Source organism: Vulpes vulpes, chromosome 14, assembly GCF_048418805.1.
Source record: "Vulpes vulpes isolate BD-2025 chromosome 14, VulVul3, whole genome shotgun sequence".
NCBI classification, from domain to species: Eukaryota; Metazoa; Chordata; class Mammalia; order Carnivora; family Canidae; genus Vulpes; species Vulpes vulpes.
In genome coordinates, this window is record NC_132793.1 from 47,051,730 (window position 1) to 47,195,908 (window position 144,179).

General features: G+C 47.3%; 1 protein-coding gene and 2 long non-coding RNA genes across 3 annotated transcripts; 1 reads left to right on the plus strand and 2 right to left on the minus strand.

Moving 5' to 3' along the window:
- The first annotated feature begins 5,688 nt into the window (after positions 1-5,688).
- Positions 5,689-20,506, plus strand: LOC140595413 (uncharacterized). The gene is made up of 2 exons (XR_011996998.1): positions 5,689-5,773; positions 16,811-20,506. It is a non-coding gene; the product is annotated as an uncharacterized lncRNA (long non-coding RNA).
- On the minus strand, positions 9,961-16,777 carry CD93 (CD93 molecule). The gene is made up of 2 exons (XM_025989412.2): positions 14,503-16,777; positions 9,961-14,304 (listed from the first exon to the last, which is right to left on the minus strand). The coding sequence occupies exons 1-2, from the start codon at positions 16,425-16,427 to the stop codon at positions 14,280-14,282; spliced, it is 1,950 nt and encodes a 649-aa protein (XP_025845197.2). The 5' UTR covers positions 16,428-16,777; the 3' UTR covers positions 9,961-14,279.
- A 2,025-nt stretch (positions 20,507-22,531) lies between the features above and the next one.
- LOC140595412 (uncharacterized) lies at positions 22,532-103,493 on the minus strand. The gene is made up of 3 exons (XR_011996997.1): positions 103,369-103,493; positions 35,396-35,583; positions 22,532-27,841 (listed from the first exon to the last, which is right to left on the minus strand). It is a non-coding gene; the product is annotated as an uncharacterized lncRNA (long non-coding RNA).
- Between the last annotated feature and the right edge of the window lie 40,686 nt (positions 103,494-144,179).

Below are 144,179 nucleotides of genomic sequence, written 5' to 3' on the forward strand. Positions count from 1 at the left end.
AAACAAAGCTTTAGTGGTATACAACTGGAGTCTTAGATGCAGACAAGAAAGAGAATGTAACAAAGTATTTGATGAAATATTTCTCAAATTCTCCAAATTTTGTTAAAATTTTACGGGTCCAAAAATTGTAGTGAGCCCCCAGCACAGAAGTACAGAGAGACCCATAATTATGTTTCTCATAGTTTAAATCAATGAAAAGCAATGATAAGGAGAGTATCTTGAAAGTAGCTAGAGAAAAACAAACAGATGTCTTATCAGAAACAATGCAAACCAGAAGACAATGGGATGATATCTTTAAAGTACTAAAACAAACAAACAAAAAAGCCATTGTCAACAGAAAATATTATGTCTGGATAAAACATTCTTCAAGGATGAAGGAGAAATAAACACATTTTTAGATAAAAGAAAACTAGGATAATTCAGTGCCAGCAGACGTGCTCAATACTGGTGCTAAAGGAAGCTCTCAGGTGACAGGAAATGACACCCGATAGAAATCTGGGCTTCCAAAAAAGAAACAGAAACACCTAAAATGGTAAATATGTGAATAGGTATAAAAGATGACATTTACTCAATTCCCTCAAAAATAACTGGCTTTTTAAAGCAAAGACTGTGGGGTGCCTGGGTGACTCAGCGGTTGAGCATCTGCCTTTGGCTTGGGTCATGATCCTGGGGTCCTGGGATCGAGTTCTGCATCAGGCTCCCTACGGGGGGGTGGGAGAGGGAGGGTGCTAATATTGCAAGTTCACCCAACATACAAGTAGAACCAGAATAAAATACACAGAACAGGTATCGATTCATTTGCATTCATGTAAGAATTATTTATAATTCATATCTATTTTAGACAAACACATATAAGCATTGAGATAAGGTCCCCAAGGAGGTGAATTATTAGCAAGCTACAGGGCTCAGCTGAAAATCTCTCATGAACCGCATTTCCCCAGTCAACCTTTATTTATTTATTTACTTTTGGTTTGTTTTCTTGTTTGTTCAGCTAATGCATGTGTTGATTCCAGACCTTGTGACTCTGAATTTTGAAATAACAAGGCCCAAATGAATCATCTTTTCCTATGCTCAGAAAAGATAAATGTCTCGTGTTGAAGACCTTCAATATGCAGCTGAAGTTAAATGACATTTAATTTCAACCACAAACCATGAAATATCAAATCCAGTCTCTCTGAAAATTAAAGAAGTGATTCTGGGCATCTGGTCTCTGTGCAATGGGAAAAAACCTCCTAATGGAAACCTCCACAACTTTACTACTGACACTGGTTTCACATCCAACTGGGATCTGTAGTAACCAAGAGCTTTTCTAAGGTTGTTTTTATTTATGAATTGTAATAATGTGATAGGTTGTTTCCATAGTAAAAAGCTGCTTCCCTAAAAATGCATGGCCAAAAGCCCAAGGGTAGGGTTTGACTATGACCATCTCGAAGAAGGAAATGTAGTTAGATGATTTGCAGAAGGGTAGTGGGGGAGGAGGTAGTGGTAAAAGAAATAACCTAAAAATGTGAATCTTTAAGTCCAGACTCTGTGTGAGGGAGAGGTGAGTGGGCGTGGAACAGAAAGGGAGCCCTTTTCTTCATGATGTTAGTGAATGTTTTGATGGAGGTCAGCAAAATGAAGGGGATTAGTGATTCCTGTGCTGCCTGGGAGGGAGGTCGAGAGAGGATTTATCACCCAAGGGGTACCTTCTCAAGCTGAGCAGAAGATACAGGCAATGGAGAAAATTCATACACTACAAGGCTAACTTCAGAGTCATTCACTTTTTATTACCTCTGAATTAATGAAGTTCAATTCAATCATGGTTCCCTGTTCCATAAAAAATACAGATCACAACTTGTAAACCTTTATTTTATCTATAACATCACTAAGCAGGACTTTAAAATTAACTTAATGATGGTTTCCAGAGGGAAGGGGTGTGAATGGATGAAAGAAGTGAAGGGGATTAAAAGCACACTTACCATGATAAGCACTGAGTAATGTCTAGAATTGGTGAATCACTATATTGTACACCTGAAATGAATATAACACTGTATGTTAACTATACTAGAATTAAAGATTTTTTTAATTTAGTTATTCATAAGAGACACAGAAAGAGAGACAGAGACACAGGCAGAGGCAGAAGTAGACTCCCTGCAGGGAGCCCATTTATTACGTTTTTTATTTTAATTCCCAGTATTCCCAGGGGCACCCAGGTGGCTCAGTGGTTGAGCGTCTGCCTTCTGCTTGGGTTGTGATCCCGGGGCCCTGGGATCGAGTCCCACATCAGGCTCCCTGTGGGGAGCCTGCTTCTCCCTCTACCTGTATCTCTGCCTCTCTCTGAGTCTCTCATGAAGAACTAAATAAAATCTTAATAAAAATCTTAAATATAAAATCAATTTGATGAGGTATCATTTACATACAGTAAAATGTACCCATTTTACATGTATGGTTTGATGAGTTTTGACAAATATAAACACTCATGTGACCACCATCCAATCAAGAGAGAATATTTTTCTCTGTGAAAGTCCCTCAAGAACCTCTGCAGTCACTCCTTACCCTCACTCTCATATAATTGTTGATCTACTTTCTCGCACAATAGAATAGTGTTACCCAGTCTAGAATTTCATAGAAATAGAATCATGCGGGGATCCCTGGGTGGCTCAGCGGTTTAGCGCCTGCCTTTGGCCCAGGGCGTGATCCTGGAGTCCCAGGATCGAGTCCCACGTTGGGCTCCCGGCATGGAGCCTGCTTCTCTCTCTGCCTCTCTCTCTCTCTCATAAATAAATAAATAAAGGAATAAATCTTAAAAAAAAAAAAAAAAAAGAAATGGAATCATGCAAAGTGGACTCGTGTGTCTGTTTACTTTGCAAAACATACTTTTGAAATTCACCGTGTTATTGTGTATATCAAAAGATTTCTTCTTCCTTCTTTGATGAGGAATAATACTGTACCATATGGGTAAACTCAATCTTTATCCATTCACCTGCTGATGAATATCTGGGTATTTTCCACACATAAACAGATCATCTTGATCAAGACATTATAGGGATGACCACCATGGGGACCAATGAAGGTGTGAGTGTGAGATCTTCAGGTGGGATGCAGGTTGTACAATCTCTCTGGAGATGGCAGGCAGCTTTTGAGCAACTCCAACCCTAGTACCTCTGTGTGTGTGTGTATGTGTGCATGAGTTGAGGGCAAACATAAATTTAAGTATGTCCATTTGGACATAAGATATTATTAAAGCTACACACCATTGCTTAATGCTCCACCTTGCCTATCTTAAACAGGTTGAGAGGACAACCAGTCTAACTTGTTGCTGGTTGGCACTGTTTGAATTGTAGCTCTCATTTAATTTAATGGGAAGCAGGGTAACCCTGCTTGGTTAAGACCAACACCACAAGATTCACGCCTATTCCGTCAGCTGACAACTGTGTGACCATGGGCAAATTTGTCAGCTTCTTTATCTGTAAGGTAAGAATAATAATAAAGCCTGTTTCTCAGCCAATAAATACTACTTCCATATCCAGTAAGTAGTAAAAGTTAAATGAATGGCTTCCCCTCCATGGATTTCATGACGTGTTACATGAGATAACATATCCGTCTGGTTTTTGATTTTAAAAATATTTGCGACTTGGGGCACCTGGGTGGCTCAGTCGGTTAAGCATTTAACTCTTGATTTCGGCTCAGGTCATGATTTCAGGGTCGTGGGATCAAACCCTGTGTTGGGCTCCCTGCTCAGCGAGAAGTCTGCTCAAGATTCTTCCTCTCTCTCTGCTATTTGCACTCTCTCTCTCTCTAAAAATAAATGAATAAAAACTTAAAAAAAAATATTTGCTACTCAACTATGTGTAAAGCACTGTGTAAGGCACGATAAAGATATAGTCCCTTCCCTCTAGCTTATTATAATCCCTTGGGAATACAGAGACATATAGTCACTGAGCCAGCACTCGAGAAACTATGTGATAAAGACCGTTAGAGCAATCCAAAAGAGAATCCTTTCCTCAGGGCCCAGCTTCCTCCTGAGGAAATCAGGCCATGATTTAAGGCGAAAGGAAGGAGTATCTCAGCTGGGTTTAAGGACAGGTGAGGATGCTGTCAGTACCCATAGTCCTTAGGCTTGTTATCATACGTGGAGTCAAATCCCATTGCCTGTGTCCCTGTACCTGATGGCTTCCCCAGCCCCGCTGCCCCATGTTTGTTTCTCTAGGAGTGCCAGCAATGACTCATCACCATCCCTGGGAACAGTCCCTTACCCATTATGGTTGGGAGTTGAGGATAAATACCCTGGTTCCATTGTCCTACAGGTGGAATGACTCTGCTAGGTTTGGCAACATTTCCTGAAGTTTCCATAGTGACTCTATCACCATTCCTTTACTTCACAGTAATGTACTTGTTTTTGCAATCCTTGTCTCCAGCTGTGCTTCTGGGAGCTGGAGGGGAAGGAGCTTGGTGTTCAGGCAGACATGATGGTAACAGTCCAGGAGACCTGCAGTGAAGGTCTGGGTATGGGCCAAACAGGGTTGGGATGAGTAGATTGTGGGGGGAGCAGCTGATGGTCTCTGGCTGCTGGTAGGGGAGAGAGAGGTTACAGATATCAAAGGTACAAACAGGACCACCCTGGGTGGCATAGCCTCACCCTGCCTGCCTGTTATATTGCCTATTACATTGCTCCAATCCCCCTAGCTGGCTATGTATTCAACATTTATTGAGCACCACTGTATGCCAGACCCTGGTCTAGATGCCTGGGGGCATATCCAGACCACTGTCCTTGTGGACCCTGCATATATATATAAATATAGACAATAAATAATACATCATAACTGTGAAAGGAAAGTGTACACTATGTTAGAAGTCATCCAGTGCTTTGGAAAAAAGCAAGGCAGAGCAAGCATCCCTGGGAGGCTGGAGAGAACAGTTCCATGACCCACTGCGAGTGGACAGAGAGGCGGAAACGTGGAGGGAGAGTCAGGAGACACAGAAGAGTATCATCTCAAAATTGTTTCCAGAATAAGAGAGTTTGGTATTACTATTATTATTGTGGGTATCCACAATAGTAAGAAAAGAAAATTACCCCAAACTTAATAAAGTGGAGGCTCTCTAGGTGGGGTCCCCAGGCCAGTGGCAGCAGCAACTTCACCTGGAAAGCTAGCGGAAATGTAAATTCGTGGACTTCATCGCAAATGCAAACCAGCAAACCCGCTGACTCAGAAACTCTGGGCTGAGGCCCAGCTCTCTGGATTTCAGCATGCCCTGAGGGGGCGCCAGGGGATCCCAACACAAGCACACACACACACACACACACACACACACACACACACACATACTCAAGTTCATGCTGTGCCAAAACAAAGCACCCTCCTGAGATGGGATGTGCTCCCCCAGGGCAGGCAGGGTGAGAAGGACCACATCTCCACCCCGAAGTGAAACCTCAGAATGTAAAAGGAAATGAGGAAATGGTAAAAAGTATTCGAGGGGAAGAGCAGAAAAGAAAATAAATTGCCTATGAAGGAAAATGATCATTGGACATCAATCTTCACATCAAGAACAGCCTGCAAGAAAGCCAGGGCTTAAGCGTCTAAAGGGCAATGATCTGCAGGCAGTCCCCAACTTACAATCATTCGATTTAGGTTTGGGACTTTCTGACAGTGTGAAAGTAATACACATTCAGTAGAAACCACACTCTGATTTTTTATCTTTTCCCAGGCTGGTGATATGCAGTACGATTCTCTCATGGTGCCTGGTGGGGGCAGCCCCCAGTCAGCCACGTGATCAACAGAGACAACAAATGGTATGCTGACAACAGTTCTGTTTTTCACTTTTAGTACAGTATTCGATAAGTCACATGAGGTAGTTAACACTACGTTATAAAGTAAACTTTGAGTTAGATGATTTGGCCCAACCGTAAGCTAATGTAAATGTTCCAAGTATGTTTACGGGAGGTTAGGCCTTAGCCTAAGCTATGATGTTGGGGGGAAGGGGTAGGTGTATTAAATGCATTTTAACTTACACATTTTCAATTTATGATGGCCTTTGTGAGATGCAAGCCCACTGTAAGTCAAGGAAGATTTGTGTAATACAGAAATCATTAGCCAGGTAAGCCATCATTCAGCAGGGAAAGAAGTATTATTTCCAGTCATGCAAGGATGCAGCAAGTCCTCTACGATGACCTCCTTGGAAAAAGACAAAAACCAAACAACCAAAACACTTGTATTTTGGTATTTAGCTCCACTCCTGTGTAATCCAAGAGCACTGAGAATTAGGGGTAGGGGAAAGGAGACCATGTAAAATTCATAGTATCTAAATAGGCATTGATCATAAAAATGTATAGAAGTCAAACAGTAAAATCCAGATGCAATCAAGATGAGTGTTAGTGTAGTTTGAGAAGAAGAGAGAAGAAGTCATAGATTGCTGCAGTTCTTACTTTTTTTCAGGGAGAGGGATATAGTTATGCATTAACATTAGATATTCATGGAGAAGTACAGATGTAAGTATGCGAGGCAAAAAATTAAGATGACGCATTTGAAGAATACAAGCAGACCTTACAAAGTTCCATACTATTTTTTTTAATTTTTATTTATTTATGATAGTCACACACAGAGAGAGAGAGAGAGAGAGAGAGAGAGAGAGAGGCAGAGACACAGGCAGAGGGAGAAGCAGGCTCCATGCACCAGGAGCCCGACGTAGGACTCGATCCCGGGTCTCCAGGATCGCGCCCTGGGCCAAAGGCAGGCGCTAAACCGCTGCGCCACCCAGGGATCCCACAAAGTTCCATACTATTAAGGGAGAAAAGTAGACAAAGAAATATCAATCAAGTCAATAATTGATAAAATAAGAGAGAGACAGTGACAGAGACAGCAAGAATAGAAGCACAAGAAAATGTAAGTAGAATATACAAAATAAACCACTGCAAATTTACTAGTAATCTCAGTAACTGTGAATAGGGTAAATCTCCCATTAAAAGACAGACTTTCATTGGTTAAAAGGTGGGGGGGGGGGAGATAGATTTCACTATTCGCTTTTTAAATTTAAATTCAATTTGCCAACATACAGTATAACACCCAGTGCTCATCCCATCAAGTGCCCCCCTCAGTGCCTGTCAGTCTCCCCTTCTCCCCGCCCACCTCCCCTTCCACTACCCTTTGTTTCCTACAGTCTGGAGTCTCTCGTGGTGTTTCTCCCTCTGATGACTTCCCCTTCAGTTTTCCCTCCCTTCCCCTATATGGCTCTGAGCTGTTTCTTATATTCCACCTATGAGTGAAAACATATGATAACTGTCTTTCTCCAATTGACTTGCTTCACTCAGCATAATACCCTCCAGGTCCATCCACGTGGATGTAAATGGTAGGTATTCATCCTTTCTGATGGCTGAGTAATATTCTTTTGTATATATAGACCACATCTTCTTTATCCAGTCATCTGTCGATGGACACAGAGGCTCCTTCCACAGTTTGGCTATTGTGGACGTTCCAGCTTTGTTTTTTCGCAAGAGAAAAACAGACACAAAGGAAGCTGAAAATTTTTAATTTTTTTTAATTTTTAAAAATGAAAAAGTATTCATCAAATGCAACTGATTAATCAGGCATAAGAGTTGTATTATTTAGACAAAATATAATTGATATGAGCATGTTCAGAAAGTTCTATTTCATGTTGATAAAGGATCTGCCAAGTTCACATCAAACCCTTAACCATACAGTTTTATGTAGGAAGCAAATGGATAGAAATATGAGGAGATCTGCAAAGCCACATCACCATGAGCGACAATGACATGGACAAAGTCCATGGATGAGCCTGGTGTGGTCGACGTGCAGAACCTGCATGCAAGACACACAGAGAAGGTGGGCTAGGACACCTAGGAGTCATCTATTTGGGGTGCAGATGCTGTTTTGACAAGGAAGTGAAACACTTAATTTGTGGCATAGCCTTTTGGGGAAAGGAAGACCCTCGGGAAAGAAGGTAAAAGGCACAATTATTCACTTCTACTTCACAAATTTCATTGTTTTCATATTATATTTGGATGTAGAAGGATCTCTACAGCAGAGAAGGCATCCACCCAGTTAAAACATGGTGCTATAAATTGTGTGGATGGGCATAAAACATGAAGTGGAAGAGATAAGCAGTACTTTGCAGGAAGAGGTGAGAAGAGCATGACACAAGGGACATTGGTCCCCAGCCAAGCTCTACAGGAATAGAGCTCTGCCTTCTGCAAATGTGGTCCAGGAAGTTATAGACAGCAGTGAGGACAAATGGCCCCTGAGCATCTCAAACTGAGACAGAGATGTATGAGTGGTGACCCGGTGACCTTGACCACATCTGAGTCATCCTCCACCCTGCAGTTCTCTCTCTCCCCTCTCCATCTCTCCCTCCCTTCTCTCTTTTCCTTCCTTTCTTCTCTGTGTTTCTTCCATTCTCTCTCTCTCTCTCTCTCTCTCTCTCTCTCCTTCTTTCCCTCCTTCCTTCTTCCTTCCTATGGTACAGTTGGAGTCTCTGGACCAGTTTCAACCACAAGAGAAGATCAACATCCAGGTCAACAGTGACAGACTCACATAAAAACCCAACAAACAGATTTCACAGTGGGGTGGAGCCTCAGGGGGCCGTGGTTTGGATGCCAGGAGGCTCAGGTGAGGACATGCACGTGCAGTGAAGACCATTGTATCAAGTCAGGCTCCCTGGAAGTGATGGCCAGTGGGTTATCTTGGCTATTCCATTCCTTCTTGGTCCTTTCCTCACTTTTTCACACATACCTGTCCATCATTTCCTCCTCAGAGGCTCTAGGGAAGCTGCGAAGGGCTCGTTGAGATTTCGAGTTTGTGAGTTTATTTTCTGTGCCCAGTCTCCTCTTGATGAATATATTTAGGAGTTGGCTGAGAAGTTGATATGTTCATTTGATTCATGTTAAACTCCATGGCCTGTGAGTCTTGTGTTTTAATATACGTGTCATCTGTTACAAGTGGACTTTGTATTGTGCAATAATATAACTCTGTATGAATTGAATTTCTTTCTAAAGATTCATATTTGAAAGATTTATCTAATATTTGTTATTTTAGTTAGCAGATAACAAAAGTCACCAAGAGGAGTTTATGTTTGGCATTTTTATTCATGGGCTTTTCCTAAATAGGAAACACTGGCCTCCAGTTTTTCAGTATGAAAGAGAAGGGCGTTAGAATTGTTTGTGGCGTGCGCATGCGAGCGTATGTTTGTGTGTATTGGGGGGTAGCCATGGCTGTTCATATTAAGATAAAATTTCCAAATGTATTTCGTTAGTGATTGGATGGCTAAAAAGATCAGCTTTATTTATCCCTAAGAAAAAAAATGGTTATCACAAGTATCTTGTCCGACAGCCTGACAGCAGAGCACTTCACCCTACTCAGGCCCCGCTTTCCCCACACACACGCAGTCTGAGAGGCAGGCAACTCGGATCCGACCACCTGCTGCCCCAGCTTCCTGCCAGAGTGAGATTCCTGTAGCCAAGTAGTGAGGGATCTGGTCTGCCCGTCCAATTAGTTAAACAAACGGAAGAGGCTTTGCTGACAAAGTGGTGACAAATGCTCCTATGATAATCATGGAACAGTGTTTTCACATCACACCAACTGGACCTATTTAATCCTGTACCAGGTGTCCCGTGTGCCATTAAAACAATGCAGGGAGTCAAACGGGCACAGAGGCATGGTGGAGTAGACCTGGATCAGAAGACAAAGTCTGGAAGCATGGAGTCTGCCCTGGCTGGATCCAGCAGCCAGGACAGAGGGCGCACTGTAGCCCAGTCCCGCTGAATGTCCCTGTCCCCTTGGACAAAGCCCAGTCCCAGTTGAGGTACCCTGGAGTCAGTGTCACTCCAGGTAGGTAAAGATGCAGAACTGGGGCAGGCAGGGTACTTTGGTCAAGTGACTCTTTGAGAAGGGAAATGGCTCTGTTTAATGACCATGGATTCAGGTTCTGCCATGTATTTTGAGTTGTTACAAAATGTATTAAAACAAGTTGGCAACAAAAGCATTTCAGAGTTTATTAGGTTAGGCATGTGACATAAAACACAAAGGACAACAAGTAGGCTACTTGTTGAGGCAGACCTGAGATGCCCCTCAGTTTCTCAGAGTTCTGAGGCCGACGCAGCGGCCAAGCCTGTCCTCCCAGCCCTGGGAAAGAGTCGAACCTGCGACAGAAAGAAGCCCTGGAGAGAAATCCCACAATGGCCGAATTAGTGGAACGCATTCCAAATGCACAGATTTGAAGAGACTTACATTCTCATCTAGCAATTGTGCAGTGATGACTGACATTTACAATTGCATCAAGTATCACAGAATCAGGCCTGGTGAATGACCTAATGCAGGCTTCAGCCAAATATGCAAAAAGAACCCAGCCCAGAATAGCAGGCAAAATCTGCAGAAAGGAAACACTTGCCCCCTTGCAGATGAGAGGAACAATGTGAGAAAGAAATTCCACAGTTTCTTCCTAAAATAGACAGGCATGATCGCCAAGAACAAGTCAAAACATGATTCTTTTTTTTTTTTTTTTTTAAAGCACTTCAGCAAGTATTAGTTTCAGGAATCTGAAGCAGAATATGGTATTTGAATACAGAATACGTGGAGAGTTTTGATCATCTTCCTCTTCTTCTTCTTCTTCTTCTTCTTTTTTTTTTTTTTTTTGGTTGACAAATGCCACAAAGTACAGAGACATAAGCAGTAGGTTTTACAGCCAGACAGGGACAGATGTTTTCAGGGATCATATCTCAGATTCCTTTGTTAAATCTATTGTTTAAGGTGATGGAAATATGGAGGGGACATTACACCATTTTGTAGCTGCTAGAAAGCCATGCTTTCCTGTTTTCCTGATTCAGACAATGGAGAAACTAAGGAGAAAAATAATAGGAAAAGGCTGTCCTATATTTGCTTTAAAAAACTGCACTATTTTGAATGTAGTACTCTTTTGGGGTCAAATCTCATCTCTGTTCTCTTAATTTTCACAAAAATATTTGTGGTAAGGAGAGTTGAAATAAAATTAGCTAATGATCACAACCATATTCTCGGAGGTCGTTCAGTGACAAAACTCCAGGTCCCATCAGGATGTGCTCAAACAGGGGCTCCTGATTGGGATGTAAAAATTGCACCACACATGTGTGTGTTTCAGGGAGAAAGATGCACTTCCAACTTAGTTCCTCCTGTACTGTGTACACAAACACCCACATACACACTTAACTTTTTATTCTACCTTTTTGCCTAATCACGGGGAGGATGTTAGCCTGAATCTCTCCTGTCCTTAAGACAAAACCCATTTGAGTCACCCACTTTATGCTGCTGGTAAAACACCATGCGGCTATGTGGCACCAGATGTCACGACTGTGATAATCAGGCAGGTAGGTGAACCAAAGGGACATGGGCGAGGCCGCTTTTGCCTCAAGCCCACAGTGCTGAGCAGTGGTGGGTGCACCCTACAAAAGACCCCACCAGGTCCACCACTTCCAAGGCATTTTCAAATAAGTGCTTCACCTTTGCACTTTTACACTCCTCAGATTCCAGGGTGGGGCCTGTCCTGCATCATGTATGCAAATGAACAAGAAAAAAGATCAGTGATCATCCCTGAAATTCAGAAAGGAGCATAGTGGGCTGTGTATTATAGGAGGCATCCTCCCCTTAAATTATCTGTGTTGGGAGATGGAGAGAGAGGAGAGGATGGGTTTGTTCTGAATATAGTTTTTCCAAGAGCATTATTGAACTATGGGAAATTCTATTTGGACAAAAATCTCTGTTGACTTTGCACTTGTTGCCAAGTCGGAGATGCCTCCCTTTGTCCATTGTCTCTGCTGTTCTGCTGCCTGGAAGCCAGGGGATAGAACAGCACCTGGTCTGCCCCTGCCCAGACCAGGGACGCAGGGAGGAGTCTGTGCGTGCCAGAGCCTACCTCTACCATATTCCATCCCCTCCACTTCTTACTGTGTAACGGCAGAGCCGCCTGGGGAACATCTGGATAAAAGGACAGCTTGCCCATGGCCAGTGGGTGCCTATCTCCCCAGACAAGGATTCACATCCTCAGAGAATGACAGAGATATCAAGACAGTGGTATCAAATGGGACAAGAGTATTTGTTTGAGGCCAGTGGTTTTCATCAGGTTCACTGCCTGGGGTCATCCAATTCTAGGATCTTGGTCACTGGTCAGAGCGACTGGGAGAAAAAGTAGGGCTCATTAGTTCAGGAAGGGGCAGCTTCTAGGCAAAGCCTAGAATAGGAATGTCTCCTTCCTCTAATGATAAGATAGAATGGTAAAAGCCTGGAGGTAAAGCTTTTGGATTTGCATTTATTTCGTGTAAGTACAGCTACTACCAGCAACGTATCTAGCCAACTCTTTAAGATCATCTGAACCGTGGCCGGGTTCGTTTCCACACAATTGATGGCCACTGGTCCTGTGGCCAGTGGACACAGCCTTTGTCTCCCTGGGTGTTAAACTTCAATATATTAACGGAAATCTAAATAATACTGGATGTCCTTAAAAAGCAAAAGTTCCAGATACTTTGCTAAGTCCTCCACAACCTTCATCTTTCCCTATGCCCACTCCTTCAGTTACCAATTTTCTTGGGAAAACAAAACAAAACAAAACAAACAGAAGCAAATCCTGAAATATAGCATCTGCATTTCAAAATTAGCTGAAGGGTATTTACCGAGGGCTGGGCACCTGGCCACTCTTCCTGCCCCAGGTGCCCGCCTCTAGGACGGATGTGTTTCTAAGGCAAAACCAGAAACAATAGGGCACCTTGGTTCTGAGAGGCAGACTCTGGAATCCCTAGAAGGAAATACATTCCTGTTCTGTTCTGCACGATGACAGCAACAAGCCTGCAGATGACCGGAGACCGGAGTGCCAGTCAGGCAGTTTGTAACAGCTCCGACCATTGGTGAATCCCTGCACTGTTTTCCAGTGACCCAGGCAAAGCTATGTGGGGAGAAAGTACTCTCCACCACTACATAGGGAGGGGAAACTTTCACAAGTGAGCTTTTAAAAATAAATTAAAATTGCTTTGAATGGTTTTTGCGGTTGCAAAAGATTTGAGGTATTCTCTTACCCCCTCCCATCTCCCCTGCCTTTTTAAGAATTAGAGAAAAATGTGACATTTTTCAAGCCAAACGGGGACAAAGTCCAGCCTTCTCATTCCCTGACTTGAAAGCTACAGCCACGAGTCAGGATCATGTTCTCAGGAAGCAACAGCAGCTGCAAGCTATGTTAAAATACCTTATGATGCCAGCTTTCAAAACTCAGCATCTCGTCCCCCTCACACAGCCTTAAAAATCAGAATGAGAGATTTCTCAGGGCTTCGTCCACCTATGATCAGAGAATTTAAATGGTGGCACGCAGGGAAGGCAGGTGGCATAGGAGGTGTCTCAGGGCTGCACTGGCTCAGAGATAAGGTGTCTCCAGCTTTTTTTTTCTTTGTGTGCATTCATCTCATCAATAGTAAGTATGTGTTAATAATGCAAGTGCATTTAGGTGGATTGATTCAAATATTTGTGAAACAAACCCAAGGCTTCTCTCTCAAGCTCTTTGGAGTACTTACTTTCAAAATCACTCTCAACTCACTTCATACTTCTCCCACACTTTCCAGATTTCACTTGCAAATAAACCCAAGACAATTAGAGACATTAAGAACTAGGAAATGCTATTTCTAAACTTTCAGCATTCTTACTACCTAAGCAGTTCAGTATACTCTGGTCATTCTGCAGGATTCCAACTATATCAAGTTCAGCAGGGCTTATGATGGGAAAATGCATGAATGCAAACATAAAGAAATGTTTCCAGTCCTCAACAACAACAAAAAGCTTCTTATATAATTAAACAATTGATTTAGTCTCTGTTCTGCTAAGAGGAACAAATAATTTCAATCCTAATTAGCATTAGCAGACCACCTTTTCTTCTTAGATGATTCCAGTGAGCAGAGAAGCCGTTCAAAAGGAGCCCGCTTAGCACCTGACATGTAAGCCCCTGATCCACAATCAGTGGGAAAAATGAAAACAGTCACGTTGGAATTTGAAAAGGGAAAGTGAGTGAGAAATGTTAATATTCACAAAATTCCTGAAATGACATGCCATCCCATCCCATTGCTTCCACTTCAGGAATACCACACACACGTAGAAAATACCTGTATATTCCAGGTGGTCAGGCTTTTAAGAATGTTTACAACTGTTTGCTAAGATTCCGGTCCAGTCTTTTGGAAGGATGTGGATCCCACCCCCCTTCCGATGCAATGCGGCGTAAAGATTGGTGATGGATGGCCAACAGTCTGTGTCTCTGGGGACCTCTCCCCTCCAGCCTCCGAGTCAGCAGTCTGTTCCTGGCGTTGGACTATGGAAAACAACCAGGACAGCATTGGAAGCTTCTGGACCCGCCATGCACATCTTTGCCCTGGGAGAGACCCAGGTGCTCCATGCCCCAGGCAGGCCCAGCGCCCTTAGTGGGCGCGTCTGCTCGTGGGGTGCTCTTTGCCCTCCTGCGCTGCCCCCCCCCGCCCGCCCCCTCTGGGGGACCTGGGGCCTCCTTTACCTGTACTGATTCTCCAAGGCCCGGCCCTCAGCTCGCTCGGGAGCCCAGGAGTAGCTGTCAGCCGTGTTCTGGGGCTTTTTCTCCTTGTCCTCGTGCTTCTTTGCTCTCCGCTTTCGGTAGACCAGCAGCCCTAGCGCCAGGGCCAGGAGGAGCAGGATGGCCACCACAGTGCCCAGGATGTAGAACAACAGCAGCTTCTGTCCATCCGTGCCCTCATCGCTGTGTCTGGCCGTGAAGTCCTCGCCAGGGTTCTCCCCGCGGCCGGTGGCGGCCCTGGGGTGAGGCGTGCTTGGCTCCATCCGGACGCCAGGGGGCCCGCTGGGAGCCTGCTCGTCCAGCGCGGCCGGGGTGACGGGGTAGTGGGGTGCGAGGGAGGGTCCTTTGGTGGCCGTTGCCTCCGCGGAGGCGCCCGCGGGGGCCCCGGTGGGGCTGCCTATGGGGGCAGAAACCACGACGTCCCCTGCCCTGTCTCCCGCACCCCGGCCCTGGGGAGGCCCAGAGCTAGCCCCCGGGGCCGGGGCCGTGGGGCCCGGGGCGCACGAGGCCCCGTCGGGGCCCAGCTCCCAGCCCGGCAGGCAGCCGCAGCGGAAGGAGCCCTCCGTGTTGAGGCACAAGCTGTCGCAAAGGCGGCGCCCGGGGTCCGCACACTCGTCCACGTCGCGGCACTGGGCGCCGTCCTCCCCGGCCGGGACGTAGCCCTCCGCGCAGGAGCAGTGGAAGGAGCCGGCCGTGTTGGTGCACTCCTGGGCGCACGGCGAGCGGCCCGGCGCGCACTCGTCCACGTCCCGGCAGGCCCCCCCTCCGGGGCCCGCCGGCTCGTAGCCCACCCAGCACTCACAGCGGAAGCCCCCGGGGACGTTGACACACTCCTGGGGGCAGGGGGAGGCCTGGCACTCGTCCACGTCCACGCAGTCCCGCCGGCTCGCGTCCAGCTGGTAGCCCTGGGGGCAGTGACACGCGAAGCCCTCCCAGTGGGGTCCCGGCACGCAGGTGGCCATCCCCGTGCACGGGCCGGAGCTGCAGGGGTTCCGGGACTCGCAGGTCACCAAGTCGTCCAGCAGCCTGAAGCCCGGCCCGCAGCCGCAGCGGAAGGAGCCGTCGCCTCCCTCGAGGCACTCCTGCTGGCAGCCCCCTTGATTGAAGCTGCAGCCCGACCCAGGGCTGACGCACAGCGGCCCGGAGTTGCCCCAGCCGAACACACCCGGGGCCTTCTCCCTGCACAGGAAGTGCTGCTCCTCACCCTGGACGCCGTCCCCGCAAGCCACGGTAGCCACGGAGGCGAAGGGCACGACCTCCAGGGAGGAGCTGGTGGCCTGGAACGGGGTAGTGTAGTTGATCCGGCCCGGGCCCCCCAGAGCCAGAGGCTGGCACATGCCCTTGAAACTGAACTTGCACACGAAGCCCTCGATGTTGCTTACGGGGACGCTGAGGCTCCCGCAAGGGCCCTCGGACCACTTGGCGAGGCTGCCGGCTGGGGGCTGCGGAGACAGGGGCAGCTGCAGGGACACACAGCGCCGGGAGGTGCACGAGCTCCTGACCTCCTTGTGCCAGTTGGTGAAGAGCGTGTCCTCTCCGCCGCCCACCCAGCTGAAGCCCTTCAGCGGCAGTCTGGGGTCCAGGCACTTGCCCTTCTCGCGCTGGAGCCCGATCCAGAACTTGCGGTTCCTTGCTTCCAGGCCGGCCTCTGACTGCAGGAGTTGGGCCAGGGCCCGCTGGACGTGCCAGGCCTCCGCCTCAGTCCTCACCGTGGCCAGGTTGCCCCCGTTCCTGCTGCAGTGAAGCTGGGCCTCGGCTGCGCTCAGCTTGCCCCCGTGGGCCGTGTAGCAGGCACTCCCCGCGCACACCACGGCCGCCCTGTGAGCACCCGCCGGCCCCAGCTGGCCCAGGAGCAGCAGCACCAGCAGTAGCGCAGCAGAGGTGGCCATCACCTCCCGTGTTCCCCTGGGCAGGAGGCCAGTGGCCCTGCCCCGACAGCCGCAGGCGCAGCTGAGCTCCGAGGAGCACTGAGGTCTCAGCCCCCGCAGCTCTGCTATGGGCCACGAAGACTGAGGGCTTTTCACATCCCCCTGATCCAAGGCGCATCCTGTACTGCTGTACTTCTTATTTCTTACCGGATACCGGGGCTTCCTGCGCTGACTCCTGTTGCCTTCATCACGCTTTTGTTGTTCATAGGGGAGGTCAGGCGGCTGCGCAGGGTCCCTGGCTAATGGCTGGGGAAATAACAGCAGCTTGGGGGGGCGGAGGCAGGGGGCTCCAGCCCAGAGACACCCGCTGCTTTATCTGGCTCCCTTGTCTTTCCCCTCTGCAGGAGCAACTGAAATGGCATGCTACCGAGTGACCGGAGGCTCTCGGAACTTGACTAGGAACTTGAAAAAGCTCACTTGGTAACCCACAGTAAAATTCCACTTTGGTTTGCAAACAACCAGAAGATGGAAAAAAAAAAAAAATCTCAGACTTGAGGCCACGGATGGTTATAATTTTCAGCCTTTTTTAGAAGCAAACTGGATTTTCCTTCTGCCTATCTCATGTTCCCTTTGGTTTTGGAAGTCTTTTTTCTTTTATCCCCCCATCGTGAACTTTAAATAGATGGGCAGTTTTTAAATAGGGACTGCCCGTGGGAATGACTGAACATCTAACACAATGCCAAGCTCCTAAAGAATGTTAAACCAAAAGGGATGAAATTTGGTAGATTTCAGGGTTTCACAGTGCAAACATTGTATTGTGAGGTGGCAAGGTCACAAAAAGCATCAGAAAGAAAAGAGGAAAATGTTTCTGGCCTCATGGCCCTGGACTTGCATTCCTGCCTCCCTGGCTCAGGGTTTCCAGGAAGGACCAGAGTTCTGAGAATCTCCGCTGCAACCAGGAGGCCCCTTCCGCTCAGCAGCTCATCAAAAGCACTTGAAGCAGACGGCGCTTTTCCTGCATTTGCAGATGTGTTACTCACCCGGGCTGGCTTTGGTTGGGGTGCTTCCCCCAGAAGTAGACCCTAGGACAAAGATTTGGGACAAGTCATTTATTTGAGAGGGGGAGACAGACAGGGAATGGGGGGAAGGGACCAGCAGAGAGTGCCTGAGCACACTGGTGACACTGGGTCTCCATGGTCACTCCATGAACCCCTGTCACTCTGGGTGACATCATCAGTTTTCCAAGCCATGGAGACAGGGCTATGGCAGCTCTCTTTCAGCTACCCTCTTCCCTGGAGATGACAAATTCTTGGCACTCTGGGCTGACAGTGAGAACCTAGTTGAACAGAGGGAACACTCAGGTGGAGAATGGCAGCGGGCTGCCAAGGGGCTATGAGCATGGCATCAGTGTCTGCTACTGATGGCATCCAAAGAGATTTGAGTTAGAGTGTCATGGGGGTTACAAACTCACTGGCTTTGAGCCTCTCCAAGGCATGAGGTATCTCGGACTCTAGTTGGAGACCCTTCAGAGGTATCCCTTTTGTTCTTCTTATTTTAATAAGATATTTGAGACACCCCAGGAATCATCTCTCAGAACCCATAGGATCCTCCTGTGCTCTTTAGTGCCGTCTATCCACCCACTCATATTTCCAGCCAGCTAGCCAGCCAGCCAGCCATCCACTCATCTATCCATTTACCCACCCATCTATCCACCTGCTCACCTATCTATCCATCCATCCATCAAGCTAGTCAGCCAGCCAGTCAACCAACCAGCCAGGCAATGTTATTTAAGTCCCTACCATGCACTGGGTTAGGCACTGGAATTAAAGGCAGGAACTCCTGCCTTCATGACCCTTGAAGTCTGAGTGGTTGAATTTGAACATGTTGGACAGTTGTAGCTATGATGGCTACCACAGGGAGAAGTTGAGAGCATCAGCAGAGGTACTGCCCTAGTTGGGATGTGGGCTTTAGGATTGGCTTCTTGGATGGATAATGGCAATGAAGCTAGAATCTAAAGGAGGAATAGTCAAGAGGGAGAATGATTTCTATGAGGGAACAGCATGGACAAAGGCCCTATGGTATGAGGATTGTGATATTTACAAGGGTGTGAAGGGTGGGCTGTGAGACTGGAGCCTGAAAAATGGGAGGGAGGACCCACCAGAAGGAGGAGCTCAGTGAGCCCAAACAGTGAAGATTTGGGGTTTTGTTCTGAAATCCATGGGAAATCCCTAGGGGCCCACATGTTAAGACCTGCATTTGGAAGACTAGAGAGTAGGCTGATGGCCCCAGTGGTACAGGGCAACCACTCAGCAGGCAACTGCAGGTTTACAGGCACAGACGACAGTGACTTGGCTGGCCTGGTTCCCCTGGACTAGGGACAGCAGATTTAGGAAATGATAATGGTCCAGAACAGGCTGTTCTTGATATTGGATGGAGTAGGAGCTGGAGGACATGAGAGGAATCCAGAAGGACTTCATGGCTGTCTGCTTATACTACCAGGGTTTAGGGATCCCGGAAGACAGTGTCCACTGAAGGTGGAGAAATGGGGCCCAGGCCAGAGAACAATTGGAGGGAGGTTTCCTCTTGGGGCTGAGGATCTTTCTGCCTCCTTAGGACTCTGAATTCACCCCCTTGGGAAGCTGAGGCAGTAGCCAGGTACAAGGGGACCTGGCAAGGCTGGAGCCCCTGACTGCAGGCCAGCTAGCTAGGTGTATACTTAGCCTTGGTAGGAGAGTCAGTGTTGACCTCTGCCTGGAGGAAGCTGCGTTTCTAAAGTTTTATTTACTTTAGAAGAAGGCAGGCAGCTTCTTGACATTTTATAAAATCAATCTGATGAAGCTGTCTTGGTCTGCAAGGCAGCCTGGCATATACTCATAGCAGAAGATCTTCCTCCTGATGTAGACTCCTGGCTGTGTAGCTCAGTTAACTGCTGTGATCTCGCAGGATCCACTCAGCGCACTGCTTGGTTGGTGCTTAAGGACTCGGGTGGAATGAGTGACTTAAGCTTATTAACCAGTCTGACCCTGTCAGGGGATTCTTTTGCTGGCAGTTCTTCATCTTTCACATGGGAACTTCCAAATCAACTTCTCTTCACTTAGCCAAGTGTTGACATCATAAAGAAGAAAATGAAGGAAGGACATGTGCTGTTTATTCATTCATTAACCCAGGAGTATTGTAAAGTTCTGACTGTGAGAAAGACCATGTACAGTGTAAGAAGCTCCCTGCTCTTAAATTTGTGAATTCCACTTCATTATCTCCAGTAACTTGGCCATCTAAGCCTTGCTCTTGCTCCCCCTCATCTGTAAATAAGGACATGGGAACAGGGCCTCTGGATGCCTCTCTTAATCTAGTGTCAACAACAGTGAACCCATGTAATTGCGTATCCTTCTCTCTTCTGAAACTGCAGAGAAAGCAGACCATTGAGAGAGCGGGGACAAGGTCCACTGCTGCCCTCACTGTGTGGCACCCAAGGAACCGAACCATCTGTCTAAACCACACTTGTGCAGGTGGCCTCATACTGACCCAATGACTGTTAAATACAGAGCAGTTTTCTCTGCTGATTATCTCCCCTGCCCTTGTGCCTCACAACTTCTGACTTGCATTTTGATCCTTGATCATTCAGTCACCTCCTGCTGAGCTTGGCTGAGTTAACTCTCCTGGCACCTGATGGCCTGAGGTCTCTAGTTCCAGGTGTCCTGCTGTCCCTTCCGGCCCATAAAGAGGTGGCAGGAGCATTTGGGGGCTGGGGGGCGGGGGGGAAACAATGCCTGTGAGCTCAGTGGAAGGAGAGCTTGCTTTTACCAGGTGGGATTTAGCTAAGCTCACAAAGTATTGGGGATTGTTTGAATGCTGACTTGGGAGAAAATTCTGAACTTCACATACTGAATTCCTCCACGGAATCAGTCTATGTTTCACTTAAAACTTGGGTGGCTCAGTGGTTGATCATCTGCCTTTGGCTCAGGGTGTGATCCCGGGGTCCTGGGATCGAATCCCACATCGGGCTCCCTTCAGGGAGCCTGCTTCTCCCTCTACCTGTGTCTCTGCCTCTCTGTGTGTCTCTCATGAATAAATAAATAAATAAAATCTTTAAAAAAAAAAAAGAGTCTCTTACGGTTTGCTTCCTGTTTTTATCTTGTTTTATTTTTCCTTTCCTTCCCCTATGTTCATCTGTTTTGTTTCTTAAATTCCACATATGAGTGAAATAATATGGTATTTGTCTTTCTCTGACTGACTTATTCACTTAGCATAATACACTCTAGCTCTATCCATGTCATTGCAAATGGCAAGATTTCATTCTTTTTGATGGCTGAGTAGTATTCCATTACACACACACACACACACACACACACACACACACACCACATCTTTATCCATTCATCAGTTAATGGACATTTGGGCTCTTTCCATAATCTGGCTATTGTTGATAGTGCCAGTATAAACATTGGACTGCATGTGCCCCCCGGAATCAGCATTTTTTTATACTCTGGATAAATCCCCAGTAGTGCAATTGCTGGGTCGTAGGGCAGGTCTATTTTTAACTCTTTGAGGATCCTCCACACTGTTTTCCAGAGTGGCTGCACTAGCTTGCATTCCCACCAACAGTGCAGGAGGGTTTTCCTTTCTCTGCATCCTCACTAACATTTGTTGTTTCCTGACTTGTTCATTTAAGCCATTCTGACCAGTGTAAGGTAAGGTGGTATCTCACTGTGGTTTCGATTTGTATTTCCCTGATGATGAGGGACACAGAGCATCTTTTTCATGTGTCTGTTGGCCATTTGTATGTCTTCTTTGGAAAAGTGTCTATTCATATCTTCTGCCCATTTCTTGACTGGATTTTTGGTTTTTGGGTGTTGAGTTTGTTAAATTCTTTAGAGATTTTGGATGTTCACCCTTTATATGATGTGTCATTTACAAATATCTTCTTCTACTCTATACAGCCTTTTAGTTTTGTCAACGGTTTCCTTTGCTGTGTAGAAGCTTCTTATCTTGATGAAGTCCCAATAGTCCATTTTTGCTTTTGTTTCCCTTGCCTCTGGTGATGCATCTACTAAGAAGTTGCTGTTTCCGAGGTCAGTGAGGTTGCTGCCTGTGTTCTCCTCTAGGATTTTGATAGATTCTTGTCTCTCATTTAGATCTTCTGTCCATTTTGAATTTGTTTTTGTGTATGGTGTAAGAAAGTAGTCCGGTTTCTTTCTTCTGCACTTGGCTGTTCAATTTTCCCAACATCATTTATTGAATAGGCTGTCTTTTTTCTAGAGGATAGTCTTCCCTACTTTGTCAAGGATTAGTTGACCATAGTGTTGAGGGTACATTTCTGTGTTCTCTATTCTGTTCTATTGATCTGTATGTCTGTTGTCGTGCCAGGACCACACTGTCTTGATGATCACAGCTCTGTAGTATAGCTTGAAGTCAAGCATTGTGATGCTTCCTTCTTTGCTTTTCTTTTTCAACATTACTTTGGTTATTCAGAGTCTTTTCTGATTCTGTTTGAATTTTAGAATTGTTTGTTCTAGCTCTGTGAAAAATGCTGGTATTGTTTTGATAAGGATTGCATTGAATGAGTAGTATGGACGTTTTAACAATATTCGCTCTTTTGTATGAAGTAAATTTTTAGACAATTTAAAAATAAAGCCCAGAACTCATTGAAACTCCAGAATAAAAGTAGACAGTTTGGGGGTCTTGGCTCAGGGCTTATACCATGCTATTAGGTTTATGATTGTTCTAGAACATCTAAAGCAGCTTATACTCAAAGATCTGCCAAAGAAATCTCTCTCCTCTCCTCTCAGCTGATTCCTGTTTTTTAACTATCAATATTCACAGAGGTTTGATAAAATCTACATTTTTTTTAAAAAATGGGGACTTGGGTTTCGGAACTTCCTGATTTTGCACCAGAGAGAAGAGGATGAGAAGACAGTCCCCAGAAGAGAGGGACAGGCACCAGGGGAAGCTGGCTGGCCACTCACTTTCAGCTGCAGTTCTCTTGGAAGGGGATGGACACTTCCCAAAGGTGGCCCAGGTAAGCGGGGGCCTGAGGTGGTGGTCCCAGTGTCCCAGGGAGGGGGAGCCATGGATTCTGAAGGATCTTCAGAAAAAGTCAAACAGGAATAAAACTGAGTAAATGACGGTTTCGTTTTTTATTGTCTTTTTATTTTTGCCAAGTCCTACCAATTCTAAACAAGGTCAATGGTAAAAGCCTCCTCCTCAAAAACACACACACATACATACACATGAACACAAAACTTCCATTGTTCTATGTTCTAAACAATCGTGGTGGTCACTGTCATTTTAATAATATACATGCCAGCTTCAAGTCAGCACCTATAGTCACATATCCTTTTAAACACTGTATTTTCTCTGGAGGTCTATTTGGGAAATTCCCAGTTGCAAAGTGAGACCCCAGCCCAAGAGGACCACACTGTCCACAGACCTGTGGAGCAAGGTCTCGGTCAAGGGGCACTGTGGGCTGGCTCAGTGTCCAGCTCCTGCAGCAGATTCTCAGCAAACAGTGACAGCATAGGGTCTGTAGAAGGACCACCTAGAACTTAAGGCACTTGTCTTCTGTCATTCTCTGTGGCCACTTGGAGTATCTGTGGTTGGAAGTTTAAGCCAGGAGAACAGAGATATTTCACTGAATCTGAATATTTTTTTCTTTTTAACTGAAGCTTCAACTTTTAAAATACATTGTTTTAAGACAGAAGAACAGATAAAGGAAATCCGCTGATACTGATTTTGACATGATGATTTCTGAAAGTAGTTGCACGGTACAGAGGAGTGAGCGTGCCATCGCACTGACCCAGCCTGGGGTGGGGAGGCCTAGACGCGCAGAACCTCACAAGAACACCTTTCTTTCTCCCGGGGGGACGGGGGTTATAGATCATCCAGCTTTTTTGCGTCCACCCTCAGTTCAAATCCCACTCTGTCAGTGTGACCTTAGGCAAGCAGCTGAACTGCTCTGTTCGCCATTGTGTAGCACGACACTCTGTGACTGTTTCCTCAGCTGCAGTGGGAGACAATGCAAGCTCACATCTCCAGGGGCTCTGTGGGGACTGAATGAGTTCATACCTCCAACAGTCTGAACAGGAAGAGGTGAGCTGCCCCACACCGGGATGCTGAGCAGCTGAGACCATCCAGACTCTCCCTCTGTCACTAGAGTTAGAGCCTTGGGTTGGGCATTCTCTGGCTTTGGCATTGGATCCAACCTCTTCACCTGCAGAGATGTTGGTTCCCTCCTCCATGAAATGGGGACAATAAGAGTCACGATGACATCATGCTGTTGAGCACTAAATTTTTTTTTTTAAAGATTTATTTATTGATTGATGATAGAGAGACAGGAGGGGGGAGAAGCAGGCTCCATGCCAGGAGCCCGACGTGGGACTCGATCCCAGGACTCCAGGATCCTGCCCTGGGCCAAAGGCAGGCGCTAAACTGCCGAGCCACCCAGGGATCCCTGTGAGCACTAAATTTAAGGAGACAATAGCTGTACACTCTTCCTGCATGGGCTGGGGCAGACCCTCAGGAGAGGAGAGTCCCTGTCACTGGAATTGCAAGGAGACAGAGAAAAGTCAGGCACCATACCTCCAGGCCTGGCCCCATTGAAGAAAGAATGAAAAGGACAGAAACACCCAGTTACATTTGGCAGAGACTCGGAGCTTTTCTTTTTTCAAAGACTCTCCTGCTTTCAAGTCTTGTTTGGCTACTTGGCTGATTAAACATTCTTCTTTAGAGAATTATTGATTTTTCCACATTTAGTAAATAGCCTTCTAATATGATGCACAATATTTATAGAAAAATTGACTGGACTGCATGTTGTTTTAAAAGTTAACTGGTGTTTACCTCCTGGCAACTGGCTTTGAGGAGCAAAAGCTGCTCCCCAGCTTTTGGAAAGAGATAAATCACAAAGAGGAATGGTGCTTTTCGGCAGGATCTTTTTACACTTTTCATCTCCAGCAGCAGCTCTGCTCATGAAATAGAAGGTTGTAAATCATGCTTCCCTGGCTGAGCTGGGCGATTTGCAGGGTCCATTTGGCATTTACAGCATTCTCGGTGGTTCCAATATGCTGTTGTAACAATTTGGCCCTATTTAGACAATATAATTTTAGAGAACTACAAATGATCTATTTGATCTTACTTTCCAAGTGTTGATTCTCCACAAAATGAGTACAGGAACACAATGATTGTTTGAAAGGAGGTCCCATAGATTGAACAGATAGAATTTTATTATCTTCAGGAAGCTGAGTAAGAAAACTTGGGGGTTTCCGAGAAGCATATAGGCGATCTAGAGAGGCAGACATCTCAAGCATCCATAGAGGACTTGCCAGGCACCAGGTAGGTCCAGGCCTGTGCCCAGGACCCGGTAGGCAGGTGCTAGACCCTCCTCTGCAGCTGGGAGCCTGGACTGGAAAGGAGCCGTGTGCCTTCCTCCACAAGCACACAGAAAAGCCGGGCCCCATCTTCCCAGGTCAGGACTGCTGCCTGGCCACAGTTGGCATCCCCAAACTCAAGCGATTTAGTACAAACAGGAATAATAATAATCCCCACCTTCTGTAGCTATGATTGCTAGCAAATGTGACGCTTGCAGCCATGTGACTCTGCAAATATCTGTCCTCCCGGGGCCTCAGTTCCCTCATGTGTGAATAATGTCGCACAGCCCAGAAGCATGTGGAGGAAAGGAGATGACTTCGTAAAGCTTTTGGCAATCAGTGCTTCACCCACAGTTGCCATCATCAGCCACGTGAACAGTCTCACATCCACTGTGTGACAGTTTTAGGATTATGGTTATCATTCCTGCTCTAGTTGGTTCTGGAAGCAGCCACCACAAGCAACTCCTGGGTAGCACAAGGCTCCATGGCACTGCCCCCGGACCCAGGGATGCCAGAAGGTATGCTGCAAGGGCCTGGGGGACGTTCCAGAGAGGAGCCACTCAGAGCAGAGACGATGGAGGGCATGCCAGAGGGTCTGTAACCTGGGAACCCGAGTGGACATACGTAGGGTGCTGGGATGGCGTGCATTTTCGAAGGTGGCCCTGTGACCCAAGAGCTCAACATGTGCCTGGTGAGCTTTCTCTGACTGCTGTGGGATGGCAGCGGCCACAGTTTCCCACCCCTGGTGCCCTTCAGTGGCACGCCTTGTGCCAATCTGTCATCATGCTGGTCACTGGGGTCCCCAGCTGCCACGGGCATTTCAGCCCCACTGCCCCTGTTGTGCAAGCTGGGGACTGCTTCTCTGCAAGGGCACTTTCTCTTCAGAGGCCCTAGCCCTGCTGGCTGGGGTGAAGGAGAAGACAGCTAGGTGCCCTGGCGTAACTGCCGCTCAGACAGTGGCATGGGAGCAGAGCCAGGCCTACCTCTCATGGAGGTGAGCTGGGGGCCAGACTGCCACTTGAGCGGCATTCACATTGGCCCTTCAAGCGCTGGGCTTCCTACTTTGCAGCCAGGGCTTACGGAGCTCCCTGAGTGTCCTGGGGCGTCCCCAGAATCTGGTCTTCCTGACTGATCCAGACTATTCCATGGAAGTGTGGAACCCTCCCAGTCCTCATGAGGTATGAGGTGAGAGGTCAGAGCCCCGGCTCTAGATAAAGGCACCCTGTGAATTCTCTTCTGTGACTTCAGGGGACTGACTCAACTCTCCTGTGTCCTTAATTCTCCATCTATAAAAGGCCGTGGTGACACCCTGACCCTCTGCCACACAGTGGGAGGGGCATAGACCATGAAGGAGCCAAGCAAGACATGCCGGGCCACCAGCCCACCTTTGTCACCTCTGTCGTGGTGTTTACGGGGCAAACAGATAAAGATGACTCCAGCTTATACACTTCATAAAAAAGCAGCTGACTGAATTTTGTGCTATTAAGTCATTTTGAAAATAAACCAAGTGACTTTTTTATATCCCTTTTTAAATAAATAGCAAATAACTGAACTTTTTACAAGCTGCTTTGTTTCCCTCGGCGTCTGCTTGGCAAGGGGCAGGGGAGAAGGAGAAGAAAGCAGGGCAACCAGGACGGAGTAGGGAACACAGCTGTCCTGCTGCACCGGTACCTGGGGAGTGCCTCCAGGTAACACAAGCAGGTACTGGCTGCTGAGGTCGGTGACATGGTAAGGCTGTGGGTGTGCAGAGGAACCCAGGGCCCGATGACAGAGAAAAGTCCTTCCGAATCAGACATTCCACCCATGACTGCATTGTCCTGGACAAGAAGGCCTGATTGACACCCCAATACCAGCACCAAATCCTGTTAAAACTGACAAGAGTCAAAGTAGAGATGGCCCGCGGTGTACCGAGGCCCCACGTCTCAGGTTCCGGAGGATTCCGTGAAGGTGGAGTCCCATCACGTAGTTAGCTGCCCATGCTTACACCCGTTTGTCTAATTTTATTTCACCGGTGGCTAAGTTTCATCACCCTGCTGCTTTTCCCATAAACATTCTGGATTGTGTCTAGTTTCCATCTGAAACTATGAATTACATGACCCATGTCCTACCTCTCTCCAGCATGGCAAGGGAAACATTCCTGCTGACAGGACCCATCCCAGCCTATTTCTTATGAGCGTTTTGGTTTGTCTCATCTCCTTTCCCCAGTTCTTTCTAGAAGATAAAAGCTGGGAAGTGGCCTGATCCCCAGTCCTGGGAGAATGTAATAGTGCTGTAATATTTGGTGTCTCTCAAGCCACAGGTGTCAGTCCCGGTTGGTGACAATCAGTAATGGCAAAGCCTTGTAACAACTTCTAGCCATGAGCCTCTTTACCAGAATGGGAACTGTTGGTCCCAGGCTCGGTCCAGCTCTTGGACATTTTTTTTTTTATCATAGTCACAGTGTTTTTAAATTTTGAATTACTTATCAATATTTAGAAGTGTAAGATTTTGCATAAACATTTTGATTTCTGGCTGCTCCTGACAAATCAGAGTGACAAATCAGCAATGCTGGCCTCATGGCAACCATGCTCAGAGGTGCTGCTGTGCTGGCTTCGGTAGCCCTGGGGCCTTACCTCCACTAAACAGCATCCTGGTAGCCCACCTGTCTTCTACCTAAAGCTGTGATCATTCTTCAGCTGAAAGTCACCTGGGGTCTATCCAAAATTTTGTCCTTCTCTCTATATGAAGTGAGGTGTGGGCTGTCCTAATCACATCTTAGGACTCCTTGATGCCTCTCCAACAGATGTTCTTTCTTACTCTTCTGGAGAGGAACTCTGTTGTGTATCTGTTGGCAATAAGCTCCAGAAGATCCTCAGAGATTCCTTTATCCCGGCCTGAGCTGACAACATGCCCATCCCCCTGACCAACATCTGAATCAAGGGAGACCTGTGACACAGGCTGCCCACGTGGTATGAAGGAGGAGAGCGATAGCCGCTTGCCCTCAAACAGAGATGTGAAAAAGGTCCTCCTGTCCTCTTGAATGATGGTGTGAACACTGGTTTACAAAGTTGCTGGGGTCAGGACAAGTTGGCATGCCTGGGAAAGTGGAAAATAAGAGATGACAAGGAACCTGGGACCTCAAAGGCATCACTGAATTGCTGCGTTAGCCGACCCTGAAATCACCCCACCTGAGACTCATTACATGGAATGATTAGCATTTTTGATTGTTTGAACTACCTATACTTTGGCTATTACTTGCAGTCAAAAGCATTCATTCCAGATTTTTGAGTCCTAAAGATTTTACCTGTGGGACAAGAGCTGACCTGGAAACCTTTCAAGTGCTTCCCGGGTGTGCAGAGCTTTGATCTGCTTGCCAAAGCAAATCCCCACACATCAGTTCTCAGGGTCAAACTACTTCCACCACCCATACTGAAAGAGAGGAAAGAGAGAAAAGTCTCCCAGTGGGGCTATTGCTCATGGAAATGTAGGTCTTCCCTTGCCAGGGGCTGACAGTGAGGGAGATGGCTCTTTATATGGGCAGATATTCCAGATGGTGGCATGGAACTGCCAGCATAGACATGTTTGGAAAGACCAGCTCTTGTCTGCTTGTCTATGTTCCAACAGCCTGCCTGCCCCTTGGGGCCCAGTGACAGCAGGGAGCAGTAGACAGCACAGAGGGGGCCATGGCACACATGCCTGAGCTGGCTAGAGACCTGGTGCCTGCACCTGCCACCACCTTCCTGTTTTGCATGGGGATGAAGTGGGTGGCAGAGAGGAAGGTGAGACACCAGGCTTATGCAGGTTCCAACATCCAGAAGCCACTTCAGAACCACCCTGGAAGCAGGATGGGAACCTGTTTGGGATGAAACACAATGTTGCCACATCACACAGATGGACAGTTCCCCATGATTTCCTAAAAAAGTTAAATCTGGAACACCCAGAGGCTCCTGGCACTTCACCTGAGGGATCCAGCAAGCACACACTTGGAAAAGGCAGAAGTGACTTTGATGTGTTAGCAATTCATCTCTGAGCCCCTCCAGACAATTATAATTTTAAATGGTGACCAGTTTGCAGGAATTGGGTTGTCACATTGCAAAACCAGCTGGTTCCATAGAATTCTCGGAAACAAATGTATTTCCATTCAACTCTACGTTTCAAGATAGAGGCAGTAGGGGTGCAAAAGGATAGTCATTTGCTTTACCAGGAAACTGTGTCATTCAGTGGATCAATTTAGGGTCATATAGGATGTGGGTGACCTGCTCTGGTAGAGGTTTTCTGTGGATTTCTTCTCCACAGAAGTAGAAACTGGAGCAGCAAAATGACTCGTGAAGGCACAGAGCAGTAGTGGACATTTCAGCTCCACGGAACAGCCTGAAAGGGTGAGTCAGCAGTAGGCAAGGCTGGCTTCCCCAGGTCCTTGCACCCACCTGAAATATGCTGCGAAAATGTGCCTACAGGACAGCGTGTCCCCACCCCGGCCGATGTCACCTTGCCTCCTGCCCCCACTGTGGTCCTCACAGTGATGCATGTCACCTCTGCTTTCCTGCCATTCTCACTTCTCTCTTTTCTGCCTCTGTGATGACCTGAAGCTGCTCCCACTAAGGTCTGACCTCCATGGGTGACCCAAGCCCATGGGGTCCTCAATTACTCAACCTTCTGACTTTCTTCTGAAATCCTCTGTTCAAGGACACCAGGTAGTCTGCATCCCCGTAGATTATTCTCCTGGTGGCTGTCTTCCTGGTCCCTGTGTCTCCCTGCATGACCTCACTCCCACAAATACCCCCATTCCTGACCCGGCTACCTGCTTCTCACCTGGACTACTGCAAGTCAGCAAGACCAAAGTTGCGATCACTTTCTGCCCGGCCCCCTGAAGCACACAGTTACACAGGATGCACAGGGACCCTGCCTACCTTCCACCTCGCCCGACATCTCATAGATGCCATCGAGCCCAAACTGGCCTTCTTCTCCCTGCACAGTCACTCCCCGTGCTGCACTCCCACCACTGCTCAGGGGGACCTCTGCCTTGGGCTCCTGATAGGAGGCCTCTTCGGCTCCTGCCTCTCACACTCCTGCTGGAAGGGAAAATCACTTTAAAGTATGACCCTGGCCCTTTCTTCTTCTGCCTCCACACACATATGCCACGACAAAATGCTGCAGCTCCCCACTGCTCTTGGGAGGAAAACCAAAACCTTAACATGGCCTGGTTAGTCCTGGTACTTTCCTCCTTTCTATTCTTATCTCTGCATCCTCCAACCATAGCTCTGGGGGCTGCTGGGTCCTCCTCCCACAGGGCATTTGCAAGCTACGCACACGGCCTGCTTACACACACACACCTACACACTCGTACATGCATGCATGCCTACACCCGCCTACACACATGCCCATCTACTCTCCTATACACATGCCTATACACATATATGTATGTATATCTGCACACTCATACACACCCTTACATAGTCCTATACACACCCACACACATGCATGCACACCTACACACCCATATGCCTACACACACAGTCTTTTACACATACCTACACACACATCTACACACATCCATGCATGCACACCTACATACATACCTATACACACATCTACACATACATATACCATGCAAACCTATGCATACACTCCTATGCATGCACAAATGCATGCTCCCCCATATACACACATATCCACACTCCTATACATGCTTACACATATTCACATGCATACACTTCTATACACATGCTTATAAATACACTGACACACATTCCTATACACATACCTACACACATATCTACAATACCTACGCATTCCTATATACACAGACACACATACATATGCCCTTGTATGCACACATATACACACATGCCTATTCACAGTACACACATGCCTAGACACACATACACACACTCTTATACACACACATAGACATACTCTGATGCACACACATAGACAAGCCTACATACACATAAACTAGTTAACCTGTTAACCTGTTTAACTTCTTTAAGTGTTGGTGAAGCTGTGCCCATCTTCTCAGAGTAGATCCAAATTCCCTGTTATTTGCTGTCAGAGCAAGCCTCCCCACATTGTACCTCTTCTTCTTAAAACTTCGTATATTTGTAACTTCACATAGGCATGTGATCCACAGTGTCTCCCTCTCATAACTGTAAACCCAACAGAGCTGGAAACTTGTCTTTCTTGTCATCACTGGTCCCTGGTGCCTGTTACAAGGAGTAGTAACTATTTGGTGAATTAACTGATGAATCTCTAGGGTGAGCATGGAGAGAAGTGGGATCAAGCAGGGGAAGGCCTGTTCAGCTGGGAAATCCAATGGACATTTAGGAAGCACATTGCCAACTTGTCTCAGGTATTTACTTTTCAGAAAGAGATATATATGTTCAAATTTAAAAACAATGGGGGAGAGTTTGCTGGGCTGGTTCCTGGCCCCTTCTGCTCGCAGTTCCTCCATTTGTAAACGGGAATGAAAGAGAATTCATGACTTCCTTATGCTGGCCTTCACCATGGCCCAGCAGACCCCTACTCACAAGTTGTGTAAAGGCTGCTTTCTCTATCTCCACCATCCTGTGGTCATGGGCATAAGTGCATCCTGGAAGACACACCAAGGATCCCATTGTGCTTGCCTTCTTTTGCTAGCATCAGGGTTCTTAGATTTCTGAAGTAGGGTTGACATTGAGATATTATTTTCAAGGTCTACCACTCAAGTGGTGACTTTCTTATTGTGTGACTTTTTATAAAACATTAAAGCCCACTGTTTGAAATACACTGTAAAATGCTTTTAAAGGAATAACATCAACACAAAGGTGATGATTAGAACAAGTACAGAAGAGGAAACAGCAAGAAGAAAGCCATCTGGTCACACTCAGTTTTCATCATCCTTTAAGGCATCCCCATTTGGAGCAAAGTATCTCTGATGTGAAGTGTTCAGCTTGAATATTACCACCTTCAAAAGCAGGAGGGTCAAGGCAGAGACAAAATACATCCCTAAGGCTGCCAGGAGGCAGACCAGGGACTGAAAACCTCCAAGCACCACTTCCCCTGGCTCCTGTGGTGATGCTGGGCATAATGTTCATTTTCAGTCACACATGACAATCACCATGGGAGTGTGACAAACCTCAGTGCCAAGCCCCAGCCTGGGCCAAGTAAATCAGATTCATTGTCGGTGAGGCCTGAGCAGGGTGGCAGGGTTCTCTCTCTCTCTCTCTCTCTCTCTCTCTCTCTCACACACACACACACACACACACCCCTATACCACATTGAGAACTATAAGTCCTGGAAGAGCCTAAGTACTCAACATACACTCACTGAACAGAGCTGTGGTTTCCCCTCCAGAGAAGAACATAACTGTAGCTCCAGTGGAAACTTCTTTCCTAGCAGCTAGCATTTACCTGTATAATTTTGTACACTGCCATGCACAAAGCCCTTAGGCTGAGCAGGACATCTGAGCAGAACACACACCTATGATAACTGGGAGTTCAAAGTGCTTTTTCACACTTTGTCTCATTAATCCTCTTACTCACCTGCAAGGGAGGTCCTCCCAAGATCACATGGTGGGATGAGTAATGGCAATCCTCTTTGAGCCGGAATGCTGCACCCAAGACCAACTTGGAAGAGTGATGGAGGAGTGAGGAATAATAATCAATGGAGGATCTAAGGCTGATGAAAAAGGAGCAAAAAGGGATGATACAGCCAGGTATGATGGATGCACTCAAGAGTGACCAAGGAGTCAGGAGTGATAATGGGACCAAGAGTGATGATGGGACCAGGTGTGATGATGTACCCAAGAATGATGATGCACTCAGGGGTGATAATGGGATCAGAAGTGATGGTAGAACCAAGAGTTATAGAGGAACTAAGAATGGCAGAGGACCCAGGAGTGATGATGGGAGCAGGAGCAATGGTGGGACCAGGAGTGATGATGCACCCAGAAATGAAGGAAGAATTGGAAGTGATGGTGAGGTCAGGAGTGATGGTGGAGCCAGAGGTGATGATGTACCCAGGAATGACAGAGGAGCCAGGAGTGATGGCAGGACTAGGGTTGATGGTGAAACTAGTGGATGGTGTACCCAGGAATGATGGACAACCAGGAGTGATGGTGGGACCAAGGCTGATGATGGGACCAGGAGTGATGATGCACCCAAGAATGACAGAGTCAGGAATGATGACAGGACCAGGATTGATGGTGGAACCAGGGGGGATGATGGGACCAGAAATGAGGATAGGACCAGAAGGGATGAGGGTACCAGGAGGGAGAGTGATGGTGAAACCAGGAGATGAGATCCGAGGTCATGACAAGACCAGGGCTGATGATGAGACCAAGGGTGGCAGAGGAACCAGGAGTGATGATGGGAGTAGGAATAATGGTAGGATCAGGAGGGACAATGGAACCGGGAGTAAGGATATGACCTGGTTCCAGTGTTCAGAGGACTGGAGTGCTGGTGGGGTCAGGAACAGTGTTGGGACCAGGAGCAATGGTGGGACCAAGCCTGATGATGGCATCAGGAGTGTTGATGGGCCAGGAGTTATGGAGAAGGCAGAATTCTAACACAGACCTGAGGCTGACAGAAGGGTGGCACCCAGGTAAACATCCATCAGGGATGGGTGATTATTCATTTCGACCTAACAAGCCACATGTGTTTGGAGACTATCAGGAAAGGGCATCCACCTGAGTCCTACCTGTCTGAGCCCAGCCCCTCTGAGACTGCTGTATGAATTCCATGTTCACACAATAACCTGTACATAGATGTCGATAGCAGATTTATTCATAATAGTCCAAAACAAGTAGGAACCCAAATGTTCTTCGACTGGTGCATGGTTAGGTAAACTGCTGTCCATCAATACATGAATACAACTCAGTAATAACAAGGTAAGAACTATTGGCACACTTGTCAATTCCAGAGAATAATGCCGAAGGACAAAAGCCAGTCTCCAGGGTCACATGCTGTATAGTTCCGTGTATATACTGACTTTGAAATGATTAAATTTTAGCAAGGAAAGACAAAATTTTTGGTTGCCATGGTGGCAGTGGGGGTGGGAGGCAAGTGGATATGGTTCTAAAAGGACAGGAGGTGTCCTTGGATCAAGGATGATGGAAATGCTCTATCTCGACTGCATCACTGTCAGTATCCCAGTTGTGATATTGTGTTATGGTTCTACGAGATGTTACCAGTGGGAAGACTTAGTAAAGGGAACATGGGATCCCTCTGTGCTATTTCTTACAAGCTGTATGTCAATGCACAAGGATCTCCAAATTAAAAGTTTTTTTTAAAAAAGGAGAGGGTCTTGGGCACAAGTTTATTCACACACACATAAAATCTAGGTGGAATTTGCTCCATCACCCGTTAGCTCCAGAGAAGCCAAACCCATTCACCAAGTCCTGCCAGCAGCCACTACTGTCTCAGAACTGAGGCCAGAGTTGGTCCCCTGGTGCCCCACAGCTTCATGGTAGGACCCGAGCTACAGGCCCTAGAAAGGAAGGGGGCAAGCTCAATGTATGGGAAGTACAGGAAGCCATCAAACATGTCTGTGAGGGCCACCAAAAGACCAGTAAGCAACGTGACCTCCATTAACCCATGAGGATGCCTCCAACTGTCAGCACAGCAGCCACACCTCTGCAGCCATTATCTCCACAAGGTTCTGTTAAAGTGTTAGCACAACACCGAGACAAATAACTTAGCTATCTCTATACTGGCCAAGGCCATCAATGTTTCTTATAAAGAATCAGGTAATGAATATGTTTAGCTTTGCAGGCCACATGGACTCTGTCACAACTGCTTAGTTCTGTCTTTGTAGCTCAAAAGCACTTTACAATATGTAAGCGGATGGGCATGGCTGTGTTCCAATAAAGCTTTATTTATAAAAACAGGCAGCAGGCAGGATTTGCTCCATAGGCCATAGTTTGCTGACCCCCACCATGCCCACTTCTTACACCTATATGACATTTTTGCAATTCCCATGGCATATCCACCACCAGTGGGGTGTGGGTAACTCCACAAGCTCAGGAGTGGACTTCTCTTACAGGGGGGGATGTCTGGGGTACTGAGGGCCAGATAAGGGTCAGGGGGGAAAGCAGGGGAAATTGAAGGCCAGCTTGGACATCCCATGCTGTCAGGAATCCTTATAATAGGGTGGGGGTAAAGCCAGGAATGGGGTGTGTAGTTTTATCCATCAGCAGACAATGGCAAAGAGGTAACTGTCTCATTTTCCCATCATGCCAGCTCATGAGATTTTTCTCTTCGTGCCAGAGAGGATGTTCACTTATGCTGATTCTGATCCGGGCTGATACTAGGATTGTGGATCAGAAAAGGAAGACACTGTGGAGGCAAGAAACCCAGGGCTTTAACCAGGTCCTGCCCTCACCAGCTGCGGGACCTCAGAGCACTCGTGCTTCCCTTGGGATTGCTGGAAAATGAGGGGCAGTTGAAAGTAACTTCTTCTCTGATATTTCAGAGAGGGGGACAGAACATGAGAGACTCCTAACTCTGGGAAACGAACTAGGGGTCCATGGAAGGGGAGGAGGGCGGGGGGTTGGGGTGACTGGGTGACGGGCACTGAGGCGGGCACTTGACAGGATGAGCACTGGGTGTTATATGTTGGCAAATCGAACTCCAATAAAAAAAAAAATACAAAAAAGAAAAAAAAAGAAAGTACCTTCCTCAAATCACAGGATCCTTCATGTCATGAAAAGTAAGCTTTCATCTCTACACAGCACGATTCTTTGTATCAGGAGATTCGGTGAAGTTGATCATACTTAGAGTCCTGCCCTGCTGCAAACTCAGCTTGTTGACTTCATACCTGATTTTCTCCCAAATTCATGTCTATATCTGGGTAGAAAGCCCCTGGAGAAACAAAATGTAGAAGTTACAGTCCATCTTGGGTATTAAGTTCCTTATCTAAAGCAGACAAAAACCTTGGGAAATGACTCAAATGCCAGGAAGGAAGTTTAAAAAAAAAGAGCTCATTTAAAGCAAGAACAAAAAATAATGAAAGGCGAGTTAAAATAACAAGGAAAGCCTATGACATCAGCACCATTTTTCCTCTCCACGGTGCCAAGCCCACTCAGAGGAGTGCTGGGTGAATTTTGCAGTGGTGGGTGGGGGATGGAAGGGTGAGATGATTCCTGAGAAGGTAGAACAGGTAACTTCCTTGGTGCACTATCATCCCTCTCTGCAGTGTAACTCACCTCTGGGAAAGGGCACACGCCGTAACGCAGCAGCTTGCTGGGTTCTCAGCAGCTGGACTCACTCCACAAACCCACTCCCAAGGTAAGAAAAAGAAGGCCCCCATGCCAGGGACCACTGGCCCCCCTTCAAACATTGTCACCTCAAGATAGTGTCTCTGGGCCCCGACAGTGGGGTCCAGAGATGGGCAGTTTGGGTGGTCCCACCTACAGAGCCGTGAGGGGTGCACTCTTGCCTCAGCTTCCTTGGCCCAGCGGTTTTTGTGGGACGGCGCCACACTGCATGTGGTGGTCGACGGCTCGTCTTCATGTCCTTGTTAAGTGTCCCCCTGGGTGAACGTGCCAAGGTTTTTAAATCTACTCTGCTATTGAGAAGATTTGGGGGGTTTCCAGATTCTGTTGCACACAACAGAGGGGAACGCCCTGGCACTCTGAGTCCTCCGTCTGAATCTGAAATGCATCACCGCAGAGGCGTGCCGCTCGGTGCTCCTCTTTCTCTCTCACTGCTCCCTCCTCAGTGAGTTACCGACTCCTTGATGCTCTGAGCTCTAGGGGCCTTTCCTTCCAGCAGAGACAGGGGACAGGTAAGTGGCACACCTTTGGACTCCTTCCTCATGTTGCGCTGGACCAGCCCCGCATCCACCTGTCTGAGCCAGGATGTCTTTAAAACTCCCCAGAGGTCCTGCTCCTACCCTCACTTCAGTCCCACTCACTGGCAGCCTGAAGGCCTTGCTAAGCCATGGGGCTTTGAGATTTAAAAAGCAGTGGTGCTCTCATGACTAGGTTAAGAAAATCAAGACAGAGCTTGATCAGTTGAAGAGAAAATGTGACTAGAGTCTGGGAGAAGATGGGAAGGAGGTGTGTCAGGAGAAGTCTTGGGGTCCGGAGATCTGAGCTAGGTTTTAAAGGATACTGTGCTTTTGACTGGGGAAAGGGTTGGGCCTTGACACCCATCCTCTTCAGGATGAGAAACAGTATCTACAGGTTTGGAAACAAGGCCCCACGTTTGGAGGAAAAATGGGGGTGGAACCAGATTGCTAAATTACGTTCTTTTCACCCAAGTGCCTTAGCCAGGCACTGTGTAATCTGCGTGGTGGGAGAAAAGGAGCAAGGTCCCAGGCACACAGGGGCCCTCAGTCCTGAGAGCGGGGCTGCCACTGTGATGTGTGGCCTTTGCCTCCCGCCAGGGCGTGGCTAACCATGAACCCTGCGCCTGCCAGGGGGCTCATGCCCCCATGTCCTCTCCTTCCTGGAAGCTGCTCACCTGCCCTTGGACCCAAGAAGTCTGTCTTCTCACTAGCAGGAAAGCTAATGCACAGGGCAGGATTTCTAGGAGCCTTCCCCAAGGCCAGGTCTGCAGAGAGCAACCAGTGACTTGGTTTCCTGTGAGCTCACCTTGACGTGGCTCAGAGGACAGATACGTGGCGGGGCCTCCCAGGGGTGCCTGCCAGCTCAACCCCCATTCCCTGGGAGGACCTCGGTGGCTCGCACTGGGCTCCCTTGGCGGCCACCCTCCTCCGACGGTGCGAGGCCTATTGGCACCTGTGGCAAGTGCGGGGGGCCATGTATTTCCCAGAGACTTCCTGCAGAACTAGCAAGCTTTAAAAAGTGGATGTGCACATATGTATGTGACTTGAAGTTCCAGCCTTATTTACAGGAATACAATGAAATTAGTTCCCTTCCTCTTCCAGAGCTCCAGGCTTCCTCCTTCCCACAGGGTCCCAGTCGGAAGGACTCCCAGTACATCCTTCCACGGTTTTCTCTTCAAATATAAACATGTCCATATATGTGCAGTCCTGTCATGCGCACACTTTGTCACTTAGAAATACGTCTTGGAGATTGTTCCTTATCAGCTCCAACAGCTCTGGCACTTGATTCTCAAGTCTGTGTTGGATAATTTAGTCATAGCACATGCCATTAGTCAGACCCTGCAAACTCCTTTTTTTTTTTTTTTTTTTTTTTTTGGTAGGGAACATAGATGGATGGAGTTTATTTAAGATTCTAGTGTGTTGTTTTTTTTAACTAAAATGTAATAGATAGCTCTAAAGTTAACCCTTTATGAACTGTGTGTGTGCATCCTTTTCCCTCGGTTTGTCATTTGCCTTTTGACTTCATTTATGATATTTTTTTTTTAGTTTCCAGACAATTCTAATGTTTATCTACTTAAATTTTTTACCTACGTCTTTTATGGCTTCCGAATTTGTATTTTATGTGAGCAGAGTTTTTCTTATCACACACCTATAAGAGAACGCTTGCATGTTCCCATCATTTCACAGTTTTACATTATATTTATTTTTTGTTACATCTGGAGTCTATTTTGATCGATGGGGAAAGTTATAGATTTCATTCAGTGTTTTTCCAGATGGTTATCTACTTCTCTAATTTCATTTACTGACAAAATCTTCCTGCTTTATGTATTTGAAATGCCATTTCATTACAAAAGAAGCTCTGATATTATTCAGGAATATTCTGCTCTCAGTTCTCTTCATTGGCCCGTGTATCTGTCCATACACCAAACCACCACATCGCTTACACCTCCAACGTCTATGACACTGACATCTGAATTTTCTGTGCCTGAATCTCCTCTTGATCCTTTTATTTCCCTTGCCTTTCCTTTTCTGTAGGAACTCCCTGTAGATAAAACCCAGCTTATCTAGTTGAAACTAAACTATCTTTCTATTTTTATTTAGACAATCATAAACATATAGATCAACTGGAGAACAGTTTCAAGTTGATAATATGAAGGATTTTCAACCCCAGAAGAGAGAATATCTTTCCATGTAGTCATACTGTTAATTTTTCTTTTCTCTTTGGTGTTTTAAGTTTTCATCACAAGGATCATTTTTTCTTCTTTGGTGTTTTTAAATTTTTTTTATTTGCTATATAAATGGGATATATTTTTTCCATTTTATCCAACTGCTTTTGGTTTTTATAAAGTTATTGATTTTTGCAAATTAAATTTGTAGCCAAGCACTTGACTGAACTACTCATTATCTAAAATAATTTTTCAGTTCTATTTATTATTTCATACATAATACATTTTACCTGCAAACATAATAACTCACCTCCTCACTTATATTTTTTACCTCAATATTTCTCCTATGGTTAATTTCACTAAAGAGCACTTCAAGAATATGTTCTATCGTGTGACATTAGTTGACATTTTTGTTTGAGGCTTTTATGGGAATGTTGTCATCATGAAGCATGCATTTTTTTTTTAATTTTTTTTTAATTTATTTATGATAGTCACAGAGAGAGAGAGAGAGGCAGAGACACAGGCAGAGGGAGAAGCAGGCTCCATGCACCGGGAGCCTGATGTGGGATTCGATCCCGGGTCTCCAGGATCGTGCCCTGGGCCAAAGGCAGGCGCCAAACCGCTGCGCCACCCAGGGATCCCGAAGCATGCATTTTTATCAAAACATTTTTATCATGTTGTGGAAACAAATATCTACTCCTGTTGATTTTTAAAATCAGAAATATGCTGAATTTCATCAAATGCCTGCTGATCCTGAAAATGATCATGAAAATGATTGCATGTCTTTTCTCTTTTGACTTAGTAGGAGTTGCAGGTGGAGTCCCCACTTCCGAGTCCCACACTTGAGATCTTCGTTCAAGCTGGGTGTGCTCATCCGCCGGCTGCTGGAAGTGGCAGTCCCTAAGGGCTCACTGTTGTCACCTCTCAGACCCCAAGAGCCTTTTCCCTTGGAGGCGGGGACAGCCCACACCGTGGCGGGGCTGGGACAGTTACAGAGCACCAGGAGTACCCAGGCCTCCAGCTGGAGCAGGCAAGGGGTGCAAATCACCCTCAGGGCCCCTTCGGATCAGATCCAAGCTGATCTCCAGAGGAAACTCCTATTCACTCTGTGTCTCCCACCTGCTCCTGCCCCTTAGAGCTCTCCTGAGAAAGCATCTGTGTAAGAATGCCTGCCTCAGGCTCTGCTAAGTCAGACATAAAGTTATATGAATGGTAACTGACTCCCTAACTTGGCCCATGCTTGCATTTCGAGGAGGAACCCTACATGGTGGGGTTTCCTGTCTTCTTTAATGTATTCCCAGATGGTATGTGCTAGTATTTCACTTATGATGTTTTCATTAATGGTCATAAAAAGATTGTTTATTGTTTGATTTTTGTGTTTTCTCAGGACTTGGCATCATATTTGCTGAATAAAAGTAATTACATAGCTTTCTCTTTTTATCTACCTAGAACATGTACAATGCATTGGAATTATCTGTTACTTAAATTTGAGGGTTTCGTGACATTTCATAAAAATTATCTGGACCTCGGTGGAGGTGAACAGACCTTCAGTAACATTCTCAGTTGTTTCATGGCAACTTGTCTGTTTAGATATTCTTTTTCTTTTGAAGTCACAAGTATTTTTTCCTAGATAAGGAAAAATACAGATACTATGTTTCCAGAGTAACAGCCAGTCTATTTTGTTTACACAGTTTTAAACAAAATATACTCCCAAATTACTTAAATTCATCTGCTTTTCGTGTTAGTTCTTCATCTTATTTCTACCTTTGTGCTTTGAGCTTCCTTTTTTTGTTTCCTTATTATAATAATAGTTTGGGGGGTTTTTTGTATGTAAAAACTATAGTTAATGCTTTAAAATGAAGAATAAAATAAAAGTTAAAAACATTTCAAGTAGAAATTATGCCAAGTTCCATTACTCTGAGATGACACTATTAATAATTTCTCCTTAATAATGTGCTTACATATCTATGCATCCAAACATGTGCAGTCAGCATAAGTTGGATAATGTCCATGTGATTTCAACTATAGCCATCGTTTTTTATTTAAAAAAAAAAAGTGTTTTTATTTTGCTTACCTCTTTTCTTTGGCATGCACACACAGACACACGCACACACACATACGGTTTTTCATTGAATTTGATAGCTGGTGATTTTCTCCAGCCTTGTACTTTGAAGTTCTTTGTGCCTTAGTTTCTTAGATGGAGTTTTCTGATACTCATTTTTCTTATTGTGTTTGGTTGGCTTTAAAGAGGGGAGCTGGACACAGTTGCTCTTATTCTGGTATCTTTAAAGGAAAGACACTTATATTAGCTCTCAGTGGCTACTGTAACAAATTAGCATGAGTTAGTTGCTCAAAATAACACAGATATGTTATCCTAAGGTGTTGGAGGTCAGAGTCTGAAATGGGACTCATGAGGCTAAAATCCAGATGTAAGCAGGGCTATGTCTCCTATAGACTCCTGACAACCAACTCCTTGCCTCCCCCAGCTTCTAAATGCTGCCTGTATCCATTAGCCCATGGCCCCTTCTGTCTTCCTAGCCAACACTGGAGGTTTGAGTGTTTCTCCTGCTGCATCATCCTGACCCTCCTACTTTCTTCCCTCACTTACAAGGACCTTTTTTGATCACATTGCGGCTTTGAGATAATCCAAAATATCTCCCCATCTCGAGTTCAGCTGACCAACAATCTTATTTTCATCTGTGATCTTAGTCTTCCCTCACCATGTACCATAAGATACACACTGGTTGTGGGGGTTAAAATACAGATACCTTTGACTTTGTCTATCACAACTTCCAAACTACTCCCATAGCCCTGGGACTCGATCCCATGACATTTGCTGAGGTTCATGTGGCAGGGCCTTTGGAGAAGCAGGCTGGGACGAGAGACATAGTCAAGAGGAAGTGAATTTCCTGGGCCTGAGCTTTGTACACATGCAGGCAAACTTCCCCCCTACAGAAGGCTCTTCTGGGCTCACACTTTCTTAAGCAACAACAAACATATTAAGTCATCACAGTTGACCTTTGAACAGCACAGGGGTTAGGAGCACTGACACCCCGCATAGTTGAAAAACCACATGTAACTTATTACTCCCCCCAAATTAACTACTAATAGCCTATTGTTGACTGGAAACCTCACTAACAACATAAAAGTCAATTGACCCATATTTTGTGTGTTATATGTATCATATACTATATTCTTACAGTAGAGTAAACTAGAGGAAAGAAAATGTTAAGAAAATCATGAGGACAAGAAAATGCACTTTCGGTACTGCACTGCTTTTATAGGAGGGAAACTGAGTGAGGAAACATTAGAGAGGGAAACAAACCGCGAGAGACTCCTAACCCTGGGAAACAAACAAAGGGTTGCAGGAGGGGAGGGGGCGGGGCGTTGGGGTGACTGCTGATGGGCACTGAGGAGGGCACTTTAAGAGAGGAGCACTGGGTATTATACTGTATGTTGGCAAATTGAATTTAAATTAAAAATTTTTTTTAATTGCTTGGCTTGCAAAGGATAAAAATTTTTTAAATTAAAATCAATCCTTTTATAAATGTGCCCATGCAGTTCAAATCCATGTTGTTCAAAGGTCAACTGCATTTTCCTCAAACTTGTAATTAAGGAGCTAACAATCAGAGTGGTTCAGGGCCAGCTAGTGGTAGAGTCTGGGACTGTAGCCCACGTGCCCTACACTCCCTCAGCACGCAGGAATCATGCCAGGGACTTAACTCAGGAGGACTTTGTAGGAAAGTACTCTTCTGCTCCCTCATCGAGCCTCTCAGCTGGCCTTTACACATCAGAAAAGGGCAAGGAGTTGTTCCCCTTATAGACTAATAGGCTATCTGAGAGTTAAGGGTGTTTTCTGTCACCAGAGGGAAGCTTCTTCTCAAATGGCTGGATCTGCTACAACACAATGGAGTAACAGAGGCGGCCAGTGCCCGTCGTACCCCTGGCCTTCCCTCACCACACACCATCCTGACATCCAACTGTGTGCGTCGACACCTCTGGGTTCAGGGCAGGGCCAGGCACCAGCCAGTCATGAACCTCAGCCCACCTGGCCCTCCAACAGGACAACTGTGCAGTGTGTGCAACAGCCCACTCTCAGGCTCCACAGCAGGATGAGGCTCCAGTTCCCATGGGGTCACCTGCTGGTAGCCCTTTCTGCTGTTCCGTTTCCCCGACAAATGAAGAGCTGCAGGAGCTTTCAGGCACCTGTGCCCATGTTCCCATGCTTATCGAAAGAGAAGCCTAAGAGACGTGTCTGACCCTATAGCCCTCTATTCCTGGCAGGTGATGGTTCACCAGGCACCGTCTCTTTCCAGAGCATTCCTTCTCTGCACTGATGGACACTCCACCTCCTATTTTTTAAAAAAGCTACCTATGTTTGTAGCTTAAATGCCTGACACTGGGGACACCTGGGTGGCTCAGTGGTTGAGCATCTGCCTTCAGCCCAGGGCATGATCCCAGAGTCCCAGGATTGAGTCCCACATTAGGCTCCTTGCATGGAGCCTGCTTCTCCCTCTGCCTATGTCTCTGCCTCTCTCTCTCTGTCTCTCTCTCTGTCTCTCTCATAAATAAATAAAATCTTTTAAAAATAAAAAAATAAATGCCAGACATTGTGCTAACAATGTCACAAACCCCATTATATCCTTAAACCTGAGGGATGAAAGTGGGGCTTATTCCCACCGTTTCCAGATGTAAGAAAGAAACTCAAAGAACCCAAGCACCAGAAATTGCAGAAAAGCCCAGATCATGCAGGAATGATGGCCCTAACATGTCAGAGGCACACTGCCTCAATGAAAGGGTCTGTTCTCATTCACAAGGTTGATCTCCTCAGCCAAGGTTAGTGATGACCAGTCTGGTAGGAGCCTGTCCCTTGACTCATTTCTGAGAAGTAAAGCTCCTAAGGAAAGGTACCACCACCCTTATACTTTTATGTCCCAGGCCCCACAAATCAGGAGGCTGTGCTTTGGCTGGCTCTCTCCCCAAAGAGCAAGGAGTCTACAGTTAAGGGCTGCATCCACCCAGAACCTGTGACCCCTGCCTCTGGACCACACTCTCAATAGCTGACATGTGCAGTGCTGGGTGGGCTCTTTCCTGAATAGCCTGTCCTCCTATGGAAGGAATAGCCCTTGGTGCCCCTGACCCCAAAGTGTGGCCTTGGCTGTTTGATGGGTGTTTGTGGGGTGGGTCTGCACAGTTAGGCAGCCTGGATATCATGCACGAGCACACGAGACCCCTTGAGGTGCAGGACAGATAGGCAGGAGGAGCAGGGAGTCTACCATGGGCCGAGGGCCAAGAGGAGCTTTGCCACAGATGCTGTGTTCCACCAGGAACATGGAAGAGTCTGAGGACCCTAACTTTGGACTTCCAGGAATTCTGGGTCATGAGGAAGGTATATTTATCAAGATAGCAAGATAAATTTGCTTCATTTAACAGTTTGTTGGCCTGACTTCAGAATTTTAAATACTGAAATCTGCAGTAGACAGGCCTCTCGTTGTGCTCTGGCTTAGGCTCCAATATCTTAGAGGCAGCCTGTGGGGGTGTGAACAGTGGGTACAGGGAGTGCAGAGGAGATTCCAGGGCTTTCGGAAGCCCCAGTGCCCAACCTGCCAACCTTGGCCCAAGCGGGCTGACCCTGTCCATGTTGGCAAGGCCTACCCACAGGTCTCTGTGCCCAGCTCTGGAAGTCACTTTCGTTTGTGAACTCCCCAGTGACTTCAAGGCTTTGTGAGACATCACTGCTTTGTGAACAAGGATACTTATAGTCTGCGGGGCGAGGAGAAATCTGCCTTGTGCAGGTCAGCTGAAGCTGCTTTTTGGCTTCTGGAAATCACAGCACACACGATCGTGACACCAAATGAAATGATGAAGCTTTACAGACTGCTTTCAGAGAAATGGCCAAACTGAGTCTGGCAAATCTCTCTGCCCTGACAGAGGTGCTCGGAATGAATCCATCTTTCATTAGGACTATCTGTAGTGTGGCACAGGTTCCTCTCCATTGGATGGCTCATTCTGGCCTTGTTCCTTTCTTTCTTTCTTTCTTTCTTTCTTTCTTTCTTTCTTTCTTTCTTCTTTCTTTCTTTTTTTTTTTTTTTTTAAAGATTTTACCCATTCATTCATGAGAGACAGAGACACAGGCAGAGGGAGAAGCAGGCTCCCTGTGGGGAGCCCAATGTGGGACTCCATCCCAGGATCCCAGGATCATACCCTTAGTCAAAGGCAGACACTCAACCGCTGAGCCACCCATGCGTCCCTGGCCTTGTTCTTCTTTTTAAGATGACTTACCAGAGACATGCTCTGATGGTGGAAGTCAGCCCCTAGTCTTAGCAGAAAGTATGCATTTTTCTTCTGCTTGCAGCAGGTCTTGACCTATGTGCACTAGAAGTCTAGCAGGTGACAATTGACACATTTCTCCCCAAGATGTTTCATAGTAAAGTACTTTTACTTCCCATGAGTTCACTTCCTAAAGGAAAGATTGATCAGTAAGTATTCTACTAGATCTAGCTAAAGTCACTCCTTTTGGTTGAACGGAAGTTACAAATATCAACAAAACAGTCACATGTTTTTCACAGCCTCCTGTCTAACATTTTAGGAATGTTCACACTGGGGATTATGATGTCAGAGCTTCTCAAAATATTAGCATGCATTGGAATGACTGGGTGGCTCCTACAAGAAGCAGAAGCCTGGCCTCCACCCCAGATTTATAAGAGCTGATCTTGGGGGCCAGAGTGGGGACACCCACCCTTCTAATTAGCACCTTAGGTGATTCTGATGGAAGCAGATCACAAACCATGCCAGGGAAACACACAGAGACAGCACTGTCCACAATGCTTATGTGACATCCAGAGCTTGTGGGGCCAAGTTTTTGGGACAAAAATCTGTCTTTGAAATAAGATGGAAGGAAGAAGTTTGCCCCAGATTACAAAGAATTCTCTAGTCAAAAAATAAGCATGGAACAAAATATCAAAAATGTTTAGGTATCTAAGTTCATAATGATACTAAACACACATGGAAAACCAAAATTATTAGACACTGGTGGACAAATCATACCCGCCCCCTAAAGCCAGGCCCTCAGTCTCCTAACCCCTGGAAATGGGTCCTGCCAACGCTGAGTGAGCTTGGAGGCAGGTCCTTCCCAAGCTGAGTCTTTGAGGAAACCACAGCTCCAGCTACTTCTTGGCTGCAGCCTGGTGAGACTGTGCAGAGGACAGGCTGCTCAGACACATCTTGAGTCCTGACCTACAGGAAATGGGAGATACTGAAAGCAGGTTGCTATATGCTGTTAAATTTGTGGTACTTTGTTACCCAGCAATAGAAACTGATACTTCTGGGCACATGGGTGGCTCAGCAATTGAGCATCTGCCTTTGGCTCAGGTTGTGATCTTGAAGTCCTGGGACCAAGTCCCACATCAGGCTCCCTCCAGGAAGCCTGCTTCTCCCTCTGCCTATGTCTCTGCCTCTTTCTCTGTATCTCTTATGAATAAATAAGTAAAATCTTTTTTAAAAATCCTCTTTAAAAAAAGAAAAAGTAACAGATACTTTTACCTTTGGAGAATTTTAGAGAAATATCTCCTTTAGAAAAAGAAGAAGAAGAAAGGAAAAAGTGAATAAAAGGACTGAAGAAAGCATTTGTCCTGCCTTTCCTAGAAGAGCTGTATCTTAGGGCAACACAATAGTGGATGAAGCCAATTTCCTCTTTACAAAAATATTCCAGCCAATAAATTAGATCATAACAATAAATTTAAAATATCAATATTTGGCTGTCCCCCCACCGAATAATGGCAATGATCATCAGTGGTTGCTAACAGAGCAAAAAGCCAGACCAGTGGACAATCTGTGCCTCTGGAGAGAGGGACTCCACACCCCTTATGATGTGGCTGTGAAAATCAACCACCCAGTCAACAAACCCATTCCTGAAGCTGACCAAGCTTCTATATCTAAGCATCAATGTGAAGACAATACACAGAATAGGAGGACATGTTAAAATACCACAGAGATGTGATCACCAAAATCCAGGCTTTAGAAAGCTCTGCAAGATAAATAACTAGCTTCTTCCTGGCAGGTAAGGGGGTGCTGGGAAGGGGAAAAGAGAGGGAGAGAGGAACCTATAGGCTAAAGGAGGCTTAAGAGACATATCAGCTAATTGCTATTTTGCACTTTACTTGGTTCCCAATTCAGAAAAGTCATAGAGATTCATCATGGGACTATTAAGAGAATAGAGACCTATTATTTTGGTCTGGGTATTTTATGATGATTATCCTTTTTTAAAGTATGCTGTTGCTATTAGACTATATACTTTTAAAGTTTCTTGGTGCACTAGAGAGATTTTCTGAAATATTTGTGGACAAGCTATTACCCTGCCTGGGATTTGATGGATGGGATGCAGACAAGATGGGATTGGCTGTGCATCAATGTTACTGAAGCCAGCGCCTTCATGTGATGGGCACATGAAGGTCATCATGTTATTGGTTGTTATTAAATTATTTCCTTGACTTCTATATGTGATTGAAAATGTCCAAAATAAAAAGTTAGAATTGCAAGGAAAAAGTTGTCAAAGGCACTGTCCTTTAAGACTAGAGTTTAAGGAACTCATTGTTTCTTCCCAAGAAAACTTTCTCTACAAGTCAACCTAGAAAATGAGCAGAGAAATCAGATTTGCTGTGAAGATATCAATCTCTGTGGCCAATTGCAGAGGAACATGATCATTACAGGAGATGAGGACAGGCTGACTGATGGCTGTCCTGAGGGTTTAGGTGATGATAGTGAAGTGTTTCCCACTCTGCCCAGCCTGCTTGAACAGCTCAGTCTCCACATCATGCAGTCGTCCTGACTCTGATGATGACCTGCATTTGCAGACTCTCACATCAGTGTGAAGAGAGCTTTTGTTGAATTAAGAAGGCGTTTAGGAAATGCTTTGTTTGCTTGGCTTTAGAAGCTAAGTGCTGGGGGATCCCTGGGTGGCGCAGCGGTTTGGCGCCTGCCTTTGGCCCAGGGCGCGATCCTGGAGACCCGGGATCGAATCCCACATCAGGCTCCCGGTGCATGGAGCCTGCTTCTCCCTCCGCCTGTGTCTCTGCCTCTCTCTCTCTCTGTGACTATCATAAATAAATAAAAATTTAAAAAAAAATTAAAAAAAAAAAAAGAAGCTAAGTGCTGATTTAAGTCCCTGATTACCTGTCAGCTCCCTGTGGAGAGAAACACCCAGAGACCTGGATGGATGGCCACTGAGGCGGGTGGCTGTGAGGTGAGGCCGGGACCTGGCGTGGGGGACGGAAGGCAGAGGAGAAAGTAGAATGAGAGTCTCCATGCTGCTTTGGCTCCAGACCCCATGAGGGGTGGAGAGCCAGCCTGTGGCTCGTAGCAAGAGTGTCCACAGGACATGTAGATTGACACCCTGCCTGCCCCTCCAGCTTGCTGATCAAATAATGACTTTCACCTCTGCTATTACCCAGGCCTACTGAGGTATGCCTGCATGCCCCCATGGTGTGCTGGGCCTGGCTAGACCCTCTGGCGTGCACATCCTGTCACACCCTTGGAAGCCAGTAAGGCAACTCAGACAGGTTAAGGCAACACTGTCGAGGGGAGCCAGGGCATCAGCCCAGAGCGAATGTAAGACCAGTCACGATAACTTTGATCATTTCTTTTTTATGGATTTTTAGCTTCATGACAGCCCTAGAAAGGGAGCCCTAGGATCATTCCACTAACAGATGAGGAGGCAGGGGTACACAGCAGCTAGGTGCCTGCATCTGGGTCATGACCAAGGCAGGCTTTGAACTCTAGGCCCTTTGCCTCTTATGCCACCTGGCCCGTGACTCTGGGAGCAGAAAGCCCAGCAACACAGGACAGGGAGAGGCAGGGCTAGAGATAAGCCAGAGGGTCACCACAGAGGTCCCTACACAGGTAGAAATGGATCTGCTAGTATCTTGGCCTGGCCCTGCCCTCAGAGACACCCCGCAGGTTCTCCCAAGGGAAGACATTTCAGAGAAACTTGGAGAAGCTTCTCTGCAGAATGTTGTTGGGGGATGCCTGGCCTCCAAGTGCCCAGCGCTGTGCTGGGGGATAAAGCATAGCCATGCCCTGGGAACATCTCATGCAGTGGTCCCAGTAAATTGCAAACTTCCTCCTCCCCAGGAAAAAGAGCCCTTCCTTGTAGCATTTGCCTCTGTCCGTGATGTAAATACTTTTGCTGGGGCTGATCTCTGTCTGCCGAATGGCACTGAACACGGAGCAAAGAAGGTAGGTGAGGACACACCATCATAGAGCATTTCCCCTATAAAGGTACTGAATGACCTTGAGAGCACAGGTTGTTGTAAAAATAACCAAAAACTTGTAAGTTTTAAACATTTGCTACCTTTGTTTCAATGCAGTTTATTTACTTAAGTTTACATAGTTTATTTTTCATAACGGCTGTATTTAAAACAATCAGCTCACATGATTCCCCCAAATCTCACAATCTGCTCTCACAAGCAAGGGGGGGCGGGTCGACGCAGGCTCCAGGTCACTGCGAGAAGGCACGCAGCTCTGGAAATCTCACTGGAAAGAGACAAAGTAGCATGTGAGGCAGAGGACATTTAAGGACTGAGCCTGTTTTGTGCTGAGTTGCAAGGGGGTAGACGTTCATAAGTGTGGAAGGATTGAATCTCAGGGTGCGAGGCCACCATTCATTCAACACCTGCAGATTGGAGAAGGAAAGTCCAGCTGCTGCTCAGCTAATGCCTCCAGCTCCAGCCTAATATGGAAGTCTAGGCTGTTCTGCTGGCACAAAGAGACGGACTGTAGGAAGCTTGTCAAATTGCTCATTCAATTAGAATCAAGGACCAGGAAACTCTGTGGGCCCAGCCTGTCAGAGATTATTTATAGCACACACAATACATGTCTCTCAGTTTGTCTGCAGGGACCAGACTGATCTTGCTGGGTGCCCTGAGGTCGTCCCTAAGCAATCAGGCAGCAGCTATGGTGCCAAGTGGTGCCAGGGCTCATCACATACACTGGAGGCCACACGTGTCCTGTGGCTTAGGGAGCTCATCGTTCTCTGAGCATCGCCCCCAATCACAGGCCCTCCCTCTATATCACCATCTTCTTGTCAAACATCACTTGTTAAGCATTTGCTTTCTGAAAGGTTACTAAATTAGGAAGCAGGAATGCTGGGTTATCATAATACTGGTGGCGATTTTAAAACTTTGGGAGAGGCTCACTTTTACTCAGAGCCTGTCTTCAATGATACCCAGGCGAGATGTCAGTTAGCACCAACTCAATGATGCTATGAGAGTAGAAGTAGCAACGTACAAACAGGTTTTAAATTGTGTTGTGTAAAGAGGAAAGGAGCTGGCCCAGGCTCTCGGTGCCCAGAGACAGGTGGACATCAGAAGAGGGCTGAGGGGAGGTATGGGTAGCTGAACTCCAGAGTTTTGAGGCTCCAAATCCCTGGAGAATGGAAATCCCCCGCCTTCCCTGGATATTACTAGAATGTGGGCTCCCTGCCCTGTAGCTCGTCAGGGAAGCTCCCCAAATTAATACAAATCCACACCTACATGTGTCTACTCATACTTTGTAGCTCCTGTACATTATCTGTGACTTCACTGTTAATTTCTCTTCCAGATTTAAATCAAGGCATCTGGAGGATTTTGAATAACTCTTTCATTTCTGATCCCTTAATTCAGGGCCTTGTGAAAAAGTTGGATCAAAAGAGGATGAAAGGGGGCTGTAGGCAATATCACATGATCTTCAGTAATTCCTGCCACACCAGCCACACCTTTTCCACACCGCTGGAAAACCACCTCCCCAAGATGGGCAGAGCCACATATGCAGGCCATACTAGGTTGTCCTCACGCCCTGCAGGGAGGGCAGGTTTGGAAGGGCCAGAGGAAGACCAAGGTGGTCTTTATGTCAAGAGTGTGCAACATAATTGGGCGTTGACTGCATGTTCTTCAGTTATAATTTTAAAGTCACTGTCTTTCCCATGCCCTGGTCCCTCAACATTCAATACGAGGAACACAGGGCACCACTGGGGAATCAGGAAGATGTCCACAGCAATGGGGGTCACCCAGCAGGGAGTCCAAGCCAGTGACTATGTCATTTTCTAGCTAAAAAATAAGGCAGAAACAAAACTTGACTAAGTCTCCAAATTGAATTGATAGTAGTGCATAATTGTAATTTATAAACAAATACACATGCACTAGGGGTACATGTGAAAAATGTTTAGGTTAAAAGATTTGATTCAGAAATGCTCAAAGAGTGTCAGGGCAGACATACACTTATGTGTGTCATTAAAGTCTACCATGAATATATCCATGCAAAGTCTTTTGTGAACAATCATTTTCACACTCCAGCTGCAAGAAACCTAGGGGTCATGCGCTCTGACCCCTCATTTCACAAAGACAAAAAGTCAGATCCAGAAAGATGAAGTAACCTGACCAAGCACGTGAGATGTGTGTGTGTGTGTGTGTGTGCATATGTATGCAGATATGTGCACATGCTTAAAATCACTTAGGCTTTTCTACAGGTAATCACTTAAAAAGAGAGAGAGAGAGAGTGCACATGAGCATGAGCAGGGGCGAGTGGGGAGGGGCAGAGGGAGAGGGAGAGAATCTGAAGCAGGCTCCACTCCCAGCCCAGAGCCCAACTCGGGGGCTCAATCTCACAACCCTGAGATCATGACCTGAGCTGAAATCAAGAGCCAGATGCTCAACCAAGCCGCTCAGGCGCCCCTACAGATAATTACTTTTAAGGGAATCTATCCTAAAGGAATAATATGAGTTACAAACCAATGTTTCACATTAATATCATGGAACCATTATTGGAATAAAAAAATAGGGTGTTGTGTTAACCCAACAATAATATCCTGGTTAACTAAACTATCATGTAACCACATGATGATGTATTATGCATAAATTAAATTATATTCACAAAAAGCTTATGCACATAGAGGGGAATGTTTATCTTCTAACATCCAAGGTTTAAGCTTCTTTGCAGAATGACCTCAGCGTGTCGGAAACGACACCAAATCCACAGCAGTGATCCTCTTAGGGTGGTGGCATATGGATGACTTCTTGTCTCAAATCATTCCCAAATTCTCTTTTCCAAATTTCTGTAATAAATATTATAGGACATTTTTAAACTGGAAAGAAAAATAATTTGTAACTGGAGGTCTATACTGGCGCCTCCTGACCTGGAGCAGTTTAGGGCGACTCTGCCTGCAATTCCAGGTCTCATCAGCACCCACAGGCCCTCCTCAGTGCACAGTGGCAGAAGCGGGGGACCCCGCCCGGTCTGGGCCTCTTGCTCAGAGTCCCCAGTGTTTGTTCTGCTCCAAGCACATGCTTGACACACAGAGATAGTTCTGGGGCTCAAAACCCCATTTGTTGGGATCCCTGGGTGGCGCAGCGGTTTGGCGTCTGCCTTTGGCCCAGGGCGCGATCCTGGAGACCCTGGATCGAGTCCCACGTCGGGCTCCCGGTGCATGGGGCCTGCTTCTCCCTCTGCCTCTGTCTCTGCCTCTCTCTCTCTGTGTGTGACTATCATAAATGAATAAAAATTAAGAAAAATTAAAAAAAAAAAACATTTGTCTGCAGATGAAAATCCCATTTTCCTGACATCCTCTGGGGGGTCGTCCCTGCCACACCTCAGTCAACACGTGTGTAGCCATGGCCACAGGACCTCAGGCCAACATCGACCCCACCTCAGGAGTGGATCGGCGCCTGGGACATCTGACCCTGAGTTCCTCTTTGTTTATTTCCCTAAAGCATCTCAAGATTTCACAAGTCTCATGATGCTCACTGTGACCTCCAGTGGGCTTTGAAAGTACAGCTTGCAGGAGAAGGGAGGGGGAGGCAGGGTTGACTCAGACGTCCCCACCCTCCTTGGGCCTCTGGCTTTCAGGGAAAACTGGATTTTCTCCTTCCCACATAGAACTTTTTCCCTTTAGGGCACATGAATTTGACCTGTGCTAAGAAGCAGCCAGTTCAGACTCGGTGGCCACCTGCTGAGTGAACCCTGTGTCTTTTCCCAAGGGTGGGTTGGGCCCCAGGAGACTGAGTTAAACCAAGGTCTCTGCTCTTCACATTCATTCCTTGGAGGAACTGGCTCAGGGCAGGCAGCAGGCCTAAGTCACATATTAGTCATCACGGCATATTGCACGGGGGCTCAGGCCGCTTCTGGAAGGCAAGCCCAAACACTGCTCTCTGCTAAACCAACAGCGCGGCCCAAGACACGGGTCTGTGAGGCAATAACCAACCCTCACAGTGCAGACTGCAGGGGAAAACAGAAAAGGAGTTAATTTAAGTACCAGGGAAGTTATTTAAAACAACCTTGACCCAAACCACTCTGAAATACTCTGGGGGAAATGTGTCTGCTGTGTATCTTGGAAAACACACCCTGGGTAGCAGTGCACAGGGGATGACTGTGGATACACAGTGCTTTATGTGTTCTCCTAGTGCTTCCAGAAACTCTGACAAATGTCCGTGACATGCCGGGTGCTGTGCCAGGTGCTCCAGGTGGAAGGGGAGGTAGGTGTGCAGAGGGTAAGGCCAGCGGGTGTGGTGACAGCAGTGCTCAGCAGGTTCAGTGCAGCAAGGACGCAGATACGCTCTTCCAGGGGCATGAGGACTGGGCTGGATTTGAAAGTTAAGGTCTAGTGTTCTGCTTCACAGCCAGGCTGTCAGCTCTCACAGCAACCTAAGGGACAGGAGCAGAGACCCATACCACCTGCCATGTTGTGTTACTGGAAACTTGCAAGAGCCTTGGTAGCTCTAGAACCTGTATATTTATTGTCCCGCACTTTACATATGTTTCTTCCCACACTCAGGCATGGTCTGGACCCCATCACCTTTCTGACTTCATCATCCACCCCATCCTAACCCCTTTGGTTTCCTGGCTTTTCTTAGAATACATCAAGCACATGTCACCTCAGGACCTTTGCACCTGCTATTCCCTCTGCCTGGGATGTTCTTTTTCCAGCTAACGCCATCAGCTCCTACAGGCATTTACTCCCTTCACCTATTGAGAGGGGCCTTCCCTCCCCACACTATTTATTATTCTAGCCATTTCTTCAAAAATAGTGAAAGGGAATAAAGGGGAAAGGAGAAAAAATGAGTGGGAAATACAAGAGAGGGGGACAGAACATGAGAGACTCCTAACTCTGGGAAACGAACTAGGGGTGGTGGAGGGAAGGTGGGTGGGGGGGGGTGGTGACTGGGTGACGGGCGATGAGCACTGGGTGCACAGTCATTTGTTTGGTGAGCTGTGTCATGCTGTGAAAGCAAAGCACCATTTCAATGGCTTCAGGAATATTTGCCCAATGTGTTACAACCTTCAGAGGCCTTTCATTTTTTAAAAATCCAGAATGGGGCGCCTGGGTGACACAGGCAGTTAAGCATCTGCCTTCGGCTCAGGTCATGGTCTCAGAGCCCTGGGATGAAGCCCCCATCAGGTCCCTGCTCAGTAGGGAGCCTGCTTCTCCCTCTGCCTCTGCCTCTCCCCTTGCTTGTGCTCTGTCTCTCTCCATTTCTCTCAAATGAATAAATAAAAAACTTAAATAAATAAATAAATAAATATAAAATACAAACCCAGAATAGTTGTAGTTGGACATGTCACAGAGTACTTCTTTCTCCTTCTGCCTCAACGTCCCCACTTTTGTCCTAATGAAATCAGATTACATGCAAACTGAGGCTACCATGAAGAGGACGGGCTGTTTCCAGAGCTCAAGGCCAGGCCTCAGGCTGTGTGCAGAGGCTGGGCGGTTCCTGGTACACACTGGCAGGTTTTGGCACCAGGGCACCGAATGGCATTTGCTGAGCGCCTACTTGTGCCAGGGGCCACAGCCCACTGACATCTGTGCTGGCATTGCATCCCTACAACCAGCTGGGCAGTGAGCTTTATTGTTACTGCTTTTAAATGGTATAAATGAACCAATGAAGACGTGTACTGTGCCAGAGGCTTCCTGACCCGCGTTCACACGCTCAGTGAGTGGCTCCAAACCAAGGTCCTTCTTCTCTCCCCTCCAGCATTCCAGAAGCTGCTCTGGAAGCTGCTTACCACCTCTTGCCTTTGAGCAGATGTCCCAAGATCTATACCTTGTTTCGGGCCCTTGAATTGAGGAAAGCACCCACATGCCCTGGTTGTGCTGGAAGCCAAGGGAAGGGAGCTCCCTTGTGTGGCCCTGCTCCTCATCCTTTCCCACCTACCAAGAGCACTGCCTGCCATGTTCCTGCAGGGAGGACCCTCCCCTGGGGCCTGCTGACTGCTCCAAGGATGGACATTGAGCTAAACTGGGTCCTTCAGTCTCCAAACCAAGAGCTCTTCTTCTTCTTCTTCTTCTTCTTCTTCTTCTTCTTCTTCTTCTTCTTCTTCTTCTTTATTATTATTATTACTATTATTATTATTATTATTTTTAATCTGAGGGGCTAGGCTCTTTTTAAACCACTAAAATGTGCACCATAATATTTGGGCTATGGGAGGTCGTATTTCCTGCCAGGTACTTAAGTAGGTGCTTCTATCATCGCTGTATGCTTTAATTCTCACATAACTATCAAACCAAAACATTTACAAATAAGTCACAAGCTAGACTCAAAGGCCAAAATGGTTTGATTTAATGACATTGGCTTAATACGACAACAGAGAAACTGTCACCTGCCCAAATAAAATCTCAACTAGCAGCATGCCTGAGGAGGACTCACAGTGCAGGCTCTCATGAATCTGGGGAAGGGTGTCCCTCTCTCCTGTTTGAGTCACTGGGAGCCCCCATCTGCTAGCATGTGGCTGCAGCCTCATGCAGTCCTCACTTGGCAAGAAACTATCATGTAACCTGAAGGACCACCTCTGGTTTCTCTGCCACCAAGAAAGGAGTCCTGTGTGAGCACCACAAAGGGAGTGCAGTTCCGACCTGCACTGCAGCCTCCAGACCAAACAGGCTTTTTTTAAAAAAGACTTTATTTATTTTTTTGAGAGAGAGCAGGAGCAGGGAGAGAGGCGGAGGGAAAGGGAAAGCAGACTCCCTGCTGAGCCAGGAGCTTGACACAGGACTCGATCCCAGGACCCTGAAATCATGACCTGAGCTGAAGGCAGACACTTAACCCACTGAGACATCCAGTGCCCCTCCAGAACAAATGGACTTGACTCCTATTCCTACTTCTATCTTTTCACCAAAAGCTGGCACAAGGCAGAAACATTCTTGCAGAAAACAAATAATCCTCAGGCAGTTGTCTTGGAACCCAAGACTCAAGTCTGTGAGACATTGATCTAGATTTTTAGATTTCTTAGTATTTTTCAAGTTTTAACCTCAAGCTTTCCCCCACATATCTGTTATGTCACTTTGGGAGCATTGTATTTAATGCGAGAAAAAAAAAGGTCAAACTAAAAATATCAATTTACCTCTGCTAATATCCAAACAACAACAACAACAAAAATCCAATCGAATTATTCTTCTCCAATAAATTACTTATATTAATATCACAAATTTGACTAGAAAACAGCTTTCTTTGAAAAATGGCTATGTCTTTGCTGTTGTGTGAGAGCAATTTCTAGCCATTTCTTCAAAAAGTTTTCTTTCAGAATAAATCTCAAAAACCCAAACTGGATGAAGGTTCTGCTTTTGGGTTCCCTGAGGTGATGATCTTGGCTGTGGGATAATTTATACTGGGGCCACAGCATTCCTGGGCACTCAGTAAGCACTGCAGCTTTAAATCAAGGAGAGACCTCTTCCATGAAACTCTCCTGGGCTTCTTTGACCTCTGATTATACTTGAAGGTAATCATATAGTTTACAAAGCAATGAAGGCTCAGTGTGGTCAAGCAAGCCACCCAAGGTCACACAGCAAATGGATAGCTGGGTCAGGATCTAGCTCCAGTCTCCTGATTCCAGTGTAATGATTTTGCCTGGGCTAATTGGGAGGCCAGAGTTTGCAGTAGCAAGGAGCTTCTTGGACAAGCAGCTGCCATCATTTCCAAAATCCTGCCGCACTGCTGGGTCATCTGGCCATGCACAGGAAAGGCCAGCTGGTGACTCAGTGCACACCCTGCACTGTGGCCAACTCCACACCCGGCTCTCAGGCACACCTGCTTTCCTGGCATCGTGAGTCTTCAGCAACTTCCTCTATTTGTATACACATACATTCCAAGGAAATGGTTTCTCTGAAATTGCACAGTGTGGGCTCCATGGCAGTGATCTGCTTCAAACCCTCGCTCCGCCTCTTGTTCGCTGTGTGGCTACAAATGAAGAGGAAAGCATGGGGGGCCACGCTGACCCCAGCCTTGCAGTCCTCAGCCTTGCTTTGGAAGGTGCTTGTCTGTCCTCTGACGGAAGTGGCTTGGGTTCACTTCTCCCTGTTGCGGATGCCAGTGCCTGTAGGTTAGGAGGAGGTGACCATAGAGGCAGCATTAGGGGGCGTGGAGAAGTGAGGTAGGGAAGGGACAAGCCAACATAGATGTGCACCTCTAGGCAGGGTGTGGAATGGGCTCGCACTGTCCACGAGCCAAACACTCCATGTTCCGCTGCTGTTGTTTATGCTTTAACTCTCTTCCTGGCCCCAAGTGTCTTGCTCTGGCCTTGGGCCTAGACCTCATGAGCCTTCATCCAGTCATCGCTCTTGCCTGGGCCACACACCAGGCACTCAAACAAGGGATGCTGGGCTTGGTGACCTTGAACTGAAAACGTGACTTCTCTGGGGCTAGTTTCCCCACTCAGAAAATTAAGAGAGCAGCCTCAGGTGATCCTCTGACTCTGAAAACTGCAAAGCTCACCTTCCCTCTTACATTTCATAGCTTTGCTCACGTGCCCTTATAGCCCTTCTCTCCCCAGCAGTGGGGATCTCGGATGACTTTGAACACCCTGCATGCCAGTGGTGGGGTGAACTCGACTGATGCTTATATGATCATGTTTTGTTGGGCTGGTTGGTAGACAGGTGGACATGGGGACACCCGCCCTGAGGCATGCACAGTTGCGTTGATTAGGGCACCCACCACAGGCCTTTCCTGTTCTCAACCATGTTGCCGCAGGCATCTTCCTGTTGAAGCTCTGCCTCTCCGTGTCCTAGGAGGTAAGGAGAGGCATACCTGCATTACACACTGGCGTTTGAAGGGAATAGCATTATTTTAATGGTGGTCCTGGGGAATGTTGCAGAAACCACAACTGAAGGCTTGCATTCAGGCGTCTTCATGGAGCAAAGTGAAAATGCCTTCACTGCCTGAGCCTGGGTGGTGGGCTGCTGTGAGTCCAAGGTAGTTGCCATTAGGAAATCTGGTATTTTGTGGTCATGGCCTTGCTGATATCCAGGACTCCACATAAAAAATAAGCACCGGTTGAGCATGAGCATCATCCTCAGAGTAAGGGCTGAGCCATCCCTGGGCTGTAGAGAGCTCTGGGGGAGAAAAGAAGGGAAGCAGAGGATGTTTGGGAATTTGCCCATTGACACGGCAGCATCAATGCCTGCAAAGCACGCCTCAGCCTGGCCACAGGCCGCAGCCTATGGCTTTGCAATAGAATCTTCTAACCATGCCTGAGCCCCCCTCAGGCTGTGATTTTAAGAATATTACCTAGCAGCACCTGCATCCCATCATGTGGTACCTTAACACAACCAGAGTGGTGGAGAAGAAACAAGTTTTGCCCTGGCATGTCGCCTGCCTGTTTTGGAGAAGACACTCACCTTCTGGTGGGGTCGAGGGCTGAACACAGACCAGGTCCCACACAAACCTACGTCTCACACCCTGAGGCCACCTTAGGGGGAAGCCTGCTGGGGTAGGGGAGCACAGGGTGCAGGGTAAATGGCAGCTTACTTGACAAACCAGAAGCAAGAGGCCTGAAAGCAATATGTTGTCAGTCTGAAGGGGAGGGTGAGGAGAAGGCACTCACAGGGGAGCAGGCCCAGGGGAGGGGAGCAGGAGAACAGCGAGCAGGTTCCCAGAAAGGGTGACCCCTGGGCCTGTCACATGTGAAGATCTTGAGAAAAAGTGCTGTTTGACTCTGGGCAGGAGGGAGCCCCGATGGCACTGGGTGGACATGGACCACCATGGAGGCTGAGTGACAGCTTCAGAACAGCTCTCCCATCAAAGGGGGCTCCAGCTTTGACCCAAGCAGGGATATTCTCTGGGCCAGCCTAGGAAATTTTGGGAAAGGCAAAAGCAATGTCTAGTCTGTCACACTTTCCTTGAGCTCTCCTAATACCTCATACAAATCCAGGCACTCCTCCAGGCACCCACAGCCTCTGCTTTAGAAAGATCACCTCCACACTCAGTTATGCTAAAGTGTAAGTGACATGCTGTAGTTTCTGGAAACTGGGACCAGATTAAGGTAAAATGTCCCAGCCTAATGAATGAAACTCTGTAAGTTATAATAAATGCATCGACAAAGACTAATGGGGATAATATTTTCATGCCACAGACTCCCCCTCATCTCTCAAATCCTGCACCATGCATAGGTAGAAAGTCAGCTTTGGGAAGAAACATTCTATGTTGGCACTTTAGAAATCCATTTGCAATTGTGCCTCTGAAATTCCTTTTCTTCCCCACTTAGGTATTGCTGCTGAACAAACCTCCCCAAGTCTGGTAGCTAAACAACAACATTCACTTTGTTGAAGTTTGAGATCAGGGCACTCAGTGGGGACCCCTGGTGTCTGCTCTATTCAGCTGTGGTGGGGGCTGGGCTGCAGGCCCTGCAGCAGCACCGGCTCCTAGGGCATCCCCCCACGTGGTCTCTGGACTGTGGAAGACCTGGGGCGGCTGGACTTCCCAGTGTCACCCAAGACTGCTAGCCAAGGCACGTGACCCAAGAGGTATAGACAATTCCCTGCCCTTACACAACCTAGTCTTGGAAGTCTTGCAGCACTTTGCACACTTACTTCTGCCACTTTTTGTTCACTGACGTGGGGACAAGGGCCCACTTGGGGGGGCAAAGGGCAGGGACATGGGCTCTGGCTTATGATGGGCGGTGACAGGGAGGAGTCACTGGAGGAGCTTGTGGGACCAGAAATATTGCTGGGGCCAATTTCTGGAAATACCATCAACCTTGCTCTGCATTGCCCAAAGATATTTCTGGGGCTTGCATGTTTGTGTTTCCCCAGAATTCATACATTGAAACCTCACCTGCAGCGTGAGAGTGTTGGGAGGTTGAACCACTGAGAGGTGATCAGGTCAGGAGCCTGGAGCCCTCAGGAATGGGGCCAGCGTCCTCCTAAAAGGACCAGGGAGCTCCCTTACCCCTTCCTCCATGTGAGGACGCAGCTGTCTGCAACCCGGAAGGCGACCCTCCCCTAACCATGCCAGTCTCCCAATCTTGGACTTCCAGCATCCAGAACTGAAAGAAATTAATTTCTATTGCTGGTAAGCCATCCAGTCTCTGGCGTTTTGCAATAGCAGCCCAAATACACGAGGGCAGTCAGTTAGACCTTCTCTTAGTTTTCCCACACACCCTTCCTCTCCCTTAGGTGAGGACAGGTATAAGTATACAGATGGGGACAGATGGGCAGAGATATGTGGATATAGCATAGACAGAGACTGAGCTAGAGGCATGCAATCTAAGTCTTCATTATTGAGTGCCCACTGTGTGCCACCACCTTCATACATCACCCTGATTTTATAATAACCTGCAAGATAGTTATTACTGTGCCCACTTTAAAGATGGACACATTGAGATCCAGAAAAGTGAGGTAAGTTGTTCAAGGTCACACAGAGATCATCTGACCTCCAGCATGTGCAAACGTAAAGCCATATTCTTCCCATCACACCCTTCTTCATGTGGCTCTGCGTGAGGGAAAGGGCAAGGGGAGAGGTCTGGGGTGACTCAGGAGACCAAGCAAGTACAACAGTCCATGCCTGTCACCTGACAGCACACCTGCTGTGTGCAAGGTGCTGTCTCAAAGGACCAACTCGGTGAACACAGGGAGCGCCACCCCCACTCTACAGAAGGTGACAAGGGTTCTTGGAGAAGCTAACCAATCTCTCAATCTTCTGCTGAGGTGGCCATGTGGGTGGGGAGGACACAGCCCAGATCTTTGCTCTTGGGTTCCAGGTTTTCTTCCAGATGCTTTAAGCTGCTCCACTGTACAGAATTTTCTCTCACTGAGTTGTACAGTTCCTATGGCCTGTGACGGGGTTAGGCCTCCTCGCCATCTAGTCATCCGCATGCAGGCAGAGCAGCTGGCCCAGCACCCTGGGGAGCCCCTCCTGGACAGCAGGGCTTGGCTGCATTTCAACTCTGTGGCATCAGTCAGAAGCTCTCTCTCCTTAATTTCTGGATGCCAAGAAACAGTCTCCAGAAAGCTGAAGCTAATTAACAGTAACTATGGAGATAAAAAGCCAAAATTCTCAAAATAGTACTTTTGGTATTTGCAGGGGCTGTCTTCTCATCCTATTCCATGGACTGGAACATCTGACTTCCCCCCAACCAACAGGAGAAAGTACAGACTTTGATGAGCTGAGTGACAATCCTGGACTCAAATGTCAAGTGACAGACACTTGGACGGGACCCCAGGACGCAAGGTGGGAAAGCCAGACAGCATCTCCTCCTGCATGTGTTCCCATTCCCTTCCAGTTCACTCTTCGTAGCCCTGCCAAGCCTCCCTAAAACACCAGCTCCTCATGTTTCTTGCCTAGTGGATTCGAGAGCAAGCCAAGCTGCTCAAAGAAGACTCAAACATCCAGTGTGTCCAACAGGACAAAAGTCCATTGCTCTCCCATGTGACAGTGAGGTCCAGAGGGCCAGGGTCATCTGGAGTTGCAGTCTCCAGGACCCAGTGTCTCGGGATTCCTCTGGATACTCAGAGGCATCAATGTGGGTACAGGCATGTACTTCCTCATGTCTTCCAGTGGTGATTGGCTTGGACAAGAGAGTGGCTGAGGTGATTTTAGGGGACTTCCAAGGTGAGGAAGATGGCTTCCTGGGACACGGGATCTCAGGAATTGGCCACCTGAGATGGCAGCCCTGGGGAAACCTCCCCTGGGCACTTGGATCACCAGTCTGCCCGCCCCCACCAACACCATCCAGCGAACCCACTGAAGTGCCCTAGGCCTAAGTGAGGCTGACCCAGTCCCATGAACACCATGGAAGAGCTCCAACAGCATGCAAGACACAGAAGACTTGCCCAGCAGAGCCTGCTTAGCTTCCTGACCCACAGGCTGTACCTACAATGAAATGGCAGCTATGTTAAGCCACTGTGTTTCAGGGTAGTTTATTATACAATAAAAGTGAATAGAACATGAGGCTATTCTGGAGAAACAATTCTGGAAGCGATAAATATTTGTAAAGTCCAATTTCAGGGCCTCAGGACTAGAATCAGGAAAGGTCACTCATTAGCCTCACTCTAGACTTGTGCAGATCTGCCTTAGACGAGCCCCCATGCCTGGTGGTCTGGCCATGTGACACCCCCGCAGAGGACGGCCAGCACACAGGGTCTACTCCAGTTGGTGGATGCCCCAGAAACTGAGAGAAGGCAGGCAGCTGGGGCTGGGCTCACATGTGCAGCAGACAATAAAGAAGGACCACATGGGGACAGAGATGCTGGGCTGCTGGGGAGATAGTGAGTCTGAGCAAGGTGGACATGGGCACTGGACAAGCAGGTGTAGCAATCACAAGGGAGTGGTCGGCTGGGGTAGAGGTGCAGGAGGGAGGGTGTCTAGGTGTCAAGGAGGGGAGCAGTTAACACTATGAGCTCCCTGTGCCCAGGTGAGGGGGTGGGACTACTTCCCTACACTCGGAGAACCTCAGAGGTGGCTGAGCAGGGCGGTACCAGGCATAAGATCACTCTGGCCCCGAGCAGGAAGATGTGCCCTTGGCTTCCTCCTTGTGGTAGTAGGGCAGAGGGCAGTGGGCCATCGGGGGAGTGGCCCCACAACCCCTGCTGTGGCACCTGCCTGACTCCCCTTTCAGCTGCTGCCCCCTGGTCGGAGCTGAGGTCATTACGCTTCCCAGACATCAGTGCCAGCCAATGACCAGGTGCTGCACTCATTTCTGGGTGTCCCTCTGATGAGTACTAGAGAACCTGAGCATCCTGGGGTCTGAGGGCACCCCCCTGACCCCAGGCTCCCTCTGCTCTGTTGGGTCTGCATGCCCTTCTCACCAGCTCTGCTTTCGCCTCGTACTCCTCACACATGTTGCCCCCAGTAAAGCTCTCACACTCTGCATTGGTCTGCTGGGCCGTCCCCACAAAGGATGACAGGCTGGGCTGCTTCTAGAATTGATGCTTATTATCTCACCATTCTGGAGTCTGGAAGCCTGAGGTCATGAAGTCAGCAGGGTTGGTTCCTCCCAAGGGCTGTTACAGGAGAACCTGTCCCCGGCCTCTCCCTGTGGCTGGAGGTGGGTGGCCAGCATCCCTCTGTGTCTTCACAGATTACACCACCACCCCGAGGACCTCATTTTAATTTATTACCTCTTCCAAAGCCCCTATACCTTCTGAGGTCCTGGAAAATAAGACTCCAACATGTGAATTTTTTTGGGTGGGGGAGGGGACACCACTTAACCCTCAACCACGTCAATCCCGCTGACAAATGGACCTGTCTTAGATGCTTAGGCTTAAAATGAAACCAACATCTGTTCGATCCTGGAGGTGGAGCAAAGCACCAGGGCCCAGATCTTTGGGGGTCATTGCCAGGGAGCGGTGGCTACACTCATATTAGAGCCCAGTGAACCACAAGGGAGATGCCCCGGTCAGAGGCTGAGAAACAGGGAAGGCTGAGAAGAGCCAAGGCAGACAAGGCAGGAGCCTCGACTCCTCTCAGAGGTTGTGCCTGGGATCCCAGATCTAACCAGTGCGTGCCATGTAGACGGCAGACCACACGGCTTACTCGGAGGCAGAGGCCAGCCTGGCAGGCTGCGCTGAGAGCCAAGGTTTCACCTGTAAAGGGGGCACCACCAGGGTTGCTTCCGGCCGAGAGAGTGCTCGGCCTTAGAGCTCTCACACAGAGTGGACGTCGGCTCCTGGCGGGGCGGGCAGGCCCGGTGGCTGCTTAGAAAGAGGGGGGGCCAGTGGCCAGGGCAGGCCGCGCAGGCTTGCACGGCCTCCGCGCCGCCGCCCCGGGCCCCCAGCCTCCTCCCAGGCTGCTTCCCCTGGCCCGGGGAGAAGTTTCACTAGCTCGCCTCCACCTTTGAGTCAACCGGGCAGGCCAGCCGCACTTCCCACCTCTCGGCATTGGGGGTCAGTGGACCCACTGCAGGCAGAGGCGGGCTTAGCAACGGGAAGACGGCACATCGGTCGGCCCAGCCGCTCGGCCCGCTGCAGGGAGGCAGGAGGAGGCAACGGGGGCTGATGCCAGCGGGCAGGCTCCCCGGGCGATCGCACACCCTCTTTCCTGTGCCCTGAGCAGCCAGGCTATGTCCACAGTGGGTGTACGATCCCAGAGGCCCATCTGTCAGAGCGCTGGCTTACACAAAGTGCGGACGTCTCGGGAGAGACGGTGCCCCCAGCACCGAGGCGGGTTGGCCTCTGCCCACTGGCCCCCACACCGCTGGCCCAGCTGCTGGCCCCCGCGCCGGGCCCCCCAGAGCTTGCACGTGGGACCAAGCAGCACTGGCCGCCCCCAGAGTGCAAGGCTCCCGCCCCCCCCCCCGCCCCCGTCTCCCCGTGGTCACACTCAAGTCCCGCTTTGCCAGCCCCCGAGCCTTCTCCCTCTCCAGTGTGCCCTCTCACCGCCTGGTGCAGCCCAGACCCTCCACCCCGCAGGGCCACCACTCCCCACCAGCCCTGCCTCCAGCCTGCCCAAGCCACCCCACACCAGCTCACACGGGCCCGGTAGACACCGAAGGCCACCCCAATCCCCCTTGCCCTGTGGCTTATGTCCCAGCCACGTGCAGAGTGGTTGTTTCAAAGTACATCTTGGCTGGGACACAGCTCTGCGCCAGAATTCCCCGACCTCTCTCACACTTGGGCTGGAACCCAGGGCCTCCTTGGGCCTCCCTGGGCCACCCCAGGTCCCTTTCCTACCCTATCCACCATCCACTCCCACAGCACACAGAGCCCCCTCATTGTTCCTAGAACCCGCAGAGTCCGGCCACAACACATCAGGACTGCCTGGCTTGGCACCTGCCCAGGGAAGCCCATCTCCTGCCCCCTACTCTCCTTTGCTGTCCTACATAGGCCTTCCTTCCTCTGCTTACTGTCTGTTGCCATTCTAGAATGAAGACCTTTCAAGAACCAGGAGGTGTGTCCTCTCTGTGATATTTGCAGCACCCAAAGCGGTCCCCAGCAGGGAAGCACTGGTCAATGCCGTCAGATAACAAGTTCATGAATGAAGTGTATGAGTCAAGAGTGCAGAGATAAGATACCCCAGCATTTGCTCCCAGACGGAAGGGGGTCACAGCCCTCTCTCTCTGCAGGCCCACCAGCGATGACAGAGGACGGTCATGGCGCCCTCTCCCCATGCTTCAAGCCCGCCTACAAGGAGCTCGAGAGCAGACTCACTCTGCAGTATCCACACCCGTGAACTCCACAGCAGTTTCCATGTGGCCTCAGCCTGGGGCCTCCACCTGATGTGGGTTCATGGAGCCCAATGGTCAAGAAAGAATTCTTGAAACCTTTTTGGTGAAAAAAAAAAAAAGTGATTTTGTTATAGCACAGGACAAGACCCTTGGGCAGAAAAAGCTGCACTGGGCTTGTGAGGAGGGACTGACTATACACTCCTTCCTTCCGTAGTGAGGCTTAGGGAGAGCATAAATCTCTAAGGACTCTGGAAGTGAGGCTCTCAGGACCTGAATGGGCCAGCTGCTGCCAAGATAAGGTCACTTTTAAGCACGAAGGCATTAAGACAGCCTCGAGTTCCTCGAAGAGGGCCCCCCTCCGCATGTTTCAGGTATCTATCTGCTGTGAGCTGTGAGGGGGTTTAATTTAAGCTACGTTTCTCTTGCCTTTGTTTCCCTCATCACACCAAGTGGGAAGCTGCCCCCTCAGCCACCATGATGGAGGCAGGAGCCGGTCTCCTCTGAGGTCCTCTGCTGGGGACTTTGCTCAGCCCCCAGGACCACACTCCAACAAAGACCTGGGAGCAGTGGAGACCCTTGCATCACTGAGTTTACCCTGAGATGCATCTTACCTGGCTCCTTAGAGGGACCTGTGGCACCCATTCCAGGAGTCCCCTGTTCACTGACCCATGTTCACCACCTCCTCCCTGCCCAGACTGGCTTCTCTCACTAGTGCATCTGGCGACCATCTCCCAAATAAATCACCTGCACTCAAGTCCTTGTCTCAGGTTCTGCTTTCTGAGGAGGTGGGTCAGCAAGGTGGGGGGGGGGGGGTTGCCTAAGAGAATCCCCCATCCCTGGGATCTTCCCCAAGCCCCCAAGGTTCTGGCCTCAGGGTTCCCAGAAGCTCCAACACGAGCCCCTTGTGAGTAGAATTCAGTTGTTTCCACATCGCCTCTCTTAGGAGGGTCTCTGCCATGCCTCTGTGCTTGTTGAAGGAGGAGATTCCCAAAGGCTCTAGCAACACCTGCCATGGAACAGGAAGAAGCAAGCATGCAGGAGTGACCAAGCTCAACTGCACGTTTTCAGTGTGTGTCCTTGGGCCACAAGCACACAGGTAAGCTTGGCTCTCTGCTCCACACTGGGCAGCAACAGGCCCAGGGGCTGGCACTCAGGAAATACTTGCTGACTAAATAGATGGATCCCACCACCTGGACCTGTGGCAGGTGATCTTCTGGCATGATCTATACATGCTGCTCCTAATTCCTCCCTTCTCTTCTCAATACCCCCATACCCTGCTTTTTCCTTCCAATCTCACCCAAGCCACAGTGAGGGCCCTGTCCTCTCTTATTCTGCATCCTAGTGTGAACAACTGCGACCTCCCCCTCCTCCCTAGGAAGCTCTCTTCCCTCAGCTTCTCAGATCTGCCCCCTGGTTTCCCCCCACTTCCAAGAGTCCCTTCTCTATCTGTCAAGCTGATAGGAGGAACCAGCTGATGGAGAAACAGACATGAGAGCAGCTTTCTTCAAATCCCAGAAGCCAAACTTGCATCAGGAACCAGTGGTCTAAAGGCGGGCAAGATGGCAGAGGAATAGGGTCCCCACATCACCTGTCCCCACCAACTTACCTAGATAACTTTCAAATAATCCTGAAAACCTATGAATTCGGCCTGATGTTTAAAGAGAGAACAGCTGGAACACTACAGAGAGAAGAGTTTGTGCTTCTAACAAGGTAGGAAGACGGAAAAAATAAATAAATAAAAAAGAATCAAGTGGGGTCAGGGCTCCCACGAGGAGCCGGACTAAAGCCACTGCGAGAGCCTCCAGAACAGGAAAGCCCAGCCGCAGAAAAGCAGGAACTTTACATATCCACACCAGATTCTTTCCAGACAGAAAGGTGCTTAGCAGGGAAACTGGGGCAGTGGAGCCTCCAGGCTCCCGTGGTCACTAACAGAGGAAGTGCGCCTGGGGGAGAGCACCCAACAGACCATGGGCCGAGTGTGGTAAAGGGCTGGAGCGCACCCGACGGGGTCTCAGGAGAAGCTCAGGTGGCGGCTCCGCTTAGAGGGGGCTGCACAGCCCCAGGAGTGAGATTCCAGCAGCACAGGCCCCGGATCACAGGGTACCAGGGGATACATCCCAGGATCCTGCACTCCCCCCAGGACAGGTGAAGGCCGGGAGGGCCCAGGACAGCGAGGACACTCCTGCCGCGGGGTGCCCCAGCTGTGCAGATCATCACCCCCTTCTCCCGGGAGCATCCAGGCCAGTGCGGACTGGGAGACTGCAGTAGTTACTGTGGGAGCTGACTCCAGTGCTGAAGACCTGGCCACCACCAGTATGGTTGTCCCTCCTGGTGTCACCCTGTGCCTTGGATGGAACGGGGCACCAGGGAACAGGGGGCTCACAGGATAAACAGCTCCCACTGAGCCGTGCACCTGGCAGGGGGCAGGACAGCTCTCCCAAGAGCACATACCAGAGAATCAGCCCAGCAGGCCCTGCCGCCAGAAGACCAGCTGGAAGGACAGGGGAAGAGCAAGTTCTTGACCGAAAAGCACTGGAAAACTCCAGGGCAATGTACTATATTTATAGTATGTAAAACCAGAGGATACCCCTCCTTGTTTTGTTTTGTTTTGTTTTGTTTTCTTCCTTTTTCCAGTACAATTCGTTTTTAGCCACTCTGCACTGAGCAAAATGACTAGAAAGAAGAACTCACCACAAAAGAAAGAATCAGAAACAGTACTCTCTGCCACAGAGTTACAGAATTTGGATTACAATTCATGTCAGAAAGCCAATTTAGAAGCACAATTATAAAGCTACTGATGGTTCTGGAAAAAAGCATAAAGGATTCAAGAGACTTCATGACTGCAGAATTTAGATCCAATCAGGCCTAATTAAAAATCAATTAAATGAGATGCAATCCATACTGAAGGTTCTAATGACAAGGGTTAATGAGGTAGAAGAACGAGTGAGTGACATAGAAGACAAGTTGATGGCAAGGAAGGAAGCTGAGGAAAAAAAGAGGAAAACAAAAGACCATGAGAAAAGGTTAAGGGAAATAAATGACAGCCTCAGAAAGAAAAAAATCTACGTTTAATTGGGGTTCCAGAGGATACCAAAAGGGACAGAGGACCAGAAAACATATTTGAACAAATCATAGCTGAGAACTTCCCTAACTTGGGAAGGGAAACAGGCATTCAGACCCAGGAGATAGAGAGGTTTCCCCTAAAATCAATAAAAACCATTCAACACCTTGACATTTAATAGTGAAACTTGCAAATTCCAAAGATAAACAGAAAATCCTTAAAGCAGCAAGAGACAAGAGATCCCTAACTTATATGGGGAGAACTATTAGATTAACAGCAGACCTCTCCACAGAGACCTGGCAGGCCAGAAAGGGCTGGCAGGATATATTCAGGATCCTAAATGAGATGAACAGGCAACCAAGAATACTTTATCCAGCAAGGCTCTCATTCAAAATGGAAGGAGAGATCAAGAGCTTCCAAGACAGGCAGGAACTGAAAGAATATGTGACCTCCAAACCAGCTCTGCAAGAAATTTTAAGGAGTCCCACTCTTAAAATTCCCCTTTAAGAAGAAGTTCAGTGGAACAATCCACAAAAACAAGGACAGAATAGATATCATCATGACACTAAACTCATAGCTGTCAATAGTAACTCTGAACGTGAACGGGCTTAATGACCCCATCAAAAGGCGCAGGGTTTCAGACTGGATAAAAAAGCAGGACCCATCTATTTGCTGTCTACAAGAGACTCATTTTAGACAGAAGGACACCTACAACCTGAAAATAAAAGGTTGGAGAACCATTTACCATTCAAATGGTGCTCAAAAGAAAGCAGGGGTAGCCATCCTTATATCAGATAAACTAAAATTTACCCTGAAGACTGTAGTGAGAGATGAAGAGGGACACTATCTCATACTCAAAGGATCTATCCAACAAGAGGACTTAACAATCCTCAATATATATGCCCGAATGTGGGAGCTGCCAAATATTTAAACCAATTAATAACCAAACTGAAGAAATACTTTGATAATAATACACTTATACTTGGTGACTTCAATCTGGCTCTTTCTACCCTCAATAGGTCTTCTAAGCACAACATCTCCAAAGAAAAGAGAGCTTTAAATGATACACTGGACCAGATGGATTTCACAGATATCTACAGAACTTTACATTAAAATTCAACTGAATACACATTCTTCTCAAGTGCACATGGAACTTTCTCCAGAAAAAACCACATACTGGGTCACAAATCGGATCTGAACCGATACCAAAAGATCGGGATAGTCCCCTGTATATTCTCAGACCATAATGCCTTGAAATGAGAACTTAATCACAACAAGAAGATTGGAAGGACCACAAACACGTGGAGGTTAAGGACCATCCTGCTAAAAGATGAAAAGGTCAACCAGGAAATTAAGGAAGAATTAAAAAGATTCATGGAAACTAATGAGAATGAAGATACAAATGTTCAAAATCTTTGGGATGCAGCAAAAGCAGTCCTGAGGGGGAAATACATCGCAATACAAGCATCCATTCAAAAACTGGAAAGAACTCAAATACAAAAGCTCACCTTACACATAAAGGAGCTAGAGAAAAAGCATCAAATAGACCCCACCCCCAGCAGAAGAAGAGAGTTAATTAAAATTCGAGCAGAACTAAATGATATCAAGACCAAAGAACTGTGGAACAGATCAACAGAACCAGGAGTTGGTTCTTTGAAAGAATTAATAAGATAGATAAACCATTAGCCAACCTTATTAAAAAGAAGAGAGAGAAGACTCAAAGTAACAAAATCATGAATGAGAAAGGAGAGATCACTACCAACACCAAGGAAATACAAACGATTTTAAAAACATATTATGAACAGCTATACACCAATAAATTAGGCAATCTAGAAGATATGGACGCATTCCTGGAAAGCCACAAACTACCAAAACTGGAGCAGGAAGAAATAGAAAACCTGAACAGGACAATAACCAGGGAGGAAATTGAAGCAGTCATCAAAAAACTCCCAAGACACAAGAGTCCAGGGCCAGATGGCTTCCCAGGGAAAATCTATCAAATGTTGAAAGAAGAAATCATACCTATTCTACTAAACCTGTTTGGAAAGATAGAAAGAGATGGAGTACTTCCAAATTCATTCTATGAGGCCAACATCACCTTAATTCCAAAACCAGACAAAAACCCCACCAAAAAGGAGAATTACAGACCAATATCCTAATGAACATGGATGCAAAAATTCTCAACAAGATACTAGCCAATAGGATCCAACAACACATTAAGAAAATTATTCACCATGACCAAGTAGGATTTATCCCTGGGACACAAGGCTGGTTCAACACTCCTAAAACCATCAATGTGATTCATCATATCAGCAAGAGAAAAACCAAGAACCATATGATCCTCTCATTAGATGCAAAGAAAGCATTTGACAAAATACAGCATCCATTCCTGATCAAAACACTTCAGAGTGTTGGGATAGAGGGAACTTTCATGGACATCTTAAAACCCATCTACGAAAAGCCCATAGCAAATACATTCTCAATGGGGAAGCACTGGGAGCCTTTCCCCTAAGATCAGGAACAAGACAGGGATGTCCACTCTCACCACTGCTATTCAACATAGTACTGGAAGTCCTAGCCTCAGCAATCAGACAACAAAAAGACATTAAAGGCATTCAAACTGGCAAAGAAGAAGTTAAACTCTCCCCCTTTGCAGATAACATAATACTGTAGATAGAAAACCCAAAAGCCTCCACCCCAAGATTGCTAGAACTCATACATCAATTCAACAGCATGGCAGGATACAAAATCAATCCCCAGAAATCAGTGGCATTTCTATACACTAACAATGAAAGTGAAGAAAGAGAAATTAAGGAGTCAATCCCACTTATAATTGCACCCAAAAGCATAAGATACCTAGGAATAAACCTAACCAAAGAGGTAAAGAATCTATACCCTAAAAACTATAGAACACTTCTGAAAGAAATTGAGGAAGACACAAAGAGATGGAAAAATATTCCATGCTCATGGATTGGCAGAATTAATATTGTGAAAATGTCAATGTTACCCAGGGCAATTTACACGTTTAATGCAATCCCTATCAAAATACCATGGACCTTCTTCAGACGTTGGAACAAATCATCTTAAGATTTGTCTGGAATCAGAGAAGACCCCAAATAGCCAGGGGAATATTAAAAAATAAAACCATATCTGGGGGCATCACAATATCAGATTTCAGGTTGTACTACAAAGCTGTGGTCATCAAGACAGTGTGGTACTGGCACAAAAACAGACACATAGATCAATGGAACAGAATAGAGAACCCAGAAGTGGACCCTGAACTTTATGGTCAACTAATATTCGATAAAGGAGGAAAGACTATCCGTTGGAAGAAAGACAGTCTCTTCAATAAATGGTGCTGGGAAAATTGGACATCCACATGCAGAAGAATGAAACTGGACCACTCTCTTGCACCATACACAAAGATAAACTCAAAATGGATGAGAGATCTAAATGTGAGACAAGATTCCATCAAAATCCTAAAGGAGAACACAGGCAGCACCCTATTTGAACTTGGCCACAGTAACTTCTTGCAAGATACATCCACGAAGGCAAAAGAAACAAAAGCAAAAATGAACTATTGGGACTTCATCAAGATAAGAAGCTTTTGCACAGCAAAGGATACAGTCAACAAAGCTAAAAGACAACCTACAGAATGGGAGAAGATATTTGCAAATGACATATCAGATAAAGGGCTAGTTTCCAAGATCTATGAAGAACTTATTAAACTCAACACCAAAGAAACAAACAATCCAATCATGAAATGGGCAAAAGACATGAAGAGAAATCTCACAGAGGAAGACATGGACACGGCCAACACGCACATGAGAAAATGCTCTGCATCACTTGCCATCAGGGAAATACAAATCAAAACCACAATGAGATACCACCTCACACCAGTGAGAATGGGGAAAATTAACAAGGCAGGAAACAACAAATGTTGGAGAGGATGCGGAGAAAAGGGAACCCTCTTACACTGTTGGTGGGACTGTGAACTGGTGCAGCCACTCTGGAAAACTGTGTGGAGGTTCCTCAAAGAGTTAAAAATAGACCTGCTCTATGACCCAGCAATTGCACTGTTGGGGATTTACCCCAAAGATTCAGATGCAATGAAACACCGGGACACCTGCACCCCGATGTTCATAGCAGCAATGTCCATAATAGCCAAACTGTGGAAGGAGCCTCGGTGTCCATCGAAAGATGAATGGATAAAGAAGCTGTGGTCTGTGTATACAATGGAATATTCCTCAGTCATTAGAAACAACAAATACCCACCATTTGCTTCAACGTGGATGGAACTGGAGGGTATTATGCTGAGTGAAGTAAGTCAATCGGAGAAGGACAGTGTATGGTCTCATTCATTTGGGGAATATAAAAAAATAGTGAAAGGGAATAAAGTGGAAAGGAGAGAAAATGAGTGGAAATATCATTGAGGGTGACAGAACATGAGAGACTCCTAACTCTGGGAAATGAACAAGGGGTGTTGGAAAGGGAGGTGGGTGGGGGGTTGGGGTGACCGGTGATGGGCACTGAGGGGGGCACTTGACAGGATGAGCACTGGTTGTTATGCTATATGTTGGCAAATTGAATTTCAATTAAAAACATATATACAAAAAAAAAAAAAGAAAAAGGAACCAGTGATCTGCTTATTGGTGAAGTGAGCAGGAAGGGAGTTACCTAAGCATGGGGAGGTGTTGCTGGATATTTGCCCTAGTGCCCCTGGATGCTTGAAAGGGCTGCACTCAGAGACAGTAAGAGGTAAATAAAAAATCCCATGTATATCACGACAAACCTCCCCTTCCTTCAAGCTGAGCACACAGGTATCCCAACCCATTGCCTGCAGAATGGTGGTCATCCCAGTTCTGCTCCCCACCATCACCTCTTCTACATGCTCTCAAGGACAACTCCAGAGATCTCTAGATCATTCCTCCATGATCTCTAGATTCCATGGTAAATTTGCCCCCTTTTGGAAACTCGGGACCCTGCTCATTTTCCCTCTCATAATACAGCTGCACATGGCAATGTCTTATACCCCATTGTATCAGTCAGCAGTTGCCATGTAACGACCCCTCAGGACTCCAACAGCACTCATATATCATTACAATCTCCATGTCTGAGGGTCAGGGAGCATTGGCCAATATCAGCTGGGCTCACGTGTGATTCTGCAGGGTCAGGGGCTCTGCTCCAAGCTGGCTGGCTGGCTGAGACCAAACCCAAGTGCACATGTCCATCCTGTGCTTTTGTCACATTATGTTCACTAACACGTCTCTGGCAAAGTCAATCTCATGGCCAAGCCAGGAGTCAGGAATCAAGGCAGTCATGCTTCCCAAGGTGGGAAACCTCATAAAAGTTACCTAGCAGGGGGTGGTCCACAGAGGAATGTAGAATTTGGCCAGTAATACACCCACCATATCTATGAATCTATGGTTCCTTGAGGGGTGGAGACAGTGTCGCTGACCTGCACACAGTTTTCTATAATTCACACTGGGCCTTCACAAGACTGCTGGCCAGATAGGATTTCTTGTGTTACTTCATTTTGCTCTGGTTTCCTTTTGGTTTCTTGTTTTGTTTTACCATTTTATGGATGAAGCCACTTCCATCCAGAGGAAGAAGGTGTCCTGATCAAGGTCACAGCATGGAGGTGACAGGGCCCCGGAGTTGGGACAGGACCCCAACCGCACCCTGGATCTCAGGAGCATGCGATGTATTCTGATGTGCTTTGGTAGCTCACTAAACATCGCAGTGCGGTCCTCGGATGAGTGACCCACAGCTGCCTCATTGTTGGGAGCTCATCGCCAATTATAAATTACCAGCAAGCCTTTCTGACATTATAGGCTACAATGGGGAAAACCCATCTGTGTTTCCATGGTAGAGTCCAAAGATTTGAATGTTATCTAATTTGATTTGTGTTAGCTTTATCTTCAAAACTGGTCTGTAGTGCTAAAGTTGTGGAAAACTGTGTTGGGCGGAGGTGGACTGGAGTACTTGCAAATAGTTGATGTGCCTGATTGCAGTTGTGCATCTGGTGGGTAGCTCTACAAGGAAATACTGTGTAACATGCTTCCCTTGATAAATTTCAGTGTCTAGCATGTGTGGGCCAGAGGCCCCTGCCATCCACTGCCCACATAGCATCCCGCTGGGCAAGTCACCAAGGTGTGCTAAGGATCAGGCAAGGGCTGTGCTGTGGCAAGAGTTGCATGGGGTGCTGGAGACACATGTGGTAGTTTCACAAGAAAAATGAAATAACGCCAGTAGTGTGCATCATAAAGTCATGAACTCATCCATTTCTCCAGTTGTCTGGGTGGCCTCAGGTGGGGCAGAGGTATATGTGTAACTTCACATGGCTTTCCAAAGAGGCTGGACATCTGTCTGTGGTCCCCACAGCCATGGACAGATTTGCTCCCTAGTCCTGATAACACTTGGGATGGGCCATCTTTCAGTCTGAGCCCTGCTGATAGCTATGGTGGTATCTCACTGCGAATTCCAGTTTGAATTCAGGAATAACAATAAATAAACTCCGTATCTTTAACAAACTTCATTCCTTTCGGTCTGCTCTAGCAAAATCCTGGACGAGGGGGAGGGAGCAGGCAGCAGAAGCTTCACTTCTCACAGTGCCAGAGGCTGGAAGCCTAAGGTCAAGGTGCCAGGTATGTGGGGGGAGGTGCTCTCCCAGGGCACAGGCTTTTCCATGCTTCCTCGCATGACAGAAAGGGCTACAGGCCCCTCTGGAGCCTCTTCTATGAAGCACTAGTAGGGCTCCAAGGCCAGTACCCCACCTCAAGCACTTCCCAAGGGTCTACCTCCTAAAACCATCACACTGGGCATTGAGATTTCAACATGTGGATGGGGGAACAGGGGCCTTCCATACATAGTGCCGCTGACACACAGTGCTGTGGATCTCAAAATCATCACACAGAGTGAACTAGGTCAAACAGGAGGGCCCATGAGATTCCTACACAAAAAGTGAAGACTTATCTCTAAGGGCTAAGCACTGGCAGCAGTCATCTAGGTCCAGGAATGAGAGGGTCTCATCCACAATGGGGCACAAAGATCTTCTGGACTTGATGAAAGTGTTCAGCACCCTGATGGGGCTGATGGTACCAGTCATCCAGATTCCCTGAATGCTACATTTTAAATGTACACTTTAAATGGATGTAGTTTACTGGCCATGAATTATTCCTTAATAAAGTTAATAAGAAAAAAATAAACTCTGCTGTAGGTACAGAAAGAGCAGTGCCCATCTCCCTATTCTGTAAGCAGACTAATATTAGTATTTATTATAGTAATAATAGTAATAATGGTGAAAAGCAAGCTAGTGCCTACTTGGTGCCAGGCACTGTTAGGCATCTGGTACATGTTACCTCCAGATCTCACAGCAACCCACGATGAAGCCTCTGTTACCATCACTGTTGTACAGATTGGATAAATGAGGCACAGACACATCAAGTGACTTACCCAAGATCACACAGCCAATTAGCACCAGAGTCAGGATTCAAATACTAGCAGCCAAGCTCTGGATCAGCATAGTTCAATAAATACTCACAAGACAAGTATTCCCAGAGACTGGGAAGCCCAGGGGGACCCCAACTTTAGATGCGCTTCTCTGCGTTAGGCCCTACCAACTCAGGCCACTGCCTGCATGCATTTCCTCTTGAGGAAAGCAGGCCCCCTGGTACAGATGAGCACTGGTACTCTTTCCTCTCCTCTGTCCGTGAACTCATTGGGACAGGAGGACAGTTGGAAGAACAACACCCACCCACCACCATGTGGCCGACTGTCTCTCTCATGTGCAGGGGAAGGGTGGAGTTCACCAAGAAGGTTGGAGTGGCTGCCCTTTACCCATGGGGTAATCTTGACAGAAATCTAAACACTGAGGGTATGGAGCGCCTGCATGATGCCCTTGCCTAACCCATTGGCAGCACAGAGGGACCCCAATGGGAGCCCCACTGTGTGCTGGGAGTGAGGCAATGAACATGGGGACCAGAGACCCTCCTTGCAGCACCTGTTAGGCCTGAGTTTCAGGGAGCAGCCCCTCAAACAAGCATCCAGGGGTCACAGAGGGCCATCTCTGTCCCAAGTACCCACTGCCTGCCCCTGCCTAGGACATGTCCCTGAAGTAAGGGTGACCTCAGAGGGCAGAGGCGGACTTGAAGGATGAAGGCAGGGACAAGGGAGGAGGGGGACAGACCTTCTTGGGACCTTCATGGAGGCCAAGTGCCATAGCCTGTGGTCAACCTGCAAACATAGGGTCCCCACCATTACACCATCCAAAAAAGACACAGTCAGAGTGTCCCCTGATTGCAGACAAGCCACTGGCTGCCTCCCATCTCCTCACCCAGTCCACTTCCCTCTGTGCCCTGAGCTCCAGCAAGGGATATGTTTCTTCTCTACTTTTATAAAACACATCCTGGAGGTCAGAAATGAGTTCTTGAAGTGTGGTTTGCCTAAAAATGGACACAGGATCTAGTTAAAAACCCAGATTTCTGCACCCCATCGCTGCCCCCACACCCAATCTGATTTGAAGGTAAAGTGAGGAGCCCAGACAGAGGTCTTTGTAATAGACTTCCAGGGGATTCTTCTGCAAGTGCCCTTAGGCCACACCTCAGCCATACTTAGACTTGCAGGACCAGCAGGAAGGACAAAGACTGGTGGATCTGCAGTCTCCAGGTATGCAGCTCAGACCTCTGCAGGGCCTAGGTTGGGCAAGGGGTGAGGGTCAAGATGTCGGAGGTAAGACCCCCTTCTCAACCTAACCAGATCATGTTATGTGTTTTTATACTGGGCTTCTGCAAATATTAAGGTAAAGAAGTATGGTATTAATGATTAAAAAAGAAAAAGTTTAGAAAGAACAAATCCCAAACAGTGTCAGTTTGTGGACAAGACACCAACGCTCAGATGGCAAGGCAGGCGGAGTATCTCAAGACGTCGGGCATTGTGGGACAATCTGCGACCCGAGTAGGTGGGGCCTACCCCAGAACCTGTCTCCTGGTTCCTAAAGGGCAGGTAACAGCACCTGCCTCCGAGTCAGGGGGATGTGTGTGCAGCTTTCGTAGCAGCCCTCCGCAGACACCTTTCCTTGCCCGGTCCAGAATCTGGAGGGAACTATTCCCCCCATTTCTCTTCCAGAGTCTCAGTCCCTGAGCACTGTGGGAAGCAGAAGGAGGCTTAAGACTCAATCCGCCCTGGAGACACTTCTGCATGAGTCAGGAGACAGCATACTGCCTGACACTTCTCTAGGCCACTGGTAGGAGGGCTGCTGAGAGCAGGGCAGTGGATGGGCTTTTTGAGGAGATGAGGCACAAGTCCTTCTGAGCAGGGCAAGGTTTTAGGGGTGGGATTAGGGAAGCAGGTGGGGCTCAGAGCATGGGGTGCAGAAGCTCTGAATCAAGGGAGTTTGGATACCATTAAGCTTCTCAGCCCGTGTTTTCAGTGATGCTGAAGCTGGGACATGGATGCAGGGGATTCATAGGACATCGTTTGCAGAGTGACCTGTGATCAAGAAGCCCTGACCTGAAAACCCTGGAATGATGAGTGTCACATCCCTGTTCTGGGCCCAATCTGCTCCCTACCCGGAGTGCTCTGGGCTCCCTACAGCCAACATCTGCATCTCTCCTAGGAGGCTAACCTTCTTGGCAGGAGGCCTGAGTCAGTGAGAGATCAGGGCCTGGGGACAGATATCCCAACCTAGTTACTGCAGCAGCACATTGGCCCAGCAGGAAAGAGCCCCAGGGGTGCTCTGCTCAGGGAAGCAGCTGTCTGAACTCCCTTATGCCCTCAACTCATCCCTTCACTTCCCAACAGACACTTCTGGATTTGACTCCCAAGCAAACTCATCTCAGGGGTAGCTTGAGGGGTCCCCACCTGAGACACAGGTCCTCTGTGAGCCAAGATCACCACCTCCAGCCTGCACCCAGCTCAGAGGATGGAATAGGTGCAGATGTGGGAGCCAGCCACTCATCATTCAGGGAATGAGGCCCTCCAGCTCACATGCAGGGGAGGGCCAAATGTTGTTATCAGAAATAAAAAGAAGTAGAAAGGCATAGAACATGTAAATTGTCCTGGGTAGCATAGACATTTTCACAATATTAATTCTTCCAATCCATGAGCATGGAATATTTTTCCATCTCTTTGTGTCTTGCTCAATTTCTTTCAATAGTGTTCTGTAGTTTTTAGGGTATAGATCCTTTACACGTTCTATGTAATCCCTATTAAAATACCATGAACTTCCTTCACAGAGTTGGAACAAATAATCCTAAGATTTGTGTGGAATCAGAAAAGACCTCAAATAGTCAGGGGAATATTGAAAAAGAAAACCAAAGCTGGGGGCATCACAATGCCAGATTTCAAGCTGTACTACAAAGCTGTGATCATCAAGACACTGTGGTACTGGCACAAAAACAGACACATAGATCAATGGTGAATATAGAGAACCCAGAAATGGGCCCTCAACTCTAGAAACAAACAATCCAATCATGAAATGGGCAAAAGACATGAACAGAAATTTCACCAAAAGAGACATACACATGGCCAACTGGCTCATGAGAAAATGCTCCTCATCACTTGCCATCAGGGAAATACAAATCAAAACCACAATGAGATCCCACCTCACACCAGTGAGAATGGGGAAAATTAACAAGACAGGAAACAACAAATGTTCGCGAGGATGTGGAGAAAGGGGAACCCTCTTGCACTGTTGGTGGGAATGTGAACTGGTGCAGCCACTCTGGAAAACTGTGTGGAGGTTCCTCAAAGAGTTAAAAATTGACCTGCCCTATGACCCAGCAATTGCACTGCTGGGAATTTACCCAAAAGATACAGATGCAGTGAAACACTGGGACACCTGCACCCCAATGTTCACAGCAGCAATGTCCACAATAGCCAAACTGTGGAAGGAGCCTCGGTGTCCATCGAAAGATGAATGGATAAAGAAGCTGTGGTCTATGTATACAATGGAATATTCCTCAGCCATTAGAAACGACAAATACCCACCATTTGCTTCAACGTGGCTGAAACTGGAGGGTATTATGCTGAGTGAAGTAAGTCAATCGGAGAAGGGCAATCATCATATGGCTTCATTCATTCAGGGAACATAGGAAATAGTGAAAGCGATTATAGGGGAAAGAAGGGGAACTGAGTGGGAAATGTCAGAAAGGGAGACAAACCATGAGAGACTCCTGACTCTGGGAAATGAACAAGGGGTATTGGAAGGGGAGGTGGGCAGGGGGATGGGGTGACTGGGTGATGGGCACTGAGGGGGGCACTTGACTGGATGAGCACTGGGTGTTATTCTGTATGTTGGCAAATCGAACTTCAATCTAAAATATATATATTTAAAAAAAAGAGGTGGGAAGGCAAAATGATTTCCCCAAACTTACCCAGGACAGGACTTAGAATGTCTTTTTGCTTCTCCAGTGTTTTCATCTTTCTGGGACCCAATTTCCCCATGGCCCCCAGAAGAGCAAAAGAGTGAGGGACAAAATCCAGAGGGCCATCTTCAGGTGGCTTTTTTCCAAGCTTCCCACATCGTAAGCTTGGAAAATGGAAGCCAGGCTTGGTTTCCTAAGCAACATGCAAAGGTGCTAGAGAAGCCAGAAGATGTGAAACTTGACAAATTTTCCTTCAACTCCATTTGTTTGACAAGGGTTTGATTACAACAAAATAAACCAGACCTACAAACAGTACAGTTAAGTGTAAAAATAGTTCTCTCTCACTCTTCCAGCAGGATTGGGCAAGATGTTGTCCTAGAACCATGTATTTCCCACAGTAAGTCAATAGATATTCCATTAAAAAAAAAATTAAAGTTTCAGTATTTCGTTAAATAAACTGGCATGAAGTTGCGTGCTCCACTGGCTGATTAAACACACATTATCATATTAAAGTCACTAACAATTCCTAAATAAAGACAACTGTTTCACATTAAAGTTGTGTTTTGCAAACTCAGTGGACCATGCAATCTTTTCCTTTTTTAAAATAACACTTTCTAAAACCTGAAGTGTAATTGATGTATAACATTATATTAGTTTCGGGTACACAACATTTGTATACATTGCTCAGTGAACCTCTTGCTAAGTCTAGTTATATCTTCATCCTCATAAAACCTTACAGTTTTTTTTTTTCTTGTGATGAAAATTTTCAAGAAAATAGCACCATTAGTGTCCTATAGGATGCTAGTGTTCCATAAATGCAGTTTGGGAAATGCTGGGCTTCACAGGTCCCGCTGTCAAGTCAATCAATAGATCATGCATTGAGTGCCCTGTGTGGTGTGCCTGTGGCTCACAGGGGACAACCAAAGCCATCTGCAAGTGCTCAACTGGATTCCCCAGTCTTAATCCAGATGTTTGCCATCCTGACCAGCAGGGAGAGGCTAGCATCCAGCGTTTGTGCTATCGCGGGGCAGTGTAGTGACCTCTTGTAGGCATTCCTGGACCACGCTAGAGAATACCCCAATTTTATGTTCTTCCATGAATTGGTAATTTCTTCCATAATTAGAAGATTCAGCCACACAAGCATTGCCTGCGTCTGCTACACTAGGCAATTGCCATATTCATCAGACTAACACAGCCTCCATGAGCTTTATCAAGAACCTTCTGATAACCTGAGAATCTCAACATGGCCAACAGGTCCTTCAACACATGAAAGGGCTGGTCAGGCCTTCTGAGAATCACCAGGAGCTGACAAGTGACTGACTGCCCTCTTAGGCAAGCACAGATAATGCTACCATGGCCCTTTCATCTTCTCGGTAAGTCCCTGTTTCTTATCATTATGTTGTCAGCACAATTACTGTTTATTTTCTGGTTGTGTGGCTTATGCACTATTTAATTTCCTGGCTCTTATCTTCTTTGTGCACGCCCAAGAGAAACAGCCCATATATCAAGTTAACCTCAGCTCAGCGCAGATTGATTCTGCTTCACTGGGATGTTGGGTCCCAGTGAACTCATACTGAGCTCATGTGGTGATGTGTGTCCTGCACCTGGACCATGCAACTGAGTCTAGCCTGAGACTGCCTCTCATTTATTCCTCAGGGATCTGCTTGGGCCCCTGCTCATTTCCCAGGGGAGGGACAGGCCTGCATTCAGTTGGTGCATTGCTCCTGCAGGGACAGCAGAACCAGAGCTCCAGATGGGGATGCAGGGCTAAGGCCACATTTCATCCTTCCTGTCTCCATTTGTACCTTGCCCAGAGACAGCACTTATCAAGCACCCACCACACACATCCAGGAAAGGAAAGACTAGTCCCTATTTGCCAGTAAAAGTGTTTCCTAACCCATTTTCCAAGAGGCTTTTCAGAAAACTTTTCTTTCAAAGCATAAGTAACCAGCAGCTCTGAGACTGTGCCTCTGGATCCTATTCCAATGCGAGAGAGGGGTGCAGGGGGAGGGTGAAGCTGGGCAGCGACTCTGAGGAGACCTGCTCCAAGTCCTATAATGGGGACCCTCAGATCTGGCAGCCCTAAGAGGAGCAGCCAAATCAAGGGAGGTGGTCAGGAAAGTTCCCTCACTGTTTCCCATGCTGCCATTGGCCCCAAATCTGGTGGGGGGTGGGGGGATTTTTCAAATGAGTGACAAGGACATAGAGGGTGTGAGGCTGGTCCTGAACATGCAGCTGCCTTGCCCCTCTGTTTCTCATCTGTAAAATGGGGATGATAGTAATGGTAATCTCATAGATTATCATAATTCAGTAAGACCATTGAATGTTGTCCTTTGCATGGCGTCAGGCACATAACAAGAGTCGGAAAGGTGCTGAGTTTTAATATTTCCTTTGTCTTTCTTTCCTTCATTTCTGGGTTTCATATTGAAAAGGTGGGTGGGCTTTCTAATGAGATATATAGGTTCTCACCCTAAAAGTTCCTCTTTGGAGGGCTGGAGGCCAAGAGCATCACAAGCATCTATATTGGCAGGGTCTGGGCTTCCTTCCACATTCTGGAAACCACAACCAGCAGAAGACAGACCTTACACCTCCTCCCCATAGACCCCTGTGAATGGTGGGGTTCCAGGGTCATAGAGCCCCACAGTAAGTCCAGACCTTTCCCTTTCTCAGCATACAGCAGCACCTCCAAGGGATCCAGCTGTCTTCAGATTTTCATGCGGATATTCCTGACAATTCTAGGAAGTGGAGAGTCAGTGGGAAGGTTATGGGTGGAGCCAAGTCCCTGGTCTGGCTCCAGAAGTGTGGTCACAGAAAAGGCCTCCGGGGGCAGGGACTCATCAGGCACATGCCCAAACAGCCGGTCCACAAGCTTCCATGTGGGGCTGCAAAGTTCAGAGAAGTAGAGAATTGACAATAGAGAGTGGGTGCCCTGGAGATAAGGCCTCTGAGGACACAGTCAGTGTGAGGAGCCCACTTTCCTTTTTTTTTTTTAAGATTTCGTTTATTTATTCATGAGAGACACAGAGAGAGAAGCAGAGACACAGGCAGAGGGAAAAGCAGACTCCCTGTGGGAAGCCCGAGGTGAGACTCGATCCCAGGACTCCAGGATCATGCCCTGGGCCGAAGGCAGGCACTCAACCACTGAGCCACCCAGGGGTCCCCCAAACACTTTCAATGACAGCAAAAGCATAGCCCTCTGAAGGATGAGTGCGAGGTGCAGCCACTACGTCTGTGACCATCATCAGGGATGGAGTGGATGTGGGTCTTTTCTGTGGGGCCATACTGTGATTTCAGCTAAGGGTGTTTGTGAGGGGGTTTAAATGCCTGTTTATCTATCGATTCAATTTATTCCAACTGAAGCCAAGATTTAGGGAACACCAGAATCCACTTATTGTATTTGTCTTATACAGGCATCATTGATATAGTGCAGATTTGATGTCAGCAGGCATTGGCAAGGGTGCACATTAAGTTTTCAGTACCATTAATTGGAAGGCCCAGACACTGGCAGGGTGTTGAGAGGACTGGGGCCTGGGGCCTGCTCTTGGGACACAGTTCAGTGGATGCATTCTGTGAGCAATTGACCTCTCTGGGTGTGAGTCCCTTCTCTGGAAAAGTCTGAACCCTAAAGCAAGATGGTCTGAGGCTCTTCCAGCTCTACAAAGGCAGGGTTCTTCCAAGATCTCATGGACATAGATCACATCCATGCCCATCTCCAGGCTCACGCACACAGAATATATTGCCCAAAAAAGAAATTTAGAAAATAATTCAATTTACAACAGCATCAAAGAGAATAAAATGCTTAGGAATTACAGTAAACCAATGAGGTGAAAGACTTATATTCTGAAAACTATAAAATATTGCTGAAAGAAATGAAAGAAGACAGAAATAGAAAAACATCTTGTATTTATGGATCAGAACACAATATTGTTAAGATGTCAGTAGTATCCAGAGTGCTATACAGATTCAATGCAATCCCCATCAAAATCCTAATGGCACCTTTTTTTGAAGAAATAAAAACATCCATCCCAAATTTCACATGGAATAAAGGATTCTGATTAGCTAAAACAAACTGGGAAAAGAAGAACAGAGTTGGAAGTATCCTACTTTCTGATTTTAAAATCTACTACAAAGCTATAGTAGTAGTCAAAATGGTATAGTATTGGCATAAAGACAGGCATGTAAATCAACAGAATAGAATAGAGAGCCCAGAAATCAACCCTAAACATATGGTTAAATGATTTTCAGTGAGTGTTCCAAGGTTATTCAATGGAGAGAGGACAGTCTTTTCAATAATTGTGTTGGGAAAACTGGGTGTCTACATGCAGAGGAATGAAATTGGACCCTTTCCTCACACCATACATAAACATCATTTCAAATGGATTAAAGACCTAAAACTATAAAACTCTGAGAAGAAAACACAGGAGAAATGTTTCTTGACATTCTATTGAGACATTAGTTCTGGGGTATAATGTCAAAAGCATAAGTAACGAAAGTAAATACAGATAAATCAGACTCCATCAAAATTAAACATGGCTGTACATCAAAGGACACAATTGACAGAGTGAAAAGATGAGCTACGGAGTAAGAGAAAATATTTACAAATCATATACCTGATAAGGGGTCAATATCCAGGATACATAAAGAACTCTGACAACTCAATAACAATAACAACAAACCAATTAAAACATGGGCAAATGATGAGAATAGCCATTTTTCCAAAGAAGACATACAAATGTCCAACAAGCACATGAAAAGACACTCAGCTACACTAATCATTAGGCAAATGAAAATTAAAACTATGAGATATTACGTCACGTCCATGAGGTTTGCTACTATAAAGAAATGCTACAATAATGGAGAAGGTATGGAGAAAATTAGACCTTGTGCACTGCTGGTGGGAATGCAAAATGGTGCATCTTTTCCACATGGCCTCTCAGCATGGCCTCTTTGTGGTTTCTCCAGGACAGTGGCTCAGATCCCAGGAGCGAGAGCTTCAAGCTGCCTGACCTCGAGAAGGCAGGCCTAAGCTGGCAGAGCATCACTCCTGCCACTTTCTCCTGATGAGGGTGGGTCAGAACCCAGCCCAGACTCCTATGAGAGGGACTACAGGAGGGGGGTAGACTCCAGGCAGTGTGTTTGTGGGGCCCTCTCTGGATTCCAGCAATGCAATATGCTCCAGCCCAGAGTCCATGCTGTGCCCTGTGAAGGGGAGCTCCCCAGCCAGCCCTGCTCCCCACACGGGCAGCAATAGCATTAGGCCAGTGGGTGCCCACATCTGGGGCCCATGGGTACACGTGGGTACAAGTGAGCTGTACCTGTGGCTCCCCCTTGGTGCCCTCACTTACTCTGGTTAGCCTGCAGGAGACTGATGAGGAAACAATAAGAAAGTAGCCAAGGGCCCTGTCCCAGGTCACAGGCTGCATGCCAGCCCAGCCCGCTAGGCCATCCATTCCTCTGCTCACTACCCAGCACTGGCAAGGGGCCACTGGAGGACCACATAGACCATTCGGAGCCGGGCACAGCATAGCAGCTGCCTGGGTATTTGACAGTGCCTCTCATGGAGGGCTGACTAAATAAATGATAAATGTAAGGAATACTAAGTGAAATAAGTCAGAGAAAGACAAATTCCATGATTTCATTCCCATGTGGAATTTAAGAAACAAAACAGAGGATCATAGGGAAAGGGAGGGAAAAATAAAACAAGATGAAATCAGAGAGAGAGACAAACCATAAGAGACTCTTAACTCTAAGGAACAAACTGAGGGCTGCTGGAGGGAAGGGGGTGGGGGGCATTAGGAAGGCTAGTGATGTAAGGGGCACTGGATGTTATAGGCAACTGGTGAATCGCAGAGCTTCACCTCTGAAACCAAGGATACACTATATGTTAATTTAATTTAACTTAATTTGACTTAAAAAAATAAAAGAGAAAAGTTTCACTTCATCATGAGGCTGCACACCTAGTATAAGTGGCAGAGTATAAGAGGGCTGTACGCTGGCCCTTTGTGCCCTGGGGAAAGTTCAGCAGAACACCCACAGGAGAATGGGGGACAGGCTTCCGGCTCACTCTCACCTCATTTATGCCACTCTCAGGTCTCCAGACCAGCATCTCTCTGCTCAGATGATCTGGCCACATCCTGCGTTTGGGTTCTCAGACTGGTATTTCTTTGTGTCATAGCCAAAATCATGGGAGTTGGACGGAGGAGACCTGCCTGCATTCCTTATGATCTAACCAAATAATAATAATTTGCAAAACAAAACAAAACACTTAAGAAACACTCAGATAGGCAGACTTGCTACATCAATTTGTAAAATGTCAGAGCAGATTTTCAGAACTCACATTATGAATATTTCCTGTGCCCTCCCCGATCTGCCAGAGGCTTCCAGCTGCAGGAGACACACCCAGCCTCACCTGGCTCGCTTTTGAGTCTCCAATTTGTCCAGAATCTAGTTTCTAAGCTTCTCAAGCTCATCAGGACCACCCAGCTGAGACTGGAGCCCAGCACTACCCCTGGGGTAGTAGGGGAGGGCTGGGCTGCTGGGGTGACGTGGGAGTTGTAACATCTACAGACTAATCCATTTCTGTTTCCTGGCAAGTATGTACTGGCTTGAATGGGATAAAGTCCTGGCTGCCACAACATTGCTTAATCTCCAAATTCTGCTCAAATCCTGTCTGATTAAAGATTACCAAATGTATGGAAACCTAAGTCAAGCAAAGGGGAGGGTATGCATGGAGCCTTGGGGCATCCGTGGGAGGCCAGAGTGTGCTCCTGGTATGCTGGTCAGCAGGGTGGCTTCCCAAGTAATAGAAATGCAGGCCCTTGATTCTTACAGCTTCCTTTTCTTTCCGTCTGACCATCCTATAAACCAAAAACCAAGACATCCATTGGGTCACCTATCACTAGCACAATACTTGCGTAACACACGGCAGGATGTTTGGCACTGAGGGGGGGGAGTTAGAACAGATGAGCACTGGGTGTATGATCATGCTAGCCCTACCCCATAAAGGGCCCATAACAGGGAATTAATTCAGTCGTATTTCAGAATTTAGAGGCAGCCCCTCCCCAGCCACAGTGGAGGTGCCTGGTCTCTTGCTCATGCACGAAGACGCAGAACAATTTCTCTCTATTACACAGACACTGGTCGACTGGAGACACCGCTCCACACCCGGCTTTCTCTCTAAGCAAATCCAAAGGGCTGCCCCTGCTCCATGTGCTGCTGAGTGTGGCAACTTCCGGGGATGTAGTAGTCCTGGCTGATAAACATGCCGTCACAAACCACAAACCCGTGTGCACCTTGGGACAGGCCCAGGAGGTGGCCCTATACCTGGGCCTGCCCGGCAGGTGGGCTCCGCACTGTTAGGTTCCGCCGGGTGCTGTGACTGTGCTGGGTTGTGCGGCCCGTCGGCCCTGCTGCGTGAGGCCACGGTCTCTGCTTCTGACTCTGGCCCAGCCCAGGCCGCTCTGGCCCTGCTGGTCTTTTCCTCGCTGACGTGTAACAGTGAAACATGAAGGAAAGGGCGTACTCCCTTTGAATTTGATGTGTGATGCAAACACATTTCCTGCTTGGTCATTCTTGTCAGTCCGAAGACAAATTGCGAAGTAACTGCTTGAGCTGAAGCTGACCCGGTCATTCTTTTTAAATTGTATTTGTCTTTTCTTCTTCAACATATGATTACTCTTGGTAGAAACAGTCAGTATATCGACTGTTTCGTGGCCTCTTGTGCCTCGGTTGCCCTTCTCTCCACTCCAAAATCACTTACTCCACAGTTCTCTAACTCCTCTATATTTCCTTCTAGAAGCCTCGTGGTTCAACTTCTAGGGAGTTTTAGGTCTGCCTTCCTGCTCTCTGTGTGCTTTTTCTTTTACTGCCTGCTTTGTGTCTTGTGCTTCTTTCTTTAGGGGCCCATGTGTCCTTCTGATTATCTCCAAGCTACACATTTTATTCTAGTTCTCCTCACTCTCACTTTCCTGACTATATTGCTCCACTAGGTGATCTATCTTCCCTTAGGCAGAACTGATCACTCCTCTCTCAGCACTGCCACTTTTTCAACTTCCCTGCATTATCCAATTTTAGTTTATTATGCTACTTAAAAAAAAAAATTATTCTGGTGTTTACTTCTGCCCTTAACTATTACTGGATTTTCTTAGCATTTAATGATTTATTCTGAAACTAAGTCCCAGTTCCATGATCTGCAAGGGTGTTCAGCTAGTAACCAAGAGTCACACAGTTGCTTATTTAAAAAGAAAATCCAAACCACATACTTTAAAAAAGGTTAAACTGGGAGACAGGAGGCATTATGGCATAAACTGAATGACCTAATGTTATTAGCTCAAGCTGGGAGGTGGCCTTGGGGTGAGATTTTCCAGGAACCAGGCTAACCTGGCCTCCCCCTACCTAGCAGGGTGATTGCTCGAGGTTCTGGGTGAGCCCAAGCTGAGCATCATGATGTGTGGGCCCAGCCGCAGCCAGGTACCCGGGGCATGTCCGCCCACTGAACTCCCTGACAACTCAGCACCCAGCCTGGTGGCCATGTGTCAGCCCAGGACAGCTTCATCACAGAGCTGTCCCGAGGTCCTCAGAGCCACGGAGGTGAGAAATTCAGAAACACTGAGTTAGACCAAAGCTCTGCCCGGCCTCAGTAAATGATGCCCACGATGCCCATGCTCACAGGAAAAGCTGTCCTGACGAGAACCTTTCCGTCCTGCCTTCCCGGGCATCAACCACCAGTTCTTATCCAAGAACATCTGTGTCCCGGGCCTCGTAGTCACAAAGACCAGTGACACAGGCCTCTGCCTTCTCAGGGCTCACAGTATTTTGTGAGAACACCTAAGTGAATGACTACAAGGCAAACAGGCAGCGGCAGATGCAGGGAGGGGACACTGAAGAGGTGTGACTCCCTTTTAGAGGAAGGGAGGAGCTGGAAACTGAGCTGAGGCCTGACGGCCAAGTGGGCAGATGACCAGGACGTCCTGGTGGAGCTGGGTTCCTCCACCTCCTGCCCCTCCCTGAGCCCCAGGATCCCAATTTTCCTACTTGCCACTCCTGCTGCTGCAACGATCTAAGTGTTCAGGTGGCCTTGGCGAGCCCCCTCAGCTCCTGAGGATTTGGATCCTCCTTTCTTCGAAGTCAACAGGCTCAGAACTGCAGCTCTGGACAGCTGGAAGCCAAGGGAGGCACCCTGTCTGACCCAGGCACTCCTTCCTCTTCCCATTCCTTCAGAGCACCTGGCCTGGGGCCCCATGGGAAGCACTAGGGATGTATTGATGAACAGATGCAGGGCTCACTTTCCGGTGGGGTGGCAATTAGACTGGAGCAGGGACTGGAATGAGCAGGCACATGCTATGAATAGAAAGGCAAAAGGGCAGGCGCCCGAGGAATGGGCACTGATGTTTTGGGTCAGGGAAGGTCTAAGCAGGGGGCGTTTGAACTCTAGGTGTCCAGAGGTGGTAGAGCAGGTGTGACTAGTCAGCCTTAAAAAGGAGCCCCTGAAGATGACTTGTTAAAGCAGCAAAACTTGCTAAAAGTACTAGGCCTTTGGTCCTTCAAATCAAGATTTATGAAATATCTGGTGTCCTAGGACACGAAAGTGGTCATGGAGAAAGAGTCGGCTTGGTGCAGGGACCCTTGGGGAGGGATCTTAGGTCAACACATGCCCAGCCAGGATCTCCCAGCACCCCAGGCCAAGGAGTGTCAGCCACTGACTTTCCCAAGGCTGCTGCAACAGAGCCAGGAGGAGGCCAGGTGAGGGCCAGAGGCATAGGGGCGGCCGCCCCACGGTCTGACACAGCATACACAGGCTCAATGAATGTTTGCCAGACCAGTGGCTGATGGGTTTTTTCTTTCTCCTAATAGCATTTATTATGAGTAACATCGGGGCCCCCACATTAGCCAGAGGCAAAGTCTATGTCAGCTGAATGTTGTGTGCGGTGGTGACTTCTGTTGGTTCCTGGCTGCAAACTGGGCCGATCAAATGTCTGTCTGAAGGTAATCGGGCCTTTTTCCCTTCGGTAGCATCGATTATAAGCTCCCACTTTCTGTCTCTTGCTAACCCCCGTCTGCACAGGTGAATGTCTAATATCTTACTTTGCGGTATGTACTTTCCCACATTATTTGAGATTACTATTTCAGCATGTGTCATTTCACGGGGAAGCTCTTTTCCTCAGTGCTGATACTCCTGATTTTCACGACACAAATTCTCAAAGCTGGAAAAGTGGTCCACTCTCTGCGGGATGATCAGAAAAACCCCAGATGACGGTACTGCTGGCCCAGACTCTCTGCCATGCTGCAGTGGATTAAGCGGGCCTGCAGACCATCCCGCGTGTGGTGACACAGGCTGTTGGCCAGAGTCAGGGACTCTGTGGCCGTGTGTCCACCCAGGAAGGATGCAGGAACCCAGACAAAAAGCATCTTTAGACAGGAGGGAATGCTTGGTGTTTTGTGGGAAACCTTAAAATCAGCATCTTGAAATGAAACAATTTGAATCATTGGAAAGTTTGAATTGTCCATAAAATTATATTGCCTGGTAAAGGGTAAGTAAAAATCTGTATCTTTGCAGGTATGATATATTTTCATTTATAACTTGCAGAACCACATCTGATGTCGTGCAAAGTTGGAGATGTTTATAGTAAGCCCATGATTTATGGGGAACAGGAATGATTCTATCCAAACTGAAGGTCAAGGAGGCAGTAACATTCTAGGAGCTTTTGGATTTTTAGAAGGTATTACTATTAGGGGAAATTCCTTTTGAAGAGAGGGAGGGTAGAGAGAAAAAGAATATATATACATATATATACATGCATATAATGTGTGTATATGTGTGCGTGCACGCATGCACATATTGTGTGTGCTTATATGTGTGTGCATGCTCACATGCATCTTTGAGATGCTGTCCTAACCTGGCGCCAGCCCTCTCTCCTGTCTGAATCATACCCACAGCCCTCTCCCCAGCTTGGGAATTGGCTCTGGTGCAAGGCTGGCGGAAGAATGAAGCAGGATTTGACTTGCCAGGTTGGTGTCAGACTTCTGACAAATTTGTCTCTCATGTTTGCTCACATGATGTCCATTTGATCCCCAGGCTCCCTGTCCTGAAGACGCCCTGCATGTCCCAATGCAGTGTCATAGGAACTTACCTTGAGAGCCCTGGCCACTCAGAATGTGATCCCCCAGCCCACTGCTCTGCCTCACACAGAGGCATGCCATTGACTCAAGCATGTGAGCCATCTTTCTCCTCAGAACTGTAAGCCTCTATGCCCTGGGTGTCAGGGTCTGGGATGTCAGGCTGCTCACTCTGGGAACAGACCAGCCCATGCAGACCAGGGCTGCATGCAGGGGGTAGAACAGGTGTCTTTCTGAATTCAAGGCATCTGCCCTGCTTCCTCAAGGCTTAGATGCCTGATTCCAGTGCTAAGGGTGGGTGGGTGGGAAAACACCAAGGTGGCAGGCCTTGAGTCCAAACATGAGGTGTGTGCTCCCAATGCACAGTAATACATCCACCATATCAGGGTTTAATAAAGTTTGCTCCATAGAACAAAAGTCCTTTGTGATGCTCAGGGAGAAACAAAATGTTTCTTGGCCCAAAAAGTTCTGGAAACTACATAGTGTCTGGGCTTGGAAAGCCAGTGCCCATCCTAGCCCAGTTAAGCCTCCAAGGAGACCTCAGTGTGCTAAGATCACTTGTGTCAGAACCATTCATGCATCCTTTCCCTGAGACTCCAAGCAGAAGCTGCTATGACAGGGTCTCCAAATACTGTGTCAGCTGGGGCCAGAAAGCAGGCCAGCGGCAGGTAGAGGCCACAGCTTCTTACAGGCACATCACACCAGCTCTCTTGCCTCTGCCCAGGGTGCCCTGTTGACTGGTTGGAAAGAAGTAAGCCATAGGAGAGAGAAGCATTGCTCAGACAACCCAAATGCCTGACTTCCAGGGCTCTTCCTGTCAGTAAGTCCTGGGTAGGCACCCCATGGGCTGGGCCAGGGGAGGGATTGCAGGTGGGAGATGCTAGTAGGGGTTAGGAGGTGACAGCAGCAAAGCTGAGGTCAGAGTCGTGATGGAGTGAATGCGAGGAGATGACCTGGAGGAAGAATGCTAGCAAGCTGACAGCATGTGTGCCTTGTGTGTGTGTGTGTGTGTGTGTGTGTGTGTGGTCAAGGACCCGGTGACCGCCCACAGTTGGGCACAATGGAAACACTGATTCACACAGACAGCCCCAAACCCGGCCAGGCAGGGTCACTGGGGAGGGGGGAGTGGCAGGAGGAGATAAATGGTTCATTTGACCCAACACAGCACAATATAAAACAAGAAAATTAAGTGAAAATCCAAGCAAGAACATCTTGTTTAAGAAAACAGAAATGTGAAATTTGTTCATGGAAGTTTTCCATGATAATAACTTTTATAGAGACAGGAAAGTGTAATTTAAATGGAAAACAGACTTAGGAAGAACAGATCTTCAGTGAGTAATAATAATGATAGGTTCATATATTTAATATGTATTAACATGATATATATACATATATATATCAAGTTGATTACATTTCATTTGAACAACTTTGAATCATATTTTCAATTCTCTGAAGAATGATAAAGGTCATCCACAATGAGCCCATCGCTTATTTATTCTAACATGTGACCACCTACTACACTGCCTGGCAGCTCTCCAGTGTTTAACAGATGTTTAATTAATAAATAAACGTTATTGGGCAAATGAAAGCACTATTCCGAGATCTTAAGGAAATAATAGAACCGTATAAGATCCCTTTCTCTTCAGGGATCAGGTTAACAGTTCTTCACCCCTCAGAAGCCAAAAAGACTCTGCTAGAGGTCTCCTTATCAGAGCCAAATTGCCTCTGGGAAAAGCCAAGATAAACCCAACGTAATCTGCAAGGAACTTGTCCATTCAGACCACACAGATTTGCAAAATCTTCCTCATCTACCCGGGGAACATCCACTCCAATTAAGCAATTGGCTTGAGTGCACCTCACACATGTATAGCCATTTTTCTTGTATTTTTGAAATCTGCATACACTGTCCTGTCTTTGCGACAGGTGGCAGGGCTGGACAGTTTCCAAGGGTCAGGACCTGGGATTCATCTGTGCCAGGAGTGGCCACAGCCTTTAGGGTCAGTGAGAGTACGGATAGGAAAGCACATTCTGGAAAGAAAAGCAAGGAGACACATTTACTATGTGGAGCCACAAAAGAAAAACATTGAAAGAAAATTTTGTATAGAAAGTTGGGGGGAAAGTATTGATTCTCATTCTGTCTCCCTCTCCTCCCATTCACCCTCTCACTCCAGGCTAAGCATCCAGCAAGCGATCAATAATTAAAGGTGCTTCCCAGTGCAGAGCCATTTGAAACTTCAGGTAAAATAACGTTTTAGGAGTGGGGCAATGGGTTAAGTTCCCTTTACTTCCCTTTGGAAAATATCAGGGGTGTTTATTTAGACGTATGCCAATGGGGGGTCCCCACACAGGCTGTGATACACTGGGGTTAAGCTCGGGCCCTGGAAGCGGCATCCTTAGAACACATCCTGGAAGACGTGGATGCCCCCAACTCTGTGACTGCTCTTCAAGCTACAGCCAGGGTGTGATTCCAATACTGTGTCATCTCCTATTCTTTGGACCCTCATTTCTCCAAAGGATAATTGCTGGGGTGGGCCAGTCCTGCAGAGGGGTTTGAGGGGCCCTCAATGCAAAGGACCATATTCTGGACCCATCTTGCCTATGATAAGCCTGAAAGCAGTTGACAACACTAGGTGTGACAGGTGTCCTGGGGCCCATTTTATGGTGGGGGAATGGAGAGACAAGATCCTGAAAGCAGATGCAGGAAGCAGTGAGGCATGGGAAAGCTTCCTCTTGTGAAATCAGGAACTTGCTGCCCAGAGCAGTAAGAGAACATGCCCAAGGTCCAGCACTGACCTGGGACTCACCAGTCCTCATCTGCATCTCCTCCTTCCACCCAACTGCCTCTTTGCTGAAACTACGCATGGGGTTTACTAAATAATGGTCCCTAGAAATAAGCTTATGTCATGTTCCTACTCTGATTGGAAATAGGAAGGGGAAGAAGCAAGAGGGTGTGGTGAGACACATTTTAGAAAGATTTCCTTAAAAGCAGTTACTGAGGAAATACAAATCAAAACCACAATGAGATACCACCTCACACCAGTGAGAATGGGGAAAATTAACAAGGCAGGAAACAACAAATGTTGGAGAGGATGCGGAGAAAAGGGAACCCTCTTACACTGTTGGTGGGAATGTGAACTGGTGCAGCCACTCTGGAAAACTGTGTGGAGGTTCCTCAAAGAGTTAAAAATAGACCTGCCCTACGACCCAGCAATTGCACTGTTGGGGATTTACCCCAAAGATTCAGATGCAACGAAACGTCGGGACACCTGCACCCCGATGTTTCTATCAGCAATGGCCACAATAGCCAAACTGTGGAAGGAGCCTCGGTGTCCATCGAAAGATGAATGGATAAAGAAGATGTGGTTTATGTATACAATGGAATATTACTCAGCGATTAGAAACGACAAATACCCACCATTTGCTTCAACGTGGATGGAACTGGAGGGTATTATGCTGAGTGAAATAAGTCAATCGGAGAAGGACAAGCAGTGTATGTTCTCATTCATTTGGGGAATATAAATAATAGTGAAAGGGAATATAAAGGAAGGGAGAAGAAATGTTGGGAAATATCAGGAAGGGAGACAGAACATAAAGACTCCTAACTCGGGGAAACGAACTAGGGGTGGTGGAAGGGGGGAGGAGGGCGGGTGTTGGAGGGGAATGGGTGACGGGCACTGAGGTGGACACTTGACGGGATGAGCACTGGGTGTTTTTCTGTATGTTGGTAAATTGAACACCAATAAAAATTAATTAAAAAAAAAAAAAAGCAGTTACTGAGGGGCACCTGGGAGGCTCAGCTGGTGACGCATCTGTCTTCAGCTCAGGTCCTGACCCCAGGGTCCTGAGATTGAGTCCTGCATTAGCACCCTGCTTAGCAGGTGGCCTGCTTATCCCTCTCCCTCTGCCTGCTGCCCCCCTGCTTGTGCACACTCTTGTGCTCTCTCTCTTAAGTAAATAAATAAATGAATAAATAAATAATTCTTAAAAACTAAAAGTAGTTACTATCTTAGAAAACTCCACATCTGTACTAATGGAGTGCTAGGTAGCATTAAATTGATGTGTAAGTTTATTGACATAAAAAGACACACAGGACATATTCTATGTGGAAAAGCATGTTAGAGCCGAGTTTCACAGTGTGATTCTGCTGCTACACAGGCACACACACTCACACGTACACTCATGTCAACATGTTAATACCAATCTGTGTCTGGGTAGTGGAGTTGAAGGGAATTTGTTTGTTTTGTTTTGGCTTTGCTCATTTGTATTCTTGTTTTTCCTCTGAAAAATGTGCAGCCCTTGTGCAATAATTTGTCTTTTTAAATACATTGAAATGATTATAGTTTTTATTTGTCACCTCATTAAAGCAGTAAGCAAAGTCATATGGAACATTTTATTTGTCTGAGAGATTGTCCCTCTGGACCCAACCCCACAATGAGATGTTCATCCTCATCCCCTACCAAGGCCCAAGAAGTCTCCTGCTGGGTTCTGAGCTCCAGTGAGTGACTAATATGACATGGATGACAAGGGGTGACTCATAAGGACCAAGAGAGTAGCATAGTCATGTGCTCAACAGGAAATTGCTACAACCTCCTCACTCGGGGTTTCATCTGTAGTCTGGAGAGTCAGGGCTCCCTGGCTTCATTCTCCCTTTCTGATATAGGGTTCCATCCAGAAACATCAGGATTGGAGTCTGTTGTAAGGATAGCAAGTAGTCATCCAGGGCAACTCGATGTTTGGTTGTCAAAACAAAGGGCTATGACTAGAAAACACGAAAGAGAGGCAGCGGGGACTTCACAGAATCATGGGCATGCACGGGACAGTGGGGACAGAGGGCTCAGAGGGCTTCCATTCCTGTTGCCTGTCACCCTGGGCGCAGCCTGGTCACCCTGTTCAGTACATGTTTGCTAAATGAGAGTGTGTGACCCAATAAGTGACTTCAACTGAACTCCCTATTTAATGTGGTAATTTCCTTTGCAACATGCCTGACTGATGGGTAATCATCCTTCTCTTGAATGTTTCTGGAGATGTGGCACTCACTACTACAGGGGGCAAGGCGTGGCAATTTTCCCCGTTGCATCTGTTAGAAAGGCCTTCTCCTATATTTAGGTTTAGGAGAGTGGTTCTCACAGCCAAGCGCATCTCAGAATCACCTGCCTAGCTTGTTAAAACACAGATTCCTGGGGCCTGTCTCCAGAGTTTTTGAGAATTTGCACTTCTAACAAGTTCACATCTTGTTGAAGCTGGTTCGGCTTCCAGCTTCACACAGACCATGTCATGTTTTCCTTTACTTTCACACATGCTCAGAGCCTATGGAAACGAAGCATGGTCCCTGCAACACATAGACACACATACACACACACACACACACACACACTGATACACATGCACTGTCTCTCTCACACACAGGCATGCACACCCCATCTGTGTCCCTAGCTTCAGGTACAGCACAAGATGATCCCTCCCTGCTCCGTGAGGAACTACTTAAACAGGGATATGACTCCCATGTCCTCTTAGTCCCTCCTTTAGAGACCTCTTACAAAACAACCAGTACAGCCAGGAAACTGTAGCTGGAAGATGTGTGCTCTGCCTGAAGCTGGGCATCTATCCGCTGCGGTCTGGGCACAGCTAGGACACCAGATCCCAACTTCTTCCTCCCTGGAACCAGAACAAAGGCCTCTGTCTTTACCTGTAAGGGCTTACCACTCATCTTTTCTGCCAATGGCTCAACGATGATGCTACTATATCTTCCAAAGGCTCAGATCAGGATGCAGGTTAGAGGCTGAGGGGTGAGGTCTCCGGATGGGATCTTATGGCTAGCCATAGGGACCTGTAGAGATGGTCCTCATGGCTCAGCCTTTGGTCCACTCAGCTGTGGTGAGCCCCTCTTTGTTCTCTGACTTCATGCTTCCCCTGCTCCTGCTCAGCTGGGAGCAGGTGCCACACTGAGGGGTATGTTGTGTGGTGGGGGGCCAAGGTAGGAGCTAGTGGTTACCGGTGCATACTTGGCGGGGGGCAGTCCTGGTGGGCAATCTGCATGATTTCAGAGGTCCCTAAAAACATCCTATTGTGGCTCCATTCCCTATGTGGCTCTCCCTGCTCCTGGCAGGGTGATGCTTCCTATAGCATCACACACACACACACACACACACACACACACCCAAATAAGCTTCTCTCAAGTCCTGTCTTGGTGAATGTTGACTAAACAAGTGAATGGCCAAATAAGTGACTTGCCTTGAACTCTCTGTCTGATATCCTTTAAGGAACGTTAGGCAAAGCCAAGCCCACCTGGGCTGCAGGCCCCCAAAGACAGAACTTTCTACCTGCATGCATTTTAACATGCTCAGGGCCTAGGACCAAGCCCTGCCCAATACATGAGTCCTCCAGCACAGGGAGAGAGGCATGTCTAACGTTTATGTCTCAGGAGTTTGTTTGTCCTGGCCTGAAATTTACTCATTATCATTAGATGAGGGGCAATCCGTTTATGAGCTTCAGGTCACCATCCTGGGCACTGCCAAGTGATGAGGACTCATATCCAGGATAATGACTTTCACATAATATTTGTACTTGAGCGAGCTGGCCAGACTTATCTCACATGGTCCTGCCTGTCTGAGCTCCTTTTTTGTACTTAAATGTCTTAGAGGGGGGTGGTCACTTTGACAGTTTTTCATATGTGACACTTGTCTTAATCTGTAGCAGTCCTATTTAAAGACCAGAAAAATCTGAGAAAAGTGGAAAGAAGATGCCTGAGCATTGGCAGTGACCTAGATGGTGAGACTCTTGAAATGCAGCAGGGCCTTCTGATGCTTGTCCCCACTCTGACCCTCCCCTAATTCCCCAGCAAGCAGCACTAACTCTACCCCCTCTGAATCCTTCTCAACATTCACCTCCAAGCTTCTCCTCCAGGCTCCTGGAGCTGGCTTCTGAGAAGAGCCACGTGTCTTTTGCAGGACCTTTGAAAATTCAGCTAAATCTACTATGCCAGGGACCATGCAGCATACACAGAACCCTACCCTCCTGAAACTCTGAAGACATGCAACCATACGAAAAGAATTAAAAGGTAGTATGAAAGATCTCAAGTCTCAGAGAGAAGGCCCATCTGCAGGTGAAGGCCCTGAGTTAGAGGTGACCCCTAGCAAGTCTTCTAAAATGGGTGGGATCTGGGCTGGCACAGGTGCGAGTGCAGAGTATAGCCCAGAAATCTAGCTGGGGAACAGGTGACTATGGAGAACAGAGAAGTTGGGAGGATGAGGAAGCAGAGTGCTGAGCCATAGAGGGAGGTCCAGTCAGGTTCAGGAGCTGAGGGGTTTCGTTCATCCCAAAGACACACTTGTAACCCATGAGCAAGCAGGGACACCTGCCCCATAAGGCTGCCACACAGAGACAGGACTCTGTCCCATCACCAAGGCCAGGGATCTGCGTGCACAGGACACTAGCATGAGTCACCATTAACTAGCAGCCATCTTCTGGCTCACATCCCAGAGGTGAGCCGTGTGGGGTCCATGATGCGTCTGGGGCAGCCTTTAGACCAAGAGAGACAGAAACAGTGAGCACCACTCTCCTGCCCCTGGGCTGTGACCTCCCAGTGCCCAGCCAGTGAGTGGGCAGCAAGAGTCCGGCCCTCTTCCCACAGGCAGCTCCATTAGGAAGCAGGTCCAGCATCTCCAAGATGAGCATGATGAAGCCACCCCCTTCTTTGTGTGTTCAAGAGACATTCCTCACAGAAGTGCCAAGAAACCATTGTCCTTCATCTTTCCCCCATCCAGGGAGAATGAAGGGTACCCTGAGACTTGTCTTTGCTCTGTTATTGAATGCCTTCTCAGTTAAGGGGAAAGGAACTCACTCTTGGCCCCATCCTTAGAATTTGAAAGTCAGTCTTTAGTCAGACTGGTGTGACCAAGAATCACACACACACACACACACACACACACACCCATACCACTCCATCCGGACCTCCACATCTGGCCTTGCCTTCTGCAGTAGCGACTGAAAACTCTTAAAGAGTTAGTCCCCTGCTTTTGAAGAACTGAGTGTGGGGTCTTCCCACAGAGGTAGATTCAGCAGGGGAGGCCAGGTCCCTGCAGAACTCTATTGAAGCTCCTTGACCCAATGAAACCAAGACCTCTGCCATGGTACCTGCCGCAAGCCTGCCCACCATCACCCAGCCTGGATGGGGACACACCCCCTGTGGAGCTGACGTCAATTATATCGTGAGAGTACTGCCCACACCTCTACTGGACTGACTTCTCCTTCCGTTTAAGGTGGTAACTTACCCTCACCTTGCCCCAGGTAGGAAGCCATATGGTCTGAGTCAGCGTGAACAGCAACATAAGTTGGGTTTACTGCACTACCACATGGGGCTGAGGTTGAGTTAGGGCCCAAGGCTTGTCTGTTTTATCTCTAAATGTTTCCGTTAGCTCTTGGTGCAAAGTAAACCACCTCAGATTTAGTGACTTAAAGCAACAGAAATTATTGTTTCTCGCAAGTGTGAGTTGACCAACTGTGTGGCTCTTTCACAGTGCACAAAGCTGATGGTGGCAGCATCGTCAGGAGCTCACCTTAGGCAGAACATTCCAGATGGCTCCATCACACACAAGGTGCCTCCGGGGACAGCCAGAAGGCTGCTCAGCCAGACACTGTGTGTCATTTCACAACCTTCCCCTCTCCACAGGGACCTATTTTGTGGCAGCTCAGGATGCCCAAAGCACAAGGAGGCCTCCAGGCCTTCCAAGGGCCTCTAAAGATTTAGGCCCAGAAATGACAGTGGCTGCCACACATCCTGTGAGTCAAGAGGCCAACCCAGCTTCACTGCAGAAGGGGACAACTTAGCATCAGTGCCCGAAGCCATCTCTGGATAACTTTCCTCTCAGTGTCTCAAATATCAGAACAAACCTCAGTCTCTACCAAAGGCGATGACCATGTAGGCCTAGGAGCCACCACAGGGCAACTTGTTTGAAGGGAGTATAAAAATACTGGGAAAAGACAACTTCAATGTTAGGTTCTTAACAATCATATTATAGTTTGATTATGCCTTTAAGACCCTGACCAGGATCTCTGGAAACATGTTACTATGTGCCAAATGCCACCAAACCAGCACCTTCCCATTACAGGAAGCCCTTGCGTTGGGGGACATACTGTTCCTTTCTAATGTGGTCACCATGTGTCACCCTCTGACGTCTCCCATCCAAATGAGGCAGAGCTAGCCTGTTGCACTCAGCTAGGTCACTGTCCAGACCTGAGTAGGAGCTGAGGTCACTTAGCTAAGACTGGCTAAAAACAGTAATAGTCAAAAACACAGGCTCTGTGTCACAGACATCATGCTGATGTCTAGCCCCCACCCTCCCCCCTAAGGAACAGGGTCTTCAGATAGCACAGTAGTTCCCAGAGCTAGTGGTAGTGTCCTGCAAGTGGTGACTTAAAGCTTCAGAATTCAGCTTTTGGAGATGTGTCTTGATTCATAAGCAGTAATCATGTCTCCTCTTAAGTAAAATGGTTAAGCCAATTTTTGTTCTCAATTAAGAGTTAAGATTTAAACCTTTAGGATATAGGGACGCCCGGGTGGCTCAGTGGTTGAGCATCTGCCTTCAGCTCAGGGCGTGATCCTGGGGTCCTAGGATCAAGTCCCACATCAGGCTCCCTGCAGGAAGCCTGCTTCTCCCTCTGCCTGTGTCTTGGCCTGTCTCTGTGTGTGTATCTCATGAATAAATAAGTCAAATCTTTAAAAAAAAAATGACATTTAGCATGTATATGAACCGTATTCAGAGAAGCCCAGACTATCATTTTGCAGAAAAAGGAGAGAAACTATGTACTTAAAACCTACTTCAAAACTCTGGGGCAGTGATTTGGGTTTCTCTTTGGAAGTCAGCATGGAAAGAGGATATATCCTGGAGCCTACGGTTCTGAGAAGCAGGAGGCAGGGACTTCATTGGTCAGAGCACACTTGCCAAAACCCTCTGAGGACATCTCTGACAATGGTGTCCCACCCACAACCAGCAAAAGAAAAATCATGGCTTACAGCTGCACTGTTTTGCCAAATTGTGTTATAATTTATCTATAGATAGCAAATGGCTTTTTGTGGCAAGCTTGAGGTCATATTAGAATTAGATATATCAGAATGAGAGCCTTATTAAAATTTTCATAGATGACCCAAAGAAACACAATGATAAATATAACCACCGACAAGAAATTGTATCTTTTGTCTTCACAGTGGTGAGATATAAATGAAATTTCTCCTGCTGCTGCCTTATGTACTGTCAGCCACCAAGATGAAACACGCAAACCACTTTCCATGCTAAAGGGATTAAAATGTCTTTTTTCCTACAGAAGCATTAGCAAGATGCCTTCCTTTTTACAGAGGCATTAGGAAAAAGAGACAGAGTCCCCATCCCCAGCCCAAGCCTGCATGCCTTGGTGATGACTGGTGTCAGACTGAAATCTGCAGGGTCTCGTGGAATTTAAGATGACTTGTAGTTGACACCAGTTCTTAACCTCCTCTCTCCCTCCCAGGACCTGAGCAAACCAGAGAGACAGAGCCTCCTGCCTCAAGGGTAGAAGAGGTCTGCAGGCTGCTGTTCTTCCCTTTGCCAGAAAAGAAGAAGCTGTAGCTCATTCAGAAGCATCTTCCCCCCACCTCAGTCCTATCCTAGGTCAGTATGTGCAAGAGGCAGAAACCCCCAGTACACGTAGCCCACGATACTAGTTAGAGGTGGCCCCTTTCAAGTCATTGGACTTAATTAAAGAGTGATCCTCTGTGGGAATCACTGCCTGTTTAGCTGGAAACTTGAAGGACAAGACATGAGAGCTGGGTCCTTGCACCCTTGACGAGTTTAGAAGAAAAGAAATGGGCCCCCACCACTCCTGGTGGGCCCGCCACATTTCCTCTGGGCCTTCCAAACTCTCAGCACTATGAGACAATTATGCCTAAAACCAAGTGTACTCGTGACTCATAGAAAGGGTTCCAAATCAGCACCTGGCCCTTTCTGCTTTTCACTACCTAACAGAGAAAATACAAGTATTTTCTTTCCACTCTGCCCTCCAACTTCATGACAGTAGGTGAGGATTTGTTTGTCAAGGGGTCTTAATTCCTTGGTCATGTCCTCCCTACTGGAGTTTTCAGCTGGCAAGGGTGGGAGACTGAGCCAGGGCAGACTTCCCTCCTTTGCATTTTCCCACCAGCCACATGTAGCAAAGCAGCCCCTGGAGGGAGAGTTTGCTGAAGACATGCTATTGTTTTTCAAGGACATAAACTCCTATTTCTACTCACTCATGGGTGCTGTAACGATCTCATCGACTAGCATGGACACAGCTGCCTTGGGGTGTGGGCTCACTGCGGTAAATCGAGACCCCGCCCCCATACCCCCCCACCCCAGCCAGCTGTCCAACTGCCTGTTGTTTTAGCTGAGCTGAGTCTAGCAAAAGTTGTCCCCAGTCCATTCTCAAGGCAGTTAACCATCTGTAGAGACCCAACTGTTGGGCACAGTTAGACCTTATCTGTTGGTCATCACCATTTCCAAATGAACATGGTCTATGATTTGATGAAAATATGAAAACCTGAGCCCCATCACCCAACTATAATAAAAGCCAGAGCAGGAGACCCAACTAAATGCCACAGGTTTCTGAACAAAGAGCTTCCAGAGAAGCAGTTCTCAGGTCAGTGGCCATGGATCTCAGCATGGACCTTTACCTCCAGGGCTGTTGAAGGAAAGGCAGAAATGCAAGCTGAAAGGAAATTTACAGCCACTGACACAGCCCCTCCATTTCTCCAGAGACACTGGGCATTTGTCCGGGTCATCCAGCTGAGAAGTGACAGACAGGGCGGAGGTCTATGGTGTCGGGAATGCACACAGGTGGGAGTCCCTGGGCACCTAATTGTGCATCTGGGGACTCATGGCAGACTTGGAGGAAGAACTACCCAGAGCGAGATGACAACTAGAGACACAATGTCTCTCCGGGTGGATGGTGTGGGTTAGAGGTGGCATGTCAGAATTCCGCCCACAAGTGGAATCCACCTACACTCCAACCCATGTCACCCTGACCACTGTCCCTAAGAGCAGTTCCTCATTATCCCAGTCTTGTCATTCGCAGCAGGGACTATCGGCCAACTTTTGAGCAGGCACAGAAATGATGAGAATTCAAAGGCTTTTAATACTAATGCTTGGCTACAATAAATGAACAGATGGACACAATTTCTAGTCAAATAAAAAACAGTCGAAGCCCCCAGCTGCATTTACAGTGTTTTCTACGGAGGTTTGGGAAGGATGCCCTCTAGAATCCAGTGCAGAGGGAAGGGTGTCTCTTCGTGATTGGCCTGGCATTCTTGAGTTAGCTAATGAAGAAAAGTCACAAACTCATGGCATTCTTCCCTCCCCCCAGCTACCAGGAAACTCAGACAGAAGTTATATGCTTGAATCAACAGTCATTCAAGAATAGAGTTTATCTTAAGGTTTTGTCTCCCTTCCCATTGAGGGCATGATGCTTACTTTGCATCTTTATATTTTACTCATCTTAATCTCTCTGCTTCTGTTATTATAATATTCCTCAATCCTTGTAGAAAATAAAACAGTACAAATTGCATTTGATGAATGTTTTAACCCATCCTGAAAAAGCACTTTTGATTCCAATGGAAAAAAAAATAGGAAAAGCATTTTAAAAAAATCTCTTTCATGAACATTATACCATTTTCCCCCCAAAGCCCTGTAGAACCCTGTGTCTTCTGAATCTTTCCTTCCCGTCATGGGGCTAAACATGTTTTACCGTGTTCTGATTCTCTGCAGCCTGCAGCTCCCTGGGCTCCTGTGAGGCTGGAGGTGGTGCTGCTGCGGTTCCGCTCCCGTGATGGAAGCGAGCCCTTGCTCTGTGGTGCATCTTGTTGAGGCAGCAAAGTCTCTAAAGGGCAGCTCAGTTTATTTGGAAAGTGACCCTGGAGAAATGCTATTTTTGCTTCCCGTCCCATTCTGATTAGCTTGTCAAATCCTTCCCACTCTCAGGAAGCCCTGGGTGCAGCCTGTAGGAGCCAGGAAGACAAGGGATGCTGTTGCTTTTTGTCCTCATATGCCCAAGGCCAACTATAGTCCCTGGTCCCCAGCAGATGATCTGTAAATGTTTGCTCAATGCATGTGTCAATTTGGGTGAATGATTTGATTTCTCTGTTTCTCTGAGCTTCAGTTTCAACAAAATGGTGAGATTAGCTTTTGGCTTCCTTCCAGCACCATCCAGGGGATGAAATGAGATGAAATGAGATTCAAGGACACGAAAATGCCTGCACTAGAAAGAAAAGGCGGGGGTGGGGGGGTGGGGGGGGGGCACTTGAGTGACTCAGTCAGTTAAGCGTCTGCCTTTGGCTCAGGGTCCTGGGATGGAGCCTGGGTCAGGCTCCCTGCTCAGCAGGGAGTTTGCTTCTCTGGCTCCCCCCTGCTCATGCTCTTTCTCAAATAAATAAATAAAATCTTCAAAGAAAGAAAGAAAGAAAGAAGAAAGAGCATGTGACAGTCTGTGTGACTCATCGTCAAGAAATAGCCACCAATGCCTAGGAAGTCCTCTCCACCTGCTGACTCACATCTCCACCGACCCAGGAGCAGCTTCTGTTTTGAGAATGTCCTTAAATATTTAGTCAGTGGAAATACAATTGTGTTGATCCAGAGAGAGTAGGGATGGAGAAATCCCAGATGGCCTTGCCTTGGCTCTGAAGCTCCTTCCAGCCTGCGTGTCTACACGGAGAACAGAATTTGAGGTCTGGAGGGCAGTAAGGAAAAGGCCAGATGCCCCACGGTCCTCCCGGCCGCTCAGCCTTGCTTCCCTGCATCGCACCCAGGGAGGATCTCCCTTGCCACCCTCCTCAGGGGGGAAACCAAACCATGGGGCCAGACCCCAGGTACTATGCCCGCCCACAGTTACGTTTCTTCAGGTAAGAAACCACTTATCGTCATTCTCTACCCGGCATGGTAGCAATTCTGGAAAACAGGTTGCACCACTGCCAACATCTGGGGAACATAGGTCACAGCGTGGTCCATAACTAGGGACAAGCACATTTTGGGTGAATGTCCAGAATTTCCCTTTGACAATGTTGGTGTTTTACAGAAGCAGAACCTGCAAACTAGAAATCCCATCCTGTTTATTGTTTTCTCGCCATGCTTTCCTTTCCTATCTGGACGCTGTTAAGCTGGTGTCTCACTGAAAGCCACGAAAACCTGGGAGGGTGGGTGACCAGTGCCTCAGCTACTTTACCCCCGTGCAGGTGTGACCAGCCGCAGACCCTTGCTGGGGTGAGCCACGGGTCCTGAAATAGCTGCTCCTCTCGTGGCTGGGGCCTGGGGCCCAGGCAGGTACAGAGAGTAAAAACAAAGAAGAGGGATCGAACAACCTTTGCCTTCCCTGGGCTGGAGTCATTAAGGGCCAGGAAAACAGGAAGGGGGTGAGGCCTCAGTCAGAGAAGGGAAATGCTGAGGAAACGTGGGGCAGGGCACTTGGAGCAGGAAAGAGTGTTTCAAGAGGCTGCTTCCAAGGAGACCCCTCCTGGCCCTGGAGAAACCAGCCTAGGAAAGCAGCAGGCTGGCCCGGAGGCCTGGCCTCTGAACACAGAAACGGAGGGCCCCACCCAGGATTGTTTTCCAGGCACAATTTACAGTCTCCATTGTCAGCCTTTCCTCTGGGTAATTAGGTACAAGACAGGAGCCAAGAAGGCTCATCCATCTTGTTATTGGATTTTACTTTCCCTGGCATGTCGCGCTCCCCCCTCCTGGGCAGCTGCTCTGTCCGCACGCGCTGAACAGCGTGGCTGGCCTGCTCCAAGACAGTCTCACCCGGAGCCGACATGGTCCCTGCTAAGAAGCTTTACTGTGACAGCACTGTGTGCACTGTGCCCTCTACAGCGGATGAGGAAAGACTGTCTATTTTTGTGACTTATTTCTGGACCAGGCTTCACTGTGGAATTTCAACCAGAGAGGAGGCTTTCTTTAGCCTGGGCTTCATGCCTTTTGAAAGTAGCTGGAGTACAAATGACTTCTCCTAGGAGAGAATAAATGAGTCAGAAAAGGAGTAAGACTGCATTTTAATCCATCTGGCAGATAGATGAATGGACAACAGGTCAAATGTATTTGATGTATTGATGTACATATTACAAGTTATGATGAAAAATCTCTGTTCTTATCTGAAAAGTGCATCTCTCAGAGTGGTTTCTTCTGTGTGTGTGGCACGTGAGTTGTGTGTGGTGTGTGTGTGTGACGTGTATGTGTGTGATGTGTGTGGCATATGTATGATACATGTGTGCTGTGTGTGATGTATGTGTGATGTGTACGCTGCGTGTGTGATACATGGGCTGTATGTGTGGTGTTTATGTGCATGTGCTGCGTGTGTGACCCAAATACAAACAGGGATTCCGTATTGTCTGGTCTGCACATGGAGTCACACTCCAAAGAACAAAGCCCCAAAATCAAAATGTGAAATGTTAGTGTCAGTTTTCACTCAAACATCTGGAAGAATGCCAAGGGGGATGAACCAGAAAAACACTTCTTAAAATCTTATTTGATCCCCTTATTCTTCCAGAATTCTGTAGCCTCTCACTTTACATGGCAAAGTTCTCCTTGCTTCCAGTCTTGAAACCTATCCTGGTTTAATACCTACAAGCTTCTCTATCAGCTTTAAGCACTCATGGAAAAGCTGCGTGTCCTCCTTATCCATTACCTGAATTCCTCATAACAAAAGTGGCTGAGGCTGATCCCAGAAGCGAGAGCCTCCCAGCCTCCCTCTGCCCTCCCACAGCCTGTGTGCATCTCAAACCTGCCTGGCCAACTCCTTGGGAGCAGGAGGGATGAGGCTGGCTGGGGGCAGCGCTCACAGTGCTCTTCCTCAGGCAGTGTGTCTGGGGAAAGGGCAGGGGTATAATTCAGAAATTGCACTCTTCACGCAAGTCCATGCTGCTGCTGCGGCACCACACAAGCCGAGCTCTGTGGGCCTCTGCAAAGACGAGCTGGCCGCCACGTGCAGCTGGGCCCTTTCCACCCACTGTCGAACCCTTCACACACAAGGAGCCTTCTCCCGGGAGCACGTCACCCCTCGGGGACCTTTCTCAGACCCTCAAAAGCTACACAACCTGAGTCCTTCTCACAAGTCTCAGAGGTGTGTGGAAACACACGCAAGAGGCTGCGCCGCCGAGTAAGTGTCCTGCCTGTGACACCTCAGCTGCCATGGGGGCAGGGGGGAGGTGGAAACAGACGAGGCCAGACAGAGCAGGTGAGCACGAAAGGTGGCTGCTTCCAGCTGGGGTGTCCTGGGCTGAGGCCAGAAGCCCCCACACCCTCCAGCCTGGTCTGTCACTAAGCAGGGACTCACATTTTGTTCAGATGACAGGGATTCGGACAGAGTGGGAAGCTCTTAAGCAACAAGCACCTGAGTGTGAGCACGGGAAGCCCGTGCAAACAGGCGACTTCGGGCACATCCTGGCTTCGGAGGGCACAGCCTGAGTCTCAGGTGGAGATACGGCACCAGCTCCATCCTGCCACCCCCCCCCCCAGGCATTTCCCCTAAAAAAACTGTCATATTTAAACCCATTTTGCCATCTCCCTGGCTCATCGTTGTTGTCCTTGGGGCCCTGCTGGGATCGCTGGAGCCGAACAGATAAACCACGTTCTGAGTGACCGCTCGGTTCCAAGACGTTCCGAGGCCGCGCGACATGGAATGCCTTTCTGCGGAGTCCACTCCCAACATAGAGAGAGCAGAGGGACACGCAGGACGTGAGTGGAAAACGGTGCTGGAAACAGTAAGGATGGACAGGAAGGAGCCTCCCTGGAGCTGAAATGGCTGCAGGTGTGTGGGCCCGGGAAGCGTTTAACTTAGGCCTCGGCAAGGGGGCGCATCGCTCTGCCAAAGGGAGGCCGTGCCTGCCAGGGGAATGAGGGAGGTCACACCCTGGTGTCCACCTTCAGGAGGAGGAGGCCTCGTGGACCAGCCCCTGCCCTCGCAGCTGGCGGAACCCCAAGCTCCCCCCCACACACAGAGCACCCTCTCCTGTCTTCCAAAGTACTCACCGCATTTGTAATTTGGACACGTCATGAAGGTGCGTGTCGAACGTGTCTTCCCAGCTGACAGCACAGCTCATATGGCACGGGCCATCGTGGTGTTTTGGCTCACCCCGTGCTCGCCACCATGGCTGGCATGTCCTGAGGTGCTCAGCAGCATCTGTCAACAGAAACATGAAACTGCCGACCTGCTGCCCGTCACCCTGCCCGCGAAGGCAAACAGTCCAGCAGGCCTGGCCCTGAGTTCTCCCGGCTGCCCTCCCCGCGGGGCGGGGGCGGGGGGCTGTCCTAGGACTCTGGTCTGTTCCTGCGACAGAAGAACCTGGGCCAGGCCAGGACTGATGACAGAGGAGCATCTGTGTGCCCAGCCTGGGGGGAGGGGGGGGCATGCTGCAGGACCCGTATCAGAGGAGGGGCCGGCTCTGTGAAATTCCCTCGGGATACCCTCATTTCCCGAGCTCTCACCCAGCTCCTCGGTGGCTCCCTACAGCTTGGAGAGGCTGAGTTAGAGCTGCAAAGGTCCCCAACGCTGCTCCCTTCAGCCTCGAGTCTCCAGAATATAGAGGACCGTGCCCTCTGCTGACCAGGCCTCACAGAGCCCAGGGAAATGGACCAGGAGAAGTCTGGAGCATTCTGTAGGAACAGGCCGGCAGGGCAAGGAGGAGGAGACAGGGGGCTGCCACCCTGGGCTCAGAACCCACTGGGGCTCAGGCAGGTCCTTCTGGGCAGTGGGGGAGGGGGCAGGGAGGCTGAAAAAGGGCTGCATGGGGAATCACACACACATCCTCTGTCCTTTCCCTTTGGAGTTGCCTCTGCACCTGTTTACAAGCTTCAAAGGAAAAGCCACACTGATCCCTCATGACCAAATAGCTGACCTTCTCCCAGCCAGTTTGACACCCAGTTATATATGGCAGTTTTCAAAAAGTGAATCCAGGCTTCAAGGATAAAGGCTGAAAACCCGGGTTGGACATTGGAAGTCACAAACCTGACAGCTGGTCCCAAGGGAGCCCCAGGGTCATGGTGAAGGCAGCATCTTCACCCGGAAACACACATACCCCCCTCCCCGGCCAACACTGTACAGGGCAACAGCGATACCCCACAGCCTCCAGACCAGCAGCGGGGGCGGGGGGGGGGGCGGCGGGGGAGCTGAAAGCCATGTCTATTAGACAGAGTCCCACAGGCAGCAGGACAGGTCCAACCTAAGAACAGGAGACCAGATCAGCAGGGATAGGTCAAGGATGGGGAGGCATGTCAGGGAGCATCTTCTCACCAGATCAAGTACGAGAGTCCAGTCTTTAGTTAACACGTATCTGTTGAGCACCTTCTGGGAGCAGGACTCCCTGCAAAATGCTGGGGGTGCATCAGCAGGCAAACAGGCACCACGTCAGCTCTCCACTGCATGGAGCTGGTGGCTGAGCCAGGGGCCCGATGCTGGGTCGAGTCATCACACAGCCAGATGCACACATGGGCATGCACATGTGCACATGGATGTGTGTACACACATGCAGACACATGCACACAAAGTGAAAAAGGTGAGAAGACCCACAACAGAGAGTACATCTCGTGTTGAGTGGTGGAGGGCTGGTGGTCAGGGAAGGTTTCCCAGAGGAAGAGGTGCTGCATTGTAATCCTCCGGACGAATGACCTTGGGTAGGGAACAGACAGTTCAGACAGTGGATCAGCACATGCAAACCCCTGAGGAGGATCAGGTCTGCACAACTGAGGGACTGAAAGAAAGGGCCCCGTGGCTGGAGGCATGAAGGAGGAGGAGGCTGCCAGGGAGGCCAGAGCCCTGGAGGCCATTCCTGGCATTGTGGGCTTTGGCCTGGAAGCAGATGTATTAAGACTGGGGGAAGGGACAGGGCACCTGGGTGGCTCAGCCAGTGAAGTGTCAGGCTCTCGATTTCAGCTCAGGTTGGGATCTCAGGGTCCTGAGGTGGAACTCTGCACCAGGAGCAGGGAGTCTGTTTGAGATCCTCCCCCTTCTCCCTGTGGCTCTCCTGGCTTGCGCACCCTTTCTCTCCCTCTGTCTCAAATAAATTAGTCTTAAAAAAGACTGGAGGAAGGGACAGAGCAGAGCTGCAACATCAAAGAGCAAGGTCCTGCCATGCCTGGGGAGAGCACCTGGCCCTGGATAAGGATGGAAATGGGCAGGTGGACTGGAGAAACCCCAGGGAGGTGACTGAGCCCCAGGGACAAGTTGGTATCCCAGAAATCAAGCCTGAAAGGCACTCTCAGGTCTTCTTCCCCGCAAAGGTATGAGTCACCACCTGTCTGCACACCAGATTCTCGGCAAGCTTCACAGGATGCTGATGCGGAACCACGATCCCTACCCGGAGGGTGCAGCCTGTGCATCCAGATTAATGCAGGTGATTCCAATAAGTAACAAGGCCTATGAGCACTGCCCTGGTGTGCCCTAGCGTCTCCTGGAGCCTGGGCCGGTGGCACCTGCGGGCTGTGTGTGCACTGGCAGCAGGTGGCAGGGGGGAACAGCCACGCCAGCAGGCCACAGGGACTACGGGGTCTGCAGGTCTACCCCAAGCATTCAGCAGGACGGGGTGTCAGCGGGCTCCTCCCTCTCACTGTCTGGCGCCTCACTGCTGGCAAAACAGTAAGAAGTGGAGGGAAAGGAAGCTTAACGCAGTCCATTCCAAAGTCCATCCTGGGGAAATGGTCTGGCGACTGATAAGCGGAGCAGTGCACATGCCCGGCCTCGGCTGGCGCTCACTCCCATTAGCAGCAGGTGGCTGGCAAGGTCGTCATGGTCTGTCCAGGGTGTGGAGGGCCACCTCCCCTCCAGGCAGCAGCTGCAGTGCTATCCTATGGCCCGTGCCCTGATGCTCACACGTTGGCTGCTCCGTTTTCTGCAGTCAGCCAATTCTGTCCACCTGGGGCATTTTCTAGGGAAAATGATCCACTGTGAGAAAGAGCACACATTCCTGAAATATCTGATACACAAATATTTTTCCTTTCTCCATCCCACTTGACCAGAACCCATGGGTAACTGTGATTTGTCCCCTTTTACTCTCCGGCAAAGTGGCCCATCCCAGCATACACCTCCCTTCCTGGTCCCCTTCCTCCTCTCCCTGGTTACCCCCTACTTGTAATTCCTTTCGTAACCCAATTCCAGGCCTTCCCGTCTCTCTGCATCTCTCGCTTCACTGTCGTGTGCACTCTCAAAGAGTTTTTTTCCATTTATTTTCAAGTGCTTTTGCAGCACTCAGTCTTTGCAAAGAAAGAGATACGAAATTTCACATCAGAACAAACTTGAGGTGGCCTTGCCCAGGGAGGAGAAAACAACTTCAGTGCTGGGAGTAAAGCAGGGTCACTTGTCCCTGGTCGCTGCCAGGGATATGAATCACACACTCTGGGTGGGGGCACTCCAGGACATTGCTAGAATGTGCTCACATGGTGGTAAGCCGTGTCAGCAGCTCCTCTCATCAGGACCCCAGCAGAATGCCCCCACCCCGCCATCAGCTCTGGCTCCCGGAGCCCCCAGGGACCTCGTGCTGGTTGGCCCCAATACCTGAGTGGATGGAGACCAGGCCACCGCCAGCCTTTCCAGTGGGCAACAGCCACTGGAAACTGCAGGAGAGCCGTGTGCTTGAAATGGATGGCTCAGGAAAAGGTGGACATTTGGGTGGCACGCTTATTTCCTGAAAACCAAGAAGTCTGTGTTTGATATATTTTAGAACAATGTCTGGAAACTGCACTTTACTTTTTCAAATGTACTTAAATGTCTAAACTCAACAGTGCAGAAGAAAATTTCACTCGAAAACTAAGGATGTCAGACAATGGGACCCGAGTGGAGTATTCACGTTGACGTGGCTGTGTTTTATCTCTGGACGTATGGAATGCTTTGAGAATCAGAAACCAGCATGCATCCAGGCACTAATGGTTCCTCGGTGTGTCAGGCCAGCACTGGGTAGATGTTGGGGATGGAGAAACAAAGATGACCAATGAAGCGCCTGCACTCATGGGGTTTATGCTCGAGTGGGAGATTCAGACAACAAAAAAGCAACATCTAACTAAAGAAGCAGCTAGGCTCCGGTGCTCATACCAAACATGGTTCTGTGGCTGTGGACGGTGTGCCTCCTTCAGCAGGGTGGCCAGGGAAGGAATGACTTCCCACCTGCCGTTAGGGAGAAGCCAGCTGCAAAGACCCAGGGCAGGGCCTCCTAGGTATGGAGTCTCATGAGCCTGGAGCCCGAGGAGGCTGGTATGTGCAAAAGACAGTAAAGGTCAGTATGGCCGCATGAAGCAGGGCCAGGGAGCACACAGGGAAGTGCCTGCAGAGAGCTGGGCAGAAGCCAGGTCACAGTACCTGTCAGAGATGCTGGTGACGTGTCGGTAAGCTGACAAGCCATGTCCAAGCTCCAAGCAGGCCATGGCAGGGTTTGATGATGTTGTAAAAAGCCCCCCCACCAGGAACTACAAGGAGGATAAGACACAAATCCAAAAAAAAAAAGACACAAATCCATGCTTTGATTATTCTTCCATGAAAATAAAACACTATTGAGAGTCAGCCCTCTTGGTCATGTCTGGAGCTATACAAAGAAAAAGGCCATGTTACAGGGCACAAGGCACTCATCACTGGTGGAGGGGACTCCCCTCGAGCCCAGGAACATGACACCATATGCATGTGAGTTGTATTCAGGGTCCCAGTAAAAGCTGTGGAAGCAGAGAGGAGCCAAGAGGAAGTATGGGGAAGTCAGAAGAGGCTGCTCAAGGAGATGCCATGTGAGTTGGGGCCCCTGGGCCAAGAGCACTCATTGTGACAAAAAGTTTGTGCAAAGGTACAGGGGCAGGCTGGAGCAGGTGAGGTTCAAGGGACACCTTGTAGGGCACAGGGTGAACTTGGTAAGGAAGCTTGAGGACAGATGCAGAAAGATCTTAGCACCAAACGGAGGGCTTTTTTCTTTTCCTGGAAGTGGCAGGAAAATCCTTGAGGTGTATGATCCTGGACATACCACAGTCAGACTGGCTTTGGATAACTAATTTGGGGTAGTGCGCCTTGGTTTGGTTCCCCCAAATATAGGTCAAGGACTGTGGACAAGTAGCTACTTTGAGACTTGCAGGCACACTGTGAAGAAGGTAGCCGGTGACCGGGCACCAGCAAGCCACCGCGGTATTAGGGGGCCAATGAACTTACTGCTTTAGAGAAACTCTAGAGACTGCAAATCATGTGCCTCGGAGTTATCCCAGCCCAAGGCCAGGTTGCAGGGTGCATGCTGACCAGCTTCCTCACACCCTGGGGAAGAGCTGCTCCGTGGATGAATCCCACATTTGCAGTGGGTGGCACATTTGAAGTTGTGGGTGGTACAACTTCTCTCAGCCCTGGGAAGAGCCGGCAGAGAGAGAAATGTCCATGTGGTGGTGGAAAGCCAGACAGATCCCACCAAGACTTGGGTAGAACACTCACTGCCAGGTGAACCTTAGTGAGGGCAGGCAGGAAGGCCGAGTATCCTAGCAAATGTCACTGAGCGAGGTCACATGTGATTTCTGCCACAGCTCCAGTCCTCTCAGTTTTGCTCTTTTGGAAATTTTATTTTAGAAAATGCTAATTGAGAAATGCAAGCATCAAACATCTGGCATCACTAGATATTCTGAGTCTTCCCAGCAAAGACAAACAAAATCACATCTTGACCTCTGGGGTGTGAATGTGCTGACATGCAGAAGACAGCTTAACCCTTCACCCAAGGAATCACCCCTGCAGGATGTCCTACCTCCACAAACAGAATTTTCCCAGGCCACGGCCTTTCTATGGCCAAAAAGAAGGGAAACAAGCAGTTGTTGGGTACATGGCACATTGAAGAGAGATTTTGTCTGGTCTGGTTTGGTTTTGTGTTTTGCATTCTTGTGTTTGTTTAATGCTGCAAATTACTTCAGCGATTCCATTATTCGGCAGACTTGCTTTTCTGCAGGACCTCACTAACACATTTAAGCCACCGCCTACCGCCTTGCATAACTCTTGGCAGCACCTAGCTGAAGTCCATTTTCATCTGAGCAGAGAACTCCGAGGGCAGACTCTCCCCACGCTGCTGTGAAAGCCACTCCAGCTGGACAAGTGGTTTTCCTGTGGAGTGACAGACTAAACCACACATCTGTGGTGTGACGAAACTGATAAGCTCTTTATTGCAAAAGAACCTGAGATCTTTGAGTCTCTAAACCACAAGAAGGGCCCTTAAGATTCAGTAGTCAGAGACGAACGTAATGAGGACATTGACTATCCCAACAATGACCTCAGACAGCCAAAGGTAACAAATCCCCATCCTAGTCAGTTTGAGCTGCAAGTCATGTAGACTGAGGGGATTATAAACAACAGAAATAAATTCCTCACGGTTCCGAATCCTGGAAGTGCAAAATCCAGGTTCCAGCAGATTTGTTTGGTGTCAAACATCCCTATTACTAGTTTGTTGACCGCCATTCTTCTCACTGTGCCCCACATAATGGGAAGGGCGAGGGAGCTCTCTGGGGTCTCTCTTATGAGGGCACTAATCCCATTCATGAGGCTCCACTCTCACAATCTCAGCACCTTCCAGAATCCGCCTATCTGATGTCATCTTCTTAGAGGAATATGTTTTGATATATGAATTTGGAGGGGTGGGGGGATGCCAACACCCCATGGGGTGTTATGGACTGAATGCTGGCACCCCCCACCCCATGTCAGTTGCAAAATGACGTGTCTACACGATGCCAGAAGGGGCAGAGAAAACCAAAGCTGGTGATGTGCTCCAGTTTGGTCTTCCCAGAAGCAGACTCAAGACAAGGATGTGCATTTGAGTAGATTATCTGATCCCAGGATATGGGAGTGGAGGAGAGGGAAAGTGAGACCAGGAAGAGAAGGGGCTTACAAAGGGTATGCTTGCAAGCAGGTCAGGCTGTGGTCCCCTCCTGGAACGGACCCAGAGTAGACAGGCACTTCTGAGTTACCCTACCCCCCAGGGAGCAAGGGAGTTGGTGTATTTCTACATCCACCCCCATGAGTCACTGATTGAAGTCTCTTCCTCAGGGTTGGAAGCATTCATTCTCCAGCACTTTTGTCCTGCACACCAGCAGACTTCCACAGACTAAATGAGGTGAAGGCAGAGAAACCACAACACCGGTAGCTGAAAGCCGGCCTGTGTGCCCTGACCTGGTGAGGGTGGGAGCATCCAGACAGGCACCAACCCCATTTACTGAATGGTATGTGGAATGTCCTAGTTCCTACCCTCAGGCTTCTTTCAATACTTATTGTGTGCTCCACATTCTTCCTCTGTCCGGAGGCGCAGGACTACTCATGATGATGGCACTCATCCTCTCCCTTTGCATTTCCAGACTGACTACCCCCACAGAGACATCTCTCAGTGACAAGGGGCCGGAGGTGCAGCTGAGCCCCATGATGGTGACAAGGCCTCAGTTGGTCACTCTCAGATTCTCCATCTCCCTCACTCTGGTTTCCTGGGGCTATAGGCCTTTTCTCTCCACCTCTCCCTAGTCCAGTTGGCCTGCCACAGAACAACTTCTCTTGTTGGCTCCTGAGCCAACATCCTTCCCACTCCACCCCCCAGGGGGTCCCCTCAAATCATTTGTTCTCAGCACTGTCTGTTTTCTAAAATTGTTCTCAAAAGAAAGAATCTGATTGCTCATTTTTGTTCAACTACTCACTCCTGGTCTGATGAACATAGCTAGGATAGGGTTACTGGCACAAGCCTGGCCATGAGGGCATGGGCAAAGGGAAGCTCCCTGGGACAGTTGAGGGTGGAAAGATGATGCCTGACACAACTAATATGCCTCCACTGGCAATGGCTATTCTAAAGAAAAAGATGTCATGATCTGTATTTTAACAATTTACACTCTCTTGTGACCACCCTTCCATGTCACTGAAAGTATACCTATATTATCTTTTGTAGGGACCACAGTCTGCTATCCTGTAATGGGAGGTACCTCAGTGGATTTACTGACTCCCCTAGTGCTAAACACTTAGATCATTTTTGATTATTCCCTGTAATAAACCACTCTTTAAAAAAAAAAAGATTTTATTTATTTACTCATGAGAGACACAGAAAGAGAGAGAGAAAGAGAGAGAGAGAGAGAGAGAGAGACATAGGCAGAGGGAGAAGCAGGCTCCATGCAGGGAGCCTGATGTGGGACTCAATCCCGAGACTCCAGGATCACGCCTTGAGCTGAAGGCAGGCGCTAAACCGCTGAGCCACCCAGGGATCCCCAATAAACCACTCCTGATGAACTTTCCTGTACACAAATATTTTATTATTTTCTTAGAATGAATTCCCTGGGACATTCTAGATCCAGTACCTAGAGCCACTCTTCTATTTCATCTTTACATTAACACCAGGAAACAGGGATTAGCACCCTGATTTTACAGATGAGGAAACTGAGGCAACACTCAAGTGGACACAGCTCTTATGGTCTCTCACCTGAGGAGTGAGAGAGCCAGGACTCAAACCCAAGTCTGAACCAGAGAAGCATCATGGACATAAAAATGAGCCATGGATGGATAAGCTACAGATTGAGTTCTGACTCAGTCTAAGGGGAAATGCATCAGAAGTTGAGAAAACATCAGCCTTCAAACTTACATGCAAAGGCCTTTCCTACTTCTTGCACCAATGAATGATCTCACATGGAGAATTTTTCTCCATACTAGAAAGTGGCTGCACAATCCAAAATGGAATGAAGTTTGAAGGTGATATAGTCTGGAAAAGGCATTTTCCCTGAGCTGTCATTTCATGTTGCATTTATAACCTTTTGGATTGGCCAACACAAATCATAAGTGGATCATGTCATTATTCCCATTTCACAAGAAGGGAAAAAGGCACTAGAACCAAAGTTCAGTGACCCACTGAGGGACATGGGGAGACATTATAGGAGATCCAAGAAGAGGTAAAAAGGATGGGATGCCCACCTTCTTCTTGGTCTTGTGTTCCATGTCACTGGGAGGTGGGTTGGTCAAAGCTGGGGCTGCTTGAGGCCTGATCATCTGGCATGAGAGAGAATAAGACAGGGGCCTTGGTGGTTGGAGAATCCCAGAGAGGATACAGTCACCCCTGTGATGACAGTCAACACCAAGACCAGACAGTAACAGAGAAGAGGGTGGGGTGATATAATCACTGAAAAGAAGAGGACAATGAGCCTTGCCATCAAAATAACTTGTCCATACCCATCTTGGGTAGAGGGCAGAAAGGTAGAGGGAGAAGGGGAGGGCCAAGCTGTCCTAAAATAGCGAAGATAGTCTTGGCTTGCGGACCAAGGAAGAAAAACAGGAGAGAACTCTGTTTCTTTGGGATGTTGCCCGACCTGGCCAGCCCTGCCAGGAAAACTGATACTCCAGAATACACATAAGCATAAGATCTGCAACTCTTCATCAGAAAATCCTAGTCAGGGCCTCAACTCTGCAGACAGTTCCCCCAAAAAGACCTGGGGTGTGACCCACAAAGATCATGAAGCAGATGCAACAATTTTCTGGAAGACCAATGTTATTATTCAAAAAAAAAAAAAAAAAACAAAGATACCTATATTAGTTTTCTAGTGCTGCCATAACAGAATACCACAGGCTGGGGAGTATAAACAACAGAAATTTATTTTTTCATAGTTCAAAGGCTGAAAGTCTGAGATCAGGTGTTAGCAGGTTTGGCTTACCCCAAGATCTCTCTCCTTAGCTTGCAGATGGCCACTCTCTTCATATGACTGTTCCTCTCTGCATGCACATCCTGCGCCCAAATGTTCTCTTCTTATAAGGACACCAGTCAGATTGGAATGGGGCCCTTCCACATGGCCTCATTCACTTTAATTACCTCCTCAAAGTCCGTCTCCAAATACAGTCACATTGTGAGTCACATTGTTAGGACCTCAACATATGAATTGGGGGGAACACAACTCAGCCCATCACAGCATCCAAACTGAAAATAAAGAAGTAAAATCATCAATATTCACAGATAACATGATCTGATATATAGAAAGCCCAGAAGAACCCACAAGAAGGACTACAGGATCAATAAACACTCTCAGCAAAATTATAGGATTCAAGATCAACATAAGAAATCAGTTGTATTTCCATACAATATCAATAAACAACCAGAAAATTACATTAAGAAAACAATTTTATTTACCACAGCATCAAAAAGAATAAAATACTTGGGGATAAATTTTACCAAAGAGGTACAAAATTTGTACACTGAAAACTACAGAATTGCTGAAAGAAATTAAAATAGACCTAAATAAATGAAAAGATAACCCATGTTTATGTATTAGAAGACTTAATATCTTAAGATGGCAATATTCTGCAAAGCTATTTATACACCTACTAATTTGTGCACTTTTCTGGATGCACATTACATTTAAATAACAAGAGTAAAAGCAAAAAAGGAAGAATCCTCAATGGTTTCCCATCACACCTAAAAGGGTAAAAAATTCAGGAGGCCAACATCTACAAGGCCCCATGATGAGCCTCTGGCTCTCTAGCTTGCTCCCACCTTACAAATCCTGATGACAAAACAAGATGGATCGGAAGACTAATACACACAAAAATGGACCAAATTTTCTTTTGTCCACACAGGATGGTTCTAGAACCAATGTTAGATCTGGCCAAGCTTCAGCTCAGGATCAATCAGTGCCTGCACCTGAGAGCTGTCCATGGGATCTTCTCTGTGTGGTGCCCTGTGTTCCTATCGCTACTTGGGTCTGAGCAGAGCCTCAGGACCTCCTGTCAGGGACACGAAGAAGGACACCATCCAGTTCTAATTACACCAGAGACAAATGCTCTTAGCCTAACTGGCTTCTTGCTGCCTGGCCTGGCTGCCTCAACTTCCCAGACCTAGGCACATAGTCACCCCTGAGGGTGCCAGCTGATGGAGTGTCTATGCAAAATTCTGTGACACTGGCTGGGCAAAGTGGGTGATGCTGACAAGGTAATTCCTGGCTGGGGAGGTTGCCATCGTATCTGCAGAAAGACAGATGGTTTCAAATTCCTGCCAGGCATGATTGAAATCTTGAGAGATGGGAAGCCTGGGTGGCTTAGTGGTTAAGCATCTACCTTCAGCCCAGGGTGTGATCCTGGAGTCCCGGGATCGAGTCCCACAACAGGCTCCCTGCATGGAGCCTGCTTCTCCCTCTGCCTGTGTCTCTGCCTCTCTGTGTGTGTGTATCTCATAAACAAATAAAATCTTCTAAAAAAAATCTCGAGAGATGCTAATATCTCAGGGGGGAAGTAAGGGGATGCTGAAATGTACGCCTCAGATGCCTTCAGGAATTAAGGGCGCACCCTTAGCTCCAGAGCCCTCAGCTTCATGGTCGGCTCCCTGGGGATTTCCTCAGCTGCAGAGAGTCACCTCACCCTGTTGCATCCCCCTTCCTTGAGGGTGACACCCAAAGACTGATTAATGTGGGGACCCAAGGTCCAGGGATGTTTGTCCCTTGTAGGACAACTCTGAAGGTCATCCCAGCCTCAGAGCTCCCCACAGGTATGCTGGGGTCTCTGGCCAGATGGCGTCAAAGGACTGCTTCTCTTCAGCCCACTCTGTGTCCTTCCTGCCCCTTCTTGGGTGGGGGGGATGGAATCAGGAGCATGCCGAAGGTGCAGCCTGCATGCTATTTCCACTCCAGGTCTGCTCGCTTCTTATCTGTCCATGTGTCACCCACTCCCTCAGTCTGCTTTCTGGTCGGGGTGCTGATGGAGCAAGGTTCAGTGACACTTCCAGCACACACGCCTTTATTGCAGGGCAGGCTCCCAGAGCGCAATGAGCAAACAGCAGGCCCTCTCTAAGCTTGTCTCCTCAACTCTGAAAGTAAAGAGGTGGCCTCCACGGCCTCCATATGGCCACCAGCCACAGATGTCATTTTTAAATTTGAAAACAGAATGCCAAGTAGCAAGCACTTTCGCACATGCAAAGCCTACACTTCCAAAGTCCCATGACTCGTCACTATGCTAGCCACACCATCTGGCCATTGCACTCGAATTGTATGATAACTGAGAGATGTGCAGGCCTGGTGAGGTGAGTGAGGTAAGGGGGGTTCAGGGAGGACTGGGGTTCCTCAAAGCCTGCAGCGGTGTCGGTTTCCCTATGTCCAGCAGCACTGAAGATGAAGGACTAGAAGAGGGGACAGAATGAGTGAGTCCCCTCTGTGCCCCAGGCTGGAAGCTCTTCTTTCCTTAGCAATCTAACATCAGCCACAGGTTCTGCATTTGTGTTTCTCCCAGCCAGAGTACAGGGGAACAGCCAGCTCTGGCTGGTGCTGAAACGCGCAGGAGCATTGGCCGGCAAAGGCTGTCCTCTTTCTCTCCCTCCTGCTCAGGGAGAAACAAAGGCAGGATCCAGCAACTTATTGCCATCTCTTGGGGTTGCAGTGCTGGACACACAAGGCAGGAGAGCCCTGAGCAAGCACTGCCTTCCATGATCATTACCAGATCACAGCCCTTTGAACTCAGATTTGCAGGCCCCATCTCTTGCAGGGAAGATACCTGTCACCTATAGTGACTGTCTGTGGGCACTGCTATACCTGTAGGTGTGCATAGGGTCATAAGGAGGTAGTGGTGGACCTTTCCTGGAACCAGGTGGCAAGATACAACTTACAATTCCTGGCTCTTTGGCTTGAAACAAGTCCTGATCCTTGAGCCTCCATTTTCTTGCCTGGACATGGGGCTCAAAAACCCATTTCTGAGGGACAAATGTGAGAATCAGTTGAAATAACTCAGGTGAGAGGTCCTAATGCCCCCCAGCAAGTGCTGGCTGACTAAGAATCCTGTTTGAAATGTAGGAGGGATTTAGCTATGCTGATGGGTACATTTCCCTGGTCAGGAGAAGGCAGGGAGCTTAACCTAGCTGTAAGTACCATGAGCCTGGGTGGCTGGACACAGAGGACTCCAGGGGGCTGCATGGCAGCCAACAAGAGGGCTCTAGGAGTCCTAGTTAAATGGCTGAGAAGTTCATGGACAGAAATGTTGATCTGGTAGCTCAAGTGTATTCTTGCTCAGACCCATCTACCTGTTCACAATGAACCCTCTGACAGTCTGAGATGTTCTGTTTCCTGAAAACACTGGCCTGTCTCATGTCATTGAACATGCTGTATGGCCTGCCTGGAATGTGTTCCTTCTCCATCCTGCTGACCCAGACTCCATCAAGTCTTCCAGGAAGGCCGTTATAGCACCATCACCACTGTGGGCATGGAATTACATCTGTGCTTTGATCTGAGGTGGAGTGGATATTGGTCATGAGCCCAGCCCTCCCTGAGAGAAATGTTCATCTACAAGGAGCATGCCTCTTGGCACAGAGCAAGGGCTCCATGATGGCTATTGGGCTCAGATTTATCACTGCATACACCAGAAGTTGTCTTCTCTAGAGTGACCCTTCCCACAGCCGAGAGAAGGAGAGGGCATGGGCAAATGACCCCAAGGAAGAAGAGAGGACTCCTGTGAGCTGTGGACTCACAAGTGTCCACATGGCCAGAACCCTCTTGGAGGTGACCAGGCCTGAGCCCATTGAAAGCACAGCGATAGGAATGGTAATGAGCCAAGAACAGGGAATGTGCTTTGTTTTTTGAATGTTATTCTTTTTTTCTAGATAAAACTGCATGTGGGCTGCTCTCAAGATGCTGTCCCCAGAGTTTCCGTCCTGGATATTGGCAACTGCCTGTACAAACCTTTCCAAGGGAATAGCCAGGTCACAAGGAGGGTCGGAAGAAAGTACTGGACTATGGAAGCTGTAGGGTAGACCATGCGTGGGACTGGGGAGTGGCCTTCTCCCTGCCAGCATCCCTCCTCTGTCCCTCTGTCCAAGTCCTGGACCACACACAGCGCTGGAGCTCCTGGCACTGCCTCAGCTGGGGGTTGGAGGACTGTCCTGCTGAGAGCCACCCAGAAGGCCAGCATACCCACCCCAGGAGACCCAGACCAGGCCCTGCCCAGGAACCCCAACAGCTCCATGACACCCATCAGACACGGACGGGACCAGGGCAACCCTTTTCCCTTTTCTGGACAAGGGATGCCTTAGTTTGCAGAGTCCATCGTGCGGGTGACTAAGGACAGCCTCCTTGTTCCCAGAGAAGGACAGATGCAGCTCTTTCCCAGACCACAGCAGCCCACATGAGCTGTCACCCACATGTTTGTTATAGGGAAAAAGAAAAGAGGGAAAAAATAAGATTCTACTTGCATTCAGTCACCCAGGGCCCAGCTCAGGAGGTTGGTTAAAATCCTCCCACATCTCTGAGGCTGGGCCCAGCAAGGTGGGCACGTGCCCTCCCCTCCTGCATCTCGAGGTCACTCCTATTCCGGGAGGTGAGACCCCCTCCCAAGAAAGAACCATCAGGGAGCCAGTCTTCCTATGCCTTTCGGGCCAAACAGATGAATGGGTATTTGTGGAAGGCCTGATTTTTTTTCTCCCAAAGACTTTCTTGGCTAAGTCCTGATGCTTTCTTGAACTTTCTATTTTATTTCCCCCGGTCCTCTGTGGCTTAGCAGGTTTTCTTTTCTGTTCTTATAACCACCTTCGTTTCATGCCCAGATCGCCAGCAGCCACTGTGGTTTTCAGGACATTGATGAGCCCATCTATAGAGTGCCCCCAGGGTGCTGAGGGCTCCTACGGGAGCTCTGGTTAAGTAGCCCATCCCCGGTTGTTCCGGTGAGTTACAAAGTCACTAAGGAGGGGGTCTGCCCTTTGAGCTCTGTCTGGCCATTTCTGTCTGAAATGCATGCTTCTTCACCCCAGCAGGCCTCCACGAGACTCTGAGGGCTTCTGGAATTTTGAGCGACATTGCCCCATGACTTTCCTGGCTACTATCACTTCACCTCCTCAGAGGGGCTTTCAGAGCTGCCCTGGATCACAGCCAGGAAAGCAAGAATTACATTTTACCTTGCCCAGGGGAGAGTCTAAGGAGCAGCCAGGCTCCTTGCCTGAAACCCACAGTAAGGTGGGCCTGGACTGCCTCTTCTGGCCAGAGGCTCTCACCTCCAGAGTGAGAGAAGGCTCAGGGCTCTCCCTACGGCCCGGCAGGTCCCAGGTGAGCACAGGGAGTGCCTGGCTCACATGCGGTCTGCACATGACGATGTGGGTCACCAAGTGCCAGAAGAGACTTTCCTGAGCGCCTGCAGGCTCAGAATGAAGACCTCATGTAGCTTCACACTCCAGGGAGAGACAGGCAAATGCCCAGATGACTGCACCTGCTGACGGAGCACCACATTCCTCCTGGGCCTCATCCCATTGTCTTCCCTCCACATCTGTCTCTGTGGACAAATTTGTCCTTTTCTACAATGAACCTCTTGGGATTCGCCTCCCCCCTAATGATCTCATTATGACTTGACTGCCTCTGTTAAGACCTTAGAGCACCTGAGGTCACATTCTGAGGTACCTGGGTAAGGACCCTGGCATGTGTCCTGCTGTGGGTTACAGTTTAGTCCCTGCACCAGGGACAGAACTGAAGCCCCCAGGCTAAGGGGTCAGGGACAGAACTTGCTGTGAGGGAGATGGCAGCCACCACCAAATGAGCCCAGGAGGCTACAGAACAGCTGCTACGCTGCATGGGCTCCGCCGGGGTTGCACTGACATGAGGCCCCAGGAGCACATATGCATTTGGGGGTTGGTCCAGGGGACAGGGGAAGAAGGAAAGCTAGTGCAGGGCACAGTGTGAGGCAGCAGCCACCAGGGGCAAGTGGGCCCAGCCTCGCCAGGACCTTGGAAGGAGGGAGGTAGAAAGCATCTCAGGATTGATGTGTGGGCATCTCAGCCACTGTTTCCTTCCCTCTGGTCAAGCGTCCCTGGCCCTGTGCAGGCGGAGCAGGTGCAGTGCAGCCTGGAAGCCTCTGGCAAAGGGCAGCGAGCTGTGCCCAGGAGATGGGGTAGGACAGAACCACTGCCCCCAGCTGCTCATCATCCCTTTCCTCCCCCGAAGCCAGACACACAAACCACTAACCTCCCAGCTTCCTTCAGGGTCCACTGCACACACGTCCATCTGCACACTGTCTGCCAAGTGCATGGGGTGAAGGGAGGAGTGATCGTGTGCTGTTCCTACACATGTGTTTGTGTGTGTGGTGTCCATGGTATATGTTTGTGTGTCATGTCTCTGTGTGGTGTGTGTGTGGAGGGGGAGTATGCAGTGTATGATAAGAGTGTGTGTTTATGTGGTATGTGTATTTGTGGGATGGAATATGCTCTGTGTGATGTGTGTGCAGTACGTTTGTGTGCTGTGTCTGTGGGGGGAGAATGTGGTGTATGGGCTGTGAGTGTGTGTATTTGAGTGTGTGTGATGTCTCTGTGTATGGATGTGGGTGTGAGCCACATGGGGCACTGTGTGGTGTGTGTGCTGGACATGCATGTCTGAGGCTGCGTGTAGAGGGATGTTCACAGCAAGCAGAGGGGATAGAGTTTCCCTGGGGCGGCAGAGATCAGAGGGTGCAGCCAGACCCCAGAGAAGGTGAGGGAACAAAAGAAAGTTTTAAAAAGCAATAGCATCAGGACTCGTGGGTGGCTCAGCAGTTGAGCGTCTGCCTTCGGCTCAGGGCATGATCCCGGGGTCCTGGGATCCAGTCCCACAGTGGGCTCCCTGCATGGAGCCTGCTTCTCCCTCTCCCTGTGTCTCTGCCTGCCTCTCTCTCTCTCTCTCTCTTTCTGTCTCTCATGAATAAATAAATAAAATCCTTAAAACAAAATAAAAAGCAACAACATCTGGAGGACAAGGTGGCAGTGGAGCTGCCGTTCCCCGTGGGCACAGAGGCAGGCAGGCAGGAGGGCCACTGGCACAGCAGGTCTGCCTCTGGGCAGCGGAGGAAGGGCCCCAGGCCTGGTTCTGCTGCATGGAGTGTGCCAGGGGGCAGCCCAGGGAGGTGCCCAGGCTCGGGGATGATGGGTCCCCAAGCCCGCAGAGAAGATCGAGGGTAGGCCCTGGAGGTTCCAGGAGGTGGTGTGACTTCATGCCCTCATCTTACACGACCACAAGTGACAAGGACTCCAGCTGCATCCAGCAGGTCTCTCCTGTGTTCTCAGGGTGAGGGGACAGCCACAGGAAAAGACAACTGTGTCTCCCCAGTTAGAAGTCTCCTGGAGGGTCAAGATGGTGAGAACCCAAGGGAACAATTGTGTGGAAGACAAATGTCACTTGTCCCCCACCTTTTGGTTGCGTTGTCGTGCCTCTGGGGAGCCGTGAGGCCTCCAGCTACCACCGTGCTCTGAGCATTCCCCATGGAGGAAGGCAGTCCAGCAGGGAGATTTACAACCTGCTGGGGCTGTGGTGAGGGGTTGGGGGGAGTGGTAAGTGGCTGCCTGAAACAGCCTCAAGCTGTTGTCTCTGGCTGCAGGCACAGGTCTCCGAGGGATTTCACTAACACCCGGTTGGGGTGAGGCCACATGGTCGTTTGGGGCCACAAGTCTCTCTTTGGCCTTCACAAGCACATAGGACAGCAGATTTTGCAGATACTTCATGGGGAAGGGGAATTTTCTTGGCTAGGTCTAAATAAATAAAGCAGCAGGCATAGAGACTAAAGCCAAGACTTTCAAAAGACAAGGAGCCAAAATATTTATTTTAAAAAAAGAGCAGATTTTAAATCTTTCTGCTATTAATACTTTCATTTTTTCTTTTTGACTTAGGAAATAGTCAAGTGATTAAAATGACTTGAACAAAGTGAATGTCATGAGCTGAGGAGGAAGAAGGAAAACAGAAGCGGAAAACGGACAAAGGAAGAGGTTTGGAGATGAGTGTTTGGTACGCGGTCGATTGTGTGTGTGTGTTCCTCTTTTTTCATTCTGTTTCTCCCCTTTCTATCACCCTCATCTGAAATACATAGCAAAGAAAAATTTAAGCTTCAAGAGGAAAACCATTTCCAAACAGTGAGGTTTAGCAAACACTGGCCTCATATCCGTATTCCCCTTCTAAAATAAATCTACACTTGGTTCCTCATGCTCGCCTCAACGCCAAACCAAAGGTCAACTCTTGTTTTGGCCATTGTGCATAAGCACCACCTCCCCAAATGATTAGAAACTCCTGTTGACAGATGAGATAGGAGATCTGTGGTCAGTGGCACTGCTCTGCAAACGCTGGCCACTCCTGCCCCCAGGTTCAGGAAAGGACGGTCCTTCTTGGGGCCCTGGTAGGTGGCTCCATGGGGCTGGCTCTGGGCAGTTACTCAGGATGGAAATGGCACCTGCCACTTTTGGACTAGAACATTTAAGTGCCAGAGCATTTAATCATCCTCAGAACTCGCCTCTCTGCTGTGGTGACCAGCAGTGTTCCAGGCCAGAGAAATCAATTTTTCCTGTTCACTAAGAGTGAATTGCTATAGTACAGCCAAGCTTATCCTGATTGATACAAGATTTGTTCATTTTTGAGCTGCCTAATAGCAAAAATATAATAAGTGGATGGACAGATGGAGCTGGTAGATATGGTTCTTTGTCTATAAATCTCAACCACGAATTTGCAATTCCTCCAGAATACAAAATCCTACAAGGCAGGAACTGCGAATGTTGTTAAAATGAGAGACCCATTAGAAACCAAAAAAAGAAAAAGAAACTGATGTTGACTTCTGGTTTAATATACGTGGAGCACTCTATACAAGACTTGCCCATACACCTCAGAGAGAAAGTTCTTTAGCCTGGTGGCAAATCTGTACTGGACAAGGTGTCAAGTTATCCAGTTCCAACCAAGTGTCATCAATAACTATTGTTGATTTTACAGTTTCAACAAAAACACAAAGCAAATGTGCTTTCATCTTTAAACAAAACAATGCATAATAGTTGAAAGAGTATTCGGTTAGGGTTAGAGAGAAGTCGGAGTAATTCCTGTTTCCATTCAATTCTGGCTCTAGGATCTTGGAAAAAATCACATAACTTCTCTACACCTCATTTTTCTCAACTCTGGGTTGGAAATACCACTTGACCTGTCTCCACCACAAGGCTGGTGAGTTTGAGGTTGCTTTAAATGACTTGGTTTAAGCCCCTCGGCACACTGCAATGTGTTTCAAGTACTCTGCTGTTTGTGCCTGGTGCCAAGAGGTGCTTCCTAACTAACTGCTACCATTGGTGTTGTTGTTGTTCTACCGTTAGTACCCTTGCAAACAGCACCCTGTTAACTATGCCAAGCTCATGCCCAGAACATACATAATGTGCCCCTTGTTAATCAAGCTCCGACAGTGTCCTGAAGGCAGGAGGACATTCAACAGGTGGTCTGTGGTCTCCGACAGAGGTGCCTTGAGACTTTCTGGTTGTTGAGATCCACTCGTCCATGATGCCATGAGAAAGGGAGTTCTCTGCTGCATGGAGAGGTTTTCCTAGCTACTGGACTCCTGAAAAGGGCCAAACCTGGCCAAAAGAAGGTATGGACAAAATGTGTCTCGGTGACCCTCTGCTAGCCCTCACACACCCACTCTGTCCTGTGTCCCTAAGTCGGTCCTCCTCAGGGCATCCCAAACCAGAAATGCATTTAATGTGTGACCAATAGAGACATTTCTGTTCTAGACTCAATGCCTGAGATGTATTTGAGGGCAAGTGCTTTCTTTTTTTATCAGCTACTAGGAAATGTTGACTGAACAACTGAAACAACCAAAGGCTACAAAATCTGCTCCATCATTTCAAGACTTGACAAACCTGCATGTGGAAATATCACAGAAGGGAGGCCAAGGCTCAGTACATAATCCAGCACATTCAGGTGTAAGAAGAGGGTTTGCTGTTTTACCTACCTGAATTGTATATGGTTTTATTATCGGTACAGTGTGATATTTTGACATCTTAAAAAAACCTTTCTAGCTGTGGAGAGACTACCCTCTCCCTCTCAGGGGCTAGCCAATTCTTAGAGATTGCAAAGGGGCCGGCAAGCATAGCTTTGATATGCAAACGAAGCAATCCAGGCCCTACCTCCTCTTGCTGGCCTACCCAGTCCAGGAGGCAAAATTCCTGTTTTTATCATCCCAGAACCAACTGGAGACTGCCCCATATTGGAGCCACAGATATTCAAACTTGCCAATCCTGTCCTGCTTATTGGGTCCTGTCTTGTCTTTCCCACAGGAAACTCTGGCCAAAACCCTCCCCTCACTCCTGTCTTCTGCTCACTTCCCACTTCCCAAAACCCAGTGCTCCCCCACTGTGATCATGCAGGGCATGTGGTGACCTCTCTCTATGACCTGTGAATATAATCAACTTTGGATGTTTTTGGTGTGTATGCCTCTCCTGTGCCTCCTTCCTGTGGCCACACCTAACATATCATAGAAAAGGAGACAAAACATGACCTTTCTAAGCATGAAAATCATTGAGAAGGAGCATACCCTGTGCTGCCAGTATGTCTTAGGACGGCAGTGAGGAGTCAAGTCCCCAAAACCTTGAACATGATGCACTTGTTCCATCTCAGCTATTTTAATTCTAGGACTTTATTCTAAGAAAATAATGACTTAAATGCAAATCAGATTTTTATCACTGTTTTATTTAGAGTTTTGAAAATTTTGAAACCACCACATAATCAGCAACAGGAGATAGACTGAATACATTTTGGGGGGGGGCTGTGTACAATTGGATTCCAGGGCAGCCATTAAAATCTGCATTCAGGAGCAATCTTTCTGTCTGCCAGGAGAAAAATATTCACCGTATGACAAGATGTTGTGAGGCTGAGGCTGAACAACAGTATATGCTGCATGGCTTTAACTTGACTTCATTTTTTAAGTCTGTGTATGCACACCGGGGAAAACACTTCAGTGATGCTAATACCAACTTTCTCTGAGGGCAGTTACACGAGATTTTAATTTCATTTCTTGGTACTTTTTTTTTATATTTTCAACCATGAATATCTGTTCTCCCAGGAAGCAGAATAACATGTAGCTTTTTGGTTTCTCTGTGTGTTTTTGAAATCTATGGAATAAGAACCTGGAGTGATAAAAATAGTTATGTCCTTCATATTTATGTTCTTTGTGTTTAATACTATCAATATGTAGTAACTCTCTTCAAGGATGTAGGTTTTCAAAATGTCACTGGATTTATTATCTCACTACTCAGGGTCCATTTCTGTGAGTGTGAAGGCTCTGCAATGATTAGACCGCTGTGAATATTTAATAAGAGCTCAGGTAAGACTTAGCAAAAGAGAAATCATTCCACAAGAGAAGAAGCAAAATTAAGGAGTGGCTGGATTCTTCTCTTTATTAGAAATTGATTATTGATGGAGTTTGGAATTGGATGGTTTTGTGGTAGGAAGAGAAAAGATTTCAAAATAAGCTTTGGAATGGTCATGCTTAGGATACAGCTGGATGGAAAAACCGTTTTGTGATTGTTAAAATTGCTCAATAGGCTGAGTGTTGCAGGCTCTAGGCCACAAGACCTTGTCTATGCACCTGTAGCCAGGATGTGCCTTTGGCCCCTGTGCAGCAAGAATTAACTTCTAACTTCTAAATTCAGCCCACGCTTGTTCACCTGACCTTCACCCCTACCAACACCCACTCATTCAAGGTCTGCACCATGTGTGCTCAAGGGTATTAATATATGTTCAGACAAAAAGCAAAACCTGTGGGATAAACTGTGTTTTATCCAACACTGGGCTTTGTGCAAAGCAGCCTACACCATCAGCACATCTGGGACCAGCACTGGGCCCCAGCTTTTGGGTGATAAGCACTGGAGAATACAAACATTATGGAGGGAACACGCATCATTTACTAGCCCCAGGCAGGAAGCAAATGAATCTCCTTGTGCACAACCCCTAATCCATTTATCTCCTGGACCACGGCATCTAAAATCACCAGATGTAGATTTTCATTTGCAAACTCCTCACACTGAGGTTTGAAAACCACTTCCACTCTCATTCCCAAAGCAAAATGCTCACCCCCTCTTAAGAGAAAACAGCAAGTGGCTTCAGATTACTGGCTTTCTCCAAAAGTTATCTTACCCAGAGAATGTGGAGGACAAACATCCAGGTCAGACCGAAAGTTCAATCTGTTGTCTTTTGTCTGGGTTTGTTTTGCATTGTTTTCCCTGTTTCTCTGTCAATTCTAACAGACCTCTTTCCCACAGCCCAGTTTTGGAGGCAAGCCTGAGGTGATGATTACAGAAAAGCTGTGATCAAGCAACATTAGGGGCTTCACTGAGGAAGATTGGACCAGAAACACCTCCAGTGAAGCCCAGTTGGTGCCACCAGCCAGGGGCCATCACTGTGGTGCTGTCGAGAATGTCATGAAAGAAGCAATGACAATAACATTGAAATATTCAAGGCTACTTGTGCCAAAGGCAGAGGCTGTGTCCAGTTGTCTTCTGAGCTCTTTATATAATTCATAGCACTTGACACTCAGAACATCAGGGAAAACAAACCCTGCACAACATGGAGGGAGGGCAGACCACTGATGACTCTTAAAGAGGTAGCCAATAGAAAATTACTTCATTCCCACCCTCATATGACCTATACAAGCATATGGGGGAAAATTATATGCTATATAACACAAGTATTGCAATTAGAGCAGAATTATAACTACAAAAACCAATTTAAAGTTCTTTTTTAAAAAGATTTTATTTATTTATTTGAGACAGTGAGCAAGTGACAGAGGGGAAAGCATGAGTAGGGGGAAAGGAGAAGCAGGCTCCCCATGGAGCAGGGAGACTAATGCAAGGCTCAATCCCAGGACCCTGGGATCATGACCTTGGTGAAGGCAGATGCTTAATAAACTGAGTCACCCAGGCACCCCACATCCCCACCCCACCCCACCTCACCCCCATTTAAAGTTCTAAGTCCAAGTGTGTTTACTGATGTTAGGGCCCTTACATTGTCTGATTTCAGTATTGATGAGAGGGAAGAACCCACCAACATAAAGCAAGAGACTGTGAAAAGGTTCAGAATGTGAACTCTAGAGCCAGACTGCCTGGTCTGAATCCCACTTTACAATGTTCCTACTCTCAGATGGAATCAGCAAGTTGGTTAAATTTGGGGATCTTGGCTTCCTATCTGTGAAATGGGGCTAATAACAGTAGTTCCATAGTGGGCTAGGTATGAGGGTAAAATAAGGTGAGATCAGATGGAGTGACATCATCTAGATGGCAGACTAGGAAGCCCCAGGCTCTTGTTTCCCCATAGAAACACTAAGTAAAATAGAGACAGACCAAAGTAACTTTATAGGAGATTTAGAATCAAAAATCTATAGCAATCAAGTACACAATCAAGAATAAGCCACATCCAGAATGGTAGGAATATTTGTGATGTTTTTACTTTCTCTTATCCCATGCCCAGCCAGTATGGTGCATACTATATCATTGTATGACTTAGAGAATGTGGCTGTTCTGTCCTGAGTTCCCTTCCCTGAAGTAGAGAGAGCAAAGTGTATCCAATTTGCAATGTTCTATTCTGTCTGGGGCTGCCTAGAGGATTGGTCTCAATTTCACCAAACTCAAAGTTCTGACAGCTTAATTCAGGCTATGAAAAGTCATGAAGGGCAACAAACATGGCTCATGAAAGATGTGGGGAAATGAATGTCCTGCAGATACCTAGGACAAGAGATTACTGATAGAAAAATATGAAAAAAAAAAAAAAGCTAAGGCCCCAAAAAGAAGCAGGGGTGAGACTCTTAGAGAAATTAAGATACTTAAAAGCAGCCATATATACAGAAGGAATTTAAGAAGCACACACACAGGCCAAGGAAGAAAATAGGCCTGGAAAAGACCTGAAGAGACTGGGAGCTCTCACATCAGCCTGGTTATTGAAGGTTTCACCTACACAGAGCTTCTCTGTAAAGACTAGAGAGGTGTCTGTTTTGCCAATGATCATCTTTAACAGTATATCACAAGACATACAAAGAAACAGGAAAACATGACCACTCAAAGAAACAAAATAAATTTACACAATCCATCCCTGAAGAAACTTGTGCATGAGACGTAATAGACAAAGACTCCAAAATAACTGTCTTAAATATGCTCCAAGAGCTAAGAGAAAACAGGGACAAAGACTAAAGGAAATAGAAAAATACAAACAGGATGAAAATACCAGTAAAGGGATAGAAAGGATTTAAAAATCAGATATTTCTTCAGCCAAAAAATACAAGAACTGAAGTAAAAATATATATATATATCCCTAGAGATGTTTAACAGCACCCTGCAAACAGGCAAAACAAAGAAAGAATCTGTGAACTTGAAAACAGATCATATTACATTATCAAGTCTGGGGAAGAAAAAAAAAAAAGGATGAGAGAAGTGAACAGAGCCTAAGCACTTTGAGACATTATCAGATGGACCAATATACACATCACAGGAGTCCCAGATGGGGAAGAGAGGGAGATCAGGGTAGAGAGTTTACTTGAAGAAATAACGGCCCCAAATTTTCCCACTTAAGGAAATTTAAGGAAAGATGTGTATCTATAAATCCAAAAAGCTTGATGAACTCAAAGTAGAATAAATTCAAAAATACTGCTTGAAAGAAGTTACTGTGGCCAAGTTCAAAAAGGGTGTTTCCTGTGTTCTCCTCTAGGATTTTGATGGAATCTTGTCTCACATTTAGATCTTTCATCCATTTTGAGTTTATCTTTGTGTCTGGTGCAAGAGAGTGGTCCAGTTTCATTCTTCTGCATGTGGATGTCCAATTTTCCCAGCACCATTTATTGAAGAGACTGTCTTTCTTCCAGTGGATAGTCTTTCCTCTTTTATTGAATATTAGTCAGCCACTGTAACTTCTTGCAAGATACATCCACGAAGGCAAAAGAAACAAAAGCAAAAATGAACTATTGGGACTTCATCAAGATAAGAAGCTTTTGCACAGCAAAGGATACAGTCAACAAAACTAAAGACAACCTACAGAATGGGAGAAGATATTTGCAAATGACGTATCAGATAAAGGGCTAGTTTCCAAGATCTATAAAGAACTTCTTAAACTCAACACCAAAGAAACAAACAATCCAATCATGAAATGGGCAAAAGACATGAAGAGAAATCTCGAAGAGGAAGGCATAGACATGGCCAACACGCACATGAGAAAATACTCCGAATCACTTGCCCTCAGGGAAATACAAATCAAAACCACAATGAGATCCCACCTCACACCAGTGAGAATGGGGAAAATTAACAAGGCAGGAAACAACAAATGTTGGAGAGGATGCGGAGAAAGGGGAACCCTCTTACACTGTTGGTGGGAATGTGAACTGGTGCAGCCACTCTGGAAAACTGTGTGGAGGTTCCTCAAAGAGTTAAAAATAGACCTGCCCTACGACCCAGCAATTGCACTGTTGGGGATTTACCCCAAAGATTCAGATGCAATGAAACGCCGGGACACCTGCACCCCGATGTTTCTAGCAGCAATGTCCACAATAGCCAAACTGTGGAAGGAGCCTCGGTGTCCATCGAAAGATGAATGGAATAAGAAGATGTGGTCTATGTATACAATGGAATATTCCTCAGCCATTAGAAACGACAAATACCCACCATTTGCTTCAACGTGGATGGAACTGGAAGGTATTATGCTGAGTGAAGTAAGTCAATCGGAGGACAAACATTGTATGTTCTCATTTATTTGGGGAATATAGATAATAGTGAAAGGGAATATAAGGGAAGGGAGAAGAAATGTGTGGGAAATATCAGAAAGGGAGACAGAACATGAAGACTCCTAACTCTGGGAAACGAACTAGGGGTGATGGAAGGGGAGGAGGGCGAGGGGTGGGGGTGACTGGGTGACGGGCACTGAGGGGGGCACTTGACGGGATGAGCACTGGGTGTTATTCTGTATGTTGGCAAATTGAACACCAATAAAAAATAAATTTATTATTTAAAAAAATTTTTTAAAAATACTGCTTAAAAAAATACTGCTTGAGACAAAACTAAGAAAAATTTGTTCAGAGAAAAACAATAATGAGTTTCAGTGAGTTTTTAGGAAATGTGATATAAGCTGCCATTTAGTCATAAAAATGCCATTTTTAAAATATGTATTATCTATTGCTATGTTTCATGTTTCACTATAGAGTGACATCTTTGCAAAATGAGGTCTGGTGATTTTCTTCAAAATACAAGAGTTCAGAGTGCTGCTCCTTCATGTCTCCTCCATGATCATTTCTCCTCTAAAGCTAATGTCTGTGCTCATGTATTTTCTCCTTTTTTGTCTTATTATTTTTGTTGACATACCCTTTTATATTAGTTTCAGATGTACAATATAGTAATTCAACAATTCTATACATTACTCCGTGCTCATAATGATAAATGCCCTCCTTAGTTCCCATCACCTATTTCACCTATCCCCCTACCCACATCCCTTCTAGTAACATCAGTTTGTTCCTATAGTTAAGAGTCTGTTCCTTGGTTTGTCTGTCTCTCTTTTTACCCCTTTGTTCATTTGCTTTGTTTCTTAAATTCCACATATGAGTGCAATCATATGGTATTTGTCTTTCTCTGACTGACTTATTTCACTTAGCATTATACTCTCTAGCTCCATCCATGTCATTGCAAATGGCAAGATTTCATTCTTTTTATAGATAAATAATATTTCATTATATATAATATATATATATAATTTTTTTATCTGTTCATTTACTGATGGACACTGGGCTGCTTCCATAGTTTGGCTACTATAAATGCTGCAATAAATATGAGTGTATGTTATTCTTTCAAATTAGTGTTTTTGTATTCTTTGAGTAAATACCCAGTAGTGCAATTACTAGACTGAAGGGTAACTCTATTTCAATTTTTTGAGGAAAGTCTATACTGCTTTCTGCAGTGCTGAACCAATCTACATTCCCAACAACAGGCACAAAGTTTCCTTTTTCTCCGCATCCTCACCAACACATGTTGTCACTTATGTTCACTGGTGAATTCTACCAAACATTTAAAGAAGGATCAATTCCAATCTTAAATGTTCAAAAAATTGAAGAGGAGTGAACTGTTACTAACTCATTCTATGAGGCCAGCATATGCCTGATACAGACAAAGACACTATAGGAAAAAGAAACTAAAGACCAATATATCTTATAAATATTAATATAAAAATCCTCAAGAAAGTATTAGTACATTGGATTCAACAGCATAGTAAAAGCATTATACACCGTGACTAAGTGGGATTCATTCCTAAAAAGCAAGGATGATTCTACATTTTAAAAAAAAGTAATGTAATGACAACAAAAGCAATTACATGATCATCTGAATCAATGAAAAAAAAACTATTTCACAAATCTATAAATTTCAACTCTTTCATGATAAAATTCTCAAAAACTAATAAAAAAAACTTCAACATAGTAAAAGCCATACACGAAAACCCACAGCTAACATTATACTCAATGGTGAAAGACTGAAAGCTTTTCCCCTGAGATTGGGAAGAAGACAAAGATGCCTGTTTTCAGTACTTTTATTCAACATAGTGCTACAAGTCTTAACTAGAAAAATTAGGTTAAAAAAATAATAAGTTATCCAAAATAGAAAAGAAGTAAAACTATCTCTGTTCATAGACAACATAATTTTGTATGTAGAAAACCGATAGATTCTTACAAAACAAAACAACACAGCACACACACACACACACAAATCCTGTTAAAATTAAAAAACAAAAAAGATTCAGCAGTTACAGGATACAAAGTCAACTGCAAAAATCAGTTGCATTTCTATACACTAACAATGAGGAGCCCAAAAAAGAAATTAAGAACATGACTATTTTTTATGATAGTATCAAAAAAAAAAATACTTAGGAATAAACTTGTACACTGAAAACTACAAGCCACTGCTGAAAAAAATTAAAGACATTAACAAATTAAAAGACACCCCATGTTCATGGATTGGAAAACTTAATATTGTTAAGATGCCAATACTATACAGTGAGCTACAGGTTCAATGCAATACTTCTCAAAATCCCAAGGACACCCCTTTTTGCAAAAACAAAAAAACTCATACTAAACTTTATATGAATCTCATGGAACCCCAACTGTCAAAACAATATTGGGGGGGGAGAACAAAATTGAAGGCCTCAATTCCTGGTTCCAAAATTTAATATAAAGCTCCAATAATCAAAACAGTGTAGTACTGACATAAATATGGGTGGATAGGCCAATGTAATAGAATTCAAAGTCCAAAAATAAACCATCACATATCTGATCAGACGATTCTGACAGGTGTGCCAAGACAGTCCATGGGGAGGGGATAGTTCTTTCAGCAAATGATGTTGGGAAAACTGGACATCCACAATGCAAACAAACATAGTTGAACCCTTACCTTCTCCCACGAGAAAAGTTAACTCAAATGAATCAAAGATCTAAGAACTAAAATTGTAAGACTCTTAGAAAACATAAAAGGAAGCTTCATGACACTGGATTTGGCAATGACTCCAAAGGCACAGGCAACAAAAGGAAAACCCACAAATTGTGTTTTATGAAAATCAAAAATTTTTTATGTATCCCAGACACTATCAGCAGAGTGAAAGTCAATACATACGATGAGAGAACATATTCATAAGTCATGTATCTGATAATGGCTTAACTTTCAGGACACAGATAATATATTGATTTTCAGAATACATAAAGAATTTCCACAACTGAAAACCAACCAAAAAAACCCAATTGAAAAATGAGCAAAGAGGGACTCCTGGGTGGCCCAATGATTGAGCATCTGCTCAGGATGTAATCCCAGAATCCCAGGATCAAGCTCCACATCAGTCTCTGCCTCTCTCTGTGTGTCTCTCACAGATAAATAAATAAAATCTTAAAAGAAAAAAATAGAAAAATGGGCAAAGCATTGAATAGCCATGTCTTCACAGAGGATATATAACTGAACTTCACGAGATTTTCAAGTCCTGTTGATGAGAACAGGCACGGTCTCCAGCTCTGTGTAAGGACAGGGCACTGCTTAATCCTTTCAGACAATTCTTTCCTGAGCCTTTGACATTTCTCATGCATGAACTGAGTAATAATCTACTGAATATTTGAGGTGCATCCTCTGCACATCTCCAGAGCCCCTTCTCTTCATGCCTGTCTCTCCTCTTTGTTTCTCTCTGTCCTATAAATTCTAGTAACCCTGGTCTTTCTGGATTCTCAGCTCTGTCTTTTCAGTTAGGGTGTCAATCAAGCTCCAGTGGGCTTCCCCACTTCTTACCCCATGGCCTGGAAACTGTCTCAAAGTGATGAGCTGGGGCAATAATAGGGCTTGCATTACTTGTTTCCTGTCCTTCAAGGATTACTGTCCTCCATAGTGTGATCCCCATTGTTTTAAAAATTGTCATTTCATATATCTTGCCTAGTTTTATGGGGTTTTTTTCAGATCAGAGTTTAAATCCAGTCCCTGTTATTCCCTGTTGCCCAGAAACAGAATTTTACCCAAGGGTTTTTACATTACAAATAAAAAGTCTTTCCTAGGGGAAAAGAAGTAATTTGGGGAGTTTTTCTTCCACTGGCAACAATTCAAAGGAAATATGTGACCAAGTATATAACAGGATCTCATTATGGAGGGACCTTTACTCTGCTTTGTACCGCAGAGGCTATTTGCGGCATGGAAGGAAAGATGTATATAAGTCAATGCTATGGGAAGCACAATCCTCCCAGGAGTCAGTAGGGGGCAGCCCCCCATGTTCAGAAACCGTGCCCATACCAGCCACCCCTGATCTCTCTCAGTTCTCCTAAGAGGAAACTGCTCCACCTGGGGGGTGGGAGGTGCAGGCCTGTGACCAGGAAGAGAGGACAGCCCATTCATTCTGCTAAGCATCCTACAACTGTTAAAGCACAGACATCAACTAATCTTTGGAAACAATTGAATCCAGCACTTTTGCTTTTACAGAAGAGGAAACAAATTAAGCTATAAAATGTTAGGGTAAACAGACTTACATATATGTCATGGGGTCGGATGTTTCCATGAAGCCCTGGGGAGTGCACCAGTGCCAAAGAGGATTCTATAGAAGATGGGGAAATCAGAGGGAGAACAGATAGAGAGGACTCCAGGCCCAATCCTTCATGCTTCAATCCAAGCAGCTTGTTTCACATATTGAGAAGATTTCATCTGAAAAAGTATTGATTTGATCCAATTATATTCAGATGAAGAAACAAAATCCCCAAAATGACTGGCCTCAGGTCAGAGAGCAAGTTTAGTGCCCAACCTGGAATCAGAACCCTTACATGCTATGTCTTAGTGTGTGTAATGCTCTTCACCAGAGCCACGTGTGCTCCACAGAAGGGATGCTGACGAGAAGCATTGAAGCCACAAGGGTCAGGAATCCCTGATTCCTAAGGCAAAGTAATACAGCATCACAGACTTGTGGCAGGGAGCCAAGAAGCAAATAGCCACAGAATGCTTTGTGAAGAGTAAGATGCTGCACACACGTCAGGAATTTCTTATGACTAATAATTAACGTGATTACTATTGCCCAACTGGCATGACAAATGCAGGAAGGCTAATTCTCACTCTGACAGCTCCACTGGCCACGTTTTTAAATCTAATCTTGACGTTGGTTCTCTGTATTCCAAGTGCCTAGTAATTGCTCTGTACACCATATGTACTCAAAGAAGCTGTGGATAATTTGCAAATGGGCCTTTCCCAGGAGTGGACCTGCAAGGAAACACAGGAATCTGCATGATTAACAGAGTTCTGGAGAGAGAGCTGAGGTTCTGCACGGCAGTTCTTGAGCATCGGTGACATCTTGCCTACTTCCTCAAAGCCAGCCCAGAACTTAAATAAAAACCAACTACACATGAGGCCACAGAGCAAAGCGCAGCAGATGGCAAAGAGGGAGTTTCACACACTCCCTGATCACTCTGCAATTAAGTTAGTAATCAGGAGAAGAAAGTGAATGTCCTTGGTGGGAAAGACACTTGGGCAAGTATACTGTGTTTGTAGAACCATAAGACTCAACGAGAAAGGTTCTGAGTGAACTCTGATGGGGTGGTTATTGATTGACAGATTCACTTTTGAGCTTGTTTTTATTTGTTGACATGAAACCTGAGGCCATGTTATAAACTCTACTTAGACCAGAAGGAAACTCACAGGGGATCTATTCCTTTTTTATTATTATTCAATAATCTACACAAATTTCTTTATTTTTAGTTTTTGTAGTCCTAAAAACGAAGTACATTAGAGTAAGATGAGCTTCAGTGTTACACCCAGTACATAGCTACCAGGCACACAATTCAGTTGTGTGGGCCTTCATTCACTCAATCACTGGACAAGCCGGCTTGAGGCAACTGGTAGCAGTGTGGTGTGGAGCAACCCCTCTCTGGGGCAAGCAGGCCTAGCACTCTGCACCTGCTGGAGTGAACAGCAGGATCTGCGGGCTGCCCAGTCACTCTGTGGCCCTGGCCCACCAGAAACCTATGGGGCTTCTGAAGAGTGTGTACTTAAGCTGGGCCACACATATCTGGGCAATGGCACTTGCGGGTTGGGTTAGGGGTTGTGCGTCCCAAGAGCGGAGCATCTGCCCCTCCCTCCAGGGCACACCCAGTCAGCATACCCCCACCAGCTTGGGGAAGGGGCTTTCGGCCCACTGAGGCATGAACACTGGGACAGTGTGGCATGACCTCCCAAGGACTCATGTCTGAGTCTAATGGAAATCAGCAGGAACGTGATGAAATGCTGGAAGATAATAAACATGAGCTTGAGGCCTTCCTTTCCACAGTGCACCTCAAGGGGAGGTCCTGGAGGAGCTGTGGGCTCCTCAGAGGCCACAGAGGGTGGGAGGGAGCAGCACCAGGAAGGAGAGAGTACGACACCTGGTGGAGAACTGGCGCCCAGCAGCCAGGACCCAACCCGGAGCCGCCCAAGCTCAGCAGGTGTGTGACCCCGGATGGGATATGACAAGCTCTTGAGCACATGTGACGAACCCTCTGAGACCCACCAGAAATCCCGGAGGGAACTTTAAGGGAGGCAACATCCTACAAGAATAAGTGAGGGAAGAACCCATGGGATCAGAATTACTTTTTTTTTTTAAGATTTTATTTACTTATCTGAGAGAGAGAGAGAGAAAGGGAGGAGGGGCAGAGGAAGAGGGAGAGTCTTAAGGTCTTAAGCAGACTCCCCACTGCATGGATCCCCATGCAGACCTTGATCTCATGACCCTGATATCTCGACTTGAGCAGAAACCAAGAGTCAGATGCTTAACCAACTATGCCACCCAGACACCCCCAAAGTTTTTAAGTAGATATGTTTCCTCTCCAATAAAGGTACCTTGTTTAATGCATAGCCCGGATGTGGTCCCTGGCCCCCAGTCCCATAAGCCCCCCTAATTTCCACCCTTTTCCAGAGACCCATGATTCCCCGATCACTTCCACCTCTTACCTCCTGCCCCTGAGAACCGTGCTTCACCCATTCCTTCTCTTTGTCAGTGTACCCGCCACACATTTATAGAGCACCTGCTATGTATCAGGCACAGTTCCAACAGCAATAATGAAGCAATAAAAAGTGTCTGCCCTCATGGAGCTTACATTCCAATTAGGGCAGAGGAGGTCAGGAGGGACAGGCAAGAAGCTAACAAAAATGAAGCAAAAATATATTGACCATCGGATTGTGATAAGCCCCATCAAGAAAAGCCAATGTGACTGATGAAGATGGGTAGGCAAGAGATGAAGCTCAAAAGGACTCCTCTCCCTCCTGCCACTTTTATGATGAAAAGCCTGTGCTCCCCCTTCTTGCTTTATTTGTCTTCCTTGGGGACTGTGATCTTGAGTGCACATTACTCCATACCTAGTAGAACCTTGAGCTCAGCTTCTCAGGGAGCATCATCGTCTCCCAAGAATGTCAAAGAAAAAAAACAAAAGTAAAAACAACGTCAAAATCAAAACAAAACAAAACAAAAGAAGAAACACCCTTTTCTATAAATAACATGGGTGATCAGATTGTTTAGAAAACCTAAGAGTTTGCTAAGAACAAACATCATATTCACATTTTAAATGGAAAGATTACCAAATGATTCCTGTTTTTCAATCTGCTTGCTAAAACCTGATAAGTCAGCTTATTTTGGTTAGCAAAATCACTGCATTCCTCCTGTACGTGATGTTGAACTCAATAATCAGAGACTGGAGGCAAAACTTGGATGCCGGGAGTAGCTGGACTCACCACAAGTTTCTATTAACAGACCAATCAAAGTGGGGTTTGATGGCTTTAGGAAATGTGGGCTCATCTGGGTGTACAAACAAGGGCTCCTGGCTCCTGCAAGAACTAATTATAGCTTCATTTGGCAGGACTTCTGATCAGAGCTCAATGCATTAGGCCCCTGATACCTTGTATTGTTCAGTCCTCAGGAAAATATTTTTGTTTTGAAACTTACTAAACTGTTTTTGTGCTGTGGAGTTATGTGAATAGAAGCAGGCCCTTGTCACTTTTAATACTTTAAAGTTTGCTGAAATAGTCCTTGTGGAAAAGTCAGTGGCACAAACAACAAAACAACAGTATTGCCCTGCAGCCATCAGTAGGCATGGAAAGAGTATCCCCCAAATTTGGTTCTTGTTATTGCAACATTTGTAGGGAGTGAAGTTACCAGGGAGATTTGCTTTGAACACAGCTGCTTGGAAGCAGGCCCCCTATAATTACTGGAGATGTTAAGAAAAGCATTTAAAATGTGGAAATAAGACAAAAATGTGGGTGGTGTGACCTTTTATGACCATACCAAGGTGATGTTCCACAAGATCACCCAAGGATTCCTCAGTTGCCTTGGGATGGACCCCTGCTTGACCTACCATTTCCGATTGATTATTGTAGGTTAGACACTGTGAAATGATGTTTTAGTGACCTTGTCTAGTGGGAACGTATACGATTTCTGTCCTGTAGGAAAATAATCATGAGTATTACAGGGTTGGTTTTTTTTTTTTTTTTTTGCCCTGTAGAGCATTCACCCACAAGTGGTGGCCCTAAGTAAGCAAACTTATTTCGGGATGCTTCCCTGGTGGACTGGAACCATGATTCCTTACTGCCTTTCGATCAGCTCCACCATGTTACTGATGCCTTTGCTAATGAGCTAAATATAGTATTAGGCTTGTGTTCATCTGATATTTTATGAGTCTTATTTTTAGCTCTCTGAAGGTCATATATACATTGACAGAAATGACCAATTATATGGATGAGGCCTATTTGTGGGCGTGGATAACGCTCATCTTTACCTGAGCCCAGGGATACACCATTAAGAAATCCCCCATCCTTTGTTCCTGAAAGCAGCCTTCTGTAAAGAACCACCCTCCCCACATGACTTAGGTAAGATGCACAGATGCCTCCCCTTGTTTGCCTATGACAAGACCACACATGGGCTCTCCGCATTCCCGTTCTTTGCTTCCTCAATGATTAGATGAATTGCTTGCTGCCACCGACCAGTCTGGACAACATATCAGCTAGCTCGAATCACTTAAACTCTAGTCAAGCTTCCCTCCTTCCCCATGAGGCCCCTGAACTCCAGCATACCCCAGCCTGAGCCAGCAGGATGTGGATGGCCCCTCCTTACCAACCCCCCCTCACCACCTCTTCCTCAGACCCAGTCCCCAAGAAGAGAGCTGGTTTGCTGAGAGGAAAGACATTGCCTGCTCAGCTGTCCTGTCCCTCCCACTGCTCAATCCACTCAGCCCCCATGCAGGGTCTTGCTGGCCTTGTTTACTCCTCCCTTTCCTGGGAAATTCCTTCTGCCCACCCTTTGAGATGTCTGACTCATCTCCTCCCTGTCACAGTGGTCTTTGTCGATGAAGTGTCTCCTTTCCTATATCCAGATTTGTTTTTCTTTGACCCCCTTTTGACGCTATTCCTCTTGTCGTCCCTGCCTCTCCTAGGGACAGAGATCTAGGGCCACTGGACTGTTGTTAGTCGCGTGTCTGATTCTGCAAGGGGACATCGGACTTCCCACAAATTCAGTGATAGTCTCTAGGAATATTTTACCCAAAAGGCACATGACCGAAACACCAAGGACATCTGTCAGCTTGTCAGAAATCCAGAATCCTGTGTCTTACCCCAGAACCTGGAATCAGAATCTGCATTTTGACAAGACTCTCAGGCTGTTCTTGTGCACATCCCAGTGGAGAAGCTGAACACAGGGTGGTAACACCGGCCTGCCTCCCAGGCTCCCTGCAGACCCTTGTTCCACATGGTTCTGAATCCAAAGGCAGTGTGTCCCTTAGGGAAGGTCCTTCGCCGCTGCTGGTACCTCAGCTGCTGCGCTCTGCTCTGGCTGCTTAAGGACACACATGCAGCACAGCTGAGTGCAAATACTGAGGAAAGGCCCTTGTTGGTGCTGATAAACTGCCCAGGATTAAACAGCCAGCTCTGTACAGGAACAATGTTTCTCTCTCTCTCTCTTTTTCTCTTTTTTTATCAGAGATTGTCACCATGTCATCCTTAAACAACTTTAGTTATTCCCAGCTACTTCCTTTCCTCCCTCTGAGGAAAGCTTGGATTTCCAAAGCATTGAAAACACATGGCCCAGCTGCCACACACACACACACACACACACACACACACACACACACACATTAAAATCTCCATCACTAGATTTGGCAACATAATTCCCTAGCTCTATGCACTGTTCCTGCAGCTGAGAACAGCACCTGGGGTCTGACAACCAGACCTGTCATCCTGAAGTCAAGCAGTTCACTGACCCAGGCTTCTTTCTATCCATTTGGCTGATCCGCCTGTTTGCATTTCTGTTTGCTAGCTCAGTGTGGGCAGGGATGGGTGCCTGCCTGGAGAGGAGGTGGGGGATGCTCACCAAGGCCCTGAGCTGACCTATGTGGCAGGGGAGCAGAGTAAGGCAGTGGGAGGCAATTAATGAGCAGGCAGCCTGGATTCTAAGTCCAACCAGGCCACTGGCTGGTTATGTGATATGACCAGTCCTTAAAGCACTGGCATCTGTGAAGTTCAAAACTTGAGCATGCATCAGCACCCCACAGAGGTTGTATTAAATGGCTCGGCCCTGACCTCAGAGTTTCTGATGCAGTGGGTCTGGGGTGAAGCCTGAGGACTTTCATCTCCAGTGAGTTCCCAGATGATGATGGTCCAGGGACCCCACTTGGAGAATGTGTACAGTAAATCCAAGTTCTCAGTGAGTTCATTCATTAGAGTACCCTTGGGGCCTCCAAAACAGGTTCTCTGCCCCTGCACCACCCCAAGAGGTTCCAATCAGACTGAGCAGGATGGCCACCCGGTGTCATTATTCTTCAAAAGCTCTTCTGGGTAATTCTAAAAGCTGCTAGGGCTGGGAGACCCTAGGGTGGATGTTTCTCAGCTCTCACATCTATGACGCCATGACTCACAACCACAGAGAGGCCCCTGCCCTGTTGGGGCTGATGGAAGAAACAAGGCAGTATGCCATTTTCATAGGTTGAGATTTCTTTTTCTGAAAACCTGGTGACCACTTGTCACATCTCTCCTTAGAGCTGTGATTCTTCAGAGTGAGGTCCCACTTGCCAACACCTGCCTCCCCTGAAAAGCTGGTAGAAATGCAAGTCCCAGGGTCCCCTCAATCTCAAAGTGAGGCGAGGGCCCTTGAGATATTACTGATGCTGCTCACGCTGGAGATCCCCTGGCTGAGAGGAAAAACAGTGTTTCTCTAACCAGAACTACATCAAATCCTCCACTGGGAATATTCAATGTGAGCTCTAACCTCAAAGGTAAGCTGTCCCTGTGTCCCTTCCTTGGACTGTGTAAGCCCAAACACATTAATTAATCATCTTTTTGGGGGATTTTAATTATGATTATTTTATTTAAATTCCAT

What these genes read in the sequence shown, in the direction of transcription:
- CD93 (XM_025989412.2), bottom strand. Translation starts at nt 16,427, where the DNA reads ATGGCCACCTCTGCTGCGCTACTGCTGGTGCTGCTGCTCCTGGGCCAG. An exon ending in GCCTTGGAGAATCAGTACAG is followed by an intron (nt 14,305 to 14,502) that starts GTAAAGGAGGCC and finishes TGTTTTCCATAG; the next exon opens with TCCAACGCCAGGAACAGACT.